General features: G+C 37.9%; 10 protein-coding genes and 2 pseudogenes across 12 annotated transcripts; 8 read left to right on the top strand and 4 right to left on the bottom strand.

Annotated features, from left to right (window-relative positions):
- Positions 1-7,769: 7,769 nt before the first annotated feature.
- LOC148696052 (uncharacterized) lies at positions 7,770-10,565 on the bottom strand. The gene is made up of 3 exons (XM_088697659.1): positions 8,864-10,565; positions 8,605-8,808; positions 7,770-8,529 (listed from the first exon to the last, which is right to left on the bottom strand). Exons 1-3 carry the CDS (start codon positions 9,107-9,109, stop codon positions 7,888-7,890), a joined length of 1,092 nt encoding a protein of 363 aa, XP_088553785.1. The 5' UTR covers positions 9,110-10,565; the 3' UTR covers positions 7,770-7,887.
- A 2,348-nt stretch (positions 10,566-12,913) lies between these two features.
- Positions 12,914-14,816, bottom strand: LOC137735547 (nascent polypeptide-associated complex subunit alpha-like protein 2). The gene is made up of 4 exons (XM_088697103.1): positions 14,290-14,816; positions 14,096-14,204; positions 13,527-13,645; positions 12,914-13,435 (listed from the first exon to the last, which is right to left on the bottom strand). The coding sequence occupies exons 1-4, from the start codon at positions 14,377-14,379 to the stop codon at positions 13,085-13,087; spliced, it is 669 nt and encodes a 222-aa protein (XP_088553229.1). The 5' UTR covers positions 14,380-14,816; the 3' UTR covers positions 12,914-13,084.
- Positions 14,817-14,965: 149 nt separating this feature from the next.
- On the bottom strand, positions 14,966-16,564 carry LOC137734628 (nascent polypeptide-associated complex subunit alpha-like protein 2). Its single transcript, XM_068473876.2, has 4 exons — positions 16,399-16,564; positions 16,167-16,284; positions 15,621-15,739; positions 14,966-15,525 (listed from the first exon to the last, which is right to left on the bottom strand). The coding sequence occupies exons 1-4, from the start codon at positions 16,480-16,482 to the stop codon at positions 15,178-15,180; spliced, it is 669 nt and encodes a 222-aa protein (XP_068329977.2). The 5' UTR covers positions 16,483-16,564; the 3' UTR covers positions 14,966-15,177.
- A 9,907-nt stretch (positions 16,565-26,471) lies between these two features.
- On the top strand, positions 26,472-30,430 carry LOC137735649 (caffeic acid 3-O-methyltransferase-like; annotated as a pseudogene). The gene is made up of 4 exons (XR_015964517.1): positions 26,472-27,138; positions 29,470-29,768; positions 29,928-30,003; positions 30,128-30,430. The product of XR_015964517.1 is annotated as a caffeic acid 3-O-methyltransferase-like (transcript).
- Positions 30,431-36,089: 5,659 nt separating this feature from the next.
- LOC137733845 (caffeic acid 3-O-methyltransferase-like) lies at positions 36,090-39,347 on the top strand. The gene is made up of 4 exons (XM_068473038.2): positions 36,090-36,589; positions 38,132-38,442; positions 38,601-38,665; positions 38,790-39,347. The coding sequence occupies exons 1-4, from the start codon at positions 36,171-36,173 to the stop codon at positions 39,090-39,092; spliced, it is 1,098 nt and encodes a 365-aa protein (XP_068329139.1). The 5' UTR covers positions 36,090-36,170; the 3' UTR covers positions 39,093-39,347.
- Positions 39,348-39,801: 454 nt separating this feature from the next.
- Positions 39,802-41,152, bottom strand: LOC137735488 (RPM1 interacting protein 13). Its single transcript, XM_068474919.2, has 3 exons — positions 40,749-41,152; positions 40,258-40,344; positions 39,802-40,146 (listed from the first exon to the last, which is right to left on the bottom strand). Exons 1-3 carry the CDS (start codon positions 41,067-41,069, stop codon positions 40,012-40,014), a joined length of 543 nt encoding a protein of 180 aa, XP_068331020.1. The 5' UTR covers positions 41,070-41,152; the 3' UTR covers positions 39,802-40,011.
- Positions 41,153-50,049: 8,897 nt separating this feature from the next.
- On the top strand, positions 50,050-55,325 carry LOC137733844 (caffeic acid 3-O-methyltransferase). The gene is made up of 4 exons (XM_068473037.2): positions 50,050-50,538; positions 53,802-54,112; positions 54,277-54,341; positions 54,465-55,325. The coding sequence occupies exons 1-4, from the start codon at positions 50,114-50,116 to the stop codon at positions 54,765-54,767; spliced, it is 1,104 nt and encodes a 367-aa protein (XP_068329138.2). The 5' UTR covers positions 50,050-50,113; the 3' UTR covers positions 54,768-55,325.
- Positions 55,326-61,908: 6,583 nt separating this feature from the next.
- Positions 61,909-68,179, top strand: LOC137735112 (caffeic acid 3-O-methyltransferase-like). Of its 2 annotated transcripts, XM_088697102.1 has the most exons (5): positions 61,909-62,382; positions 64,094-64,403; positions 65,619-65,683; positions 65,806-65,909; positions 67,984-68,179. In XM_088697102.1, the coding sequence occupies exons 2-5, from the start codon at positions 64,322-64,324 to the stop codon at positions 68,177-68,179; spliced, it is 447 nt and encodes a 148-aa protein (XP_088553228.1). In that variant the 5' UTR covers positions 61,909-62,382; positions 64,094-64,321. The 2 variants fall into 2 exon arrangements, with proteins under 2 accessions (XP_088553228.1, XP_088553227.1); XM_088697101.1 differs by lacking the exons at positions 65,619-65,683; positions 65,806-65,909; positions 67,984-68,179 and having other exon boundaries at positions 64,094-64,326.
- A 4,885-nt stretch (positions 68,180-73,064) lies between these two features.
- On the top strand, positions 73,065-74,067 carry LOC137734581 (protein SEEDLING LETHAL 1, chloroplastic-like; annotated as a pseudogene).
- A 3,339-nt stretch (positions 74,068-77,406) lies between these two features.
- On the top strand, positions 77,407-79,223 carry LOC148696051 (uncharacterized). Its single transcript, XM_088698010.1, has 2 exons — positions 77,407-78,475; positions 78,787-79,223. The coding sequence occupies exons 1-2, from the start codon at positions 77,467-77,469 to the stop codon at positions 78,822-78,824; spliced, it is 1,047 nt and encodes a 348-aa protein (XP_088554136.1). The 5' UTR covers positions 77,407-77,466; the 3' UTR covers positions 78,825-79,223.
- Positions 79,224-94,888: 15,665 nt separating this feature from the next.
- LOC137734580 (protein FAR1-RELATED SEQUENCE 5-like) lies at positions 94,889-95,443 on the top strand. The gene has a single exon (XM_068473816.2). The coding sequence runs from the start codon at positions 94,889-94,891 to the stop codon at positions 95,441-95,443; it is 555 nt and encodes a 184-aa protein (XP_068329917.2).
- A 2,892-nt stretch (positions 95,444-98,335) lies between these two features.
- On the top strand, positions 98,336-103,308 carry LOC137735546 (caffeic acid 3-O-methyltransferase-like). Its single transcript, XM_068474972.2, has 5 exons — positions 98,336-98,819; positions 100,536-100,846; positions 102,062-102,126; positions 102,243-102,562; positions 102,715-103,308. Exons 1-4 carry the CDS (start codon positions 98,401-98,403, stop codon positions 102,549-102,551), a joined length of 1,104 nt encoding a protein of 367 aa, XP_068331073.2. The 5' UTR covers positions 98,336-98,400; the 3' UTR covers positions 102,552-102,562; positions 102,715-103,308.
- Positions 103,309-113,612: the final 10,304 nt, after the last annotated feature.

Below are 113,612 nucleotides of genomic sequence, written 5' to 3'. Positions count from 1 at the left end.
AAGTAGCAGCCTTGTCTTCAGGCTGTAGAACCCAGAGACCGAGAGTGTTCCTTCCTCGGTCGCAATCGCAAGTTAAAGAAGTCAGCAACGCGCTCAAAGCTACATCAACAGATTTTACTCCTCGGCCAGGCTCGGCCGACGAGTTGGCACGCCCCGCATTCGACCGAAGGACGTAGTTAGCTTATTAATTACTCGGCCTGCGCGCCACGTAGGTTTTGTAATTTTTAGGATCAACATTTTGGCACGCCCGGTGGGACCATTGTGCTAAACCTTCGGAGTTCATGACCATTGAGACACGGTCTACGAAGCAGAAAACAACCATGGGAAAGTCAACAACTGACTTGCCAGTGCAAGGCCTTGGGCAGGATTTGCATTCTACAAAAAATCCGATCATAATTGCGCCGCCCGAGGCCACTAGTATAACACGCCGGGAGAGTGAAGTCTGTCTCGGCGGACAACCTTACAACCCCACAATCCCGAATCAAACAGCTGGAATGTTCATGGAAGGGATTGTAGAAGATTGTGATGACGATGGTGGAGAAGGTTCCGATCCACCAACTAGGACATTCCTTCGGAGACGACTGGATGAACAATATCGTCAGGTCGAGCAGTCGATTGGTCAGAAGATGAATGATTTGCTAGACGCAATACGTAGTAATAGCGATACACAGACCAGAATGCTTGAACTACTAGTCAGTAAAGCTTTCGAAGATGGCCAGGTCGGCCAACCGCGGCAGCTCCCGACGAATGTGCCCATACCAGCCGAGAGAGGGTCCGCTCGGCCACAACCAGTCCCCTTAGAAAGAAGAGGACCAGGGAATAGAGCCGAGGGACCAAGCCAGGGAGAAGAAGTCGCCTCCATAAACGTGACCGAAGTCCAGAGAATGATTGATTCGGCCCTAAAAAAAGGGCCGAAGTTTCCAAAATTCATTCACCCGTACCCGGCTTATGTGGAAAGGTTTGAATACCCACGAGGATTTAAGATCCCCGATTTCAGCCTCTTCGCCGGGGAATCATCATTATCCTCACTAGAACATGTGGCTCGGTTCACAGCGCAGTGTGGGGACGTCAATAGTGATTTTTACAAACTACGACTGTTTAACTTTTCACTGACAGGCTCAGCTTTCGCCTGGTACATTAATCTTCCACCCAACTTCGTGCAGAGTTGGGAAGAGTTGGTCGAAAAGTTCCATGAACAATTTTATCGGCCAGGGATGGAGATGTCCGTATCCTCCTTGGCCAGGATGGCTCAAGCATCTGATGAATCTCCAATGGAATACCTAACAAGGTTTAAATCGGCCAGGAATTAGTGCCGAGTGCCACTCCCCGAAGTCGAATTCGTCAGGATCGCCCTCAACGGATTAGACGTGGAATACAAAAAGAAGTTTCTGGGGGCAAATATTCGAGATATGTACGAACTTGCTCAACACGTCGAACAATATGAGTATCTGCTCCGAGAAGAGAAGATATCAAAGTCACCATCCCGGGGGACGTTGTATAAGAACCCCACGGTGAGCTATGCATCGGCCGAAAGTGAAGACCCTCAGTACGCTAGCGTGGATGCAGCCGAGATAATAATAGACAAACCCTATGTTTGCAAGGCTTTGGCACAAGTAAATACCAAAGACGCCAAAACACGTTTGACCGCCGAGGAAACGGCTAAGTCATCAAAAGTATACACTTTTGATATCACCAAAGCTGACGCAATTTTCGATCAATTATTGGCAGCAAAAATCATCAAGCTTCGGCCGGGGCATACTATCCCTAAGGCCGATGAATTAAAAGGAAAGATATACTGCAAATATCATAATTCTAATAAGCATGCAACCAATAATTGTGTTGTGTTCCGGGACACAATTCAAAGCTGGATTGAAAAAGGAAAGTTGAAATTTCCGGAAAAGATGGCGGTCGACGTTAATCCTTTCCCTTCAACAACGATTGGTATGGTGGATGCTCACCTTCCCAAAAACAAAGGGAAGGCCGAATATGTCCCGGTGCAGCATATCCGTCGACCAAATGGTCAAACAAGACTAAAGCTTGATATCTTTTCAAATGCACCACCAACGGAACAATCGGCGCAACCCGCCGATGAGCCGATGACAAGGTCAAAATCCGACGGAACTTGTGGATCGAAGGTGTTATGTGACCATTGTAAAACACCAGTGGAGCCTGGAAGGAAGATATCTTCAACACCACCTGCGGCCCCTACAACATCGTCGACAGGGTTAAGTCCACGGCATCAAGTGTTTGATCGACTCGGCCCACAAGTACGGCCGAAAGACCAGACCTCGGTCAGGCGGCATCTGGATTTCGACGCACCTTTCTACAATGAGGATTATTACTCGCGCAATGCTAATAGTTCGGCCTCACCGGCCAATCGCAAAACTTTCAAACCACCAAGGACATCGGATCAACGCTGGTACAGTTACAATTCTCCGACTGGTTTGTATACGGCACTGTCCAAATCCCAAAAACGTCGTCGTCAACGGATAGATAGCATGGCTCGGCGACGAGGAGCGCAGGCCAGCCCGGCCAATCAATGGCAACCAAAACAGGCCGTGGAAGATAGTAGCGAACGACCAACCCCGACTATCATGACCGAGTTAGCCGAAGGGAAGAAAGTAGCGGAGGCTGATTTCGAAACCACCATTGAGGAGGCTGAGAAACGTATTAAGATCCTTCTCCGGCCTGGGGAAACGAGAGCTCGTCTAGAATACTTTACAAAAGAGGCCGAAAGGAAACTTTCTCCGTTACCACCGCGCGAGCCGCTTATCAAAATACGGCGCAACTTACACCCTGTTCCTCGGTGCATCCATGGAATACATGCGAGAATTTCATAAGAAGTACTCCGCAAATGACTTGTACGGACTCCCTAAGGCATGTCAGGAAGCCCTCGACTTGGCGCTAACTTGCCCTGATGCCGAGCAAATTATCCAGAAAACTTCTGATCCAGCCATTAAAGCTAGGTTTCAACATATCCGGGAGGCTCGGGTCCTTGGTTTTGAGGTCGATCCTTATACAGATATCGACGCCGCCGAATTACCCTTTTCGCTCGAAGACCTTCAGCACTTACGATATCATTTCGAAGTCTTCTCGGCTGTATCGCTCTTCGGCCTCACGGCCGACGAGGAAAAACGGATAGCACGATTGGATACCTATTTAGACACAAGAAACGCCCGTATTGCATATGAAGAACGAGCCCGTGTAACAAAGGACCAACGAAAATCTTCGGCAGTACACATCGCCGAAGGAAATGGCTCACCCGCACTCGATTTGGTTCCCACGTCTCGGATACCGGCTTTTACCGAGGAACTCAAAAGTTTGATCGAAGATTTTCCGACGACTGCTACAGAGGATAGTTCTCCGGAAGACGACGACCATGACCCCATGGGCCCTTCGGTCCTCGAACATATGGAGATCAGTATGGTCCACGTCCTACCGGCTGAATTCCAACCGAGTACCCACCAGTCAAGTTTCTTGGACGGGGACGTAGTTGCCGAGGAAGCAACACAAGTAGACTTCGTCGCAAACGACGACGATAGAGAAAACCAGAGCGGGGACAACCTTAAAGCCGTTTTGGCCGAGCTATTTCCCCGCTCCCCCTCGGTTAATCTCCAACACCTGAAGCCGTTGTACGTCACGGCTCACATCGAAGGATTTCCCATTTCTAAAGTGTTTGTCGACTGTGGAGCCACAGTCAACATTATGCCGATATCCGTCATGAAGGCTTTACGTCGTTCTGATAATGAACTCATTCCATCAGGAATCACTATGAGCAGCTTTGTTGGTGACAAATCTCAGACCAAAGGGGTACTCCCGTTGGAAGTTAGCATTGCCGGCCGTCAACACATGACGGCATTCTTTATCATTGATTCCAAGACCGATTATAACGCATTACTTGGCCGCGACTGGATCCACCAAACCAGTTGCATTCCTTCCTCACTATACCAAGTCCTCATCTTTTGGGATGGCAAATCGGTCGTAGTCCACCCAGCCGATAACCAACCATTTGAAACCAACATGATTCAGGCTCGCTATTATGATGATCACGTCGGCTACATCACCCTCCAAGGCCTTAACGAGGATGGGCGGCCGACGAGAATTTCGGTACAAAAAGTGATTGAGGTCGGCGCCGAGACTGTCCAACAGGATTCGGCGAGACTTGGCTTGGCGAACTTGGTCATCAGTGCCGATGATTGAGCACACCACGCAAGAACGGCGTCAGGCCGCGGTTTCGTCTACAATGGAACGTCTGCTGGCCCATTGGTACGCCATTACCAAGCAACCACATTCTGGCATCAATTTGATCGAATTTTTGGCCGAAGCAGATAACGGCCCCGTTCTATCGTTCGATAAAGTTCAGGCTGCGCCGGCCGAACTCGAAGACCATCGACCTCAAGTCAAGGACCCGTTAGAGGAAGTTAACGTAGGCACGGCCGAGGATCCTCGAACATTATTTATTAGTGCGTTACTCCCACCGTCCATGAAGGTCGAACTCCGTAAGCTACTCCATGAGTTTAAAGATTGCTTTGCGTGGAGTTATCATGAAATGCCTGGCCTCGACCGAAACCTTGTAGAACATGAGCTACGCATCAAGGAGGGGTGTAAGCCTTTTCGACAACCTCCTCGCCGATTTTCAAACGAAGTACAACTCGGCATTAAGGAAGAATTAGTTCGGCTTCTGAAAGCCGGGTTTATTAGGACCGCTCGGTATGTCGAATGGTTGGCCAATATCGTCCCCGTTTTAAAGAAAAACGGTGCCCTTCGCATTTGCATCGATTTCCGTAATCTAAATCTGGCTACTCCCAAGGATGAATATACGATGCCGATTTCAGATTTATTAATTGATGCCGCAGCTAATCATGAACTGCTATCTTTTATGGACGGTCATGCGGGTTACAACCAGATTTTCATCGCCGAAGCTGACGTCCACAAGACGGCTTTCCGTTGCCCGGGGGCACTTGGTACTTACGAATGGGTAGTCATGCCTTTCGGCCTCAAGAATGCCGGCGCCACATACCAACGAGCCATGAATATGATCTTCCACGACTTAATCGGTACAATCGTCGAAGTTTATATCGATGATGTGGTCGTAAAATCCAAACGTCGTCAAACACACCTGGACGACCTAAGGCAAGCGTTCCTTCGCATGCGCAAAAACAACCTCAAGATGAACCCGGCCAAGTGTGCTTTCGGTGTTTCGGCCGGTAATTTCCTAGGATTTTTGGTACACCATCGTGGCATCGAGGTCGATGAAAATAAAGCCCGCGCCATCATCAGCGCCCCACCTCCGACGACAAAGAAACAGCTCCAGTCGTTACTCGGGCAGATAAATTTCCTCTGGCGTTTCATCGCCAATTCGGCCGGTAAAATGAAGGCATTCTCTACGCTCCTTAAACTGAAGGAGACCGACCGATTTGAATGGCGCGAAGAGCATCAAACTGCGTTTACGCAGATCAAGGTGGCCCTTTCCACTCCACCAGTGCTCGTTCCACCTTGTCGCAACAAACCCCTTAAGTTATACATTTCGGCAGCCGACGAATCCATTGGTTGCCTCCTCGCGCAAGATAATAATGTCGGGCGTGAACAAGCTATCTTTTACCTTAGCCGAAACCTGAATTCCCCAGAGATTAATTATGCACCTGTCGAAAAACTTTGCTTAGCGCTGTTTTTTGCCGCATCCAAACTTCGGCATTACATGCTCCCCACAGTTACGCAGGTCATCGCCCAAACCGACGTAATTCGATACATGCTGACTCGGCCTATGGTCAAAGGCCGAATCGGGAAATGGACACTCGCCTTATCCGAGTTCAGCCTTCAGTATGTACCACAAAAGGCCGTCAAGGGACAAGCCCTCGCCGACTTCCTGGCACAACACCCATCCCCTTATGGTTTTGAGGGGGGCGACGTCGACATCGGTTTCGTCACCACACGCGATAACCATTGGACTATGCATTTTGATGGTTCCAGTACTTCGACCTCGGCCGGGGTCGGTATCGCAATTCAGTCGCCAGACCACTGCCGATGGTATTTTTCTCTCAAGTTAGATTTCAGCTGCACCAATAATCAGGCCGAGTATGAAGCCCTCATTATCGGCCTCCATGTTTTACACGATCTGCGGGCCCCCCGCATTCTCGTCCTTGGTGATTCTGAACTTGTGATTAACCAGCTGAACGGCGTGTTTCGCTGCATGAGTTGTACTTTAGCTCCCTATCACATGGTCGCCACCTACCTGGCCGAGTCATTCGAACGAATCACATTTGAACACATTTCACGTATTCACAATACTGACGCCGACGAACTCGCCCAGATCGCCTCCGGAGCACAACTCATGGGGGGCAAGCTAGGTCGAATTGTGGGAATTGTGACCACGGGTCAACGATCGTACCCCGCCTTGATCAATCAACAAACTCTCCAACGCGCGCACGTAATACGTACAAGGGTAATGTCGCTCCCATCCCTACTAGAACGAGGAGATCCCATGGAAGTATGTGCCGTCGAAGTAGAACCAGATGATTGGAGAAAGACGATGTTACGGTACCTCGATAACCCCAATGGGAAACACGAACGAAGAACGAAGGTGCTCGCCACGAATTATGTGTCGTATCAAAATGAATTATATCGCAAGGGCGAGGATGGTTTACTACTTTTGTGCCTCGGCCCACACGAGGCTGCCCAAGCAATGGCCGAGGTACATGAAGGAATTTGCGGAGCACACCAATCTGGACGAAAGATGCGCTGGTTGCTCCGACGACACGGTTATTTTTGGCCCAATATATTAAAGGATTGCATCGAATATGCACGGAGATGCGTATCATGCCAAATTCATGGACCCGTGCAAAGAGCCCCGGCCGTATTGCTACACTCGGTTACTAAACCATGGCCGTTCAGGGGTTGGGCAATGGATGTAATTGGCAAAATCACGCCGTCATCAGGGGCAGCGAAGCACGCATGGATAATTGTAGCAACCGACTATTTCACTAAGTGGGTCGAGGCAAGGTCATACGCCGAATTAACTGCTAAAGAGGTATGCAACTTCGTAGAGGAGAATATTGTGACCAGATTCGGCGTGCCAGAAACAATCATAACTGATAATGGCACTATATTCACGGCCGATAGATTTAGGGAATACGCGGCAAGTTTGAATATCCGACTCGAGCAATCTACGCCGTACTACCCACAGGCAAACGGACAGGCCGAGGCAAGCAACAAAGTGTTGATCGGCATCCTTGAAAAAATGGTAAAAGAGAAACCTGGTTTGTGGCATTTAAAGTTATATGAAGCATTATGGGCATACCGAACTTCACCCCGGTCGGCCACTGGAACCACTCCTTATGCGTTAACTTATGGACACGATGCTATGTTACCGGTCGAGTTGAGTATAAGCTCGTTGCGAGTAATCGAGCAGAATGATTTGTGCAGTATTGAATACAGTCAAGCGATGCGACAAGAGTTGGAAGACTTAGAAGAAAGTCGAATCGACGCAGGTAACTTGTTGATTGCGCAAAAGAAAATTGCCGAACGAGCATATAACCAGCGTGTAAGACAAAAAACGTTCGGCGAAGGAGAATTGGTTTGGCAAACTGTGTTGCCTATTGGAATCAAAGACCCCAGGTTTGGTAAGTGGTCGCCAAATTGGGAAGGGCCATTCATCGTTCACAAAGTCCTCGGCAAGGGGGCATATCATTTACGAGATCGGACGGGTTCAGTTCACAAATTGCCGATTAATGGAAAGTTTTTAAAGAAGTACTACCCAATTACATGGGAAATGCAAGAGTAAGACCATTATACTGACAGCAAAACGACCATTGTATTGATGGCAAAATAACCATTGTATTGATAACAAAAAGAATCATTACAAGAGAACAAATACAATGATTTAAACTCCTAGGGGGTCGAGGGGAGGAAAGTCTCAAGGGCAGCTTTCAGCTCCAGCCACTTCGCCTCGCTCAAAATTATCTCAGCCTGCCGCGTCTTCTTGTTGCACTGCAGTTGCTGGATACGCCGTGCGCCGGCAGCGAAGGCCGTCAGCCGAGCCTTGTTAGCCTCAAAATCCTTCTCAAGCTCGGAAGCAGCAGCCGACCTTTGGCGTCGAAGGTCAGAAATCTGACGCTGGAGGTCAGAGATCTGGCGATCAAACTCGGTCAGCTTTGCTTTCTTTGCCTTGAAAGCCTCCATCTCTACTTGGCCAGCCTCATGCGCGACCTTGGCCACCTTCAAATCGTCCTCGGCCTGTAGGGCACGCTCGAAGATAAGAAAGTGTTGCCGAGTCCGCTCCAGGAGGTCGGTTAGGAAAGAGATGCCCTCCGGGCTCAGGTGACCACCACTGGCGAGGTCATTAAGACATTCTCCAACAGAGTCAAGGCCCTTGCACCGGAGAGCTTGGGAGGCAGTCAGAGACAAGACTTCGTGCAGCTTCACGAAGACTTCGGCGGGCGTGGCTCCCGCCGATTCGGCCGGAGCTGCAGAGGAGCCGGCCTCACCGGTCGTGCTCTGAAGAAGAGCGTCAAGCTCCACTTCCCACGACGGCTGCACATAAAAAGAGAACTTAGTGAAGGAAAGAAAAACGTGATATAATGCATAAAAAAGGGAAGTGTTTTAGACCTGCCGAGAAGAGACTTCGGCCATGCCCTCTGGGTCATTGCTCGAACCCAGGGAACTTAATGGCCGAGCCCAGTGCCTTAGACCGCTACGCAATTCACGCGGCCGGTGGAGGTCATCTACATTTGATGGCCACGATGGCGGCCAAGAAATGTAAACAACGCCCCTCGGCGCATAAAATTGCCGGTGAAATGAATGTTCGGGCACCTGACATTTAATAGTTTAAAAAAAAAAAAAAAAAAAAAAAAAAAGCAAGACTTACAAAGGCCGAAGAGACTTCCTGCGGAGGAATGGAAGGGTCTTCGTCCTGCGGGTGGATCGGCGTTTCAGCCGTGGCCTCAGGATCGGCAACAGGTCTCTTGCCACGATCCGCCGCAGTAGGACGTGGTCGAGCGGTCGCCTCGACGACCGAAGGAGGATGGACGGGAAGAGAGTTGACTGGTCGACGACGGCGTTCCAACGGAACTTCATCACTCTCGCTCTCGACATCCTGAACAAAAGAGATCATTTAGCATTACGACCGGAAACCTAACCAACCAAGAGTAGGAGCAGAATTATACCTCCAAAACGACCGTTGGAGTCGAGGGAGCTTCGGCAGGCGCAGCCGACTTCCCCGTTTCAGGCGCCACGACCGGCTCCGAAGCTGCAGCGGGTGCAACGATTGGATCGGTTGGGGCAGCCGGCACAGAAGGAGAGCCGGCGGGAGTAGGCGTCCCAGTAGTGTCACTGGGGACGACATGAATTTCCCGGTCGCCCTTCTTCGCAAATTTCTTGACGCGTTTAGAAGGGCGATGGGCCTCCTCCGCCGGCTCGGCCTCTCGGTGGGGGCGTTTGGAAGGGACCGTCCGCTCGGTGACAAGGGTCCTCTTCTTGGGCACAAGCTTCTTTGCCCTTGCCACCGCGGCGACCACCTCGACCGTTTTCGACCCGCGACCCCCTGAAATAGCAAAGTAATTAGTAACAAGTACAAGTGAGTTTCTCTGTTTCTGGGGTAGCAAAGTAATTAGTCAACAATATACCTTGGACCGACTCCTTAGTTTGAGTCGAGGGCGCTGGTCTGGGCCGGTCACCAAACACTTTGCTCACCACGTCTTCGGCCGAGGCACCGAAGAAGTCGCCAGTGTACTCGTCCCACCAGTCCCCAAATGTGTCGGTGCCCAAGGATTCCGGAACGGTTGGCCGAAGACGGAACTTCTTGCACCGATCCTGAAACTCTTGCTCCATCGACCGGCACTCCCTCTCGGAAGAACCAGAAAGACGTCCCCAGCTCAGGAGGGAACGAGAGACGATCAGGGGTACGGGGCAACCTTGGAGGTAGCCAAGCTGTCGGGCGACAAAGTGAGGCTGGTAGACCTCCCAACCGGCTCGGCGGGCATCGCAACCAAGGGGAAGGTCGCGAGCCAGTACGATTGACCCCCAGGACTGACGAAGGCCTGCGTCCTCGGCCGCGGCCCAAGTTGCCGTCGGGAGCCCGATTGAAGCAGGATACTCCTGGCGCCGGCACACCAGGAACTCGTCGTCCGAAAGGACGTCAAGGCCGAAAAAGTGCTTGAGGACCTCGTCAGCCCGGTGAGGAGGAGCCGGTCGAGAGGCAAGTTGGGGGCCGAGGGCGGCCGAGCGCTGAAAGGCGGGGACCTCAGGCCGAAGGGTGGAGAAATAGACCTGCAGCCAGAGTTGGAAAACCCAGAGGGGCCCATTCTGGTGCGGGTCAATCTTGTTGATGGTCGTCTCGGCCAAGCAACGAAAGAGGTTGGCAAGAATAGCCGAGCTGAGCGCCAGAGAATGACCACTAGCCAGGGCCTGGGCCACCGGCATATTCTCGACCAAGCACTTGTTCGACTTGGTACAACAAATAAATTTGTTGTACCAATAGAAAAGGAAGGCTTCGTGTTCTCCCTTCTTGAGACTCTCCTCGCCTCGGCCGGCAAAGTGGAGAATCAGAGTGTTGTAGTTGAAGAAGTTCTTATGAAGCTTCTGAACTTCTTCTCTGGAAGGCTCTCGATCTCCTCGGCTGAGCGTTTCGACGGCCCGCTCGTCGAAAAGTGCCTTCAGGTCAAGAAGGGAGGGACATCCAGAAAGAGCAGCGTCAATTGGGAGGCCGGATGGTGGAGTCCCAAGAATAGCCGAGATGTCGAGGATAGCAGGGCCGAGGGGTCCGAATGGAAGGACCATGGTGTTGGTGGCCGAGCACCATAGAGTCAAGGCCGCCATAAGCAGCTCCTTATCCATGGTAATCTCCATGGTCGATAACAGGATGGCATCATAGATGCCGAGGGCTTTCCATTCCTCACCGAAGGTTGATCTCATTCGATCCACCCAGGCAGCCCAGGCTGTAGTGGTCGAGGGCCAAGCTCCTTGAGGCCGAGCCAAGCACCATTTGGACCAGTCGAACCCCTGGAGCAGGGGTGTTAGGCATTGCTCTTTGAGAAGATTGGTGATACACGACGGCACTGCATCCCTGAAGAGGGGGCCCAGAATCTGATGAGAGGTAGCCATGTCATTCTCAAAGCGTAGTGTTTTGATCGCATTCCGATCAATGAAATCTTTGCATTTGTTGATCTCGTCAGAGAGCTTCGAGATAAAGGAGGCCATTTGGAAAGGTGATAGGAGATAGTTTGGAAAACTGGTGAAGAAATCGCAGAAGGAAGAACGGGAAGGGTTTTGGCTTGAACAGGTCTGAGAGAATTAGGATTTTGGAGTTTCTGAAAGCGTAAGATGCGAATGGTGGAAAAGTGGGTATTTATAGGCTTTTCAGAATGAATATCAAACGTCTGAAATTCAGAAGGCGCTGGAATTAAAAAAGCACTGGTTTAATTTTGGGGGAAACTTAACCCGGAAAGATTCCAATCATTTCGGATATGTTGGGAACCTGCGAAGAAGGGATCGAGGAGTCGAAAATCCAGGACGCACGATCGCGTGCGGCGCCAGTTTCAAAGCATTAATGAGGATAAGACGTTCCAGTTAGGGCACGGTTTCGAGGCTCACGATTGAAAGTTTTAAGAGCAGCGGAGAATCGACACGTGGCCACGCGTTGGGGGCAACGAGGAAAGTGCAATCATGTCTCATAAATGCGCAGGAATAACGGTCATTAAGGAAGTAAAATCCAAAAAGCAATAAACGTTTTCGCTTCTTCAAGGTCGAGGCCCGACCAAGAGTTAACGGTCGGCGACCTCAGAAGCGAGGGGGCAATGTTTGGGCCTAAAATATTATTGCTGGGCCGAGCAGCAGGATGCGCTCGGCCCAAGGTGATGACAAATAATATGGGCCGAATAATAAGGCCCGGGCCAGCTGGCAGGGTCAGCCAAATCTTAAAAAGTCCAGATAAATAGAAAGGTCGAGGAAGTCCTGGTACAACTAGGATTCTCGACCAGCAAGGAATGAAGTCCCGAAAAGAAGGAAAATTCAGAATCCCAGTGGGAGTAGGTTTGTTCGAGGAAGAGGCGAAGTGGGACAAGGACTCCCAATCCAAATCGGAGTCGGATTCAAGGAATGGGGCACTATAAATACAAGAAATCATGCAAACGGAAAAGGACCTTCAACTCAGCATACAATTGCCCTGCGCAAAACCTCTCAATCACCTTGAGATTTTTCCTTTTCTTTTTCCTGCCGACACACCTTCAGTTTGGATAAACAACACTGTGGAAGCAACCGGCGAGCACCTTCAGTTTGGATAAACAGCACTGCTGCCGCAGGATCAGCCGACCAAGAAGCATCTTCAGTTTGGATAAACAGCACTGCGTCGAGGCCGACCGATTATCTATCCAAGTCTCGGTCGAGGAAGGTTTTCGAACCTTTGTTGGCAGAGGTCACCTTACTAAGCTTTCTCGGCATAGTTAGGTGTTACGAATTACATTGCTCGGCGTACTGGTTGCCGAGTGGTTTTATGATTGGATACTCACAGGTGAGTTTCAGGGTTCGGCATTCCGACGGCCGAACTACGTTTACCATCAAGACATATATCACGTTCGAGTACCTGTGCCCATACACCTTGGTCTCGATTCGACGTGCTTATACTCTCACGAATATAATCACAGTGACCGAATCGGGCTCGGACGATTTGTGAACTCCGCAGAAGTAGCAGCCTTGTCTTCAAGCTGTAGAACCCAGAGACCGAGAGTGTTCCTTCCTCGGTCGCAATCGCAAGTTAAAGAAGTCAGCAACGCGCTCAAAGCTACATCAACAGATTTTACTCCTCGGCCAGGCTCGGCCGACGAGTTGGCACGCCCCGCATTCGACCGAAGGACGTAGTTAGCTTATTAATTACTCGGCCTGCGCGCCACGTAGGTTTTGTAATTTTTAGGATCAACAGAAGTACATCAGCAAACCAGAAGACCTCACTACCAATGTTTTGAGTCCAGAAAAAGAAAAGAAATGCACAATACATCCACACATAGACCCGCGTCCGATTGGATGACAATTGCGAACGAACGACATTGATTCAAAAAAACTCATCATCAACTGACAATGAGCGCGAGGAAAACAATTAAGTGGTGAGTTCCATGATAGCGCTGACAATGTCCCCGCTGTGTGTCTTGAGAGCCTTGACGGCCTTGCTCCTTGACACCCCAGCTTGTGTCATGACCAAATCAATGTCCTTAGGTTCCACCCCGGTTTCATCAACCTCTTCCTCTTCTTCATCTGCCTGAGGTCCAGCAGCTGCTCCAGAAATCGCTGGTTTCCCCATCACAGAACTCATGTCCGGCATCCTGAACTGCTGGGCAGCCTGCGTCTGCAGCTGAGAGCTCAAATCCTCGATCTTGGCCTCGCCAAATATGACATAGGTATCAGAGTTTGGGCTCTTGAAGGCATCGGGTTTCGATATGACAAATAGTATCTGAAATACATAAAAAAGAACAACCAATGAACATCGACCATCACATAACCATATCTCTGTTTTACGAACTGGAAACCAAACATCAACTTACGTTTTTGGTCTTCTTGATTGTCACCCTGCTAACACCAGTAACAGGCTTCATACCCAGCTTCAGCATTGCCTTCCGACTCTTCTTCTCGCTTCTACACTGTTTCGATGACTCATTTCCACCTGTTACATCGAATTAACATAACTCGAAGGACAACACAGGATATAATACATACTCATTGTGATTGAGCAGCAGAAGTACTGTGTAAATGAATGAAAAAGTTTGAATCTTTATAGTTTAGAACAAACAGAACCACGATTCGACTTTTGAGTTCCATCCAAAGCATTTCAAAATTATCATCAAATCAACCAAGCTACGTGATTTGCCCTCATTATTTCCATAAGGCAACCCTAGGCCAACAAGACTCCGCTTTGAAAAGAGGTTGAGCAACCTTTCCGCTGTGCCAACCGCTCTCATTATTTACATAGCTTATGCAAAAATCTAATATTTTCACCCTCTTTATGCTCCTACCAATCGAACATGCCTTTAAAACACGCGAAGACATTCATGACAAATCCAAAACTACAAGTTATCGAAAGGATAAGAACAACAACAAAAAAACATGAACAAACCTTTACCGCCGTCTTCCTTGTTGTCGTCGTCGTCATCCTCGTCATCCTCGTCGTCGTCATTGTCGTCGTCCTTGACGTCCTCGACCACGACTTCCTCTCCTTCCTTGTTCTGACAACATTCGCAGCACCGAATTAAATATATATATTTATGAGCCAAACAGAATGGATACTTTAAATAAAGGGAGGAGCTTTACCTGATTAGAGTTCTTGAGGAGCTGTTCGGCGGAGAGAACCTCTTCGGCGGCGGCGGCGGCCTCGGGCTGAACCAGTGGAGCTGGTGACATGTTTCGGGTTTGGTGGCGGAGATCGAGAAGCTATGAAGCTGATAAATATGAATACTGAAGAGTAGCAATTCGGCTACCACCACGCAGGCGCAGCGGTGTATAGAGACCGAGACGTGATGATTCGCGCGGGCAAAGGGTTTCGGTTTCGGAATGGCCCGCTAGTTTTTGGCGGCACCACCAAGCCCAATCATTAAAGCACTGGCGTTATTTTCTGGTAGGAAAACGATTTTCGCACATGCTTGGTTTTTTAACTCGGTTCTTTACTGCTTGTTTTTGTTTATTGATTCTTCTTTAATTTAATTTAATTGAAAGTCATATTGATTCTCCTTTGATTTAACTAAACCGAAGGTCATAAGCAAACAAAAGTGTACACACAGAGAATGCCAAAAAACACTTTCCTTTTGGTAAGAGTTCATCTTTGAAAGTCAAGCCTACGACTCCCCACTTACAGACTTACAGTTCAAGAAGATTATTATTAAACTGTAACACTAAATGACAACATAAACCACGCTAAGCGACAAATAGCCCTATAGACAGTATAATTTGGATCGACTAGTTATAAACTCGTTATCAAAGCTAAAACAGGTAGAGAAAAATATCATTAGTCCCCAAAATTTATAAACTCGTTGTCAAACCACTGCCAATGTTTTGAGTCCCCAAAAGAAAAAGAGAAGCATAATCCAGATCCACATAGACGGGCTTCCGATTGAGCTAAAAAAACTAATGACCGACACAACGGTGATTCAAATCACTCATTAAGGAAATAATGAGCTCGAGGAAAACTACGAATTTGGCCAGTTAAGTGGTGAGCTCCATGATAGCGCTGACAATGTCCCCGCTGTGAGTCTTGAGTGCCTTGACGGCCTTGCTCCTCGATACCCCAGCCTGTGTCATGACCAAATCAATGTCCCTAGGTTCCACCCCGGTTTCATCAACCTCTTCCTCTTCTTCGTCCTGAGCTCCAGCAGCTGCTGCCGAAATCTCTGGTTTCCCCATCACAGAACTCATGTCTGGCATCCTGAACTGCTGAGCAGCCTGTGTCTGCAGCTGAGAGCTCAAATCCTCGATCTTGGCCTCGCCAAATATGACATAGGTGTCAGAGTTCGGACTCTTGAACACATCAGGTTTCGAGATGAAAAATAGTATCTGAAACACCAAGAAATAGAAAACAAACAACGAAACGTCGAGCATTATAGAACCACGTCCCAATTGCACCAACTGGAAATCAAACATCAACTTACGTTTTTGGTCCTCTTGATGGTAACCCTACTAACGCCCGTTACAGGCTTCATACCAAGCTTCAACATTGCCTTTCGACTCTTCTTCTCACTTCTACTCTGCTTCGAAGCCTCACCTCCACCTGTTGATCATCATCTAATCAACGTCACTTAAAGGACAACGTAGACAATATATACTCTTTGTAATCCAACAAAACTACACTTTGGGTAAAAAAACAATCCAAAATTTAAAATCCAAATGGCCAACTACGAAACATTAGCACAAATGAACAAAAAAATTATGCATCTTTACATTCCTAACAAGGTTTCGGGTCGAAAACATCTCAAAACCTACATCAAAATCAGCCAACAAAACTTTTATGCTCTCATTAGTTCCATAGATTTTATTATAAAATCTGAAAATTGCACCCTCTCAATGCTCATAACAAAATCCAAAACTCCAAGCAATTGAGATCATTCAGGAAGCAGCACAGATACCAAATGAAGTGCAAAATCAAAATGACGAATATGCCCTAGAATCGAAAGGATAGGAAGGAAAGAAAAGGCAACCTTGACCGCCGTCTTCCTTATCATCGTCGTCCTCGTCATCGTCCTCATCGTCCTCGTCCTCGTCCTTGTCATTGTCGTCCTTCACGTCCTCAACCACCACTTCGTCTTCATCCTTGTTCTGCCAAGTGCCAATGATACCAGCCCAACATTCAAAATTTAGTGCACAAACAAAAATGGAAAATGAAAACAAATTATTTCATCCCCACAAAAAGGGAAAAGGGAGGGGCTTTACCGGATTAGAGCTCTTGAGGAGCTGCTCGACAGAGGTGACCTCGTCGGCGGCGCACTCCGGTTGAACCAGTGGAGCCGGTGACATCTTTTGGGTTCGTCGACGGAGCTCTGGAAACTTTCAAACGGATAAAGGGGAAGAGCAGCGTGTGTAGAAAGAGAGATGGAGACGGATGATGGATGATGATATATGATGTTTCGCGAGGGCAAGGGTTTCTTGTTATAATTGGGCCGCCAATTTTGGGCTTTTCATTTATTTTATTTGTAAGCCCAATCATTAAATCACATATTCTATGTGTCGTAATAGCAGAATTCACACTCGGGTGTAAGATATTTGGCATTGGCACACTAACATTGCTGACCGGCCTAAGTTACATGTTTATATGTTGCAATCATTTTCAGGTATAGATAATTCTAAAGACACTAGCCCATTGTGAGGCTTAGCATATTCTCTCACTCACTTAATGGCACGTTTACGAACCCGTAATCGGAATCATTTTACGGAATTGGATTCCGATTACGGCATACACCTTTGTTTACGTAATCTTGGGGAATCAAAAGACATGTGGGGTCCACACGCATTAAGGAATCCAATTCCTAATTTTGGAGGAATTGGACTCCCTACAAAAGGGTGGTATTTCAATTCCTTGTGACTTGAGGAATCCGGAATGGATTTTATTTATCAATTATGCCCTCGCTTGTTTCTAATTATCCTAACATTGCGCTTCATTTGGCACTCATTATGCCATCTTTTAATAAATAAATAAGACCTTTTTATATATATTTTTATATAGATGAATTTTATTATATAAATTTAATTCAATTAATTAGTATGAAAATAATTTATTTATGTAAGGGCAATTTAGTAATCAAGCTAGTTTTCATTCCGATTGAAGTGAATTAGTAAACAATTTATATGGATTCAACATCATTCATGTCATCTTTTAATAAATAAATAAAACCTATTTATATATTTTTATATAGATGAATTTTATTATATAAATTTAATTAAGAATTTAATTAAATTAATTGGTGTGAAGATAGTTTATTTATGTAAGGGCAATATAGTAATCAATCGAGTTTTCATTCCAATTGAAATGAATTAATAAACAACTTATATGGACTCAACATCATTCCTACTCCGATTCTAGACAGTTTTAGTAAACAACTTCAACAGGAATTGGATTCTGATTCCACCTCATTTCAATTCATCCTCAATCCAATTCCTCTCAATTTGATTACGGATTAGTAAACGCGCCCTTAGTGTAGATAATATCGTATGTTAAAGACATTAACTTATTACGCCAAATTTTGGTGACCAATTGACGAGACAACTTATTCTTTTTATAAAAGGCTTTTTAACCAAAATGATCCCTCAGATTGGCATAACTTCTTACTTTGGTCATAAGATTTAGAATCAAAAGAAATGGTCTCTAAAATTATTCATCGTCCATTATTTTGGTTCTTCTGTGAAGATCTTCGTTAAATTGAAAAAACCACAAGTGCAAGTGGTGAGATTGATTTGACAAAAATTCCCTCAATTTAACATAAATTTTTCATAAAATGACCATAATGATTTCCGGTATTTCTCATGCACCGTTATCCGCAATACGGCTAAACAACAGGAGCCTTGTTCATTTCTTCACCGCGGCTTGCTGCTTCACCAACATCCGTTTGCACATCCAGTCACCAATGTGCGCAGCGGCGTGGCAATGTGATAGCTTCCACAAGCCGCATGGAGCGGTAGAATCGCAAACATAGCAGTAGCACTACATACAATCAGTGAATTCACTTTTGAGATGCCAAGTTAAACAATATAAATGGGGAATCAGGGATGCATTCACAAGATGCAAATATTTGTGGTTGTAAAACTCTGTTACCAGCTCACAGTAGCTCTCATGGGGTGTCGTCTCGAAGGGAAATTTCAGGGAGAGGTGTCTTGAATGCGGATGGTCTCTGCAAGCAACCTGCACAGCATCAGTTCAAATGCACACATGCATCAGATATTCACCAAATTAGCTGATAAATTTACAAAAATTGGAATATGAACAGATAAGCAGAAAAGTTGGAAACTTTCTTATAAATTTTAAATCTTTTGAGGTCAAACACCAGAAGGTTCATAGGCAAAATGTCACAATGGGTTTACAATTTCTAATTCTTTTGTTCACCTGCATTTTCCCAGCAACCAAACACAACAACAAAGAAAGAAAATTGATTAAAAATTTCCTTTCTTTTGCAAAACCCTAGAAGGGTCATATGTAAGGTGGGGTTATGATTTCAAATTCAATTCTTCACCTGCATTTTCCCAGCAACCGAACAGAAGAAAGAAAATTAAAGTCACGGTTAGGCTCTCGACACAATCACCGCTTCGTTTAAAATGGAAAGGAGGACCGGCATCTATCGAACAGTAGCAGTTTCAATTCTGAATTATCAATGTCCAAACGTGGTCCAGACCAGAATTAAAAATTATTTGGGCTCACATTTGTGGTATGGATAATCCATACAATGGAATGACGTCATTTGCTTGCTATTAATCGGGCACGTACACGTCTCCGTGGACAAGGAAAAGAAAATTAGATCATGATTACAAATTGTATGATTGATTGATTGAACATCACTTGTTTAACACATATTTAAGTGTGTAAACGATAGGGATTAGTGAGTGGACTTGTTTGTTTATTGCATCATTACTTACGTATTCGGTGTAGCAGAAGTCGTGATTAAGAATCATATCGAATTATTTTGATATGAAATTTTATTCTTGATTATTTATGTGCGGCATACTTTGTTTCAACATGAGACTTACTTGTTTTTTTCGTTCTTTGCATGTAAGTAAACACAAACACAATACAATAAAAACCTCTTTAAAGTTATACAGTTTGAACCAAACCAGTTTTATAATTTTAGGGAGGTTATTACTTAATAGAGGGTGTACTTAAAAAAATTATTTATTGAATTATTTATCCTTGATTAATGTTTATTTCCTAAATAGGATTCTTTGAACGGCAAGTATTTTATTTTTTGTATATATTTGTAATCATTGACATTTATAAATATGTGGATGCGTGCTTCCTCAAGATGAAACAAACAAAAAATATAACTTGTTACAATATGGAGTTTATTCTATTACATACTTGAAATATTATTTATTAACTTTTTTATCCTTAATGAATGCCGCTAATCGGAGGTTCGAATCTTTCAGTTCAAGTACCTGACCCACGATCCTTTTATTATGTATTTCCTAAGTAGGATTTTTGGACCCCAATTATAAATTATTACAATATAGAGAACTGGTTATACATGGGAATTGAATTTTTTATGAATTTAAAGAGCTTATTCACCATTATAGAGTATTGCTTTCAAGCAAATTACTGTATATATCATGAAAGAGAACAATACTATAACCTTACATATCCATTATTCCCCATAAACCTGTTAAGGGTAGGGACATCTTTGTAATTTGCTTTGTTAGAAGTTTCGGCCATCAAATTACAAACGACAAAGGTGGATGAAGGATTCCAGAACCACTATATATATATATATATGTGTGTGTGTATATATGTATATATACATAGCTAATGGGGCAATGAATACTTTCAATTTGGCGTCACGGCTTCGAAAAAAATATTAGGATAAAATTGCCTCTTAACCAAAAAAATCCAAAAGTAGTACAATATAATATATCAAATAATGCATGGGCAATTTGGTAATTTGGTCATCATAAAATAAAATATAAATATAAATGGGAAGAGAGAAAAGAATAAAAAATGGAATGATGAGTGAAAGTTGATGGTGCCCGCGTGAAGGAGAAAGAAAAATATAATAAAAAATAAGAAAAATCATGAATGTTGGTGATAAATTAGTACAGTTTATTTTTTTATTTTTAATTTTTATTATAAATACGCTACAATAATGTGATTTAATCAGATGTTTAAGAAATATTATTTTCTCTATTTTTAAATACGTTCAGAACATCTTAAGAAACGTGTAATGCCGGTTATAAAAAATGTTTTTCCCAGGCGCTCTACACTAAGGGGGAGGGGGGTAGGCTTAGCTTCATAATGGTCTAGCAATAATGAGATTCAATCAGTTGTTTATTCAATATTATTTTCTCTATTCTTAATGTAAATTCTATAGAGACTGATTTTATTATGTGAATTCAGCTGCTTTAATTGGTTTATGAGGGGTTTCTTCTAGCATGATCTAAGATTATTCATTTACTTCAAATATTTGACTTACCTTTTGTCAATTTATGCATATAAATACATTTAAAACATGTAAGTCGCGCGTAGCATGCTGTAATTTAAAAAATGCCTTCTACACGCGTGTGAAGGCCCGCATGAAGGCTAGTCATATCTAAATGCAGCATACTTTAGTCAATTGTATTGTGGAAAGCGCAAACTAATCAATGAAAATCTAAATTGGTGAGCAAATATTTTAATTAAACATGTTGCACAAGTAATCTCTCTTAAATTTTAATACTTTTGCATGGTTGGTGAAGAAGTTTTGTTAATGGTTGGTGAAGAAGTTTTTTTAAAGAGGGGAGACCTTTGTACCTCTTTTGGTTCTAGAAAGATTACTTTTCTTCGGAAATGGATCCTTTTCGGATCGCTTCTGCTTAATCCACCAAGTTCGGGGATTTAGGCCATTGAAATTTGATCAAACAGCGAAAATTATTATAACTTTTAAAGTGGATCCCTGTTTGTCGCCGTTTGATCAAATTTCAATGGTCCGAATCGATTAGGAGGAAGGGATCCGGAGATGATCCTTTTCCCTTTTCTTCCAAACAAAACGAGAGCGGTCCAACTAAGAGGTGGAATTGCAATTTGTTTTCATCACCAAGAGCTGCATCTGATCTGTCGCCAATGTTCAAAATATTAGAAGAGATGTGACGGTGATTCCCTGTCGTTTGTCAAACTCTAGCCAATTAAATAATACCATTTATCGACTTACCTCATGGAGTTTGCGAGTCCGGATCCTCTTTGTGAGGATCCCGGGGATCTATGAATTGTGTCTATTCATCGTACATCGTGTGGTCAGAATCATTTTAAATATTTTTATTTAAAAATAAACATAAACAGTATTTGACAAAAATTGATTGCGCGATGTGCTGTAAACGGACACGATTTATGGATCCCCATGATCCTCACCAAAAGATTCGGAGAGAGTGATTAGTTTGAGCATATATCGACATTAATATAGTGATATTCGATGTCCAGAAATTATTAACCTTTTTTGTTTGGTCATTGAAATGATCAATTTCCATAGGATTATTTAGATTAATTTTGAAACTGATTCAAATCATTTATGTGTGTGAGACTCACAAAACAACAATGGCAATAAGAGCAAGTCCACTCTTCTCAATTGCTCAAGCAGTTGGGTGACTAAATCCCTCAAAACCCCCAAAATCCTTTCCACCCTACCCTAATGAGTCGAGCTACAATGGAAGGAAGTAAAACTCGACTGCTCAATCAAGGCAGGAATAGCCCAACTCAGCGCCTAAGTGGAACTGGCGTTAGCCATGTTTTATTATTATTATTTTTTTGTGCTAGGCGCATGTAGTTTAAGCGTGTGTGAGGCAAGTCAAGCGATCAAACTTGCAATTGGGGCCCGCATTACAAGCACACTCAACCCTTAGCAATTCATGTGTGTATTTGTTTTATAAAAACTTCGGGTTTCAAAGGCACTAAATTTGAAACTGCAGGTTCTGTGGAGCCAAAAATAATCACAAGGCGACACATGGATTTTTGGGTAAAAAGGACAAAATTACCCTCGGGGCACACCGGGACTCCTATGCTCTAGCAGTGGGCAATCATCCCTCAATCAAGTCAAAAGTGCCCAAAATAGGTAATAATTCAAAACCTATTTCATCCATCCTCATCAAATCCTCTCCACAAGGTAACTCCCAAATCATTCCTTTTTTATTATTTCTAATCAATTAGGAAATTATTTTATTAATTAGCTAATTAATTGATTTATTATTCAATTATTCCTAATTAGCTACAAATCATGAACCTTACCCAAGATACCAACCAAGTGGCCGGTCCTCCTCCTCCTAAAGGGGCCGGCCACACCCTTATAAATACTATCTCATTCTCTCCAAAACTCAATTCCAATTCTCTTGCTAAATTCTCTAAATTCTCCAAACATTTTCCCCTCAAAATTCTAACTTTGGTATCGGAGGTTCTTCGGCCAAAGCCTCCCCATTCATCGTGGGCGTGTGAGGCTCTTGGCCTTGACCTAGGGTGTTATTTGTTTTGTAAGTGCAGTTTTGTCCAATAACAAGGAGGAAGAAATTTGCATCAATAGGTTCAATTTGGTTTATGAACTTCTGGTTCATAAAAGGAGGTACCTATAAGAACACAGAATACAATATACAACTAAGTGTAGTGGATTTGGGTTGCTTTAGGAACTCAAGTGTGAGTGATTCGAGACTACGAAATCGAGTCAACGATTCAAAGAAAAGAAATAATTTATTGAATCGTTAATTGCCAAAAAGTGGGCTTCAGACCAATAGTTTTAGATTAATTGTCAGATTAATGGACTGCTGGTTGCTTTAATTAATTTAATAGATCGTAACCATTTAGGTTTGATTGTAGAAGAAAAATAATAATACCATTGGGGTTAATATTAGCGGGAATGCCAAAGAATAGCATTGGGTTTGAAAAATTATAACCCAATCTAGGTAGGCTAGGGTGCCGTGTACAGGGTAAGGCCCTAAAAAGGCTTAGTAGGCCATAAGTCGTAGGTTTGGGATAGGCCCAGCAGCTAGACTATTGGTTTTAAGCCACAAAAAGGCACGGGGAGTACAGGCCCAACACGGGGCTAGCCTGGGATAGGTGCGCGTGAAGCCCAGCCGCGGGTTGGCTTCAATTTAGGCTGTGTGCAGTGCAAAACCAGCAGCTCTAAGGCTGTTGGCAGGTTTGGGCCGAAGGTTAGCGTAGCCCAACAAGTATGCCTGGGGCACGGGGTGGACCTAGTAAACAATGAGTTGCTGCAAGTTTGGGCAAGGGACTAAAGACAAAGCCCAGCCACTCAAAAGTTGCTGGTTTGGGCAGGAGGGGTTGAAGGCCACGGTAACCTTTACCAGGGCGAGGCCTAGTGTCCGTGTAGGCACAGCAAAGCTCAAAGGGCTACTGCATAGTCCAGAAGTTGAAACGACGTCGTTCTAGGTGGCGTGCTCAACAAGGCTGGCTGCAAGCTAGAGTGGTGCTCTGGTGGCGCGGCGGCGAGCCACAACCTATGCCGCAATAATCCCAGTAATTTTTTTTAAAATTTGTTTTTTCAAATTCTAGGGTTAAAAACCCTAATTGCTTCTAAATTAATTTCGATGTTTTGACTTACAAATTCCACATAGCATAATTGCGTATTCCATGAACAAGTATGTGTGTGTGTGTGTGTATGTGTATTGACAAAATATATGAACACATATGCAATATATATAATTGAAAGGAAAATATAAAGATAGGGTGTTCATACATCATGGGGAATGTTTTCATGCTTCACGGTCGTTTCAAATATCTTAATTTATTTTAAAGGAACCTGATTGGCAGAAAACAACTGAGCCTTTGAATTTGTAGAATATCCTTCTCTAAAAGCCGGAATTGCATCTCCAATGCATTGTATCACGTACAACAAAGAAAAATTAAATTGAATCAATATCATGTAGATCAATTCAATAAAATAATAAAGTAATCGTAAAAAGAATGATTAAAACGTAATACTCCAATGATTGAAGAACAAGCTCTCTGTAGCGTAGCGTCAAGAGTGTGCTGATAACATGCTGTAGGCATAATTTACTGAAATGTTATATGGAGGCTAGAAAGAGAGAGTGTGGCATAGAAAGAGAAAAGAGAGATGTGTAATTGTGAGGTGTGTTCTATTCCACCCCATTGTGCCTTTATTTATAGTAGTAGGGAAGGTAAATTCCTTACCTCAATAGGATTACAACTCTAATAGGATAATATCTAACCGTAAAGAATATTTCAAAATACCCCTAGATACACTAGGATTTACACAATCACATTCATAATCAAATAAGACTACAATAATTATCACATATTTTTTTTCTTTTTGGTTTCCTATTTGTAAATTGCCTAGAGAACCGATCCCCTTCATGGATTAGTCAGGATAACACAAATGACGGCAATGTCATCATCTATGAGCTTGACGAAAATATGATGCTTGATCAAGAATACTGTAAGGATTTATATGGAATGTGTTTATTATCACGTGACGTTTCATTTTTATTATATAATGTTAGTGTAAATTATTTTGGACATTTTATTACATTATTGAATTGAAGCAGCACAATAACGATAAATTCATTCCATACAAATTGCTCTGTTATAGTTTGTCCAATGATGTTCCAGCCTTTCTGTTTCATTTCACAATTGCTTAGATTAAGTAACTTGTTTTGCCGGATCAACTAGGGAGAAAAACTTTGGACTTAAAAACTTTTCAAACACCATAACATATAATAAATAAATAACAACGACCTTATTGTAAACTATGCTCTATCACCAGCTACAAGGACTTCAAAAAGGAGCAATTCACTATTTTTTTTCCAGTTCTCCCAACTCCAACTCCAAGAGAACAATATATCAGTAGACATACTGGTGTGAAATGCGTTCGCATTAATTTAAACCATCGAGTATAGCATTGTATTGAAGAAAACTACAATTTTGGATAGGAAAGTTTTGGATTTGTAAGGGGCCTGCAAGCCAACAAGACTTCCCGCTTTGCGTTGATAAACGTTTATCGTACGCATTATTATTCTTACGTTGTAAAGAGGTTGTTTTCACGACTCGAACCCATGACTTTCTGGTTACAAAGGATCAACATTTCTATTGCGCCCTGACTCGCCTCCAAAGTTTGGATATGTAAATTATCATTAAGTTTGTTCATATATTTTTCAAAAAAAAATCTAAGAGGGAAAAATATTAAACACAATACCTTAAGGGAATTTTTATTATCACTCCAAAAATCTCATTCTACACTTTTACGTATATTTTTCTTTTTAATTTTAGAAAATTTGGAGTGCTAAATGAGATTTTTGGAGTGCTAAATGAGATTTTTGGAGTGCTAATAATAAATTTTTACCTTAAATATAAGTATAAATACTCTTAAGGATCCTTAAAAGGAAATAAAACAAAACAAAACCAGATAAAGAGTACAGTATAAAGTTAGACTTAAAAGGTAAGATCTGTGGGAGGCATGTGGGGTCCTGCATGGTCGTCGACAACTTGGTACCACATGAAGGGCATGTTTACCAAAGGGGAATAGGATGGTGGGAACCAGAATTGCATATCCCCAATCATTCCAGCGGTTACCAAACCATTAGGAATTAAAATAATTGTGGGATGAGCATAAAATCAGGAATTGAACTCCTAAAATGTCGGAGTCCAATTCTTAAGTGGGATGAGGTATTTGAATTCCTAGAAATGGTGTCCATCAGGAATCCAAATTTTATAAAGGTAATACCCTTAAACTCCAAAGATGAGAACGGTGCCAGTGTTTGCAGCCATTACAATTGTGATAGCTGGCCATAGGTGCTATCTTCAAGCCCTTGCTTGACAAGGCTCACATTCCCGATGAAGACCAAAGAAAAGGAAAGATGGTGGTCTCGCGATCAGGGGTGGGTCGGCAGCAGATAAAGATGGAGATAAGAGAGAGATGCCTGGGGAATTTTAGAAAGAGGTGGGTCAGCTGAGAAAGATGAGGAAGATAGAGGAACAGAGAGAGATGTGCCTGGGAAATTTAGACATGGATGGCTCAGCACGGCAGTAGAGAGGACAGGGAGTGATATTTTTTTTCTTGGAGTTTATTTTATGTTGGTAACTGGTAAGGACCAATGAAAGAAGAAAAGTTACTAGAAAATGAAAAAATAGTTATTCTCTCTACTGAAAAATGAAAGAATATTAGTTTTACTAAAAATAATTAGATATAAAATAAATTAATTACAATAGAGTTATTTTAGTAATCACATTAATTTTTATTTCGATTCATGTGAATTGGTAAACAATTTATATATATCAATATCATTCATACTCCGATTCCAGTCAATTTTAGTAAACGTCTTTAACATGAATTTGATTATGATTTCACCTCATTCCAATTCCTCCTCAATCCATTTCCTTCTCAATTCAATTCATCTCAATTTAATTACTGATTAGTAAACGAGGCAAGGTGGTGGGTGTCTGGGTGAGTAAACAAATCCCTACATATTGCCAGTTAGCACACCTATCTCTTCTACCCTCATTCCTCCTCTTCCTCTCCTTCTCTCCTCCTCTCTCCTCTCTCTCCACCAACACCAAATCCAAAAAATGGGTTCGACCGGAGAGACTCAGATGACTCCAACCCAAGTCTCCGACGAAGAAATAAACCTCTTTGCCATGCAGCTAGCCAACACCCCCTTTCTCCTCATGGTGCTCAAGGTAGCCTTCGAGCTCGACCTCCTCGAGATCATGGCGAAAGTCGAGCCTCGCACATTCATTTCTCCGGCGGACTTAGCTTCATAGTTGCCGACCAAGACCCCTAACACCCCTGTCATGCTGGACTGCATGCTGCGCCTCCTGGTCAACTACTCCATCCTCACTTACTCCCTCCGCACGCTTCCCGACAACAATGTCGAGCGGCTGTACGGCCTCGGCCCCGTCTGCAAGTTCTTGACAAAGAACGAGGGTGGTGTTTCCATTGCTCCTTTATGCCTCATGAGTCAGGACAAGGTCCTTATGGAGAGCTGGTAATTACCACTCTTCTTCTTAATTTATCAAGAAAACTAAGGAAAATGACTTGAAAACTTTGAGTTTTAATGATAAGGACAAAATAAATGGTAAAGTGAATAGTAACAGAATTGACTTTCTAGTGTAAAAATGTTGGTTTTTCGTTAAAATGAATAGTACCGGGAGTTTTTCATTAAAGTTCCTACTTTATCATCCCAATTTGATCCTAAACCAACATTAATAATGGGTTTTAAACAGGTTCATCATAATAAAATCATAAAAATGTTACTAAATGTGAGTGGGGCCTTGAATATGTGACTGTTATCTATATTTTTAGGGGGTTATTAAGTAGACTAATTTGTTAAATTAAATTTGCAAATTAAATTATGTGCTATCAATAACAAATAACGTTAATTAACATTTAAGTAATAATCCAATCATCACAATTATGTCATTTAATTTACAACATTTAGTTTGAAAATTTAGTCTCCCTAGCATTACCCTTATTAGTAGAGCAGAGTAATGTTATGGAGACTATCTATTTAATACATATTTTATAAGAGAAATGCTAAGAGGACTCTCTAAAAGTGACACTTTCCATAAACTCTTTGCCACTTTACGGTTTAACGTTAATTTTTTTATCAGCATTATAAAAATTTTGCCAAAAACATGAGGTGTCAGAGAGTCCATTGAGAGTTGCCTTAACATTTCTCATTTTATAAACTATATAATGTATTTATTGATATTTTGATTAACATGTTTTTTTTTATTGGTGACACATCAAATCAGTTACAAATTTTGTCTAAAAAGTTAATCTACCCAACATTATCCTTTGTACTAAGAGATATGATACAAAGATTCTATCAAAATGAGACTTTCTATAAACTCTCTATCACCTCAATTTCCGTTCATTTTTCGTAGCAATATTATAAAATTTATGCTCAAAACATAAGTTGTCAGGGAGTCCGTGGAGAGTCTGCTTAACATTTCTTTTTGGGAAATGCTAAGGAGATTCTTCATAGACTCTCCGTCTCTCATATTTTTGGCACATTTTTTATACCAATATATAAAATATTGTGTCAAAAAATAATATGATGAAGAGTCCGTAAGAAATTCCACTGTAAAAGAGTCTACTTAACCTTTCTCTTTATCTATCTTTACTATTTTCTCCTTTGTTCATGTTACTTTTGCCCGATTTGGTCGTTGGGGACAGACATGACTGGAAATTGATCATTCTTGTACAGTTTTAGGAATTTTGTAAAGGAACATATGTTTAATTTAAACAAGTTAGAAAAAAAAAATGTAGGATAATCTAATTAAATCTTAACATTTTTCCTTTGTATGACTCCATTGTTTAACACTTTAATTATTCTATTCTTCCATAAAGCTCGAATGTGAGTTAGGTTAATTTGCTTAGAGGTGATTTAAATCCCCTCCTCCATCATTTTCATAAGAACGTCGGAATAAAACTGTATACTCGAACATAAGAGGATAGTGCCTTGCTAAATAGCGTAATCCACATCAATACAAGAATTATGTCAACAATTCCTTATTATTTGATGCTTGTGAGTTATGCGGGCGTTGAAACACGTGGTAGGTGGTTTGGCCTATGTCACATCCCGGTCTGCCCCCACCACATCCCAGGCTCGATTCCACCATAGCACGATATTGTCCGCTTTGGGTTCTGACCACACTCTCACGGTTTTGTTTCTAGGAACTCACATGAGAACTTCCCAGTGGATCACCCATCCTGGGATTGCTTTCACGCGAACTCACTTAACTTCGGAGTTCCTACGAAACCCGAAGCTCCCAAAAGGCCTCGTGCTAGGTAGAGATGAGAATATACATATAAGGCTTACAAGATCCATCCCCCTTGGGGCCCCGACGTCCTCGTAGGCACATTTCCGGCCACGGATTGGCTCTGATACCAAATTGTCACATCCCGGCTCAGACCCCCATCACATCCCGGGCTTGACTCCACCATAGCACGATATTGTCCGCTTTGGGCCCCAACCACACCCTCATGGTTTTGTTTCTAGGAACTCACACGAGAACTTCCCAGTGGGTCACCCATCCTGGGATTGCCCTCGCGCGAGCTCGCTTAACTTCGGAGTTCCTATGGAACTCGAAGCCAGTGAGTTCCCAAAAGACCTCATGCTAGGTATAGATGAGAATATACATATAAAACTTACAGGATTTACTCCCCTAGACGATGTGGGATGTTACAGCCTAGATCACATATGAGCCATGCCTATGTGACTGATCAAACAACGTGTTGTTTCGTTATTTTACACATACTATATGCTTTTGGTTGTGAGAGTGACATGTATGCTTGTTTTGGGTTTGTGCAGGTACCGCTTGAAAGATGCAGTTCTTGGAGGAATTCCATTCAACAAGGCCTATGGAACGACTGCTTTTGAGTACCAAGGCACTGACCCTAGATTCAACAAGGTCTTCAACAGGGGAATGTTTGACCACTCTACCATTACCATGAAAAAACTTCTAGAGACCTACAAGGGCTTTGAGGGCCTCATATCTGTCGTAGATGTTGGCGGTGCCACTGGCGCTATTGTTAACATGATCGTTTCTAAGTACCCCTCGATTAAGGTATCAATTTCGACTTGCCTCATGTAATAGAAGATGCTCCCCAATTTCTTGATATGTTCTTCATTTTGATAATGCTTGTAGTTCAATTACTTAAAAGCATTTACCTTTACCTCAATCTTTCTCAAGTTCGATTTCTCCTCCTCTAATATTGCTTATGTTTGTACTACTTATCATTTTTGCTAATGAATATGAGATTATGGACGTTGGATGTAGGTGTGGAGCATGTTGGAGGAGACATGTTTGCAAGTGTTCCAAAGGGAGATGCAATTTTCATGAAGGTTAGTTATTATTTATCAAAAAGAGAGTGGATGACTATTTTGTAGTGCTAATATCAATTTCTTGTAAGAGCTTAGTTGCATAATAATTTGGAACTACTCACAAATCATGTATGCAATCTTACAGTCGATATGTCACGACTGGAGTGACGATCATTGCTTGAAATTTTTGAAGAACTGTTATACCGTGCTCCCTGACAATGGGAAGGTGATTCTTGCTGAATGCATTCTTCCAGTAGCTACAGACAGCAGCCTTGCCACCAAGGGAGTTGTCAATCTCGGCGTGATCATGTTAGCTTACAACCCTGGAGGAAAAGAGCGGACGGAGAAGGAGTTTGAGGCCTTGGCTAAGGGATCTGGATTCAAAGGCTTCCGCATCATCTGCCCCGCTTTCAACACCTATGTCATTGAGTTTCTTAAGAGGATTTGAGTATAACTTTGGCAGTGGTATACATGCTGCCGTCTGCATTCATATTGCTTTTATTTTGATATGGTGGTCGCGCATTTTTCACCATAACTAGGTTTATAACAAACAAAAAAAATGTAATAAAAAAGTGATTTTATGTTCGTTGTATGTTATAAATTTGGATTCATAGGCTTGCAATGGGGTGTAAAACATGAAAAAAACCTGGTGTACTGCGGATAGATCATGTGTCTGTGCTGCCATAAAGAAAAAATAAAGACCTATCCACTATGAGAGTTTTTTGTGGGCATATCAGAGCATCGTTTTGTGGGTAAATAAATGAAACTACTATGAGTCTCGCTCTAACAGTATTGTCTGGGAGAATAAATGTTGCACGTTACTCAAATAGTTTAATTTAAAACCCCTTGATGCAATCTCCACCGTTCATGTCAAGACAACAAATATATCTTATAGTAGTGATGATAACGTATTTAGTGGGACATTCAACATCTATCTATTATATATATATATATATATATATGTATATCTTATAGTAGTGATGATAATGTATTTAGTGGAACATTCAACATCTATCTATTATATATATATATATATATATATATATATCTTATAGTAGTGATGATAATGTATTCAGTGGAACATTCAACATCTATCTATTATATATATATATATAGCGAATAGGGCAATGAATACTGCAGATTTGGTGTTATGGCTTCGACAAAAATATTAGGACAAAATTGGCTCTCAACCAAAAAAATCCAAAAGCTGCCTAATATAATATATCAAATAATGCATGGGTAATTTGGTAATTTGAACATCATAAAATATAATATAAATATGAATGGGAAGAGAGAAAAGAATAAAAAAATGGAAGGACGAGTGAAAGTTGACATTGCTTGTCACATCCCGGCCCGGGCGGGACCACTTCCCGGGCCCGCTCCACCACCGTAGCACGATATTGTCCGCTTTGGGCTTACCATTCCCTCACGGTTTTGTTTTTGGGAACTCACGAGCAACTTCCCAGTGGGTCACCCATCATGGGATTGCTCTAGCCTCCTTCTCGCTTAACTTCGGAGTTCCTACGGAACCCGAAGCCAGTGAGCTCCCAAAAGGCCTCGTGCTAGGTAAGGATTGGAATATACATTTAAGGATCACTCCCCTGGGCGATGTGGGATGTCACAATCCACCCCCCTTAGGGGCCCGACGTCCTCGTCGGCACATTTCCGGCCAGGGATTGGCTCTGATACCAATTGTCACATCCCGGCCCGGGCGGGACCACTTCCCGGGCCCGCTCCACCACCGTAGCATGATATTGTCCGCTTTGGGCTTACCATTCCCTCACGGTTTTGTTTTTGGGAACTCACGAGCAACTTCCCAGTGGGTCACCCATCATGGGATTGCTCTAGCCCCCTTCTCGCTTAACTTCGGAGTTCCTACGAAACCCGAAGCCAGTGAGCTCCCAAAAGGCCTCGTGCTAGGTAAGGATTGGAATATACATTTAAGGATCACTCCCCTGGGCGATGTGGGATGTCACATTGCTCAAGAGGAAAGAAATATATAATAAAAAATAAGGAAAATCATAAATGTTGTGTTCAAAACATCTTAAGAGGCACGTAGCACTGGTGGTAAATTAGTACAGTTTTTATTTATTTTTTATTTTTTTTAAATAGGCTAGCAATAATGTGATTCAATCAAATTTTATGAAATATTTTTTTTTCTATTTTTAAATACGTTCAAAACATTTTAAGAGACGTGTAATGCTGATTATAAAAAAGGTCATTCCCACACGGATAATAATGTGATTAAATTAGTTATCAAATGATTGTTTTTTTTTCTTCTCTTTTTTAACAAACAATATTATCTATACTAAAGGGAAGTGGAGTGGGTTTAGCCTCATAATGAGCTAGCAATAATATGATTCAATCAATTGTTTATTAACATTAACTTAGTTGTCAAATGAATGTTTTTTATTTTTTTAACAAATGATATTATCTACATTAAGGGGGAGGAGGTGTGCTTAGCTTTACAATAGGTTAGCAATAGTGTGATTCAATCAGTTGTTTATTAAATATTATTTTCTCTATTCTTAATGTAAATTCTATAGAGACCGATTCTATTATGTGGATTCAACTGCTTTAATTGGTTTATGAGGGGTTTCTTCTAGCGTGATGTAAGACTATTCATTTACTTTAAATATTTGACTTTCCTTTTGTCAATTTACGCATATAAATACATTTAAAACATGTAAGTCGTGCGTAGCTCGCCGTGATTCAAAAAAATATCTTCTGTACGCGCTTTACACTAAGCGGGAGGGGGTGAGCTTAGCCTCACAATGGTCTAACAATAATGTGATTCAATCGGTTGTTCATTCAATATTATTTTCTCTATTCTTAATGTAAATTCTATATAGACTAATTTTATTATGTGAATTCAGTTGCTTTAATTGGTTTATGAGGGGTTTCTTCTAGCATGATCTAATATTATTCGTTTACTTCAAATATTTGACTTTCCTTTTGTCAATTTACGCATATAAATACATTTAAAACATGTCAGTCGCGCGTACCATACCGTGATTCAAAGAATGCCTTTAGCACGCGCGTGAGTGTGTGCATGAAGGCTAGTCATATGTTAGTACATCCTACGTTAGTCAATTGAACTGTGGAAAGCGAAAACTAATCAATGAAAATCTAAATTGGTGAACAAATATTTTAATTAAACACATTGCACAACTTATCTCTCTTAAATTTTTAATACTTTTGCATGGTTGGTGAAGAAGTTTTTTTAATGAGGGGAGACTTTGTACCTCTTTTGGTTGTGGAAAGATTACTTTTCTTCAGAAATGGATCATTTTCGGATCGCTTCCATCTATTCCATCTATTCCATTAACCTGGGGTTTCAAGCTATTGAAATTTGATCCAACGGCTAAAGTTATTATAACTTTTAAAGTAGACTCTTGTTTGTAGCAGTGGCGGATCCAGAATTTTAGCATCGGCTAATGTTTACTTGAATGAGATTGGGACCCACTTAATTTACTCTCTCCTTTTTATTGAAATCTCTAAAAAAATTTTTACTTCGGAATTGATTAAAAACCCATCATGTGGAGTCTAAGGGATGTCCAATCACAATGAGAAGAGCAGTCGGCAGTGCTTTTAAAACTTTTTTTTATTGGCTTGGCTCAAAACGGTGTGTTTGGCCACGTCTATTGCGCCCTGACTCGCCCTCAAAGTTTGGATATGTAAATTATCATTAAGTTTGTTCATATATTTTTCAAAAACAAAACTAAGAGGGAAAAATATTAAACACAATACCTTAAGAGAATTTTATTAGCACTCCAAAAATCTCATTTTACACTCCTCTTAAGTGTATTTTTCTTTTTAATTATAGAAAAATATTATAACAATTTTTTTATCTTAAATATAAGTATAAATACTCTTAAGAATCGCTAAAAGGAAATAAAACAATACAAAACCAGATAAAGAGCACATTATAAAGCTAGACTTAAAAGGTAAGACCTGTGGAAGGCATGTGGGGTCCTGCATGGTGGTCGACAACTTGGGAAGAGGATCCTCTCCTGAGCTCAGGATGGGGATCCTCCTGACCAGCCCATCTGGGCCGTTCAAATTTAATCCAACGGTTGCAATATTATAATTTTTAGAGGGCCCCCTGTTTGGAACCGTTGGATTAAATTTGAACGGTCCAGATGGGCTGGTTAGGAGGATCCCTATCATGAGCTCAGGAGATGATCCTCTTCCGGGATAACTTGGTACCACATCAAGGGCATGTTTACCAAAGGGCAATAGGATGGTGGGAACCGGAATTGCACATCCCTAACCATTCTAGCGGTTACCAAACCATCAGGAATTAAAATAATTGTGGGACCCGCATAAAATCAGGAATTCAACTCTTGAAATGGCCGGAGTCTAATTATTGAGTGGGAGAAGGCATTTGAATTCCTGGAAATGGTGTCCATTAGGAATCCAAATTTTATACCGGTAATACCCTCAAACTCCAAAGATGAGAATGGTATCAGTGTTTGTAGCCGTTGCGATTGTGATAGCTGGCCATAGTTAGGGGTGGAATTTTTTTGCCAAATTACCATACCAACCGAATTACCAACCGTACCATACCAAAGTTGTGCCAAAAAAATTGTACCATTGGTAATGGTACGGTATTTGTACCGTACCATACATTTTTGGTACGGTAATGGTACTCAAAACCATTACCAGTGGTATACCATATTGTACGACGACTATTAATATTATATTATTTATTTAATCATTTACATATAATTAGGTATTATTATCATTATATATGCACTTTATATTTTTTTCCTAGTCATTTATCCAATCATCTCACCCTCTAACATCTACTTCCCCAATAAAAAAACATAAGTCTTCTTGCGCTGCGACTCTTCATCTTTTCACTCATCTAGCCACTAACTTCATCTCTGTTGCTTCAGTTCCTATGACTCTCTCTCTCTCTTCGGAGTCCATCTCATCTTTTCCTTCATCAAATTGGGATGTCTTTCTCCCTAACTTCGTCTATCAAGTTAATTTTTGTACAATTTTAAAGAATGTAGAGATGAAATTTAGGAATCTTTGTACTATTTTTTTAGGGATATTGGGTTCTTTCAACAATTTTTCCATCTATTTACTTCTTGTTTCTTAAATGAATCTCTATAAAATTCTCATAATTAAATAAAAAAGTTTTAGAAACCCAAAGGGAGTGGCCAAAACAAGTTTGGGCCTTGAATTGGGTTGGAAAAAAAAAATCAAATTTTGGCCTAAAACAAAGTGGTAATTACCATATCATGCCAACCGAACTATTTGGCATGCCGAAATTCGGTATACTGAAAGTTTGACACGGTAATGATAATAGATTTTGTCATACCAAAAGTTTGGTATGATAATTGGTACATGGGTTTTGGTACGGTAATCGTACTAATACCACCCCTAGCCATAGGTGCTGCCTTCAAGCCCTTGCTTGATAAGGCTTACGTTCCCAACGAAGACCAAAGAAAAGGAAAGATGGTGGTCTCGTGATTAGGGGTGGGTTGGTAGCATATAAAGATGGGGACGAGAGAGAGATGCCCAGGGAATTTTAGAAAGGGGTGGGTCAACAGAGAAAGATGACATAGATAGGGGAAGAGAGAGAGATGTGCCTGAGAAATTTAGAAATGGATGGGTCAGCACGGCAACAGAGAGATGGGGGAGAGAGAGGACATGGAGTGATATATTTTTTTTTCTTGGAGTTTATTTCATGTTGGTATCTGGTAAGGACCAATGAAAGAATAAAAGTTACTAGAAAATAAAAAAAAATAGTTATTCTCTCTACTGCAAAATGAAAGAATATTAGTTTACTAAAAATAATTAGATATAAAATAAATTAATTACAATAGGGGTATTTTAGTAATCATATTAATTTTTATTTCGATTTATGTGAATTAGTAAACAATTTATATATATCAATATCATTTATACTCCGATTCCAGCCAATTTTAGTAAATGTCTTTAACATGAATTTGATTCTGATTTCACCTCATTCTAATTCTTTCTCAATCTAGTTCCTCTTAATTTGATTACAAATTAGTAAATGAGGCAAGAAGGTGGGTGAGTAAACAAATCCCTATATATTGCCAGTTAGCACACCCGTCTCTTCTACCCTCATTCCTCCTCCTCTCCTCTCCTCTCCTCGTTCTCTCTCTCTCTCTCTCTCTCTCTCTCTCTACAAACACCAAATCCTAAAAATGGGTTCGACCGGAAAGACTCAGATGACTCCAACCCAAGTCTCCGAGCAAGAAACAAACCTCTTCGCCATGCAGCTAGCCAACGCCCCCGTTCTCCCCATGGTGCTTAAGACAGCCCTCGAGCTCGACCTCCTCGAGATCATGGCGAAAGCCGGGCCTGGCGCTTTCGTTTCTCCGGCAGACTTAGCTTCGCAGCTGCCGACCAAGAACCCTGACGCCCCCGTCATGCTGGACCGCATGCTGCGCCTCCTGGCCAGCTACTCCGTCCTCACTTACTCCCTCCGCACGCTACCCGACGGCAATGTCGAGCGGCTGTACGGCCTCAGCCCCGTATGCAAGCTCTTGACAAAGAACGGGGATGGTGTTTCCTTTGCTCCTCTCTGCGTCATGAGTCAGGACAGGGTCTTTATGGAGAGCTGGTAATTACCACTCTTCTTCTTAATTTATCATCATAATTTGATCTTAAACAAACATTAATAATGGGTTTTAAACAGGTTCATCAGATCAAAATCATAAAAATGTTACTAACTGTGAGTTGGGCCTTGAGTATGTGATTGTTATCTATATTTTTAGGGGGTTATTAAGTAGACTAATTTGTTAAACTAAATTTGCAAATTAAATTATGTGCTATTAATAACAAATAACGTTAATCAACATTTAAGTAATAATCCAATCATCACAACTATATCATTTAATTTACAACATTTAGTTTAAAAATTTAGTCTCTCTAGCATTACCCTTATTAGTAGAGTAGAGTAATGTTATGGAGACTATCTATTTAATACATATTTTATAAGAGAAATGCTAAGAGGACTCTCTCAAAGTGACATTTTCCATAGACTCTCTGCCACTTTACAGTTTAACGTTAATTTTCTTATCAGCATTATAAAACATTTTGCCAAAAACATGAGGTGTCAGAGAGTCCATTGAGAGTTGCCTTAACATTTCTCATTTTATAAACTATATAATGTGTTTATTGATATTTTGATTAACATATTTATTTTTATTGGTGACACATCAAATCAGTTACAAATTTTGTCTAAAAAGTTAATCTACCCAACAATATCCTTTGTACTAAGAGATATGATACGGAGATTCTACCAAAATGATACTTTCTATAAACTCTCTACCACCTCAATTTCCATTCATTTTTCGTATCAATATTATAAAATTTATGCTAAATACATAAGTTGTTAGAGAGTCTGTGGAGAGTCTGCTTAACATTTCTTTTTGAGAAATGCTAAGGAGACTTTTCATAGACTCTCCGTCTCTCATATTTTTAGCACATTTTTATACTAATATTATAAAATATTGTGTCAAAAAATAATATGACAAAAAGTCCGTAAGAAATTCTACTGTGAAAGAGTCTACTTAACCTTTCTCTTTATCATTCTCTACTATTTTCTTCTTTGTTCATGTTACTTTTGCCCGATTTGGTCGTTGGAGACAGACAAGACTGGAAATTCATCATTCTTGTACAGTTTTAGGAATTTTGTAAAGGAACATATGTTTAATATAAACAAGTTAGATAAAAATGTAGGATAATCCATTTACATCTCAACATTTTTCCTTTGTATGACTCCATTGTTTAACACTTTAATTACTCTATTCTTCCATAAAGCTCGAATGTGAGTTGGGTTAATTTGCTAGAGGTGATTTAATCCCCTCCTCCATCATTTTCATAAGAACGTCGGAATAAAACTGTATACTCGAACATAAGAGGATACTGCCTTGCTAAATAGCGTAATCCACATCAATACAGGAATTATGTCAACAATTCCTTATTATTTGATGCTTGCGAGTTATGCGGGCATTGAAACACGTGGTAGGTGGCTTGGCCTAGGTCACATATGAGCCATGCCCATATGACTGATCAAACGACGTGTTGTTTCGTTATTTTACACGTACTATATGCTGTTGGTTGTGAGAGTGACATGTATGCTTGTTTTGGGTTTGTGCAGGTACCACTTGAAAGATGCAGTTCTTGAAGGAGGAATTCCATTCAACAAGGCCTTTGGAATGACTGCTTTTGAGTACCCTGGCACTGACCCTAGATTCAACAAGGTCTTCAACAGGGGAATGGCTGTCCAATCTACCATTATCATGGAAAAACTTCTAGAGACCTACAAGGGCTTTGAGGGCCTCACATCTGTCGTAGATGTTGGCGGTGGCACTGGCGCTGCTGTTAACATGATCGTTTCTAAGTACCCCTCGATTAAGGGTATCAACTTCGACTTGCCTCATGTCATAGACGATGCTCCCCAATTTCTTGGTATGTTCTTCATTTCTGATAATGCTTGTAGTTCATTTACTTAAAAGCATTTACCTCGACCTTTCTCAAGTTCGATTTCTCCTCCTCTAATATTGCTTATGTTTGTACTATTTATCATTTTTGCTAATGAATATGAGATCTATGGATGTTGGATGTAGGTGTGGAGCATGTTGGAGGAGACATGTTTGCAAGTGTTCCAAAGGGAGATGCAATTTTCATGAAGGTTAGTTATTATTTATCAGAAAGAGAGTCGATGACTATTTTGTAGTGGTAATATCAATTTCTTATAAGAGCTTAGTTGCATAATAATTTGGAACTACTCACAAATCATGTATGCAATCTTACAGTCGATATGTCACGACTGGAGTGACGATCACTGCTTGAAAATTTTGAAGAACTGTTATACCGCGCTCCCTGACAATGGGAAGGTGATTCTTGCTGAGGGCATTCTTCCAGTAGCTCCAGACAGCAGCCTTGCCACCAAGGTAGTTGTCAATCTCGACGTGATCATGTTGGGTTACAACCCCGGAGGAAAAGAGCGGACGGAGAAGGAGTTTGAGGCCTTGGCTAAGAGATCTGGATTCAAAGGCTTCCGCGTCATCTGCTCCGCTTTCCACATCTATGCCATTGAGTTTCTTAAGAAGATTTGAGTATAACTTTGGCAGTGGTATGCTGCCGTCTGCCTTCATATTGCTTTTATTTTGATATGGTGGTCGCATATTTTTCACCATAACTAGGTTTATATGTTACCAAAAAAAAAAAAAAAAAAAAAGTAATAAGAAAGAAAAAATAAAGAACTATCCTCTGTGAGAGTTTTTTTTTTTTTTTTTGTGGGCGTATCAGAGCATCGTCTTGTGGGCAGATGAATGAAGCTACTGTGAGCCTCGCTCTAACAGTATTGGTAATTGCTTGACGCTAAACATTACTTAAAGCTTGCACCAACCAATAATTTTGATTTTACAATTACACGTGCAAATTGACAATTTGAGATTCTCTCTATGCAATGTTTTTTTCTTTGTGAAAGAACTTGCGTTTTGAGAAAATCTCAGTCACAATCAATATTATTTAACTTTGATCTCATTTATGGGAATGGTTGATATTCATCAAAGAATCACTATTTTTTACGGTTTCAATTTTAAGATATAATATTGATTGAACTTATCACTATGATTGATTGTTTTAGGGTGTCTTTCAACCATTGGATAGAATTTGAGTTTGTATACACAATTTGATACTTATAACCAAAAATCAACGCTCTAGTGCAATTTTTTCCCTAAGTACTTAACTCTCTCAATAGATAGAATTAAAGTTAATTAATAGAATTGATCACGAGTGAGATTTCTTCACAACAATCACGAATTGAACTAATCAAATTTGATTCCATTTCTACCAACATCGTAAGTTCATTTGTAACTACATCTCTTCGAGTCAGAACAAAAGCCATTTCAAGTACCCTCCCTATGAACAATATTACATGAACTTGCCGCCTACTAGTAAAACAACAGTTCACTTTTCTGGTATTTTTCATACACCGTTATCCGCAATACGGCTAAACAACAGGAGCTTTGTTCATTTCTTCATCGCGGCTTGCTGCTTCATCAACATCCTTTTGCACTCCCAGTCACCAATGTGCGCAGCAGCATGGCAATGTGACAGTTTCCACAACCCGCATGGAGCGGCAGAATCGCAAACATAGCAGTAGCACTACATACAATCAGTGAATTCACTTTTGAGATGCCAAGTTAAACAATATAGATAGGGAATCGGGGATACATTCACAAGATGCAAATATTTGAAGTTGTAAAACTCTGTTACCAGCTCACAGTAGCTCTCATGGGGTGTCGTCTCGAAAGGAAATTTCAGGCAGAGGTGTCTTGAATGTGGATAGTCTCTACAAGCAACCTACACAGCATCAATTCAAATCCACACGAGGCATCAGACATTCACCAAATTAGCTCATAAATTTACAAAAATTGGAATAAGAACAGACAAGCAGAAAAGTTGGAAGCTTTATTATAAATTTTAAGTCTTTTGAGGTCAAACACCAGAAGGTTCATAGGCAAAATGTCACAATGGGGTTACAATTTCTAATTCATTTGTTCACCTGCATTTTCCTAGCAACCAAACACGACAAAGAAAGAAAATTGATTAAAAATTTCCCTTCTTTTGCAAAACCCTAGAAGGGTCATATGTAAAATGGGGTTATGATTTCAAATTCAATTCTTCACCTGCATTTTCCCAGCAACCAAACAGAAGAAAGAAAATTAACACAAAAAATCAAAAGGGTCAACGGTAAAAATCAAAACCTGTCCTTTCTCAGCAACAACAGCGATATCGGGAGAACCGCCACCACCACCATTATCCGACACGGACAACTTGGAAAACTGCACCGGCTCAAAGGGGTCGAAATCCAAGATGAAGCAGTCCTCGACGTCCTCAAAATGTTTGACATCGACCTTGTTTTTGACACAGACAATGTGCTTGATCGGACTCCCGTCCTCGTCCTCCGCGGAAGAAGACGACGGAGCTTTCTGGGGAGTTTTCTCGGCTGTCACCCCCTTCTTCTCGCGCGACGGCGTCGTCGACGACAGATTAATCGCTTTGACATCGATTCCGATTTCGCTCATTTTCTCTCACCCAGGATTTTGAATTTTTTGAATCTCTTTTCGTCTGGTGATTCAGATAAACAATCACTTTTAGGCTCTCGACACAATCACCACTTCGTTTAAAATGGAAAGGAGGACCGGCATCCATGGAACAGTGGCAGTGTCGTATTAGATTTCAGACTACAACTTGGGCTGGCCCAAAATTGTGAATTATCAATGTCCAAACGTGGTCCAGACCAAAATTAAAAATTATTTGGGCCTGACATCTGTGGTATGGATAATCCATACAATCGAGACCTCATTTGCTTGCTATTAATTGGGCATGCACACATCTCCTTGGAATGGAAAAGAAAACTAGATCATGATTACAAATTGTATGATTGAAAACCATCTGTTCAACACATGTTTAAGTGCGTACAAGATAGGGATTAGTGAATGGATTTTGTTTGTTTATTTCGTCATTACTTACGTATTTGGAGTAGTAGAAGTTGTGATTGAAAATCATACCTGATTGTTCTGGTATGAAATTTTATTTCAGATTCTTTATGTGCGACATACCTTGTTTCAACATGAGATCTACTTGTTTTTTTTTTCCATTCTTTGTGTGTAAGTAAACACAATACAATAAAACCTCTTTAAAGTTATACAGTTTGAACCAAACCAGTTTTATAATTTTAGGGAGGTTATTACTAAATAGAGGGTGTACTTAAAAACATTATTTATTGAATTATTTATCCTTGATGAATGTTTCTATCCTAAATAGGATTCTTTGAAAGGCAAGTATTTTATTTTTTGCATATTTTTGTGATTATTGACAGTTATAACTATGTAGATGCGTACTTCCTCAAGATGAAACAAAAAAAATTATAACTTGTTACAATGTGGAGTTTATTCCATTACATACCTGAAATATTATTTATCCTTAATGAATGCCGTTATTCGGAGGTTCGAATCGTTCAGTTCAAGAACATACCTGAACCACGATCCCATTATTATGTATTTCCTAAATAGGATTTGTTGGGCCCCAATTATTTTATATTTTTGCATATTTTTGTATTCATTGACAATTATTTATAATTATGTGGAGACGTCTTTCCTTAAGATGGGATAAAAAAAGATTATAACTTATTACAATATAAAGAACTGGTCATAAATGAGACATGAATTTTTTATGACTTTAAAAGAGATTATTCACCATTATAGAGTATTGCTTTCAAAAAAAATTACTGTATATATCACGAAAGAGAACGATACTATGACCTTACATATCCAGTCCCCATAAACCTATTAAGGGTATGGACATCTTTGTATTTTGCTTTGTTAGAAGCTTTGGCCACCAAATTACAAACGATAATGGTGGATGAAGGATTCCAGCACATGGTATTGTCTGGGAGAATAAACGTTGCAAGTTACTCCAATAGTTAAATTTAAAACCCTTTGACGCGATCTCCACTGCAATCTCCACTGTTCACTTCACGAGAACAAATTTATCTTATTGTTGTGATAATAATGTATTTAGTGGAATATTCAACATCATATCTTAATAGATCCTACTTTATTCAATTGGACTGTGGAAAGCGCAAACTAATCAATGAAAAGTTAAATTGGTGAACAAATATTTTAATTAAACACGTTGCACAACTAGACTCTCTTAAATTTTTAATCCTTTTACATGGTTGGTGAAGAAGCTTTGTTAAAGAGGGGAGACCTTTGGAATTCTATTGGTTCTCAATTTTCTAGAACCTATCTCTGGAAATATTACTTTTCTTCCAGACAAAAAGAGAAGGGTCCAACTAAGAGGTGGAATTGCAATTTGTTTTGGTCACCAAGAGCTGCATCCAAATTCCGATCCGTCATCAACATGCTCAAAATATTAGGTGAGATGTGACGGTGACGTTTGTCAAACCTTAGCCTATTAAATAACACCATTTATCGACTTACCTAATGGACTTTGTATCAATGATTAGTTTGAGCAGATATTGAAATTAATATAGTATACTCGATATCCAGAAATTATTAACCTATTAACCTTTTCTGTTTTTATCATTGAAATGTGATCAATTTCCATAGATTATTTAGATTAATTTTGAAACTGATTGTAATCATTTGTGTGTGTGAGACTTACAAAACAAGAATGGCAATAAGAGCAAGTCCACTCTTCTCAATTGCTCAAGCAGTTGGGTGACTAAATCCCTCAAAACCCCCAAAATCCTTTCCACCCCAGGCCAATGAATCGAGCTACAGTGGAAGGAAGCAGAGCCAAATTGCTCAATCGGCCAGGAATAGCCCAACTCAATGCCTAAGACCATCTCCAATGGTGACTTAAAACCTAAAAATATTTAGCCCAGAAAATTTAGGTTTTAGCCCAGAAACAGTTTTTCTACTCCAACCATTATGGCCTAAAATTTTAACCCCAGATTATCAAAGAATGAATTAAGGCTATTTTTTTTTAAAATTAACTTTAAAAAAAAAAAAATTATGTAGACTATCTTAAATTAATTTTATGAACATTTTAACCTAAAAATATTTAAATTCTGATAAATTTTGAAAAATCACTAAATCAATACATGAAAATCATGATAAACCACATAAACTTAAAAAAAATAATTTGAACCTAGACCGTTGGATTAACCAACGGCCCATTTAAATGGAGCCGTTGGATGAAGAAAAGTAGTCGTTGGGCTATAGTGAAACTGGCAGCAGATGGGACAGCCCACGTGGGTGGGCTTCAGCTGCATTGTTCATCCCTGTTTGGCAGATTGGGTTTTGGGGTTTTGGGGTGTGGGTCCCACTTCAATTTGTGGGCTAAATTTGTGACTGGTATTTGGGTTCATTTTAAGTTTTAGGTTTTAGGTTTGGTTTAGGTTTTGGGTTGGAGTGGATTTTTGGGGGGAAAAAAAGGGAAAATTTAGGTTATAAGCCACCATTGGAGATGGTCTAAGTGGAGCTGGCCTTAGCAATGTTTTTTTTTTTTTTTTTTTTTTTTTTTTTTTTTTTTTTTGGTCAGGCGCATGTAGTTCATGCGTGAGGCAAGTCAACTGACCAAACTTGCAGCGTTAGGGCCCGCAGTGTGACATCCCACATCGCCCTGGGGAGTGATCCTTAAATCTATATTCCCATCCCTACCTAGCACGAGGCCTTTTGGGAGCTCACTGGCTTCGGGTTCCGTAGGAACTCCGAAGTTAAGCGAGAAGAAGGCTAGAGCAATCCCATGATGGGTGACCCACTGGGAAGTTACTCGTGAGTTCCCAAAAACAAAACCGTGAGGGCGTGGTCGGAGCCCAAAGCGGACAATATCGTGCTACGGTGGTGGAGCGGGCCCGGGAAGTGATCCGCCCCGGGCCGGGATGTGACAAATTGGTATCAGAGCCTAACCGTGGCTGCGTGTGTGCCGACGAGGACGTCGGGCCCCTAAGGGGGGTGGATTGTGACATCCCACATCGCCCTGGGGAGTGATCCTTAAATGTATATTCCCATCCCTACCTAGCACGAGGCCTTTTGGGAGCTCACTGGCTTCGGGTTCCGTAGGAACTCCGAAGTTAAGCGAGAAGAAGGCTAGAGCAATCCCATGATAGGTGACCCACTGGGAAGTTGCTCGTGAGTTCCCAAAAACAAAACCGTGAGGGCGTGGTCGGAGCCCAAAGCGGACAATATCGTGCTACGGTGGTGGAGCAGGCCCGGGAAGTGATCCGCCCCGGGCGGGGATGTGACACGCAATGCATGCACACTCAACCCTCAGCAGTTCAATTTACACAAAGTTTCTATCCTACGGTCTAGTTTTTCAGGAAAAAAAAATAAAAGCAAAATCTAAAGAAAACACTTATTAATTTCGGCCCACACGGCATAATATGGGTTGTTTTGCAATCCAACGGTTCATATTAATTAGGCAACAAATAAATATTAAAAATTATAAAAAATAGAAATTACAGGATCATGACACGTGGCGCTACGAGATTCGTTAAAAATCTAATCGAAATATTTCCAAAATTTTTTTAATTTCGAATAATCACACATAGCGTGACATGATTTGTTACAAATCTTATTCGAAACTAAACAAACTTATCTTTTTACTAATTTTTTTTTTAAACTAATTTTTTAATGTCAACCGCCTAGGCAATTTATTTTACGAAATAAAAAACCACTCGGGTAATTACTATTCACTTAGACAATAATTACCTTTGCCAAATTACCTAGACAATTATTGCATTCGTGGAGTGAAACTGCTCTAATCAACTCACCCACACAATTTATGTGTGCAAATGATGGTACATGCACTCTTCTAGAATATTGTCCCAATGAAGCAAGAGAACCAAACCATTTCAGCTTAAGTGGAGTCGAAGAAATCGAACAATACCTTAATTATTATAGAGAAGGCACAATTGTTGTCTAAGGTAATTAAGGTCATCTCCAACCGAGGGCTGGTTAGAGGGCTAGTTTTAGCTTTCTGGCCCTCTAAGATATTAATATTTTAATGAACAGTACATGCTCATATTTACCTTTGTCTTCAATCGAGGGCCAAAGGACCATAGGGCCAAACATAATTTATTATTTAAAAACTACAACTTAAATTTAAAAACGACAAATTAAATTTAAAAACTACAAATTAAATTTAAAACTACAAATTAAATCTAAAAACAACATCAACTTAAATTTAAAAACTACAACAACTTAAATTTAATATCCATAATCAATATCATCTTCATCATCCACCATTGTAGGAGTATAGTTAGAGGTAAAGAACTGTCGCTGAGTCATAATTTCTTTTTCTTTTTTCCTATCAAAATAGGCCTTACTCATTGCAGTGTAATTCGAAGTGTTCCTTTCCATATTCTTATCATCCATCTTTTCTTGTATTTGTTTGGCTCGTTCTTCATGCCTACACTTCCTTTCTTCTGCCTCAAGGGCATTTTGCTCTGCCATTAATCGCAATGAGGCCACCGCTTCATGTTGAGAGGCGTAATCATCATTTGCCTTACCATTTTCCTTTAACCTTCGCGCCTTGTTTCGTCCCATAGCCCTAAGTATGAAACCTTCACCCGAAGACGGATTTTCTACCCTTATTTGTTGAATGGTAAGAGATCCATCTTCATCCATATCTGCAGCTAAGGATGCAGTTCCGAACACCGGCGTAGGAGCTCTATGTTGAGGTGGATCTTCAAATAACACCTATCCTTTACAAATTTCCCAACAACTGTGAAACTGAAAGGGTTTCGAGCTGCTCTCCATATACAATTCCTCCACTTGGCGTACCTAAAAATATAACTACAAAAATTAAAGGAAATTAATTTATGAAATTAAATGTATATAATTAAATATTTAAAATAAATTGTGAAAACACTTACTTCGATGTAGTAATTAGCATCACTTTCATGTCTACTTGCGACTGCCAACAATGCTTGATGCCATTTGTTCAAGCTTAGCTGAAGATGTTTCTTCCATCTTGAAAAACAAATCTCGTGGTTTCAGATATTCAGTGGAGTGGTGCCTTCATAGAACTCTAAGTTTTTTTTGGATACACGAGTCCAAACACCGTCATTTGTTTGACAATTTCCATGCACACTATCTTCGGACACCCATCGATAAGCCTTGCAAGGAGCGTCATCTTCTTTTCGACTCCAAGCCCTACCTTTCATTGTAGACGAGGCCATTTGAAAATTATTGAAAAAATTGAAGGTTAAATTTTTGAAAGAGGAAAGAAAATGAGAATTGAAATGGTGTAGGAATGGTGAAAATTTTGTGAGGAATAGTGAATGAATGGTTTAGGTATTTATAGGAAAAAAAAAAAGAATTTTTAAGAATTAAAAAAAAAAAAAAAATTGGCCCAAAAAATAAAATAAAATAAAATAAAATTTGAATCCAATGGTAACTGGCGTCAGCTAGCCATTGGATTCAAATTTTTCTTTAAGCAATCCTGTCGGATATAACCGATAGGAATATATTTATATTAAATATACTCTTGTCGGTTATATCCAACATGATTGCTCTGATTTTCTGGCCAGCCTAGGCTGGTTGGCTAGCTGCATGCAGCTAGCCCTTTGGCCTTTTCAGATTCCATGGGGCCCACAAGCTATTTGGCCTAGCCCTCGGTTAGAGACGGTTTTCGATCTATTTTCGGCCCTCTGGACCCTTCAGTTAAAGATGGCCTAACATCACCATACTTATGATGCTTGATATATGGAACGTTTTTATCATCACGTGACGTTTCATTTCTATTATGTAATGTTAGTGTAAATTATTTTAGGTATTTTATTACATTATTGAACTGAAGCAACATAATAACAATAAATTCATTCCATGCAAATTGCTCTTTTATGGTTGGTTTTTTAGCCAAAATGGTACCTAAGATTTGCATAACACATCACTTTGGTCCTTGAGATTGAAAATCAATAGAAATGGTCCTTGAGATTGTCCACCATCCATTATTTTGGTCATTCTGTTAAAAACTTCGTTAAGTATCCCTGGACGAAAGTTTGGGCAATTTTCAAAGCTTTGTAACTCAATTGTTCTTAACCAAATTTGACCCATAATATATCAAAATGAAGATAGGAAAGTGTAGAACAAGATTATACCTACTTGAAAGCCCAATGGTTGCCGGATATAGCGTGAAAGGTGACTGGTCCGCCGGAAAACTGGAAAACTAGCTGGAAACAGGGTAAATTTTAAACGTTCACAACTTCTTCAATACTCAACGAAATCGAGTGATTCAAAAATGAAAATCATACTTCTCGATGAGATGAAGAGAATGGTACTTTTTTTTGACAGCTAAATCACCATGGTTTGGCTGAAAAATGGCTTGAAATTGGCTGTCTTGGTCTTGAGTTAGCCACTTTCGAGCCATTTTCCAGCCAAACCACGGCGAATTATCTGTCGAAAAAGGTACAATTCTCTTCATCTTGTTAAGAAGTATGATTTTCGTATTTGAATCACTCGATTTAGTTGAGTATTGAAGAAGTTATGAATGTTTAAAGTTTACCCAGTTTCCGGCGAGTTTTCCAATTTTTCAGCGGACCAGTCACCTTTCAGGCTGTTTTTCGGCCATCTCCTGCAACCATTGGGCTTCAAAATAGGTATAATCTTGTTCAACACTTTCTTATTTTCATACGAAGCTTTGAAAATTGCCTAAACTTCCAGTCAAGAGTTCTCAGACACTTAACAGAATTTTTAATGGTGGACAATCTTAGGGACCATTTTTATTGATTTTTAATCTCAGGGACCAAAGTGATGTATTATGCAAATCTCAAATACCATTTTGGCTAAAAAACCTTTATAGTTTGTCCAATGCTATTCAAGCCTCTTTGTTTCATTTCACAATTCTTGGATTAAGTAACTTGTTTTGCCAGATCAACTAGGGAGAAAAACTTTGGACTTAAAAACTTTTCAAACACCATAACATATAATAAATAAATAACAACGACCTTATTGTAAACTATGCTCTATCACCAGCTACAAGGACTTCAAAAAGGAGCAATTCACTTCTTCTTTTTTCCAGTTCTCCCAACTCCAACTCCAAGAGAACAATATATCAGTACATGTACTGGTGTAAAATGCGTTCGTGTTAATTTAAACCATCGAGTATAACATTGTATTGAAGAAAACTACACTTTTTGATAGGAAAGTTTTGGATTTGTAAGGGGCCCGCAACCCAACAAGACTTTCCGTTTTGCGGTGATAAACGTTTATCGTACGCACTATTATTCTTACTTTGTAAAGATGCTATTTCCACGACTCGAATCTATGATTTTCCGGTTACAACGGACCATCATTACTATTGCGCCCTGACTTGCCCTCAAAGTTTGGATATGTAAATTATCATTAAGTTTGTTCATATAAATTTCAAAAAAAAAACTAAGTGGGAAAAATGTTAAACACAATACCTTAAGGGACTTTTTATTAGCACTTCAAAAATCTCATTCTACACTCCTCATAAGTATATTTTTCTTTTTAATTATACAAAGTTTAGAGTACCAAATGAGATTTTTGAAGTGCTAATAACAATTTTCTACCTTAAATATAAGAATAAATACTCTTAGACTATCTCCAACCCTTGGGCTAATTAAAACATAAAATTTTTAGTCCATAAAATTTAGGTTTTAGCCCAAAAACAGTTTTTCTACTCCAACCCTTCTGGCCTAATTTTTTTAGCCTAAGATTATTAAAGAATAAATTTAGGCTAATTTAAAAAATAAAAAAATTATGTACACTATGATAATTTAATTTTATAAACATTTTTACCTAAAAATATTTAAATTCCGATAAATATTGAAAAATCACTAAATTTGGATGAATTTTGAGTTAAGTAATTTTTTTAAATTATTTTAGTCGTTGGATTTAAATTTGGGTCATTAGATATTTTTTTTACCGTTAAATTTGATTATATTCAATCTCAGCCGTTGAATTCAATAAATCCTAGAAGACATGCCCATGTGGGTGGGGTCCCGTTGGTGGTGCCCACACCATTTTCTGGGCTAAATCCTAGGGCAAATTTGACTTTTAGCTTTTAGCCCACACATTTAGCATGTGTTAGGTTGGGTTTTGGGGGGAGGGGGAAGTAATACCTAAAAAATAGCATTTAACCCAGAGTTGAGTTTGGTTTTAAGGATCCCTAAAAAGAAATAAAACAAAACAAAACCAGATAAAGAGTACAGTATAAAGCTAGACCTAGTACTGTTTGGTACTGATGTGCTTTTATAAAAAGTGGGTATAAAAAAAATTTGAGCTGAAAAAGATGTTTGGTAAACACTTAAAACAGCTTATTTTCACATTTTAGGTGAAAAAAGGTTGAAAACGTAAAACAGTAAAAATAAGCTTATTCTCATAGTACAACAGAAATAGGTTTTTTTTCTTCAAAATACAACAATGCCAAACCAACCCTTAAAGGGTAAGATCTGTGGGAGGCATGTGGGGTCCCGCATGGTGGTCGACACCTTGGTATTACATCAAAGGTGGTGGGTGAGCAAACAAATCCCTATATATTGCCAGTTAGCAAACCCATATCTTCTACCCTCATTTCTCCTTCTCCTCCTCTCTCTCTCTTTCTCTCTCCCCTCCAACACCAAATCCAAAAAATGGGTTCGACCGTAGAGACTCAGATGACTCCAACCCAAGTCTCCAACGAAGACGAAGAAGCAAACCTCTTCGCCATGCAGCTAGCCAGCGCCTCTGTTCTCCCCATGGTGCTCAATGCAGCCCTTGAGCTCGACCTCCTCGAGATCATGGCGAGAGCAGGGCCTGGCGCTTTCGTTTCTCCGGCGGACTTAGCTTCGCAGCTGCCGACCAAGAACCCTGACGCCACCGTCATGCTGGACCGCATGCTGCGCCTCCTGGCCAGCTACTCCATCCTCACTTGCTCCCTCCGCACGCTTCGCGACGGCAATGTCGAGCGGCTGTACGGCCTCGGCCCCGTCTGCAAGTTCTTGATAAAGAACGAGGATGGTGTTTCCATTGCTCCTCTCTGCCTCATGAATCAGGACAAGGTCCTTATGGAGAGCTGGTAATTACCATTCTTCTTAATTTATCATCTTAATTTGATCGTAAACAAACATTAATAATGGGTTTTAAATAGGTGGATCTGAATAAAATTATAAAAATGTTACTAACTGTGAGTCGGGGCCTTGAGTAGGTGATTGTTATCTATATTTTTAGGGGGTTATTAAGGAGACTAATTTGTTAAATTAAATTATATTATCAATAACAAATAACGGTAATCAACATTTACGTAATAATTCAATCATGACAACTATATTATTTAATTTACAACATTTAGTTTAAAATTTAATATTCTTAGCATTATCCTTATTAGTAGAGTAGAGTAATGTTATAGATACTATATATTTAATACATATTTTATCAGAGAAATGTTAAGATGACTCTTTAAAAGTGACAATTTCCATGTACTTTCTATCACTTTACTGTTTAACGTTAATTTTTTTGTCAGCATTATAAAAATATTTTGTAAAAAGCATAATGTGGCAGAGAGTCCAATGAAAGTGGTCTTAACATTTCTCATTTTACAAACTATATAATGTGTTTATTGATATTTTGATTAACATGTTTATTTTTATTGATGACACATCAAATCAATTACAAATTTTGTCTAAAAGGTTTATCTACCCAATATCATCCTTTCTACTAAAAGATAAGACACATAGATTCTATCAAAATGAGATTTTTTTATAAACTCTCGATCATCTCAATTTCTATTCATTTTTTGTACCAATATTATAAATTTTATGCCAAAAACTTAAGTTGTCAAAGTCTATGGAGAATCTGCTTAATGTTTCTCTTTGGAAAACGCTAAAGTGACTCTTCATAGATTTTTTGTCATCTCATATTTTTTTTGACATAATTTTTTATATTAATATTATAAAATATTATGTCAAAAAATAATATGACAAATATTCCGTAAGTAATTCCACGGTTAAAACAGTCTACTTAACCTTTCTCTTTCTCTTTCTCTTTCTCTACTATTTTCTTTTTTGTTCGTATTACTTTTGCCCGATTTGCAGAGATTTTTCAATGTGATGGGTATATGAGATGGTACAACATGTATCATTATACAAATAATGGAATATGTGTGTTAAAAAAGTTAATAACCTAAAAAATAAAATTTTTTACCACTTACATAAAAATACGTGGTGTACCATCTATATTCCGTCACAATTAAAAGTTTCTCCCTAATTTGGTCGTTGGGGACGAGAGATTTTTCTGTATAATCGGCACACGAGGTGATATATCATGTGTCATTATACAAATAATATAATATATATGTTAAAAAGTTAATAACTTAAAAAATAAAAATTTTCATCACTTACATAAAAACACGTGATGTATCGCTTGTGTTCTTGTTACAATAAAAAATTTGTCCTTGGGACAAACAAGACTGGAAATTGATCGTTCTTGTCACAGTTTTCGAAAGATTCTTCTATGTAGCCGCTTAATTTGACTTGCTGTTGCTCATTATTTTATTATTAATTTAAGTTTTGAAATTTATATTTATTTTTTAGACAAGATTTAAAAATTTAAATTCTTCTAATAAAATGGTGAGTATTAGACCTGGTTTGGTACTGAGGTGATTCTGAAAAAAGCTGCTATCAAAAAAAGCTGGGAGCTGTTTTTGTGTTTGGTAAACACTCAGCTTCAGCTTTTTTTCACAGTTTTGGATGAAAAAAAGCCAAAAATAAGAAGCTGCAAAACCTAGCTTTGAAAAACCGATTTTTTTTCACATCTGTTTTACATAAAAGTTTACCAAACACTCTAATACTGTTTTTTTTTCTTTCAAAAGCACTTTTACAAAAAAGTTTACCAAACACTCTGCTGCTTTATTTCACAGCTGCTTATTCTCACAGCACAACAGAAGCAGCTTTTTTTCAAAGCACAGCAATACCAAACCAGCCCTTATTATCGATGGTATTCAACCTTAACATTTTAGAATATTAATTGGTCCAATCTTAATGAAAGGCAGAAGACTCGAGAGGACGATGCCAAACTTGTTGACTTGTATAGAGTGAATGGGGTATAAAACGGACGACATTTTTTTCTTTCTTTCTTTGATCTTCAGGTAAGATTAATAAATGGACGACATATGCGTCGTACTCGACTAAGATACGAACAACGGTTTGATGATGACTCCTTGTTTTAGGATTGCCACTTACCAAATTAGAAGTGGCAACGTTTCATTGTCAAACGTTTCTTTTTTGTTAATCTTTGAGGCGTTTGATAATAAAGTCTCGTTTTTCAATTTTGGTGATTAAATATTTATTTATTTTAAAATTTTAATTAAACTTTTTTTTTACAATTTTTTTTTTTTTTTTGGTCGAAATTTTTTTTACAAGTTTATCAGAAGTACGTTTGATTACCTATAATATAGGTATATTTGCTTTTATGGTACATTTAGATTTTTAGTACATTTTGTTCCTTAGTATATTTAGAATCTAAACATAAAAAATCGGTATGTTTATTTTCAAAATGTATTATAAGTTTTAAATATATTATTTTATAACTTACTAAAATTTTAACAAATTAATGAAGTTTTTTTTTCTAAAATTATTAGTGACTTTTTTTTTAAATAGAAGAAGAGGCTAATTAAATATAATAACAAAAATAAAAGGTTTCTCTTTTTTTAGTGACATTGAAAAATTAGTTAAATTAATAATTCTAATAAAGCCATGAATTTAAAATTCGTAAATTGTAGGAATTTAGTTGCTAGATAGTTTAAGTAGATATATATTAAAAAAATTTAAAAAATGCCTGGTTGGCAATTGACCAAAACATCTTAATCGAATTTTGTAAAGGAACATATGTTTAATTTAAACAAGCTAGGAAAAAAATGTAGGATATTCTAATTACATCTTAACATTTTTCCTTTGTATGACTCCATTGTCTAACACTTTAATTATTCTATTCTTTTATAAAGCTCGAATGTGAGTTAGGTCAATTTGCTAGAGGTGATTTAAATCCCCTCCTCCATCATTTTCATAAGAACGTCAGAATAAAACTGTATAATCGAATATAAGAGGATACTGCTTTGCAAAATAACGTAATCCACATCAATACAATAATTATGTCAACAATTCCTTGTTATTTGATGCTTGTGAGTTATGCGGGCATTGAAACACGTGGTAGGTGGCTTGGCCTAGGTCACATATGAGCCATACCCATATGACTGATCAAACGACGTGTTGTTTCGTTATTTTACACATACTATATGCTTTTGGTTGTGAGAGTGACATGTATGCTTGTTTTGGGTTTGTGCAGGTACCACTTGAAAGATGCTGTTCTTGAAGGAGGAATTCCATTCAACAAGGCCTATGGAATGACTGCTTTTGAGTACCATGGCACTGACCCTAGATTCAACAAGGTCTTCAACGCAGGAATGGCTGCCCACTCTACCATTACCATGAAAAAACTTCTAGAGACCTACAAGGGCTTTCAGGGCCTCACATCCGTAGTAGATGTTGGTGGTGGCACTGGCGCTGTTATTAACATGATCGTTTCTAAGTACCCCTCGATTAAGGGTATTAACTTCGATCTGCCTCATGTCATAGAAGATGCTCCCCAATATCCTGGTATATTTTCATTTTTGATAATGCTTGTAGTTCAATTACTTAAAAAGCATTCACCTTTACCTCGATCTTTCTCAAGTTCGATTTCTCTTCCTCTAATATTGCTTATGTTTGTACTATTTATCATTTTCCCTAATGAATATTAGATCTATGGATGTTGGATGTAGGTGTGGAGCATGTTGGAGGAGACATGTTTGTAAGTGTTCCAAAGGGAGATGCAATTTTCATGAAGGTTAGTTATTATTTATCAAAAAGAGAGTTGAAGACTATTTTGTAGTGCTAATATCAATTTCTTATAAGAGCTTAGTTGCATAATAATTTGGAACTATCTCAAATCATGTATGCAATCTTACAGTTTATATGTCACGACTGGAGTGACGATCATTGCTTGAAATTTTTGAAGAACTGTTATACCGCGCTCCCTGACAATGGGAAGGTGATTCTTGCTGAGTGCATTCTTCCAGTAGCTCCAGCCAGTAGCCTTGCCACCAAGGGTGTTGTCCATATCGACGTGATCATGTTAGCTCACAACCCCGGAGGAAAAGAGCGGACGGAGAAGGAGTTTGAGGCCTTGGCTAAGGCATCTGGATTCAAGGGTTTCCACGTCATCTGCTCCGCTTTCAACACCTATGTCATTGAGTTTCTTAAGAAGATTTGAGTATAACTTTGGCAGTGGTATGCTGCCGTCTGCATTCATATTGCTTTTATTTTGATATGGTGGTCGCATATTTTTCACCATAACTAGGTTTATATGTTAGGAAAAAAAAAATGGTAATAAGAAAGTGATTTTATGTTCGTTGTATGTTATAAATTTGGATTCATACGCTTGCAATGGCGTGTAAAACATGAAAAAACACGGTGTACGACGGATAGAGCATGTGTCTGTGCTGCCATAAAGAAAAAATAAAGACCTATCCTCTGTGAGAGTTTTTTGTGGGCGTATCAGAGCATCGTCTTATGGGCAGATGAATGAAGCTACTGTAAGCCTTGCTCTAACAGTGTTGGTAACGGCTTGACGCTAAATCCCATTACTTAGAGCATGCACCAACCAATAATTTTGATTTTACAATTATATGTACAAATTGACAATTTGAGATTCTCTCTATGCACAATGTTTTTTCTTTGTGAAAGAACTTGCGTTTTGAGAAAATCTCAGTGACAATCAATATTATTTAACTTTGATCTCATTTATGGGAATGGTTTATATTCATGTAAATAATCACTTTTTTTTTACGGTTTCAATTTTAAGGTATAATATGATCATTATTATGTGGATTTGCTTAAAGAATCGACTCGATGACAAAATCTCATTTCTTCAATTTTCTTTACCTTTGATTGAACTTATCACTATGGTTGATTGTTTTAGGGTGTCTATCAACCATTGGATAGAATTCGAGTTTGTATACACAATTTGATACTTATAACTTAAAATCAACGCTCTAGTGCAATTTTTTACCTAAGTAATCAACTCTCAACGGATAGATTTAAAGTTAATAAATAAAATTGATTGCGAGTGAGATTTCTTCAAAACATTCCACCTTTAAAGAAGAATAGATGTCGTACATGGAATTTTTTACCTCATGTTTTAACGTTAATTTTCGTGCCAATATTATAAAATATTATGTAATAAACATGAGGTTGCAGATCGAGAGTCTATGGAGAGTCCTACTTTTGAGAGAGTCTCCTTAGCATATCTCTTACAATAATTAAGGATGATTTCGAACCTGACACGCATATAGATAAAAATCTAACTCTATTCACTAAGATATTCACATGCTTGTGCACCTACTTAATACTTCATGGAGTTTATATTTCAATTTTCAACAAACTGGTTGTTTCATACTGTTTTGAGTAATTAATTTGAGCAAACATTAATAGATAGTAATATTCGATGTCTAGTAATGTTCAACACTTTTGTTTGGATCATTGAAATGTGAGTTTTCATAGAATTACCTAATTTGGTGTGGCTAGGATTAATTTTGAAACTGATTCTCTGTCATCTCATGTTTTTTGCACAACATTTTATAATGTTGACATGAAATTTGACATTAAACTATAAGTTAACAAAAAATTTCACTTTTAAAAGAGTCTTCTTAACATTTCTCAAACGGCAATAATCAACTCACCTACACAACTTGTATGTGAGAATGATGGTCCAAGCACTCTTCTAGAATATTGTCCCAATTAAGTATGAGAACCAAACTTGTTCGGTTTAAAAGTGGAGTCGAAGAAATCAATACAGTACCTGAATTATTATGGAGAAGGGATCTTGTCTAAGGTCTAAGTTACGCCACCACATTTATATAAATTAGGTTAACTTTCGGATATGGACAGGTTCCGCTCACCAATTGATTTGATCTTTCAGGGAATCTTAGGTGAAAAAATGCACACCTGCCCCTTATTAAATAGTCACATCATTTTTTTATGCATGAGAAATTTTATTTGAAGCTTATATAATTTTTTTCGGCACAGAACATACTTTTTAGATCTGTATTATTTTTAATTAAATTATTAATATCTTTTTAAATCGTAATTTACTATCTAAACTACTCTCATAAATTTAATTCAACATGTAAGTTTATCTTTACAATCATTATTTTTTACATTAGAAAATACCTGGATCAGTTTGGTGAAGATCCATGTTAATTAAATCCATTAATCTAATTAAACATAGCTGCCATGAGACTACGAGAGTCAAACCAAATTAGCCAAACCCTAGCTAGTTTTATAAATGCATGCATATTTTGTCGGTCGACTTGTAGTACTGGGAATAACAGCTAGCAAGTCATGCACGGAAGTTAGAAATTGAGAAATGTTCTTTTTCAGAATATATAAATAAATTGGTAATAAGATTGCATCATTAATTATCAACACTCAACAGTACGCAAACAAAATGGAACGAAGTGCAATAATTATTATGCTCTCACATGTTTACAGCTACACAACAAGACTAGCTACTAATTAGGTATGGGTAACATCTGACCATGTAATTAAAGAAAAAAACTTTCATTACTTAATTAAAAGGGATAACTAAAAGTGAAATAGCTGGTAGCCAAAAATTTAGAAAAAGCTATGTACGCGTGGATTTGCTAGGTTGACGTAGTAAATGGTTGGACCGATACGCTTGATCCCCTTGAGCCGAAGAGTTGGATAACCCCTTTTTGTCTGAGAAACACTACTCATACAATAAGTTGGGTTTTGATATCATATATAAGAGGTAGCAGTACTAGTGAAAACCTGTGCCATCTCTCTTCCCTCCTCCTCTTCTTCTGTCTTGCCGTTGATCTTGATCAGCCGCTGTTTGTTGTTTTGGCAACAGTAGTAGCAGAAGTACAAGTAGGTTTCATGGAGGTGACAAGTAATGTTGGAGATGATGACGATGGTGGTAGGGTTGGTGGATGGTGGTGGTGGTAGTATGATGATGACAATGATAAAAGTTGGACGATCCAAAACTTCAAAATTACCGTTTATCCGTAAAAAAAAGCTTATTTTTCTATATGAGAGCGTCTTATGATTTTTTTTCCACGATAGAACATAAGAGCAATATTACATAATGATTAGGGTTTGATTATTGAGAATGAGTTTATTGATAATTTTTTTATTATTAATTTTATTTTATCCTTGATGGTAATTATGCAATATGATAATAAAGATATTTTAAGTTTAAAGTTAAGCTGAGTATAGAGAAGTTATACGAGTTCATACTAAATTTTCCTTCATAGATCTATTAGCCAGGATGACACATACCATGACAATGACATCATCTCAATTAGTATATGCTATCTACCTTATTAAGCTTCACGAAAATATATGGTTCTTTATATACTATCTACCTTTTTGAGCTTTACGAAAATATATGATGCTTGATAAGAACTTATATAAACGTATTTATCATGACATTTTATTTTTGTTATACAATGTTATGTGTAAAATTTTTAAGATGTTTTACATTATTGAATTGAAATATCACAATAACGATAAACGCGTTCTACGCAAATTACTCTTTTATAAATATCAGGTGTATTTGTCCAATGCCATTTCAGCCTCTTTGTTTCATTTCACAATTGCTTGAATTACTTAACTGGTTTTGCCGGATCAATAACTATGGACAAAAAGTTTGAACTTAAATCTTTTCAAACACCAGAAATTAAGAGAAATAAATAAAGAAGGAACACCTTATTGTAAATTATGCTCTATCACCAGCTACAAGGACTTCAGAGGAGCAATTCACTATTTTTTCCCAATTCTCCCTTGTCATGTTGGATTGAAGGGTTTTACTTCTTCTTGTATTTCTTCGTACTTTACTAGGTAATCCTTATGCTCGAAGTGATGTATACAGATCCAACCTACCACTCCAAATCCAATCGAACAATATATCATAGTCGAACTTATAACCCATTGAGTATGACATGTATTGAAGAACGAGGTGTTGGTTGATCTTCTTCCTGAACTTGTAAAGAGCTATCAATTTTTTATTGACGATTACTTCCTTAAACTTTTAGAATTGGCCAATTTACCCCTAAGTTATAACCTTAGCCGTAAACTTTTAGAATTGGACAATTTACCCCCTAAGTTTTAACTTTAGCCGATTACCCTCTGAACTTTTATAATTAAAAATTTTCCCCTAAATTTTAAAATTCAAACAAAAAGTGTGCGGAGTGAACTAGCGGAAGAGAAGAAGAAGAAAAAATCAATTATGTTGTCTACATTAGGGATAAAAATATCTTTTTGCAATTATAAAATTAAAGTTCAGAGGAAAAATTGGTCAATTATAAAAGTTTAGGGGGAGTAATTGGCTAATTTTAGTTTATAAAGAAATTGACAGCTTCATACAAATTCGAAAGAAAAATCAACAAATAACTCTCGAAGCAAAACTGCACTTTTTGATAAGAAAGTTTGGATTTGTAAGTAATCATTAAATTTGTTCATATTTCTTTAAAAAATTAGTCTAAAAAATTAAGAGTAATACTAGATAGACTAAATGATGTGTTACTAATAAAAAATAAACACGTTAAGGGTAATGGTAGGGAAACTAAATTTGTAGACAAAATTTTGTAAACTAAATTACTCAAGCGTTGGTAAATGTGCTCATTCGTAATGGTGATACATCATTTAGTTTGTAAATTTTCTTTACAAATTTAGTCTCCCTAACATTACCCACACGTTAATTAACACTTAAATGATAATTCAATCATTAACTTCTATGTCATTTAATTTACCAAATTTAATTTGAATATTTAGTCTCCCTAACATTACCCAAAAATTAATTTACCTAGCATTATCCTTTACTAACATGGCTTTTTTTGTTCACATTACTTTTGGCCAATTTGGTCGTTCGGGACGGACATGATTGGAAATTGATCATTCTTGTCCGAGTTTTAGAGTTCTGAATGATTCTTTGGTGAAGCTGTTTAATTTGAGTGGATGTGTTTATGTTTAAATTTTGAGATTTATATTTATAATTAAACAGATTTAGAAATTTAATGGTAATAAAGTGCTGAATATTATCGTCATTTTAAGGTGATTGAGCTAAAATACTTTGCAGTATGATTAGTTCAGTTTTAACGGAAGGCAGAAGACTCGAGAGGACGATGCCTAACTTTTTGACTATTTTGGGATATAAACAGTCGACATATATTTCTTTCTTTGATCTTCAGGTAGGATAATAAATAGACGACATATGCGTCGTACTCGAACAAGATACGTAACAATGGATTGGTGATGACTGTTCACCTATTTTAGGATTGCTACATAACCAAAATGAGTGGAAAGCTGGGACCACTTCACCAACCACACCAGTGTTTCACTATGAAAAAGTTTCTTTCTTATAATATTTTTCGAATGTTCTAAAAATTCTCATTGCCCCATATGCCGCTTGATGTTAAGCAATTAATCTCAAAGAGTTTAAAAATTAAGAAATTGCATTTAGACCTGTCAATGCGCTCGTCTAGCCCACCCAGACGCTTGCCTGACTAGCGTTTAACGCTTTTTAGAACTTTAACTCTATGTTTTAACTATTCTATTCTTACATAATTTAACTTGTTTTGCCGGATCAACTAAGAGAAATCTTTTCAAACACCATCTAAATAATGAATAAATAAACAATAACAAGGACTCCATCACCTGCTACAAGGGCACCATTACATAATTCGTTGTCATGTTGTATTCGGCAGAGAGACTTTTCTTAGTTCGTTCGCCATTGGTTTGAAAGGTTGACATTTTGTTGTATTCCTTCTTACTTTAATAGGTAATGCAAGTGGTGACGTACACAGAGAACAATATATTAGTCGAACCATGTGAAATGCGTTTGTGTTAATTTAAACCATGGAGTATAACCTTGTATTGAAGAAAAACTGCACTTTTTTTATAAGAAATTTTGGATTTGTAAATTATCAATAAATTTGTTTATATTTCTTTTTAAAAACGATATTACGAGGGATAAAATCACACATTTCTCTTATTAATGAATGCTAAAAGAACTCTGAGCACTAAGACTCTTGTGAACTTGTTGACCCTAAAAATTACAAAGCCTATGTGGCGCGCAGGCCGAGTAACTAATGAGCCAACTACGTCATTCGATTGATATGGGGCATGCCAACTCGTTGGCCGAGCCTGGCCGAGGAGTACGATTTGTTGATGTTGTGTTGAACGCGTTGCTGACTTCTTGATCTTGCAATTGCGGCTGAGGAAGGAACAAGTCTCGGTCTTTGGATTCTCGAGTCTGAAGACAAAGCTGCTAGTTCTTTGAAGTTCACGAACCGTCGGCGTCGGATTCGGTCACAGTGATTATATTTATAAGAGTATAAGCACGTCGAATCGACACCAGGCTATATGGACACAAGTACTCAAAGGAGATATATGTATTGATGGTAAATGTGGTTCGGCCGTTAGAATGCTGAACTCTAAAACTCATTTGTAAGTATCCAATCATAAAATCACTCGGCGTTCAATGCGCCGAATGTCGTAACTTGTAACACCTTACTTCGCCAAGAAGGCTAATAAGATGACCTCTGCCAATAAGGATTCGGAAACCCTTCTCGATTGAGACTTGGATAGATAACTAGTCGGCCTCGACGCAGTGCTGTTTATCCAAACTGAAGATGCTCCTCGGTCGGCTGATTCTACGGCAACAATGTTGTTTATCCAAATTGAAGATGTTTGCCGGTTGCCTTCACAGTGCTATTTATCCAAACTGAAGATGTGTCGGCGGAAAAAGAAAATAAAAAAAATCTTAAGATGTTTGACTGGTTTACGCAGGGTAATTGTGTGTTGAATTAGAGAGGCTTGAATGATGCACTCTGCTCTCTATTTATAGCAACAAGTCCTCCTTAAGATCCAGTTGAAACCATATTCGGATTAGGACTTCTTATTCTGTTCCAACTTTATCTCGACCAATCCTACTCCTATTAGGACTTTGAACTCACCCCCTTTTTGAGGCCGTATTCATTGCCGGCCGAGAATCCATATTGCACTAGGCCCCCTTATCGTATTGGGATTTCTTCGACCCATCCGCTCATCCAAACTACTTTTTCTGACAATAGAACTCGACCACCTTTACTGAACGGCCCAAGATCATCAAGCAGCCCATAGTATATTTGGAAAAGCTTTGGACCGAACATAGACCTACACTCGGCCCAATAATATTATTTTGGGCCCAAACAGAACTCTCGACAATTTAAAATCAATTTTCGTAACAACATTACAAAACATTGATACCACCTCAATGGTGGTAGGTGAGCAAACAAATCCCTATATATTGCCGGTTAGTACACCCATTATTACACCCATCTATTCCACTCTCAGTCCTCCTCTCTCTCTCTCTCTCTCTCCCCCCACCAACACCAAATCCAACAAATGCGTTCGACCAGAGAGACTCAGATGACTCCAACCCAAGTCTCCGACGAAGAAACCAACCTCGATGCCATGCAGCTAGCCTCCGCCTCCGTTCCCCCCATGGTGCTCAAGGCAGCCCTCGAGCTCGACCTCCTCGAGATCATGGCGAAAGCCGGGCCTGGCGCTTTCGTTTCTCCGGAGGACTTAGCTTCGCAGCTGCCGACCAGGAACCCTGACGCCCCCGTCATTCTGGACCGCAAGCTGCGCCTCCTGGCCAGCTACTCCATCCTCACTTACTCCCTCCGCACGCTACCCGATGGCAAAGTAGAGCGGCTGTACGGCCTCGGCCCCGTCTGCAAGTTATTGACAAAGAACGAAGATGGTTTGTCCATTGCTCCTCACTTACTCCTGACTCAGGACAAGGTCCTTGTTGAGAGCTGGTAATTACCATTATTCTTCTTAGTTTATCATCTTAATTTGATCGTTAACAAACATTAATTAATGGGTTTTAAATAGGTTGATTAGAATAAAATCATAAAAATGTTACTAACTGCGAGTTGTGGCTTGAATATGTGATTGTTTTCTATTTTTCCTATTGTGTTCTTCTTTGTTCATATTACTTTTGGCCGATTTAGTGGTTGGGGACGGATCGACATGATTGGAAATTTATCACACCACAGTGTTTCAATTTCAAACCTTTCTTTCTTATTAATCTTTTTCCTTTGTAGAACTCTACGTTTTAATTATTTTATTTTTCCATAGGTGCGGTAGATTAAGTTAAATAATTTCTGTTACAAGGAAATAAAATACTAATTGATAAAACAAAAATAAAATAAAATAAAAAAGATTTCACGTCATGTTGAATCCTCTCCATTTGCAAAACCTAGTCTCTAAACAAAGCAAATCCAATTACATAAAACATAATAACTTTTCACAACCAATTTCCTCTAATCTTTTATCAATAATATTCAAATTGAGATTGGATGGTTTCGAAAATTGGGATCCTCTTCTTATTGAACGTATAAACCCCTTTTTATATGAAAATTTTCGATGATAGTGAAAATTTTGAAATAGTTCCATCTCCCTTTTTTATACGTTAAAAGAAAAAAAAACAAAAAACTCAGGAGGAGAGAAGGGAGTAAACGATCAAGAGAGAGAGATGGACAGACGAAGGCTGTGGAGGAGAGAAAGGGTAGGGGAAGAAGATGAAAGGTTTAACATAATTTTTTATTTATTTAATCACTTTGCAGAATTATTGTGTTTCAGTGCAAAGATTATTTAAGTTGATAGTTTAATCTATCATAAGATTAATATGAGAGCTCATATACAAAAAGACCTCACAAATCCTCAAAATGAAGACCTTAGGAAAACAGCTATGTATATGTCACACTCACAGCCATAATTGCTCTGCTAAGGTCCTCATTTTGAGGACATGTGAGGTTCTTTTTAATATGAGACATCAGATTAATCTAACAGTACATTAAGCTATCAACTTAAATATTCTATCACAGTGAAACAAAATCCTAACTGATCAAACAAAAAAAAAAAAAAAAAAAAAAAAGAGGATAGAAGAAGGTTTCATGTCATGTCGAATCTCTTCCATCTAGAAAATCTAATCTTCTCATCAAATATCTAAAAGTTAATCCAGTTGTATAAACCCTAATGATTGTTCACATCAATTCAATTCTATCTTTTATCAATAATATCCAAACTCAGTTAGTTACAAAACCTCAAAATTGGGTTTCCCTTCTTCTTGAACGTGTGAACCCTATTTTTACATTTTCCGAAGGTGGTGAAAATTTTGAAACAGGTCATTCTCCCTTTTTTCATATGTGAAAAGCAAAAAAAATAAAACTCATGAGGAGAGAAGGGGAGTGAACGATCGGGAGAGAGATGGAGAAATGAAGGGGATGTGGGGGAGAGAGAAATTGGAAAAGAAGACGGAAGGTTTCACGCGAGAAATTTTTTTAATTTAATCAGTTTGCAAAATTATTTTGTTTCGGTGTAATAGGAATTATTAAGTTGATAGCTTAACCTACCCATAAGATTAATTTGAAAGTTTATATGAAAACAAAACCGCACAGGTCCTCAAAATAAGGACCTTAAGAGAGCAGTATCCATGATGGGTATGCTTGTTTTGGGCTTGTGCAGGTACCACTTTAAAGATGATGTTCTTGAAGGAGGAATTGCATTCAACAAGGCCTATGGAATGACTACTTTTGAGTACCATGGCACTGACCCTAGATTCAACAAGGTTTTTAACAGGGCAATGGCTGACCACTCTAGCATTGCCATGAAGAAACTTCTTAAGACCTACTTGGTTTTGAGGGCCTCACATCCGTCGTTGATGTTGGTGATGGCATCGGTAGTGTTATTCACATGATTGTCTCTAAGTACCCCTCAATTAAGGACATTAACTTTGACTTGCCTCATGTCATCAAAGATGCTCCCCAATATCCTGGTATGTTCTTCGTTTCTGATAATGTTTGTTGTTAGTTACTGTTTGGGCCTGAATAACAACTTGAGCTGAGATGAGTTGACCCAATGATCATGGTTCTCAGCCTAGTCAAATCTTTCAAGTTAGTGGGATTTTAGGCCACGAGTAGGATTAGTTTGACCGAGTCCTCATGGAGGTAGGACTATGAAAAGTTTAAGTATAGGGGTGACTTGGTCGAGTCTTGCACAAACTGAAATTACAAAGATCAGTATAAACTATGGATAAATATGAACTATTCCAAGGATTCGAATGCCTACGCGACCATATAAACATGAATGAATCTCACCATGGGACTAGGTTTAGAGTTCTGATGAGAGTGTGAGAGGCCGAGATTAAATAGAGACGAACTTTTGGCTAAGAAGGCATAAAGGGAATATTCAAGCAAATATTAAGCAAACATAATCCCATTAGGACTCTGCCTCGGCATACTTGTTTATCATGAAAGCTTTGCGTATAAATAGAAGAGGCTCTTCAACATTGAAAGCTCATTCAACTGAACAAACAGCGTAAACGCTTTACACGAAAAACCTTGCTCTACGCGAAACCCTTCTCACACCACTGAGAAGAACACTAACTGTCCTAACCCAGTGGAGCAGTGGAACCAAACAATTTAGGAGCACTTTCAGTTTGGATAAGTGAACAACATTGTTGTTCGTTGGTATTCAAGTCTTGGCGGGTGAAGAGTTTGCAATTCTTTCACCTAAATAGGTCATCTCAATAGCTCAGTAAAATGAGGTGTTACCTAATTACCATTTATTCAGCACAGTGAAAGTCGAACCAGTTATTGAACCTCGCAGTGATCTAGTAAATTTGTCTTCAGGTTCTAGAACCCAAGGTCGAGATGTGTTCCTTCCTCTGCCCAAATCGTTCAGGTGTAGAACTTAGCAGTGCATTCCCCACTACCACCACATCAATTATACTTGCCTGACCAAGTTCGGTTGTGAATTGGCACACCCACATTCGTTATTCTTAAGTTAGCTCATAATCATTTGGCATGCGCACCAAGTAGACATTGTAATTTCTAGTGTCAACAGTTACTTAAAAGCATTCACCTTTACACTCGATCTCTCTGAAGTATGATTTCTCTTCCTCTAATATTTGCTTATATAAAAACAAATCATGGTTGTACTATTTATCATTTTCCCTAATGAATATGAGGTCTATGAATGTTGGATATAGGTGTGGAGCATGTTGGAGGAGACATGTTTGTAAGTGTTCCAAAGGGAGATGCAATTGTCATGAAAGTGAGTTATTATTTATCCAAAAGAGAGTCAATGACTATTTTGTAGTGCTAATATCAATTTTTTAAGCTTAGTTGCTTAATATTATTTGGAACGAATATCATATTGTGCATGCAATCTTATAGCATATATGTCACGATTGGAGTGACGAGCATTGCTTGAAACTTTTGAAGAACTGCTACGCTGCGCTCCCTGACAATGGGAAGGTGATTCTTGTTGAGATCATTATTCCGGCATCTCGAAAGAGCAGCCTTGCCACCAAGTTAGCTAACCATATCGACGTGATCATGTTAGCTAACAACCCCGGCAGAAAAGAGAGGACGGAGGATGAGTTTGAGACTTTGAGGCCTTGGCTAAGGGATCTGGATTCCAAGGCTTCCGCGTCATGTGCTCCGCTTTCCACAGCAATGTCAATGAATTTCTTAAGAAGAATTTGAAATAACCTTGGCTATGGTATGCTGCCATATGCATCCATATTGCTTTGGTTTTTGATATAGTGATCGCATGCGGATTTTTCACCATAAGTAGACTTCATGTATTCCACAAAAAGTAGTAAGAAAGTGTAGTAAGAAAAGGATTTTATGTTGCTTATATGTCATAAATTTGGATTCATACTTATGCAATGAGGTCTAACACCACAAAAATCTGGTGTACTACGGGCAGATCAAGTGTTTGTGCTGCCACAAGCACAAAATCAGGACCTCATGTATTTTCTTGACACTCAAACTTACCTGTCAACAGAATTCGGCACAACCGCTCATGCACAAGAACACTTCTAAAACAGAGAAAATTGGAAAGAAAGGAATCATAAAATGACATTTATATTATTTTTATGACATACCTGTACAATTATTATTCAAAATGTTCATTCAAACTAGTATTATGATCAACAAAGTAAATCAACCAAATTACAGAAGCATTCATACCGCCATGAGGAGCCCTAATCAGATAGGCAATAAATAAATAAAGTAAATAGTTATACGCACAAAATTGACCCCATTGTTATAGATTCTCTTACACATGCATGTTCCACGCACACTTGTAGAGTCCACTCCTATTTTAAAGTGCAACAACACTCAGCAATGTGATTAGTTTTGTGCGTATAAATAACGTTATTTAATAAACAAACACACACACACACATATATATTTGATGAGGCTGGGGCTGCTGCTGGAACTTGAAAAGGTCTTTCTCCAAGTCCCGAGTCCAAACAATGGTCTTTCTCCAAGTCCCGAGTCCAAAACTTTTTATAATACTCAGCATAAGTGTAGCCCCTATATATGGCTGCAGATCCATTCCTTAGAGAGCTTTTGCTGGGCTTATTAGAGCATCGTCTTGTGGGCAGAGGAATAAAGTTACTGAGAGCCTTGCTTTCTCAGTATTGGTAACGGCTCGATGCCACACACTCTTGTAAATACCATTACATAGGGCCTACACCAACCAATAATTTTCATTTCACAATTACATGCACAAATTAACAATTTGAGGTTCTGTTTATACACAACTTTTGATTTCACAATGATTACATAGAATTCGAGTTTGAATACACAATCTAATACTTATAACCTAAAATCAAAGATCTAACGTGCAATTTTTTACCTAAGTAATCAACTCTCTCAACATATAGGATTAAAATTAATAAAATTGATGGCCAGTGAGATTTCTTCAAAACATTCCACCTTATAAAAAAAAACAGACGGCATACATAGAATTCTTTTGTATTATACGAGGTCTATGGATGTTTGATATAGGTGTGGATCATGTTGGAGGAGACATGTTTGTAAGTGTTCCAAAGGGAGATGCAATTTTCATGAAGGTGAGTTATTATTTGTCAAAAAGAGAGTCAATGACTATTTTGTAGCAATATCAGATTCTTATTGAAGAAAGTTGAGGTTCTACCATAAAATCAATTGGTAATATAGGGAGTAGCCCGACCTCTTATAAGCCTGTGTAAAGTCTCTCCTCCCATCAATGTGATACTTCTTCTTAACACTGCTCCTCACGTGTGGACAACCTGCTCTGATACCATTAAGAAAGTTGAGGTTCCACCATAATAATATAGGGAGTAACCCAACCTCTTATAAGTCGGTGTAAGGCCTCTCCTCCCATCAATGTGGAACTCATTCTCAACACCTGTAAGAGCTTAGTTTCTTAATATATTTGAAACTAATATCAAATTGCGTATGCAATCTCACAAGTGGATATGTCACGAATGGAGTGACGAGCATTATTTGAAATTTTGAAGAACTGCTATACCGCGCTCCCCGACAATGGGAAGGTGATTCTTCCTGAATGTGCATTCGTCCAGTAGCTCCGGACAGCAGCCTTGCCATCAAGGTAGTTGTCCATATCGACGTGATCATGTTAGCTCACAACCCCGGCGGAAAAGAGAGGACGGGGGAGTTTGAGGCCTTGGCTAAGGAGTCTGGATACCAAGGCTTCCGCGTCATCCGCTCCGCTTTCAACACCTATTTCGTTGAGTTTCTTAAGAAGAATTGAGTATAACTTTGCCAGTGGTATGCTGCCATCTGCATCCATATTGTTTGGTTTCTGATATGGTGATCGCATCTGGATTTTTCACCGTAAGTAGATTTTCGTATGTTACCAAAAAATAGTAATAATAAAGTGGTTTTATGTTGCTTGTATGTCATAAATTTGGATTCATACCCATCCAATGGGGTCTAAAACATGAGAAAATCTGGTGTACGACAGACTGATCATGTGTAAGTGCTCCAACGAACCCAAAATCAGGACCTTATGTATTTCTTATCACCCAAGCTTACCTGTCAATAGAGTTTGACATACGATCGCTCATACACAAGCTCTCCTAAAACAGAAAAATTGGCAAAAAAGGAATAATATAATGACATTCATATTATTTTCATGACGTTACTGTGAAATTATTATTCGTGATATTCTGGCAAAAAAGGAATAATATAATGACATTCATATTATTTTCATGACGTTACTGTGAAATTATTATTCGTGATATTCATTCAAACTGGTCCTATGATCAAGATATTAAATAAACCAAATTACAGAAGCCTTCCTACCTGCCACAAGGAGTCATAATCAGATAGGCAATAAATAAATAACAAGTACTGGTATCTGGAAGCACATAATTGGCCGAATTGTTAAAGATTATCTAAAACATGCATGATCCAGGTACAATTGTAGAGTCCTCCTCAATTTTATGGTAAGTCAGTACGTTTACTTTTGTGCGTCTAAATAATATTATTGAATAAATAAACCTATAAATATATGTATGTATGTATGTATGTATGTGTGTGTGTGTGAGATGAGGTTAGTGCTGCTGCTGGGTCTTGAAATATTATTAAAATTATTTTTAATAAGGTGGGGTGTAGGTGTAGCCTCAATATATTGCTACATATCCTTTCTCTGTAAGAGTTTTTGCTGGGCTTATCAGAGCATTGTCTTCAGGGCAGAAGAATGAAGCTACTTAAAGCCTTGCTCTATCAATATGGGTAACGGCTCGATGCCACACACTTTGTAAATCCCATGCATCAACCAATAACTTTGAATTTACTGTTAGACTGTAAGCACAACGTTTTTTTCTTTTTGAAAGAACTTATGTTTTGAAAAAATCTCACTCACTCACGGTCAATTTAATTTACATTTTGATCTCATTTATGGAAATGGTGGATATTCATATAAAGAACCAACTTTTACGGTTTCAATTTTAGGGTATAACTAGAAAGTTTGCCCGCGCGTTGCTGCGGGAGTGTCAAATATATTTCAAGTATTGTATATAAATGTTACATAAGGGAACAAATATGTTGCAAGAATTGTGTGTAGAATTTATAAAACATGTACTTGGTATTTGCATAAAATATATAGTTGTTACTTGTTCAAATTATAACAGCTTGTACAAACATGAGTTTGAAATTCACCTGCCTTAACTTCTCCACACTTTACACACAGAGACCCTTATCTTTTTTGGTGGTTTAAAAGCTTGCAAATCACAGGAGGTTGTCCATTATGTTACAAAGATGCAGAACGAAAATATATATTTTATCAATTTTCAAGAGCATAAATGGACATATTAAATTGTATGTAAAGAATGTAAAGCAAAATATCAAATAGCAAAAGAAATCTCAACATAACTCTACCACAACAATAAGAAATCTCAAATAGAAAAAATCTACCAACTACCATATGGATGATTTTTAAAATGAATAAAAGACTACCATATTATGGAGAGCTTATACCTTTCACTTGTTTACTGTTCTTATGAGTTGCAAAACACAACCAACAAAAGAAAATCAAACAAACATCAAAAGAAAGGTCATGCCTGATAAGAAGGTTTCATTTATAATTATTTCTATTTCTACATAAATACTAATAAATTAAGCCCCCAATGACCTACATAAACATTTGCAGGGCCTTTTTTTCCATCGATGGAAATGACTGAAACAGATTCGACCCATGTCTTAATGACATCAATTATGTGTTGAACCACCTAAATCAACTCAAATCACTGAAGAAAGGTAGTCATTAGCGTTCAAACAAGTGAAGCAAAAAAGAAAAGGTAGGACATATGAACATTGTGATTTTGTACCATCACCTGGACAATCTTGCCAACATAAGGGCAGATGACATAAATGAATGAACTCAATTCCAACACGCTAAACGTTTAAGGTATATACATCATGAAAGTCTTATGAATAACCAAATTATCTGAAGTTCAAGATATTGGATTAGCTACATACAGATTTGGAGACAAAAGCAACAAATCCAGGCGTGTATAGCTTGCAGTGAATAATGTTATCAATTGTTCCAGCAGTGTCACCAATCTTAAAAGCTCCAGCTTGAATTCCTCCAACAGTAGCTGGGCCAATGACAACCTGCCAAAGATATGATAATTAAAGTTAGCATCGCCATTTCCTTTTCCTGGGTTAGTGAAATTAAGATGACTTTGCATCAATCATGTAACCTTGTTGTTTGCCCGTGCATATGCGATCAATTGCTTAGTGTCTGACTCAGGTACACCTTCAGCGATGATTGCCACAACTTTAATGGTTGGTTGCTTGAGAGCAGCCATGGAAGAAGCGACAACACTCCAGATATGTCAACATATATTCATCATTAGGTACAACCATATAAGTTTCGCACTCCAAAACACTACTCATAGAATAATCACTGACCTTTTGTATGAACCAAAGTTGATTAAGACATCATCAGTAGGATGTGTGACGCATGATGCTTCAATGCTGCAACAGTTATTAACCCAAAGGTCAGACAATCTCGAAACAACAGATCAAAAATGGTAATCTGACTAATAACACGATTTGAATATATTGGATATGGAAAATTAAGATTAACCAAGCATACATGCATATACATAACTATACAAAAGATGGCTTGTAGCCACGAAAGACAAAATCTAGGAAGAGGATGAGAGAATGGCGACTTACTTTGAGTGCACTGGTATGGTGATTTCCTCTTGATCGAAAAATAGCTTCTGAAATCCCTCAGAACCAGGGTTAGTGATTCCAGCCTCTCCCTCCCTATTACAAACCTCAGTTATTACATTTCCATCTTTTTCAAAAAAGAAAAACTATAAGTAAGATCAAGTTCGAAGTCAAAATTAGGAAATGATACACATCGCAAAGGAAGTCAAAATCGAGTTAGAAGCACCTGATATATCTTTCCAGTGGTAATGTTGTTATCCCTAGTAAGAGTCACATCTAGGAAGCGTTCATAATTGCCCAGGTCCAAATCAACCTACAATTACAATTAAAGTTTAAACAAACTCAGCAACATAAAGTTTAAAGATAAGACTAATACTCAACATGATACCAAGATAGAATCCAAAAATAAATTAAAGATATGATTAAAATTATTTGTTCTAATCGGACATATTTCCTAGTTTTCTTATCCAATTATACAATTGCAGTTCCTAAAACAAAAAATAATCAAAAAATAATTTGCAAAAAGAAAATTAGAAAATTCGAACTTGATAACAGTCTACCTTAAGAAACACCATGACCGAGTAACAACAACAACAACATTGAGACATAATTTGGTGAATATTTATGGCGGACAAATTTAACAAGTACTGTTAACAAAGCTTCAACCATTACAACAGAGATCAAATCAATATATACCTGCATATCCTAAGTCTGAATTGTACCCTCGTGCCCTGCAATGTCTTGGTAAGTGACTCCTGCTTAAATTCCAAACAAAACAAAATCTGTAATTTCAGTTTCCAACACACTTAACTTTTACAACACACAAAAAAATCAAAACTCTCATCATTAGAAAACCAAAAGGAAAACTTGAAATTATATACCTGAAGCACAAATGGTTTGCAAACGCATATACAAAATTTCCAAAAAACAAAGACAAATGTTTCCTGAAATGAAAAGAAAAGCAAATCATAGAGCCAGACCAAGAATCCGAACACAGAAATAAAACCCCCAAAGTTATGAAAACAAAATTTAAATGCAAAGACACATCAGCAAACGGAAGACCACCCCAAAATAATTTAAATTTTGTTCGATAAAAAGCCCAAAGGAAAAAGTAGATTTTATATACACACCTTGAACACAAGGGGCTTGCAAAGTTGCACATGAAAACCCCAAAGTTGGGACATGAGCGTTTCCTGGAACCCAAAAAAAACACATATCAAACCCCCAAAATGAAATGAAAAAAAAAAAAAAAACAAAAAAAAAAGAAAATTTAAAGACAAAATCCATCTGCAAATTGAAAACCACCGAAAAAAAAAATTAAATCAGATACCTTGGAAAAAGCGCAAAACAAACTGGAACAACACTGGCGTGGAAGAGAAAAAAAGCTAGGTTCAAAAATAAGCAGAAGGTGAGAATGGAGAGTAGGGGTGGACACTTGAACCCGAAAACCGAATTTGTTTTGATTGTATGGTGTTAACTAAGGAAAACAACGACAACCAAAAACTTTTAGGGTAAAGTTAAAAAAACTACCTCAACTATTGGTCTCACGACACTTTCATATCTCATCTTTTTAAATGACAATGTCATACCTCATCTTACGAATTTGTGCCAATGTCATACCTCCGTTAGTTTTTCTGTTAATTTCTCAGTTAAATGCTGATGTGGCTAGAGACGGGATCCACTCACTAATCCAACTAGATTAAAAAATAATTAAATATTAAAAAATTAAAAATAAAATTATTTTTTTTATATTTTAAATTGTGTTATCCACCTTACACTCTCTCTCGCCTTTCTCTATTCTTTGCATCCCCAAAATCCCAATGCCTAGAAACCCTTCCCACCCATCCCCCCTAACCTTCCTTTACCACCCTCTCTCTCTCTCATCTCTGTCTCATCTCTCTCTCTCTCTCGCCTATCTTTTCTCTCTCTGTAGGTAACCCTTCCCTACCTCCATCGCCGACACCAAACAGCCCATTTTCTCCACTCCCAATCCCATTCCCAAACTCCAATCCCTATCTTCCTTTCACCATGACTCTTCCCACTGCTTTCCGCCACCAAAGAAAACCCCCCACTTCCCAATCCTCTCCACCGCCAAAACCACTGTCTCCCTCAAACTCCCACCAACCACCGACACCCCCACTTCGACTTCCAAGAAAAAGTCCTCTACCTCGATTCCATTGGCCTCGACTTCTCCCTAATTAACCACCACCCTCCCATCATTTCCTTCCCTCTCTCCCACATCAAACCCATCGTCCACTTCCTCCTTACCTCCATCGACTTCACCTCCCCAGAATTCCGCCGCCTGATCGGCATGTGCCTCGAAATCCTCTCCTCCCGCATTGTCGAAATCGTCCCACTCCTTGTTTTCCTCCTCCGCGAAGCCCACGTCAATGACTCCGATCTCTGCCTCGTCATCAATCGTCGCCCCAGACTCCTCGCCTACAACATCAAAACTTGCCTTCGCCCTACCCTCTACTTCTTACAGAGCATCAACATTTCCCAAGTTAACAAACACACCTCCCCTCATCTCCTGCAGCATGGAAGACAAGCTCTTGCCCCGGATCGACTACCTAGAAAAAATCGGCTTCTCCTACCGCAACGCGATGTCAATGTTCTGGCGGTTCCCGCAACTGTTTTGCTACAAAAAAAAAGGGAAGAAATGGAGGTTTGATGGGATTTTGGGTTTTGATATTTGTAATGGGATTCTGGGTTTTGAGATTTTGGGGATGCAGGTTGCCCAAAGAAAGAGAGAAGAGAGAGAGATGAGAGAGGGTGGTGGAGGAAGGTTGGGGGAGACGGGTGGGAAGGGTTTATGGACTTTGGAATTTTGAGGATGCAGAGAAGAGAGAGAGGCGAGAGAGAAAGGAGAGAGGTGAATCCCACAATTTAATATAAAAATATATTTTTTAATTTTAATTTTTAATTTTTAATTATTTTTTAATCCAGTTGGATTAGTGAGTGGGCCCCGCCTCTAGCCACATCAGAACTTAACAGAGAAATTAACAGAAAAACTGACGGAGGTATGACATTGGCACAAATTTGTAAGATGAGGTATGACATTGTCATTTTAAAAAGATGAGGTATGAAAGTGTCGTGAGATCAATAGTTGAGGTAGTTTTTTTGTACTTTACCCTTTTTAACATGGCATAATTCGGTTTTCTTTGAAACAATTTCTAAAAACGGGATATGTTTGATAGTACACGGGTTAGTAGTTTGTTGATTAAGTACGTAGCAGTTGAGCAAGCATCAAACCAGAATTTATTAGGCATAGACGACTGAGAAAGCATAACAACTGTCGTTTCAACAATGTGTTGGCGTTTGTGTTCAGCCAAACCATTTTGTTCAGGGTGTTTAGGGCACGAAAATCGTTGTGAAATACCATGAGCTGCAAGAAAATGTTGGAAAGCATGACTTTTATATTCTCCACCTTCATCACATTGAAGTGTTTTAATTGTGCAATTAAGCATGTTTTCAACTTTTGCTTTAAACTGTACAAATATTTGAAAAACTTCAGATTTGTGTTTCATGGGAAAAATCCAGGAATATCGCAAAAAGTCATCCATAAACAACAAATAATAATGAAAACCTTCATTATAATTAATTGGAGAACACCACACATCATAGTGCAAAAGTTTCAAAGGAAATTGAGACATGGAATCGGACATAGTGAAAGGTAGTTTAATACTTTTACCTAGAGGACAAGACTCGCAGAAACTTACATCAGAGGTACCATGAACAAGTACCAATTTATTGGAAACTAAATTTTTTTTATTATGGGTTTAGCAGGGTGGCCAAGACAAGCATGCCACTTTTGAACCGAGACTCTAACTCCCACAAATGCAGAAACAGAATGCTTGAGTTGTCCACTGCCACTTGGAAATAGGTACAACCTATTCTCACATCTCCCTCGGAAAAACGTCTTCTGTGTCTTGAGGTCCTTAACAAGAAAAAATTGTGGAAAAATGATTAAGTAGCAATCATTGTAATTGGTAAACCTATGGGCAAATATAAAATTTGTGGATGCAGACGGGCAATCAAGTATATCACGTAAAGCAAAGGAGCAAGTATTAGTTTTAAGTTGATTAGAGCCATAATGTGAAATAGAGATACCAGAATTATTACTTACACCTCCCACACCATCATTACCAGTGTACTCCTTAGGGTTGGCCAAATTTTGAATGTTCGGAGTTATGTGTGCATTGGCACTTGTGTCCAGGAGCCAAGAACCATTTTGCTACTTGTTGAGGGTAGTGGGAAATGAAGTTATCATGGAGATGCGCCTGGCCGAAATTCTTCATTCAAATACAGTATTCATACACTGGTAGCAGTCAATAGCAGGATGACCTGGTTTGCCACAAAATTAACAAACAATTCTATCACCACAAGAAGCCAACCTTTCGGCATTACCTGGGTTGTTCTGTTGATTGTTGTTATTGCGATGGTTGTAACCTCTTTGAGCCACGCCACGCTGTGAAGGATTGCCTCACCCTTCACCATGAGAACGACCACCACCACACCCTCTGGAAGCTACAAAAGCATTGACAGTAGTTCCTTCCCCCACAGGAACATTTTGAGCATTTATTCTTCTTTCTGTAGTCAGCATGAATGATTCAAGAGTTAGATATGTGATAGGAGTATCACGAGTTTGTGCAGCGCTCACTGTCATCTCGAACGCTGGTCCAAGATTATTCAACACAATCTGAAAAGTTCTTCATCACTCACAGGTTGCCCAGCAAGAGCAAGGTTGTCAGCTATCACATTCATGCGATCCAGGTAATCCGCCACAGATAAATCACCCTTTTTGGTTTGCAGCAACTCATTTCTCAAGAACAAAATTCGATTTTGGGAGGTGGATGCATACCTTTGCTCAAGAGCTTCCCATGTAGCTCGTCCAGATCGTTTGCTTGCCACCACAGACAAAACAGACACAGTCAAAGATATATTAATCCAGCTGAGGATCATTTGATCCTGTTGAACCCATGTTGAGTACGCAAGATTCACATTGGTGGAGCCAACAACATGTTTTGGGGGACACAGCAGTGTGCCATCGACATAACCCATAAGATCCTTACTTTTCAGAATAGGAAGCATTTCAGCCAACCACAATGGATAGTTGGTTCTATCGAGTTTAATGTTCATGACAGTGGAGAATGGCTAGAATATGTCGTTTTGGGGGTTGGGGTTAACAAAGGGGACATTATTTTCTACCATAGAAGTGTTGATGGAAAAGATGACAGGCAATGATCTTGTTGTTAGACAAAAAAAAGCTCTAGAAACCATGTAAAAACTTAAGAACTCAGGTTTTTCAAGATGATTGCATACCCATTTAACTATATGATGCTTGTATTTATACTTGCTTCATGATTGCATCAAAGGGTTTGAAAACCTTATTTACAAGGAGATTCGAAATTCAAATAATACAAATCAGAAAAGTAACAGTTTACACATATTTGAAAATTACATCCTATAAACAAGGAAGCCTAATCAGATAGAACTCCAAATAGAACTAAACTCCTTAAAGCACGGTGAGTGAAACTGCATTTTGACTTCGTCTAACACGCCCATCCCTAATGGAAAGAGAGAAGCAAACAGAAAGAAAAAGCCAAGAAGAGGTTGGAAATGGAACAATAGAAAAGCAGAAATGGGTATGGGAAACGGAACAAAAAGCAAGGTAGGTATAAAATGAAAAGCAAACCTGACGATGACCAACACATGGTAAGAGAGGCCCTGGTTCCCCCAACTTTTCGAGAGATTTTTTCAGTGTGACCGTCACACGAGGTGGTACACCACGTGTCCTTATAGAAATGGTGGGTTATGTGCTTTAAAAGGTTAATAACTTAAAAATTTTGTCTTCCCACCAAATACACATGGGTTTGAAAAATTAAGAAGGTATAAATTTTTATTGTTTGTTGTGCCACAAACCACGTGGCCCAGTTTTAATTGTTGACTTGTATTAGGATTCCTATAATTGTGGGATTCCTACTGCAATTGGTTTCCTAGTTTAGGATGTAATTATTCTTTCCCTTATTCTTTCCCATATCTGTATAGGGTTGTATATATACCTTGTTTTGATATGAAATAAAATAATTCATTGAAAAGCATTCTTTCTTCTTGGCACCAGAGCTGGGTTAGAAAAACACTGAACCCTAATTTTTTTTTTTCTGCCGTGTACCTGATCCATTGCAGCGAGCAACCTTAGGATTGTTGCTGCCCGTGCCCTGACCGATTGCAGCGAGCACCAGATAGGGTGTTGCTGCCCTGTTGATTTGTCCAACATGTTCTAGGTCTCATCACCGTTGCTGTTTTTTTCTTCTCTGCCTAGTTTGTGTCAGTCAACACCGAAGCAACAGAGAGATGGCTAAAGAAAAAGGGGCTGGTTCACAGATTGTTTCAGCGGCTGCTCCAATTATGGTGCAGTCAGAGAATTCAAGCTTTAATATTGGTATGGTTTTGGATGAAAAGAACTATGATTTATGGGCTCCTCTCATTCAAATTCATATTGCTGGAAGGAAGAAGATGGGATATCTTCGTGGGTCTATCAAGGCACCTAGCGAAGACGATCCTAAATATGATGATTGGTTTTCTGAAGATCAAAAACTTAAGAGTTGGCTTTTGTCTTCAATGAAGCCCAAGATTATGAAACGGTACATTCGGTTGTCTACATCGAAGGAGATTTGGGACTCCTTGAAGGCAACCTACTTTGATGAGAATGACGAGGCTAGAATTTATTCGTTGAATCAGAAGGCATCCCGTCTGCGTCAGAATGGCCGACCCTTAGCTACCTATTTTGGGGAGCTCACTGAGATCTTCCAAGAATTGGATCACTTTAATAAAGTATCCATGGAGTGTGAGAATGACATCAAAGTGTTTCAGAAATCCACTGAGAGACAACGAGTCTATGTGTTTCTTGGTGGTCTCGATGATGGGTTTGATCAGGTGCGTGGAGAAGTGCTGCGGAAGGATCCCCCACTTGGCCTGCAGGCTTCTTATGCCTATGTTCGTCGAGAAGCCGATCGAAAGGAAGCAATGAAGACAGAGGTTGACAAGGGGGAGTCTGCTGCCATGGCAGCAAGGGCCCGTGGATCATCTAGTGGGTCAAACCGAGAAGGGGTACAACACCGGCCTGGATCAACTCGGCCGAGCCAGACAAGCCGGGATCGTCCACAAGGTAAGTGCCCACACTGTGGCCTGACGGGACACTCCAAGAGTCGTTGTTTTGAGCTGATTGGATATCCCGAGAATTGGGATAAGACTCGTGATCCTCGGTGCAACAAATCTCGAGCCTCCATTGCTGAAACCAAAAATGATTCGGATCAGATAGCGGACAAGGCATCTGCCATGATAGCTGCGGCAGGAAGTGATGGTAAGGCACTTAGTACTTCTACTTCTGTTATGAATAATACATGGATAATTGATTCCAGAGCTACTGAACATATGACTTGTGATTCTAGACAGGTTCCATCACTAAAAACATCCACACAAACCGAGGTCAATGTTGCTAATGGTAATGCCGTCCCTGTTATTGGGGAAGGCGCTGTTTCCCTTTCCGATACCATGAAACTTGACACTGTTCTTGTGGTTCCCTCTCTAAATTATAATTTGTTGTCCGTTGCTCAAATAACCCTTGCCTTACATTGTTTGGTTATTTTTTGGCCCTATTTTTGTGTTTTAAAGGACATCCGGACGCGGAAGACGATTGGTTATGGTATTAGAAGAGGGAAACTTTATTACTTGGAGTTGATCACCAGTAGTTTTAGCTTGCTGACTCAAGCTCTCTTCGTCGATGATTCTCAAGGGATTACTAATAAAGTGTCAGACATCTGGATGTGGCACCGGCGCCTTGGGCATGCTTCCTTTGGTTATCTGCATAAGTTATTTCCTAGTTTGTTTGTCAAGAATGATGTTTCTCAGTTTAAGTGTGATGTTTGTGAAATGGCTAAGAGCCATCGAACCTCTTTTCCTCCCAGTTTAAATAAAAGTACCGTTCCTTTTATGATTGTGCATTCTGATGTATGGGGACCGTCAAAAGTAGCCACTCTTGGTGGTGCTCATTGGTTTGTTACTTTTATTGATGATTGTACCCGCATGACTTGGGTTATTTTGTTAAAGTCAAAGAGTGAAGTTAGTTCGGCCTTCTAACGGTTTCATAAAATGATTGCTGTACAATACAACAGGAATATCCAGGTTCTTTGCAGTGACAATGGGGGAGAATATGTTAATATGGAACTTCGTTCATTCTTAGAGTCATCAGACCACGTGTCCGTATACTCCTCAATAGAATGGGGTTGCAGAAAGGAAAAATCGACACTTGTTGGAAATGGTTCGTGCTTCCCTACTTGCGGCACATCTGCCGCTCAATTATTGGGGAGAGGCACTTACGTTTGCAACTTATCTTATTAATCGTCTTCCATCTCGGATTCTCAACTTCCATACGCCATTTCAGGCTCTCACATCTCAGACTAGCAGCCCCCCGACTCCCAATCTTCCTCCATGGGTCATCGGATGTGTTGCGTTTGTTCACCTCCATCCACCTCAACGGAAGACTAAACTTGAACCTAGAGCTCTTCGTTGTGTTTTTTTGGGGTATGCTACAACCCAGAAAGGGTATCGTTGTTATCATCCTTCAAGTAAAAAGATGTTTATTACTCAGGATGTGAGTTTTCACGAGAATGACATGTTCTTTGGTTCCTCCTCGTCCTCACTTCAGGGGGAGTACCACAATGATGAAGTTTTGACTCACGATAATAGGGACGTGCTGAGCTTGGAGTACACGGCTTCTGGAAGAGGGCAACAGCCCACGGCACCTGGGGAAGGGCAGCAGCCCGTGCCCGTGACACTTGGAGAAGGGCAGCAGCCCGTGTTTTCTGGGTTTAGTCCTACCGAGCAGCCTACTAAGGAGCAGCCAACAAGTCAGGAAGAGGAGCAGCCCACGGGTCTCACGGGTATTGAGTTGGAAGATGAGATGCAGCCGCCCAATTGCAGTGAAACAGAGCAGCAATTACATCATGTGTCACGAGATACTACTTCTCATAACCAATCGTCTTTTACACCGGATGCACCTCCACTTCGTCGCCTTCCAGAGCGTATTAATAGAGGTATTCCCAAACCCACTTATGAGGCAGATCCTGAGTGTAAACACAAGTATTCCATGAGTGAGCCAAACTCTGATTCCAGAGTGAGATACCCATTAAACCATTATGTGTCTACCTGTCACCTGTCAGAATCAAATAAGTCATTTGTATATCAATTATCTACTGTATCTATTCCTAACAGTGTGCAGGAGGCGTTAGCAGATTCCCGCTGGAAAGATGCAATGAACGAGGAATTGAGATCGTTGAAGAAGAATGCTACCTGGGAAATAACTGACTTGCCAGCTGGAAAGAAAACAGTGGGATGCAAATGGGTTTATACAGTAAAATATAAAGCCGACGGAACGGTAGATTGCTTTAAAGCAAGATTGGTGGCAAAGGGGTATACACAGAAATATGGCATTGATTACACTGATACGTTCGCACCAGTGGCAAAGATCAATACAATTCGTGTTCTACTGTCCTTAGCAGCAAATCTGGATTGGCCTTTACAACAGTTCGACATAAAAAATGCTTTCCTCCATGGAGATCTGACTGAGGAGATTTACATGGACCTTCCACCAGGGTGCAGTGATTCGGACAGACAGAAACAAAAGGTATGTAGGCTCAAGAAATCACTGTATGGATTAAAGCAGTCTCCTAGAGCCTGGTTTAGTAGATTTACCAAGTCCATGAGGGCATTTGGGTATATACAGAGTAATTGGGATCACACGTTGTTTCTGAAACACCAGAACGGAAAGGTTACGGCTCTAATCGTGTATGTGGATGATATGGTGGTTACTGGTGATGATCCTGTTGAGCAAGCAGCCTTGAAAAGTTATTTGTCCACAGAATTTGAAATGAAAGATCTTGGTCCTTTGAAATATTTTCTTGGGATTGAAGTATCAAGATGCAAGTCCGGGATATTTCTATCACAAAGGAAGTATGTTCTTGACCTGTTGGAAGAAACCGGTATAACAGCATGTAAGCCGGTGTCTACTCCGTTGGCCGAAGGAATGAAGTTGGGTATAGATCAGAACCAAGTACCGGTTGATAAAGGGAGGTATCAAAGGTTAGTAGGAAGATTAATGTACTTGGCTCACACTAGGCCCGATCTTGCTCATGCCTTAAGTGTGATTAGTCAATATATGCACAATCCAGGAGAACAACATATGAGTGCAGTTATGAGAATATTGAGTTACTTAAAGGGAAGCCCTGGTAAAGGAATTTTATTTCGGAAAAATGAGCATTTCAAAATTGAGTGCTATACGGATGCTGATTGGGCAGGATCGACGGATGATAGACGCTCGACATCTGGGTATTTCACCTTTGTTGGGGGAAATCTAGTAACGTGGAGAAGCAAGAAGCAGAATGTCGTATCAAGGTCAAGTGTAGAAGCCGAATTTAGAGGCATGGCACTCGATATTTGTGAACTCTTGTGGCTTAAGTTTCTGTTGCAAGATGTGGGTGTCAAACAAGGTCTGCCTATGAAGTTATTCTGTGACAATAAAGCTGCACAGGATATTGCTCATAATCCTGTGCAACATGATCGGACCAAGCATGTAGAGGTTGATCGGTTCTTTATTAAAGAGAAGCTAGATAATAAAGTAATTGAGGTTCCTCCCATAGGAACGGACGACCAAGTAGCAGATATTCTCACGAAGGCGGTTTCTAGTAACAAGTTCTCCAGATTTCTAGACAAGTTGGGCATGTGCAACATCTATGGACCAACTTGAGGGGGAGTGTTGACTTGTATTAAGATTCCTATAATTGTGGGATTCCTACTGCAATTGGTTTCCTAGTTTAGGATGTAATTATTCTTTCCCTTATTCTTTCCCAAATCTGTATAGGGTTGTATATATACCTTGTTTTGATATGAAATAAAATAATTCATTGAAAAGCATTCTTTCTTCTTTAATCACATTTTTTTGTCTGCCCACTAACTAAACATGAGTTTAAAGAATTAAGAGAAGACTAAAAAAAACGACTCCACAGATGGAGGAACGGGTGAATGGAAAGGGTAGGTTCAGGATTTTACGATACAAAAAAGACAAAATGTATTGGCTGAAGACTAACTTGAAGGGCATTTTGGCCCGTACACTACCCTAGAACAGTGCCACCCGAGTTTGGGTGGAGGAACGGGTGAATGGAAAGGGCACATTCGGGATTTTACTATACAAAAAAGACAAAAAGTAATGGCTGAAGACTAACTTGAGGGGCATTTTGGTCCGCACACTGCCCTAGAACATTGCCACCTGAGTTTGGGTTTTAGTATATATATAAATATGCTATCTACCTTATTGAGCTTGACGAAAATATATGGTTCTTTATATACTATCCACCTTTTTGAGCTTTACGAAAATATATGATGCTTGATAAGAACTTACATAAACGTATTTATCATGACATTTTATTTTTGTTATATAATGTTATGTGTAAAAATTTTTGCATTATTGAATTGAAATATCACAATAACAATAAACACGTTCTATGCAATTACTCTTTTATAAATATCACGTGTATTTGTCCAATGCCATTCCAGCCTCTTTGTTTCATTTCACAATTGCTTGAATTACATACCTTGTTTTGCCGGATCAATAACTATGGACAAAAAGTTTGAACTTAAATCTTTTCAAACACCAGAAATTAAGAGAAATAAATAAAGAAGGAAGACCTTGTTGTAAATTATGCTCTATCACCAGCTACAAGGACTTCAGAGGAGCAATTCACTGTTTTTTTGCCAATTCTCCCTTGTCATGTTGGATTGAAGAGTTTTACTTCTTCTTGTATTTCTTCTTACTTTACTACGCTCGAAGTGATGTATACAGATCCAACCTACCATTCCAAATCCAACCGAACAATATATCATAGTCGAATAATGTGAAATGCTTTCGCGTTACTTGTAACCCATTGACTATGGAAGAAAGAGGTGTTGGTTGATCTTCTTCCTGAACTTGTAAAGAGCTGTCAAATTTTTATTGCCTATTACTTCCTTAAACTTTTAGAATTGGCCAATTTACCTCCTAAGTTTTAACTTTAGCTAATTACCCCCTGAACTTTTATAATTGAAAATTTTTCCCTAAATTTTAAAATTCAAACAAAAAGTGTGCGGAGTGAACTAGCAGAAGAGAAGAAGAAGAAGAAAAAGACAATTATGTTGTCTACATTAGGGATAAAAATATCTTTTTGCAATTATAAAATTAAAGCTCAAAGGAAAAATTGGTCAATTATAAAAGTTTAGGGGGAGTACTTGGCTAAATTTAGTTTATAAAGAAATTGCCAGCTCCATACAAATTCGAAAGAAAAATCAACAAACATCTCTCGAAGCAAAACTGCACTTTTTGATAAGAAAGTTAGGAATTGTAAGTTATCATTAAATTTGTTCATATTTCTTTAAAAAATTAGTCTAAAAATTAAGAGTAATACTAGATAGACTAAATTTGTAAACTAAATGAGATGTTACTAATAAAAAATAAACATGTTAAGGGTAATGCTAGGGAGATTAAATTTATAGACAAAATTTTGTAAACTAAATTACTCAAGCGTTGGTAAAATGTGCTCATTCCTATTGGTGATACATCATTTAGTTTGTAAATTTTATTTACAAATTTAGTCTCTCTAGCATTACCCGCATGTTAATTAACACTTAAATGATAATCCAATCATCAACTTCTATGTCATTTAATTTACCAAATTTAATTTGAATATTTAGTCTCCCTAGCATTACCCAAAAATTAATTTACCTATCATTATCCTTTACTAACATGGTCTTTTTTGTTCACATTACTTTTGGCCAATTTGGTTGTTGGGGACGGACATGATTGGAAATTGATCATTCTTGTCCAAGTTTTAGAGTTCTAAATGATTCTTTGGTGAAGCTGTTTAATTTGAGTGGGTGTGTTTATGTTTAAATTTTGAGATTTATATTTATAATTAAACAGATTTAGAAATTTAATGGTAATAAAGTGGTGAATGTTATTGTCATTTTAAGGTGATTGAGCTAAAAAGCAGTATGATTAGTTCAGTTTTAACGGAAGGCAGAAGACTCGAGAGGACGATGCCCAACTTTTTGACTATTTAGAGTGATTGGGATATAAACAGTCGACATATATTTCTTTCTTTGATCTTCAGGTAGGATTGCCACATAACCAAAAGGAGTGGAAAGCTGGTCCCACTTCACCAACCACACCAGTGTTTCACTGTGAAAAAGTTTCTTTCTTATAATATTTTTTGAATGTTCTAAAAATTCTTATTACCTTAGATGCAACTTGGTGCTAAGCGGTTAGTCATTATCTTCAATTAATCTCAAACAGTTTGAAAATTAAGAAATTGCATTTAGACTTGTCAATGCGTTCGCCTGACTAACGTTTAACGCTTTTTAGAACTTTAACTCTATGTTTTAACTATTCTATTCTTCCATAAGGCGCTAATGTGAGTTGGGTAAATTTGCTAGAGGCAAAATTTAAATCCCTTCCTCCATCATTTTCATAAAAACGCCGGAAATGAAATTGTAGTGTAAGAGAGGAAACTACATTGCTAAATGACATAATCCACATTAATAAAATAATTATATTAACAAGCCCATAGCATTTGGAAAGGGATCATCTACGGATCCCTTCCTCTTAATTCATCAAATCAGGGAATTCGTATCGTTGAAAATTAATCAAATGGCTACAAATAATGGCCCACTTTAAAAGTTATAATAACTTCAACCGCTGGATCAATTTTCAACGGTACAAATTCCTTAATTTAGTAGATTAGAAGAAAGGGATCCGGAGAATATCCATTTCCATAGCATTTGATGCTTGTGAGTTAAGCGGGTCACATATGAGCAATGACCATATGACTGTTCAAAGGACGTGTCGTTCATCATTTTACACACACTCCGGATCCCTTTCCATAGCATTTGATGCTTGTGAGTTAAGCGGGTCACATATGAGCAAATGACCATATGACTGTTCAAAGGACGTGTCGTTCATCATTTTACACATAGTGTATGCTTTGGTTGTGAGACTGACATGTATGCTTGTTTTGGGTTTGTGCATGTAGCACTCGAAAGATGCAGTTCTTGAAGGAGGAATTCCATTCAACAAGGCCTATGGAATGACTGCTTACGAGCAGGGTGTTGAAGGGGAGCAAAATGTGCAGTCATTGTCATTTATTTATTACATGTTATGGTGTTTGAAAAGTTTTTAAGTCCGAAGTTTTTCTCCCTAGTTGATCCGGCAAAACAAGTTACTTAATCTAAGCAATTGTGAAATGAAACAAAGAGGCTGGAAGGGCATTGGACAAACTATAAAAGAGCAATTTGCATGGAACGAATTTATCTTTATTGTGTTCAGTTCAATAATGTAATAAAATGTTTAAAATAATTTACACTAACATTATATAATAAAAATGAAACGTCACGTGATGATAAACACATTCCATGTAAATCCTTACAGTATTCTTGATCAAGCATCATGTTTTTGTCACGCTCAAAAGATAATATACTAAATTGAGATGATGTCATTGCCATCGTTTGTGTTATCCTGACTAATCCATGAAATTGAAAGGGATCGGTTCTCTTGGCAATTTACAAATAGGAAACAAAAAAGAAAAAAATATGTGATAATTGTTGTAGTCTTATTAGATTATGAATGTGATTATATAAATCCTAATGTATCTAGGGGTATCTTGAAATTATGGATGGCAACGGTTTGGTTTGGGGACGGAAATACTATATTCATCCCCATAACCATGAAAATTAATCATACCCATAACCACAAAATAACCATCGGGGATTATCCACAACCATATCGACCGGGTAACGGATTTTCAATCGGTTATCGGTTATATCCATCTTCGTCAAAATATATATATATATATATATATTCATCCAATTGACGCACTATAAATTTTAGTAGATACTAATTTTGCCATTAAATAGCCACATCCAATTACAAAAAACATAACAATATATATTTGAAGTTGTTCATGATAAGCCAATATGATAAATTGGTCCAATAAAAAAGAAAAAGAGGACAAAAACAAATATGAAGGGAAGATAAAACATGTAAACTAAATACATGACAACAAACAAGAAGACAATTATTGATTTAATTTTGCATAATTCTATGGGCTCATAACATATGTAATAAACTGAAAAACTGACGCTAATTGATAATTTGCATGAATCAAATAACATGAAAAAGAATGAAAGATTACCTATTGAGCTTACAACATGGACCAATTTCTTGATAGTGAGACTCTTGAAGAGAGATGAATCTGATAAATTGGAACATTTGATAATTGATATACAAAATGATTCAATGAATTAATTTGGTTGAGTATAACAATAAGAGTATTGAATTGATGAGGTTGTTGGTATGCCCCATGTATGATGTTTGGTGCATAATAAAGATAGTATAGGGTTTAATGCATGCATAATGAATTAGTACTATAGGGATAGGAATAATTGAACATGTTGTGGGCATGATTCCAAGACTTCAAAAGGCATAATTGAATAAAATATAATATATATATATATATAAAATATTCGGATCGGATTCGGGTACGGATATGGATTGGGTACTCTTATAACCATATCCAAAACCATAACCGAATAAAGTTAACGGTTTTTCCCCATATCCAAACCATACCCATTTGCATATCCAAATCCAATCCTGGGCAATTATCCACAGTTAACGGGTTTAACGGTTAGAATTGTCATCCTTACTTGAAATATTCTCTAGGGTTAGATATTATCCTATTAGAGTTGTAATCCTATTGGGGGAATTTACCTTCCCTACTACTATAAATAAAGGCACAGTGGGGTGGAATAGAACACACCTCACAATTACATATCTCTCTCTTTTCTTTCTATGCACCACTCTCTCTTTCTAGCCTCCATATAACTTTTCAATAAATTATACCTACAACATGTTATCAACACACTCTTGACGCTGTGCTACAGAGAGTTTGTTCTTCAATCATGAGAGTATTACGTTTTAATCATTTTTTTTATGATTACTTTATTATTTTATTGAATTGATCTACATGCTATTGATTTAATTTAATTTTTCTTTGTTGTACATGATATAACGCATTGGAGATGCAATTCTGGCTTTTAGAAAAGGATATTCTAGAAATTCAAAAGCTCAGTTGTTTTTTGCCAATCAGGTTCCTTTAAAATAAATTAAGATATTTGAAACGACCGTGAAGCATCAAAACATTCCTCATGATGTATGAACACCCTATATTTATATTTTCCTTTCAATTATATATATTGCATATGTGTACATATATTTTGTCAAGACACACACACACACACACACACACACACACACACACATACACACACACACATACTTGTTCATGCAATACACTATTATGCTATGTGGAATTTGTGAGTCAAAGCATCGAAATTAATTTAGAAGCAATTAGGGTTTTTAACCTTAGAATTTGAAAAAACAAATTTAAAAAATACTGGGATATTTGCGGCATAGGTCGAGGCTCGCCGCCGTGCCGCCTGAGCACCACTGCTGGCTTGCAGCTAGTCGTGTTGAGCACGCCACCAGAAACGACGTCGTTTCGACGTCTGGACTATGTAGCAACCTTTTGGGCTTTGTTGCGCCTACACGGACACCAGGCCTCAGCCTGGTAAGGGTTACCGTCGGCCTGCATTCCCTTCTGCCCAAACCAGCAACTTTTGAGTTGATGGGCTTTGTCCCTAGTCCTTGGCCCAAACCTGCAGCAAGCCCGTTGTTTGATGGGTCCAACCCGTGCCCCAGGCATGCTTGTTGGGCTACGTTAACCCTCGGCCTAAACCTGCCAACAGCCTTAGAGTTGTTGGGATTGCATTGCACACGGCCCAAATTGAAGCCAGCCCATGGTTGGGCTTCACGCGCACCTATCCTAGGTTAGCCTTGTGTTGGGCATGTACTCCCCATGCCTTTTTGTGGCTTAAAACCAATAGTCTAGCTGTTGGGCCTATCCTAGACCTACGACTTGTAGCCTGTAGCCATGATTGGGCTGTTTTACAGCCAACATGTGGCCTACTAAGCCTTTTTAGGGCCTTGCCCTGTACACGGCACCCTAGCCCACCGAGATTGGGCTATAATTTTTCGAACCCAATGTTATTCTTTGGCATTCCCGCTAATATTAACCTGAATGTTATTATTATTTTTCTTCTACGATTAAACCTAAATGGTTACAATCTACTGAACTAATTAAAGTGACTAGCAATCCATTAATCTGACAATTAATCCAAAATTATTGGCCTGAAGCCCACTTTTTGGCAATTAACAATTTAATAAATTATTTCTTTTCTTTGAACCGTTGACTCCATTTCGTAGTCTCGAAGCATTCACACTTGAGTTCTTGAAGCAACCCAAATCCACTACACTTAGTTGTATATTGTATTCTGTGTTCTTACAGGTACCTCCTTTTATGAACTAGAAGTTCATAAACCAAATTGAACATGTGGATGCAAATTGCTTCATCCTTGTTCTTGGACAAAACTGCACTACAAAACAAATAACACCTTAGGTCAAGGCTAAGAGCCTCACGCGCCCACGATGAATTTGGGGGAGGGGGGCTTTGGCCGAAGAACCTCCAATGCCAAAGTTGGAATTTTGAGGGAAAAGTGTTTGGAGAATTTAGAGAATTTAGCAAGAAAATTGGAATTGAGTTTTGGAGAGAATGAGGTAGTATTTATAGGGGTGTGGCCGGCCACTTTAGGAGGAGAAGGACTGACCACTTGGTTGATATTTTGGGTGAGGTTCATGATTTGTAGCTAATTAGGAATAATTGAATGATAAATCAATTAATTAGCTAATTAATAGAATAATTTCCTAATTGATTAGCTAATTAATATAATAAAAGAGGAATGATTTGTGAGTTACCTTGTGGAGAGGATTTGATGAGGATGGATGAAATAGGTTTTGAATTATTACTTATTTTTGGCACTTTTGACTTGATTGAGGGATGACCCACTGCTTGCGTGTAGGAGTCTCGGAGTGTCCTGAGGGTAATTTTGTCCTTTTTACCCAAAAATCCACTGTGATTATTTTTGGCTCCACAAAACCTGTAGTTTCAAATTTAGTGCCTTTGAAACTCGAAGTTTTCATAAAACAAATACACACATGAATTGCTGAGGGTTGAGTGTGCTTACAGTGCGAGCCCCAGCATTACAGGTTTGGTCGCTTGACTCACCTCACACGTGTGTAAACTACATGCGCCTGACACAAACAAAAAAAAAATAATAATAATAAAACATGGCTAATGCCAGTTCCACTTAGGCGCTGAGTTGGGCTATTCCTGCCCAATTAAGTAGTCGGGTTCTGCTTCCTTCCACTGTAGCTTGACTCATTGGGGTGGGGTGGAAAGGATTTTGGGGGTTTTGAGGGGTTTAGTCACCCAACTGCTTGAGCAATTGAGAAGAGTGGACTTGCTCTTATTGCCATTGTTGTTTTGTGAGTTTCACACACATAAACGATTTGAATTAGTTTCAAAATTAATCTAAATTATCCTATGGAAATTGATCATTTCAATGACCAAATATAAAAGGTTAATAATGTCTGGACATCGAATAATACTATATTAATGTCAATATCTGCTCAAACCAATCATTCTCTCCGAATCTTTTGGTGAGGATCATGGGGATTCGTAAATCGTGTCTATTTATAACACATCGTGCGGTCAATTTTTGTGAAGTACTGTTTATGTTTATTTTTAAATAAATATTTAAAATGATTTCTGACCGCACGATGTACGATGAATGGACACAATTCACAGATCCCCGGGATCCTCACAAAGAGGATCCGACAAGGATCCAGACTCGCAAACTCCATGAGGTATGTCGATAAATGGTATTATTTAATTGGCTAGGGTTTGACAAACGACAGGGAATCACCGTGACATCTCTTCTAATATTTTGAACATGTTGACAACATATCAGATGCAGCTCTTGGTGACAAAAACAAATTGCAATTCCACCTCTTAGTTGGACCGCTATCTTTTTGTTTGGAAGAAAAGGGAAAGGGTTCCTCTCCAGATCCCTTCCTCTTAATCCACTAAGTCCAGGGATTCCGACCATTGAAATTTGATCCAACGGCTACAAACAGGATCCACTTTAAAAGTTATAATAACTTTAGCCGTTGGATCAAATTTCAATGGCTTGAATCCCTGAACTTGGTGGATTGAAAGGATCCATTTCTGAAGAAAAGTAATCTTTCTAGAACCAAAAGAGGTACAAAGGTCTCCCCTCTTTAAAAAAACTTTTTCACCAACCATTAACAAAACTTCTTCACCAACCATGCAAAAGTATTAAAAATTTAAGAGAGATTAGTTGTGCAACGTGTTTAATTAAAATATTTGCTCATCAATTTAGATTTTCATTGATTAGTTTGCGCTTTCCACAATACAGTTGACTAAAGTTGGATGTATTAAGATATGACTAGCCTTCATGCAGGCCCTTACGTGCGTGCAGAAGTCATTTGTTGAATCATGGCATGCTACGCGTGACTTACACGTTTTAAATGTATTTATATGCGTAAATTGACAAAAGGAAAGTCAAATATTTGAAGTAAATGAATAATCTTATATCATGCTAGAAGAAACCCTTCATAAACCAATTAAAACAGCTGAATTCACATAATAAAATCGGTCTCTATAGAATTTACACTAAGAATAGAGAAAATAATATTGAATGAACAATTGATTGAATTACATTATTAATGGACCACTGTGAGGCTAAGCCCACCCCTCCCCCTTAGTGTAGAGCGCGTGCAGAAAACCTTTTTTTGAATCACGGCGTGCTACACACGACTTCCATATTTTAAATGTATTTATATGCATAAATTGACAAAAAGAAAGTCAAATATTTGAAGTAAATGAAAATCTTACATCACGCTAGAAGAAACCCCTCATAAACCAATTAAAGCAGCTGAATCCACATAATAAAATCGGTCTCTATAGAATTTACATTAAGAGTAGAGAAAATAATATTTAATAAACAACTGATTGAATCACACTATTGCTAGCCCATTGTGAGGCTAAGCATACCACCTCCCCCTTAGTGTAAATAATATCGTTTGTTATAAAAATAAAAAATAAAAATCATTTGACAACTAATTTAATGTTAATAAACAGCTAATTGAATCACACTATTGCTAGCCCATTCTGGGGCTAAGCCCATTCCCCTCCCCTTTAGTATAGATAATATCGTTTGTTAAAAAAGAAAAAAAAAATCATTTGACAACTAATTTAATCACATTATTATCTGCGTGGGAAAGACATTTTTTATAACCGGCATTACATGCCTCTTAAGATGTTGTGAATGAATTTAAAAATAGAGAAAATAATATTTCATGAACATCTGATTGAATCACATTATTGCTAGCCTATTTAAAAATAAATAAATAAAACTGTACTAATTTATCACTGGCACTACGCGCCTCTTAAGATATTTTGAACACAACATTCATGATTTTTCTTAATTTTTATTATATTTTTCTTTCCCCTTCACGTAAGCACTATCAACTTTAACTCATCCTTCCATTTTTTATTCTTTTATCTCTTCCTAGTTATATTTTTATTTTATTTTATGATGACCAAATTACTCATGCATTATTTGATATATTATATTGGGCTGCTTTTGGATTTTTTTGGTTGAGAGCTAATATTTTTGTTGAAGCCGTGACACCAAATCGACAGTATTCATTGCCCTATTCGCTTTATATATAGGGGTATGCTATCCACACACCCCTTTTTACTTCTCACACACCCTTTGTTAATTTCTATCCGTTGATCTTCTTTAAATCATCTGATCCGATGACCGAAAATTAAAAAGGTGTGTGAGAAGTAAAAAGAGATGTGTGAATATCATATCCCTATATATAATATATACATATATATATATATGTATATATATAATAGACAGATGTTGAATGTTCCACTAAATACATTGTTATCACTAATACAATATATTATATTTGTTCTCTTGACATGAACGGTGGAGATTATTTATATATTTATATAATAGATAGATGTTGAATGTTCCACTAAATACATTATTATCACTACTATAATATATATTTGTTCTCTTGACATGAACGGTGGAGTTGCATCAAAGGGTTTTAAATTTAACTATTTGAGTTACGTGCAACATTTATTCTCCCAGACAATGCAAAGTGCTGGAATCCTTCATCCACCACCATTGTTTGTAATTTGGTGACCGAAGCTTCTAACAAAGCAAAATACAAAGATGTCCATACCCTTAACAGGTTTATGGGGTATAGATATGTAAGGTTAAAGTATCGTTCTCTTTCATGATATATACAGTAATTTTTTTGAAAGCAATAATCTATAATGGTGAATTATCCTTTTAAAGTCATAAAAAATTCATATTCTATGTATAACGAGTTCTCTATATTGTATTAAGTTATAATTTTTCTTGGTCCCATCTTAAGGAAAGACGTCTCCATATAGTTATAAATAATTGTCAATGAATACAAAAATATGCAAAAATATAAAATAATTGGGGCCCAAAAAATTTTATTTAGGAAATACATAATAAAAGGATCGTGGGTCAGGTATGTTCTGAAACTGAAAGATTCGAACCTCCGTATAGCGGCATTTATTAAGGATAAATAAGTTAATAAATAATATTTCAGGTATGTAATGGAGTAAACTCCATATTGTAACAAGTTATAATTTTTGTTTGTCTCATCTTGAGGAATCATGCATTCACATAGTTATAATTGTTGATGATTACAAAAATATACAAAAAATAAAGGGTAAATATCAGTTTAATACCCTCAAATTTCGTGGTTTTTAACATTTAGTACATGATGTTTTTTTCTTCCCATAGTCATACCTAAAGTGTTAATTTTGGGACAGTTTCATACATACTTTAATTTGGTTGTTAAGTCTCTGGTTAACTGATGACGTGGCGCCTATGTGGACAATGATTAAGCGCTACGTGTCATTAAGAGTCTACATGGAAATTAAAATCATTTAATTAAATATTAAAAACTAAAAAAATAAAATCATTTATTATTTTTTTTTTGCATGGGGGACCCACCCTTATATCCCTAACCTTTTTCGCGTCTTCCCCCAACCCAGATCCACCCAACCCAGATTCCACCCTCCGGCCCTCTCTCTCATCCCCATCCCCCGCCTCACCTGCTCCCTCGCAAAACCTGTTCGAGCGAAACTTCAGTGAACTTGAACCCCGACCTTCTACCAGTACCTCGAGAACCTGCGGGTCGGATCAAGCGCGCAGCCCCCTCGTCTTCCCCGAAATCGGAGTCCGACGAGCCGATCCGGACCCCGCTACTCGCCGCCAAGCTCGGTACATGATTATGCTGGCGATCATGTTGCTTAACGGCGGAGTATTCGTGGCCATCGTTTTGGGGCTGGCGATTGGTTACTTGGCGTTTCGGAGTGGGGACGATGACGTGGCGGGTGTGGTGGTAGAGACTGATAATCCGTGTGCGTGCGCTTAGAAATTTTTTGGGTGGATTTAGATATTTTTTAGATACGATTCGAAAGGGTGCAACTTGCGTTTGCCAATTTGATGTGTGTCTCTATCGACATGTAATTGTATGATCTTGTATTATTGTGGTTGTTTGTAATTTATGCGTTGCTTTGTATTTAATGGTAAATCTGCAGATCTGCTTTCATTTTGTTCATCTTTTTCTTTTCAAATTTGAATTTTCCGATCTGCTGTGCTGATGATGATGGTGGCGACACCGTCGTTCGCCGGGGCTGTGGTTTTGGCCAGTTTTTCCGGGTTTTGCGAGGGAGCAAGTGAGGCGGGGGAGTGTGCGGAAGGGGATGAGAGAGAGGGCCGGAGGGTGGAACCTAGGTTGGATGGATCTGGGTTGGGGGAAGACGGGATCAGGGAAGAAAAAAGGTGAGGGATATAAAGGTGGGTCCCCCATGCAAAAAAAAAAATTTAAATAATTTTATTTTTAAGAAAACTAATGAAAATGATTTAAAAACTTTGAGATTTAATGATAAGTATAAAATAAAGGGTAAAGTAAATAGTAATATGATTGATTTTTTAGTGTAAAATGTGGTTTTGCGTTAAAGTGAATAGTACCGTGAGCTTTTCGTTAAAACTCTCTTTATTTTTTTAGTTTTTAATATTTAATTAAATGATTTTAATTTCCACGTGGACCCTTAATGACACGTGATGTCCAGTCATTGTTCACATAGGCGCCACATCATGAGTTAACTGGAGACTTAACAGTCAAACTAATGGATGTATGAGACTGTCCCAAAATTAACACTTTAGGTATGACTCTGAGACGAAAAAAACTTCATGCATTAAATGTTAAAAACCACAAAACTTGATGGTAGTAAGCTGATATTTACCCAAAAATAAAATACTTGCCGTTCAAAGAATCCTGTATAGGAAATAAACATTCATCAAGATAAATAATTCTACAAATAATTTTTTTTAAGTACACCCTCTATTAAGTAATAACCTCTCTAAAATTATAAAACTAGTTTGGTTCAAACTGTATAACTTTAAAAAGGTTTTATTGTATTGTGTTTGTGTTTACTTACATGCAAAGAATGGAAAAAACAAGTGGGTCTCATGTTGAAACAAGGTATGTCACATATAAATAATCACGAATAAAATTCCATACCAAAACAATCAGATATGAGTCTCAATCACGACTTCTACTATTCTAATACGTAAGTAATGATGCAATATGGATCAAGATTATCTAGCCTCCCACTTACCACAGGTGATGCCTGATACATATCATAGGCTTTGCTTGTGGCATATGAAGCAAAATGCACTACGGAATGTTAATTGTGTATTCAAGGGTAACAGTAGGGCTAGAGAAGTCCTAAAAAAGTTCATTGATGAATACGAGGATGACGATGAGTTTTTAGTGGCTTGGGATGAAATGCTTGTGAAACATAATGTGCAGGGCAAAGCATTAGAGTGGTTGAAAGAAATAAAGAAGTTGAGAAAAAAATGGGCTAAGGCATATGTAAAGATGGCATGGTCTGTAGGAATGACAACTACGGGAATTAGTGAGATCTTCGATGCTAGGTTAAAAGAGTATTTACAGTCTGACCATAATGTGGTACAATTTTTCATGCATTTTGAGAGAGTACTTGATGATAAGAGGTATAAGGAGTACCAAGCTGAATATAACTTGTGTTATAAGAATGCACAAGTGAAAGTTCCAGCTATGATTGTTAAACAAGCAGGTGATACTTACACGAAAGCAATATTGGGAAATCTCTTGATTTAAGAATAAAAAGTACCGTTAATGATGGTGAAGATGTTGTGTACACAGTTTTTCCACCTTACGGTGCTTTTATGGAACGACATGTGAGGAGGGAGAGAGATTCAAACATAATCTGTTGCAGTTGCAGATTGTTTGAGATAAAAGGTATTTTGTGTGGTCATGCCATAAAAATCCTTAGAGAGGTAATGGACACCTTTGAGATTCCTAGTCAATATATTTTGAAAAGGTGGACTAAAAGCTAGGGCTGAGAGCATACAAGACATGCATGGGAAGGAAATCCAAATTGATCCTAGATTGCAACAGGGCTCTCGATTTAGGTCCTTGTGCCACGCATTTACTCAGATCTCATCCAGGTCTTCAGAAAGTGATGAAACATATGAAATAGCTCTTAGCTATGCACATAAGTTGGGTAAATTGACTGAAGACAAGCTCAGTTTACAAATTAATGGTAAAAACAGAAGATAAGGTTAAGGATTCTGCCGCCATTATGGCTCTAAACCATTCTAACGATGTTCCCAACTTGAATAATGCCACTGTTGTCCAAGCAAAAGGATTAAAGAAGAGAAAGACTTGTCGGGGAAGAAGACGACTTAAGAGTTGTTTGGAAAAAGCTATAGCCAAAAGGAAGCGTTCATCTAACTCCCATTTATCAAAGGTAAAGTTCTAATTTTCTAAAAAATTATAATAGCAGTAAACTAAGTCATATGGTTTACTTATCTACATTGTGACATCTTAAAGGAAACTTGTGTTCCAAAGGAGACCGTTGCAGCGGGATATTATATTGCTTCTCCTCCACCTTTTTTTCGTGCTCCCGTGGTGGCTGAACCAAGGGGACCTTTTCCAGTGGTGCATACTTTGAATTCGGTGAATGGTAATTAACCTCCTTATATTTTTTTTATATTACGTTTATTAGTTATTTATGCAAATTTCATAGTCACAGGGACATGACATGCTTAATTCCATGCCATGGATGACATATGAAGAACCTCAGTATAGTACATTTCAAGAGCTACTCCAAACAAATCCCACTGGTTATTCCTTTGCACACCAAGATTTTCAAGCATCTAATACCACGTGTAGTCAAGTAAAGCTTTCAGATATATTTCATATATTTTTATTGCAATTGTTATGTTCTTGGTATAATTTTCTTTGTATCCTTAAAAGACTATTGTAGACCTTGAATTTGAATGTAAGTGGTGACCATTGGAGATGAAGAGAGGAAGCCAACTCATTGTTTTTTGCAGAGGCAGCTATGCCATACATAGAGATTGCAGAAAGCCAACTTATAGTTATTTTGGACATTCTTGAGTCTACATTACCAGAGGCTTAATTGAAAATTTTTCTTCTATTGTAAAGTACAAGAGGTTGTAGGCAAAGTTATTGAGTTAGACAGTTTTGGATCATGTTGGTGGTTGCAAAACAAATTTTTTATGTGTAATTTTGAATCTACAGATCCTGTGCTTATTAATATTGAATATGCAAAAAAGTTCTGCTTGTAATGGAAACGTATATTGGCATGAAATCTCATTTTCCAATCAAGGCACTCTTACTTTTGTCTTAGCATCAAACCATGATATAAAACAAAGCAATGTAAAATGCTTATAAAAAACAAAGTGATCTTAAGTGGAAGAGGAGGGAGAAAAGGGACTTTAGAGGCGGGAAAGGCAGCAAAAAGAAGTCATGAAATGGATAGAAGGGGGCGGGAAAGGCAATAGAAAAAGTATGTAAATTGGGCTTTAAAGATGTTTGGAGTTGTTGGTGAGGTGGTAAAATCTGAGCATTAAATTAAATAAACATGAAATCAATGGCTAGAAAAGTAGGAGCGATGGAAGGGAATGCTAAGTGGGAGAGCATACAATCCATGTCCCAATATATAATACCACTTGTGCAGCTACTTAATACTTAATGGAGTTTGCATAGGAAAATGCCAAGATAATTCCAATAAATTGTTAATAGATAATTATCACGATAAAAAATGACAATATTATCTGTCAACAATAATTTGAAGTTATCTTAACAGGTTCTCCATCTAACAACTTAGAATGCATAAGATAATGGTGTTTACATGCGAGTAATGCTTTGAAGTTATTTTAACAGGTTCTCCATCCAACAACTTAGAATGCATATATAAGACAATGGTGTTTACATACGAGTAATGCTATACTTATCATCTATTTGTACCATCATTTGTACCATCTTTCTAATAGAGATAAAACCCGTCAACGCATGTGGGTCCCATCTCTATTAGAAAAATGATACAAATAATGATATAACTAGATAATAAGAATACCATTTTTATTACATAATTTAACTTGTTTTGCCGGATCAACTAAGAGAAATCTTTTCAAACACCATCTAAATAATGAATAAATAAGCAAATAACAAGGACTCCATCACCTGCTACAGGGGCTCCATTACATAACTTCTTGGCATGTTGTATTCGGCGGAGAGACTTTTCTTAGTTCGTTCGCCATTGGTTTGAAGGGTTTACATTTTGTGGTATGCCTTCTTACTTTAATAGGTGATGCAAGTAGTGATGTACACAGAGAACAATATATTAGTCGAATCATGCGAAATCCGTTTGTGTTAATTTAAACCGTCGAGTATAACCTTGTATTGAAGAAAAACTGCACTTTTTTTTATAAGAAAGTTTGAATTTGTAACTTATCATTCAATTTGTTTATATTTTTTTTATTAAAAACGATATTACGAGAGACAAATTTACACATTTCCCGTACCCATGACTGCTAAAGGAACTCTAAACAGTAAGGTTCTTGTGAACTCTCGACAATTTAAAATTAATTTTCGTGATAATATTACAAAACATTGGTACCCACCACCATTAAGCAAACAAATCCCTATATATTGCCAGTTAGTACACCCATTTGTACATCCATCTCTTCCACTCTCAGTCCTCCCTCTCTCTCTCTCTCTCTCTCCACCAACACCAAATCCAACAAATGGGTTCGACCGTAGAGACTCAGATGACTCCAACCCAAGTCTCCGACGAAGAAACCAACCTCTTCGCCATGCAGCTAGCCAGCGCCTCCGTTCCACCCATGGTGCTCAAGGCAGCCCTCGAGCTCGACCTTCTCGAGATCATGGCGAAAGCCGGGCCTGACGCCTTCGTTTCTCCGGCGGACTTAGCTTCGCAGCTGCCGACCAAGAACCCAGACGCCCCCGTCATCCTGGACCGCATGCTGCGCCTCCTGGCCAGCTACTCCATCCTCACTTACTCCCTCCGCACGCTTCCCGATGGCAAAGTAGAGCGGCTGTACGGCCTCGGCCCCGTCTGCATGTTATTGACAAAGAACGAGGATGGTGTGTCCATTGCTCCTTTCTTACTCCTGACTCAAGACAAGGTCCTTGTTGAGAGCTGGTAATTACTATTATTCTTCTTAGTTTATCATCTTAATTTGATCGTTAACAAACATTAATTAATGGTTTTTAAATAGGTTGATTAGAATAAAATCATAAAAATATTACTAAATGCGAGTTGTGGTTTGAATATGTGATTGTTTTCTATTTTTCCTATTGTGTTCTTCTTTTGTTCATATTACTTTTGGTCGATTTAGTGGTTGGGGATGGACATGATTGGAAATTTATCACACCACAGTGTTTCAATTTCAAACCTTTCTTTCTTATTAATCTTTTTCCTTTGTATAACTCTACATTTTAATTATTTTATTTTTCCATAGGCACGGTAGATTAAGTTAAATAATTCATGTTACATGAAAATAAAATACTAATTGATAAAACAAAAATAAAATAAAATAAAATAAATTCCACGTCATGTTGAATCCTCTCCATCTGCAAAATCTAGTCTCTAAACGAAGCAAATCCAATTACATAAAACATAATAATTTTTCACATCCAATTTCCTCTAATCTTTTCTCAATAATATTCAAATTGAGATTGGGTGGTTTCGAAAATTGGGATCATCTTCTTATTGAATGTATAAACCCCTTTTTCTATGAAAATTTTCGACGATAGTGAAAATTTTGAAATAGCTCCATCTCTATTTTTTATACGGTAAAAGAAAAAAAACAAAAAACTCAGGAGGAGAGAAGGGAGTGAACGATCAAGAGAGAGAGATGGAGAGACAAAGGCGATGTGGAGGAGAGAAAGGGTAGGGGAAGAAGATGAAAGGTTTAATGTAATTTTTTATTTATTTAATCACTTTGCAAAATTATTGTGTTTCAGTGCAGAGATTATTTAAGTTGATAGTTTAATCTATCATAAGATTAATATGAGAGCTCATCTATAAAAAGACCTCACAGATCCTCAAAATGAAGACCTTAGGAAAGTAGCTATGTATATGTCACACTCACAGCCATAACTGCTCTGCTAAGGTCCTCATTTTGAGGACATGTGAGGTTCTTTTTAATATGAGCCATCATATTAATCTAACAGTACATTAAGCTATCATCTTAAATAATCTCTGTCACAGAGAAACAAAATCCTAACTGATAAAAAAAAAAAAAAAAAAAAAGAGGATAGAAGAAGGTTTAGAAGAAGGTTTCACATCATGTCGAATCTCTTCCATCTATAAAATCTAATCTCCTCATCAAATATTTAAATGTCAATCCAATTGTATAAACCCTAATGATTGTTCACATCAATTCAATTCTATCTTTTATCAATAATATCCAAACTCAGTTAGTTACAAAACCTCAAAATTGGGTTCCCTTCTTCTTGAACGTGTGAACCTTTTTTTTACATTTTCCGATGGTGGTGAAGATTTTGAAACAGGTCATTCTCCCCTTTTCATATGTGAAAAGAAAAAGAAAAAAAAACTCATGAGGAGAGAAGGGGAGTGAATGATTGTGAGAGAGATGGAGAAATGGAGGGGATGTGGGGAAGAGAGACGATTGGAAAAGAAGACGGAAGGTTTCACGCGAGAAATTTTTTTAATTTAATCAGTTTGCAGAATTATTTTGTTTCGGTGTAATAGGAATTATTTAAGTTGATAGCTTAACCTACCCATAAGATTATATTGAAAGTTTATATTAAAACAAAACCGCATAGGTCCTCAAAATAAGGACCTTAAGAGAGCAGTATTCGTGACATGTATGCTTGTTTTGGGCTTGTGCAGGTACCACTTGAAAGATGCTGTTCTTGAAGGAGGAATTGCATTCAACAAGGCCTATGGAATGACTACTTTTGAGTACCATGGCATTGACCCTAGATTCAACAAGGTTTTTAACAAGGGAATGGCTGACCAGTCTAGCATTACCATGAAGAAACTTCTTGAGACCTACAAGGGCTTTGAGGGCCTCACATCCGTCGTTGATGTTGGTGGTGGCATCGGCAGTGTTATTCACATGATTGTCTCTAAGTACCCCTCAATTAAGGGCATTAACTTCGACTTGCCTCATGTCATCAAAGATGCTCCCCAATATCCTGGTATCTTCTTCGTTTCTGATAATGTTTGTTGTTAGTTACTGTTTAGGCCTGAACAACAACTTGAGCTGAGATAAGTTGACCCAAGGACCATGCATGGTTCTCAACCTAGTAAAGTCTTTCAAGTTAGTGGGATTTTAGGCCACCAGTAAAATCAGTTCGACCAAGTCCTCATGGAGGTAGGACTATGAAAAGTTTAAGTATAGGGGTGACTTGGTTGAGTCCTGCACAAACTGAAATTGCAAGGATTAGTATAAACTATGGATAAATATGAATTATTCCAAGGATCCGAATGCCTACACGACCATATAAAGATGAATGAATCTCACCATGGAACTAGGTTTAGAGTTATGATGAGAGTCAGAGAGGCCGAGACTAAATAGAGACAAACTTTTGGCTAAGAAGGCGTAAAGGGAATATTCAAGCAAATATTGAACAAACACAATCCCATTAGGACTCTGCCTCGGCATACTTGTTTATCATGAAAGCTTCTCTTATAAATAGAAGAGGCTCTTCGACATTGAAAGCCCCTTCAACTCAACAAACAACGCAAACGCTTTACATGAAAACCCTCCCTCTTCGCAAAACCTTTCTCACACCCCTGAGAAGAACACTAACTGTCCTAACCCAGTGGAGTAGTAGAACCAGATGCCAGTGGAGCAAATGAACCAGACAATTTAGGAGCACCTTCAGTTTGGATAAGTGATCAACATTGTTGTTCGTTGGTAGGTTATTTATTCAAGTAATGCCGGGTGAAGAGTTTGCAATTCTTTCGCCTAAATAGGTCATCTCAATAGCTCCTCAGTGAAAGTCGAACCAGTTATTAAACCTCGCAGTGATCTAGTAAACTTGTCTTCAGGTTCTAGAACCTAAGGCCGAGATGTGTTCCTTACTCTGCCTAAATCGTTCAAGTGTAGAAGTTAGCAGTGCATTCCCCAGTACCACCACATCGATTATACTTACTTGACCAAGTTCGGTTGTGAATTGGTACACCCACATTCATTATTCTTAAGTTGGCTCATAATCATTTAGCATGTGCACCAAGTAGACATTGTAATTTCTAGTGTCAACAGTTACTTAAAAGCATTCACCTTTACACTAGATCTCTCTCAAGTACGATTTCTCTTCCTCTAATATTTGCTTATATAAAAACAAATCATGGTTGTACTATTTATCATTTTTCCTAATGAATATGAGGTCTATGAATGTTGGATATAGGTGTGGAGCATGTTGGAGGAGACATGTTTGTAAGTGTTCCAAAGGGAGATGCAATTGTCATGAAAGTGAGTTATTATTTATCCAAAAGAGAGTCAATGATTGTTGTGCTAATATCAAATTTTTAAGCTTAGTTGCTTAATATATTTGGAACTAATATCATATCGTGTAAGCAATCTTACAGCATATATGTCACGATTGGAGTGACGAGCACTGCTTGAAACTTTTGAAGAATTGCTATGCTGCGCTCCCCGACAATGGGAAGGTGATTCTTGTTGAGTTCATTATTCCGGTATCTCCAAACAGCAGCCTTGCCACCAAGTTAGCTAACCATATCGACCTGCTCATGTTAGCTAACAACCCCGGCGGAAAAGAGAGGATGGAGGATGAGTTTGAGGCCTTGGCTAAGGGATCTGGATTCCAAGGCTTCCGCGTCATTTGCTCCGCTTTCCACAGCAATGTCATTGAATTTCTTAAGAAGAATTTGATATAACCTTGGCTATGGTATGCTGCCATATGCATCCATATTTCTTTGGTTTTTGATATAGTGATCGTGATAAGTCGATATTATACTATATATTTTACCCTATTCTTAGTATTAATTTAGTGATTATTTTGGCGAGATTTTGATACTTTGAATTATAATTCCAATGTAGGATATTCGACTTCCTCTGGAGCAAAAAGTAGTCATACGGATAAATTTTGGAGTGATTCTAATTGGAGGATGTTCATGTGTCTTTCAAATTGTCCGTGTCAAAGTTTCATAATTTTCTACCTGGCAGTTTATTTATGGTGATGAAATAAAGGAGCAGCGCACAATGCTGTCAAACTGACGTTTTGGGCTTATTTTGGAGCCCTGAAGATCCAAAATCGTGGGATTCTCTGTGGCTGGACAGGTTTCCCTAAGTTAGAATAGGAATGTATTTCCTAGTTATCTTATTCTATTGTGTTTCCTAATGTATAGAAGACCTTTTAGGGTTTTATTTTCTAGTACTATAAATAAGGCTTTTAGCCATTAGGGTGGAGGGGAAGAGAATGAGAGGAGAAAATGCACAAACACTTTAGAGAGCTTTTGGATTCAAGTTTTTTTTTTTCAAGGTGTTTTCTATCTTTGTTTTTAATAATATTTCGTTGTATGATTGCTAGTAACTAAATTCCGTTTGCTGGGACGAAGACTTGAGTCTTAGCATGAATATGTAATTTTTATTTAATTGCTTATGATTGAATGCGTGCATACTTTGAATTATTAATCACCGTTTTAAACTGTCTAATTGTCTTAATGCTTAGCTACCATTAGGATGTTTAGATAAGTAATTTGATGCAATTTTGGTTGGAAGGTTCCCTAAAATTGACGCTGACTTCTTGTGACTAATAATTGTAATTTCACTTAAAATGAACATCACGTCTTAAGGGTTGCATGATTTTTCAAAGGGTTTTCATAAAGCATAATGAGTCTCTCATGTTCGGATTTGATCTAAACGTTACGTTCTATATTAGAGGCTCCAAGTAGAATATAAATTAGGAAAACTTAATTGTCAAAGTTGCATGTGTAATTCATAAGTAATTGGTAAAACTATATAGGATTGTTAAGGGGATAACGGAACCCTAGACTTTTAACTTTATTTTCAAAACTATTTTCTTTAGTTTTTATTTGTCAATGTATTTAGTTGTTTTTATTAAATTCGTTTTTATTATTTAAAATTCCAAAATCAACATTTTTCAAAACCTTGTTTAAAATCGTTAATTAAGAGTTGATTTTAAACACAAATTATTCATTCAATTCCTTGTTCTCTTGCAAGTATTTTTAAGTGTTTTAATCCCTACTTTTGTAGGTGGTAAAAATATCTATCAGATCGCATGTTGATTTTTCACCATAAGTAGACTTTCATGTATTCCACAAAAAGTAGTAAGAAAGGGATTTTAGGTTGCTTATATGTTATAAATTTGGATTCATACTTATGCAACGAGGTCTAACACAACAAAAATCTGGTGTACAACGGGCAGATCAAGTGATTGTGCTGCCACAAGCACAAAATCAGGACCTCATGTATTTTCTTGACACTCAAACTTACCTGTCAACAGAATTCGACACAACCGCTCATACACAAGAACACTTCTAAAACAGAGAAAATTGGAAAGAAAGGAATTATAGAATGACATTTATATTATTTTTATGACATACCTATAAAATTATTATTCAGAATGTTCATTCAAACTAGTATTATGATCAAGAAAGTAAATCAACCAAATGACAGAAGCATTCATACCGCCATGAGGAGCCATAATCAGATAGGCAATAAATAAATAAAGCAAATAGTTATACGCACAAAATTGACCCCATTGTTATAGATTCTCTTACACATGCATGTTCCACGTACAATTGTAGAGTCCACTCCTATTTTAAAGTGCATCAGCAATCAGCAATGTGATTAGTTTTGTGCATATAAATAATGTTATTGAATAAACAAACGCATATATACATTTGATGAGGGTAGGGCTACTGCTGGATCTTGAAAAGGTCCAAACAATGGTCTTTCTCCAAGTCCGGAGTCCAAAACTTTTTATAATACTCAGTATAAGTGTAGCCCCTATATATGGCTGCAGATCCTTTCCTCAGAGAGCTTTTGCCGGGCTTATTAGAGCATCGTTTTGCGGGCAGAGAAATGAAGCTACTGAGAGTCTTGCTCTCTCTGTATTGGTAACGGCTCCATGCCACACACTCTTGTAAATACCATTACATAGGGCCTGCACCAACCAATAATTTTCATTTCTCAATTACATGCACAAATTAATAATTTGAGGTTCTGTTTATACACAACTTTTGATTTCACAATGATTGCGTAGAATTCGAGTTTGAATGCACAATCTAATACTTATAACCTAAACCAATGATCTAACGCGCAATTTTTTACCTAAGTAATCAACTCTCTCAACAGATAGGATTAAAGTTAATAAAATTGATGGCCAATGAGATTTCTTCAAAACATACCACCTTATGAAAAAACCAAACGGCATAAATAGAATTCTTTTGTATTATATGAGGTCTATGGATGTTTGATATAGGTGTGGATCATGTTGGAGGAGACATGTTTGTAAGTGTTCCAAGGGGAGATGCAATTTTCACGAAGGTGAGTTATTATTTATCAAAAAGAGAGTCAATGACAATTTTGTAGTAATATCAGTTTATTATTGAAGAAAGTTGAGGTTCCATCATAAAATCAATTGGTAATATAGGTAGTAGCCCAACCTCTTATAAGCCCGTGTGAAGTCCCTCCTCCCATCAATGTGAGACTCATTCTCAACACTCCCCCTCATGTGTGGAACTTATTCTCAACACGCCCCCTTAAGTGTGGACAACTTGCTATGATACCATTAAGAAAGTTAAGGTTCCACCATAAAACCAATTGGCAATATAGGGAGTAACGCAACCTCTTATAAGCATGTGTAAGGTATCTCCTCCCATCAATGTGGAACTCATTCTCAACATTTGTAAGAGCTTAGTTTCTTAATATATTTGAAACTAATATCAAATTGCGTATGCAATCTCACAGTGGATATGTCACGAACGGAGTGACGAGCATTGTTTGAAATTTTGAAGAACTGTTGTACCGCGCTCCCCGACAATAGGAAGGTGATTCTTGCTGAATGTGATTCTTCCAGTAGCTCCGGACATCAGCCTTGCCAGCAAGGTAGTTGTCCATATCGACCTGATCATGTTAGCTCACAACCCCGGCGGAAAAGAGAGGACGTAGTGTAAGGGGGACTAATTCAACATGGTTCTAGGATCATAATTTAACATGCATCATGATAACGACAAGAAGAAGATGAATGACACTAACCTGCACCGATTGGAGACATGGTGGCTTGAGTTCACAGGTTGTCTTCTACTTCCAGTACTTCAATAATATCTCTCTGCTATATGAATAGGGTTCAGCGTATCTGAGAGATTAAGCGTATGGAAACAGGGACTTAACCATAGTATTTATATCATTAGGGTCTAATCACAGCCGGCCTATTATTGGTTGTGAAAATCAAACCTTATCACTTAAGTGTTTAAGTCCCACCATGATACTATATCTTTGTAGCGAAATCCATCAAATTTCTTTAGGTCAATTGCGAAGGATAAGACTCCATAATCCTTATTTCATTAGGACTATCAGATTACTTAAGTTGTTAACAACTTGATAAACATGTGGCCTACAACATAAGTAATCCAATACATCATTCATTGTCATTCACAACCTTACATTCTCCCACTTGAATGTCAATGATTTATCCTAACAAATAAGAACTCATGGTGATCACTAAGTCTTCATAAGTATGCAATAACCTTTCCTAGCAACTTGTCACTTTGAATCGAATGTAGAACCAAAGAAAAACAAAGAACAACTTGGTCTGTTCCTTGCACTCCAAGATCACATACACATTCAACTTAAAGCACTTTGTTGCTAACAAAGTCATGGTGTCAAGAACTAATAGTCAAAATATTAGCTCACAATAGTCGAAAAGTAGATCACAAAAGAACTCAACAACGTTGGTAACGAAATCCAACTTTTTCTGTCAATTTAGAATATAATAAGAGAACAAGTAAAATACGACATACTATTTACAAAATCAGGACCTCTTATTAAAACTCATGAACAAAACTTAAACAAAATTTACTCTTAAAAATATCAGCCACTAACACTTCAAGTTTTCAACACAAAAGGTAATCTCTTATTCCCATTGATTAGCAGAGATGAACAAATTATTACTCCCACTGATTAAGAGAGTAAAAGAAAACTTTATAAATGCCTACAAAATGAAATAGATGCCTTTCAAGTACTCCCACTAGCAAAACATTAATCATGGAATATAGAACATAAAATTTGTGAGCTCAATATCTTTATTCTAGATATTTGTAGGGAAGTGGTTCTCGTGACTGAAAAACTATACAAAATTTTTTGGTCAGTTTTGTTCATCTAACAATTGACAGAAATAGAAAACTTTAACTGAATGTTTTCTTATTGCATCAAAAGCATATAATTCTAGAATCATCTTTGGACAGAAACTAATTATATTAGGTTTGTATAGATAAAACATAAAATACAAGGGCAAACGTATATAGCTTCAACACTTTTGAGCAAATGAAGTATATGCAATCTTGTCAATTTCATGTTTCACTATACATTGATTTATATTTGTACTGAATAAGAAAACACTTTTGAGCTGATTAATTATCTATCAATAACATATAAATCACAAGTCCAATTTCTTGAACAACAAACAAGAATTAATAAGCAAAACACTTTTGAGCAGAATATACTCATTAACCCTTCTTGAATTTCCTGCAAGATTGGTTGCATATATAAAATATAAACAAGTATGATAATGTGCGTTTTATCTACCAAAACTATGACCATTAAAAACATGCAAAATTGATGAGTGTGAAGCCCATAATACATTATTTCTCCCACTTGGGCAAACACTCAAAATTGCAAGATTAAACACTAGAGAAAGTGGTTTTCATATAACAAAATACAGCCTAGTTGAATCAATAAAGATCAAATACATAATTTTTTTTTTAGTAGGTTAGAATTAAAAAGTTCCATAAATAAAAAAACTTATGCAATGAATACAAATTTTATTTTATTTTAATGTATGAGAGAAGACTCACATATTTGTTAAAGATTAGGTCATAAATTAAAATGAAACCTAATAAGAAAATCCAAACTAAAAATTTATGTTTTAATTCTAAAACAAAGTCAATTAAAATAAACACTTAGATATCTCAATCACATCAATTTCAATCCAATTTAGAACTCAGAGAAAATTAAGGCAAAAGGTTGGCAAATTTACCTACTCATTCTCGATTCTACAAGATTTATCATGGAAGTAGTCGAGTTGTGGAGGATCGAACCAACTCCAAATTGTATAATTGTTACACCTTTGGGCAAAAACTAATCATGCAAAGAAAATATATGCATAGCTAGCCAAAACATAAAATACACAAAATACATATAGTTTCAACAGTTTTGGCCAGATGAACATATGTTAAAAGTATTTTATGATTAGCTATAATACTAATTTATAATTGGTGAGTGATTTCCTAAAACTCCCATTGGGACAAAAGTATTCACCTTATAAATTAGAATTCTAATTTTTCAAAATAATCTTTTTGAACAGTATTAAATAACCGTTTTGTTGGATATTCAATGATTCTCAAAAGATTAAATTAGACACAAGAGTATGTCACTATTAACATTGAACAATAAAGTTCTCGAAAGAGGAAGCATGATTATTCAATTATTCGATAGAGACCAAAATGATCAATTAGTAAACTGATATCACTCTCCAATTTTTGTCTCAAAAGACAATGATCATCATCATCATAATTGATGACCAAACAAAATATTGGTTTGAGCAAAATAAACCAATACATTCTTTTCAACCAAATTTAATCAGTGTTGCTTAATAAAAGTCATTAGTATTGAGAATTTGCACAAGATAAGAAAAAATAGGAGCAATTAAACATGTCAAATAGTTGATACCATTAGATGTGCGCAAATCACTGAAAACAATATTCAGAACTTTCGAAATTCAAAAAACTCAGCAATACTACTTTAGTTTGCAAATTCACTCAAAATCAATTCTCGTTAGATTGCCATGAAAATTTTCAAGTGTGAATTAGACACATATAGATACTATTTCACAAAATTTCATGATTTTTAAATTTTTCCAAGTGACCCAAAAAGTGAATTCGAAAAGTGATGTGCTGCAGAAACTACATAAAATCTGCAGTACATACCTAAGATTAAATTCACTTAAAAACTAATTTTCATCCAATGTATATGAAAATTTTCAGAAACAAAGTAAACATATTGATCTGACATATTCCAAAATTTCATAATTTTTGAGGTTTAATCAGCTGTACTAAAAGCAAATTTGAAATAGGATGTGCTGCAGAAACGGAAAACATTCTGCAGTACATACACGTGAATAAATAATTCACCAAAAATTCAATCTTTCTCCAATGTGCATGAAAATTTCCAGAAATGAAGTAGACATATGAATTTACTGTCACCCAAAATTCCATAATTTGTTCGATTCTACAAGTGGGCTAAAAATTAAATCAAAATGGAATGTGCTTCAGAAACCGCATAAATTCTGCAATACATTCCTGATATTAAAACTTCACCAATAATTTATTTTCAGACCATTGCTTGTGAAAATTTCCAGATTTAAAACAAACATCTCAATGTATATCATAATAAAATTTCATGAATTTAGGAGTTGCATAAGTATATCAAAATAATATCACAAATAGACTTTGCTGCTGAAGTCTGCAAAATTCCAGCAGCGTGGTATCACTTTTAACATTTTACTATAAATTTATTTGATGTCCCAAAAACGTGAAAATTGCAGTATATACAATCTATTCTGAACTACAAGAAAACAATTACATAAGGTTTGGAGTTACGAAAGTCTCTATAAAAATAGGATGTTTATCAGGCCCAGGTTAGTGACATAAATGGTTTTCCTTTTCATGTGAGTTTCTTGTCTTTCAACATATCCTATTTCTGACTTATAACTACTTTTATTGACTTCTCACTCAAAATATAGCAAAACACATTAAACTTAAGTTGAATCCACTAAACCACAAGCAAGACGTTATACGATAATCAACTTAGTATTAGTGTCACAGTTGACATGAATCATAATATGTCATAAGTATTCATAATTTGTCATAGGTAATCAGTCATACCAAACATGTACTTATAGAGAACAAGAGAATGCAAAAGACTGACTTGCAAACAACGTCGTTGAAGAAATTCTTCAAAATCTCAATTGTGTGTATTTGAGAAATTTCTCAAAAAACAGAGTCTCAGCTAACTCAATTTTATGTTTGAAAATGAAGGTCACAAAGGACAAACTTCGAAAATATGAACTGAAATCAAACAAATTCTGATTTCTGAAGAGGGGTGTTTCCAGGCATAACGATAGAGGGAAGCGTAAGGTTACATCAACTTAATTAACATGTATGAGAAAGTTTGTTTGCAAAACCAATGTGAAAAACGTAACAAGCATTTATATTCCAATTAGTTCAACCAATCAACAAATACCCCAAAGTGGTCATACTATTATTCTTGTAATCCATTACTAAAAAATTATGCAGCGAACTGGAATAAACGAAATTAAATGTAATTGGAGAAAATCCTCAAAAGCTCATTTTAGGCATTAGGAATTGAAGGCCCAGAAAACTTACTTGTGAACAGGATATATATATATATATATATATATATATATATAGCTCAAGCCCCACCCAAATTATATGGTATTAGTTGAAATTAAAATACAAAAGGCCCATTGTAAAAGGTTCGTTCAACCAAATTTATTCAATCATGCAGTCTTAAGCCAACATAAACAGTCAAAATGCAATAAGCTTTAAGTAATGCGGCAATCCTTGTTTGCAACATAAAGTTAATGTATTTATGGAAAATGAGCAGAAGCAAGAAGACAAACCCCAATTTATCTCCTAGCAGGGAGTAATTCTCAACTGGGTTTTGATGATGTGCGGGGAAGCAAAACCCGATTAACGGCACTAGATGGTGGCTCACTTAGAAATTTGAAATTAGCTATCACAGTCGAGCTCGCGGAAGAGAAGACAGTCAAGAAAACATGTCAGGGAGAAAATTCTTTATGCCTTCTCCAGATACGAATTGTTATAGATTATCTAAAACACACATGATCCAGGTACAGTTGTAGAGTCTTAATCTATAATTTTATTAATCTATAATAAAAAATAAAATATATATCTATATCATAATCTATATCATTTTTATAACTTATAAATCTTATAAATAAACCTCCTCTATTTTAAAGTACGTCAGTACGTTTACTTTTTTGGCTCTAAATAATATTATTGAATAAATAAACCTACAAATATATATGTATGTATGTATGTATGATGAGGCTAGTGCTGCTGCTGGGTCTTGAAATGTCCAAACCATGTCCTTTCTTGAAGTCCCGAGTCCAAAACTTCTTATAATACTCAGTGTAGGTGTCCGGGAGAGTTTTTGCTGGGCTTATCAGAGCATCGTCTTCAGGACAGAAGAATGAAGCTATTGAAAGCCTTACTCTATCAATATGGGTAACGGCTCGATGCCACACACTTTGTAAATCCCATTACTTAGGGCCTGCATCAACCAATAATTTTGAATTTACAGTTACATTGTAAGCACAACGTTTTTTCTTTTTGAAAGAACTTATGTTTTGAGAAAATCCCACTCGCTCACGGTCAATTTAATTTACATTTTGATCTCATTTATGGAAATGGTTGATATTCATGTAAAGAATTAGCTTTTACGGTTTCAATTTTAGGGTATAATACGATAATTATTATGTGAATATGCTTAAAGAATCGATGAAAAAAACCTCATTCCTTCAATTTCTTTAGCTTTGTTTGAATTTCTCACTATAGATGATTGTTTTAGTGTGTAACTTCACAATTGGATAGTGTTCGAGTTTGAATTCACAATCTGATACTAATAACCTAAAGTCAAAGATCAAAAATGCTATTTTTTTTCCTTAAGTAATCAACTCTCAACAAATAAGATTATAGTTAATAAAATTGATGGCGTGTGTATGGTTTTTCAAAACATTCCACTTTAAAAAACAGAAGTAATACATAATAATATTTTTGTATTATATGCTCTGTGTCTGTGGAAAAGGTAACTTTCTTCTTTTTAATATGAGCCATCAGATTAATCTGATAGTACATTAAGCTATCAACTTAAATAATCTCTGTCACAGAGAAACAAAATCCTAACTGATCAAAAAAAAAAAAAAAAAAAAAGAGGATAGAAGACGATTTCATGTCATGTCGAATCTCTTCCATCTAGAAAATCTAATCTCCTCATCAAATTTCCAAAAGTCAATCCAATTGTACAAACCCTAATGATTGTTCACATCAATTCAATTCCATTTTTTATCAATAATATCGAAACTCAGTTAGTTACAAAACCTCAAAATTGGGTTCCCCTGCTTCTTAAACGTGTGAACCCTTTTTTTACATTAAATTTTCTGTCAATGGTGAAAATTTTGAAACAGGTCATTCTCCCTTTTTCATATGTGAAAAGAAAAAAAAAATAAAAAACTCATGAGGAGAGAAGGGGAGTGAACGATCTAGAGAAAGATGGAGAAATGAAGGGGATGTGGGGGAGATAGACGGTTGGAAAAGACGAATGAAGGTTTCACGCGAATTTTTTTTTTTAATTTAATCAGTTTGCAAAATTATTTTGTTTCAGTGTAATAGGAATTATTTAAGTTGCTAGCTTAACCTACTCATAAGATTAATCTAAAAGTTTATATGAGAACAAAACCGCACATGTCCTCAAAATAAGGACCTTAAGAGAGCAGTATTCGTGGCATGTATGCTTGTTTTGGGCTTGTGCAGGTACCACTTGAAATATGTTGTTCTTGAAGGAGGAATTGCATTCAACAAGGCCTATGGAATGACTACTTTTGAGTACCAAGGCACTGACCCTAGATTCAACAAGGTTTTTAACAGGGCAATGGCTGACCACTCTAGCATTGCCATGAAGAAAATTCTTGAGATCTACAAGGGCTTGGAGGGCCTCACATCCGTCATTGATGTTGGTGGTGGCATCGACAGTGTTATTCACATGATTGTCTCTAAGTACCCCTTAATTAAGGGCCTTAACTTCGACTTGCCTTATGTCATCAAGGATGCTCCTCAATATCCATGTATGTTCTTCGTTTCTGATAATGTTTGTTGTTAGTTACTGTTTGGGCCTGAATAACAACTTGAGCTAAGATAAGTTGACCCGACCATGGTTCTCAGCCTAGTAAAATCTTTGAAGTTATTAGGATTTTAGGCCACGAGTAGGATCAGTTCGACCGAGTCCTCTTGGAGGTAGGACTATGAAAAGTTTAAGTATAGGGGTGACTTGGTCGAGTCCTGCACAAACTGGAATTGCAAAGATCATTATAAACTATGGATAAATATGAATTATTCTAAGGATCCGAATGCCTACGCGACCATATAAAGATGAATGAATCTCACCATGGGACTAGGTTTAGAGCTCTGATGAGAGTTAGAGAAGCCAAGACTAAATAGAGATGAACTTTTGGCTAAGAAGGCATAAAGGGAATATTCAAGCAAATATTGAGCAAACACAATCCCATTAGCACTCTGCCTTGGCATACTTGTTTATCATGAAAGCTTCGCGTATAAATAGAGGAGGCTCTTCAACATTGAAAGCCCCTTCAACTCAACAAACAACTCAAACGCTCTACATGAAAACCCTCGCTCTACGCAAAACCCTTCTCACACTCCTACGAAGAACACTAACTGTCCTAACCCAATGGAGGAGTAGAACTAGACAAATTAGGAGCACCTTCAGTTCGGATAAGTGAACAACATTGTTGTTCATTAGTAGGTTATTTATTCAAGTCTTGGCGGGTGAAGAGTTTGCAGTTCTTTCGCCTAAATAAGTCATCTCAATAGCTCCTTAGCAAAATGAGGTGTTACCTAATTACCATTTGTTCGGCA

The sequence above is a fragment of the Pyrus communis genome, chromosome 7 (genome assembly GCF_041283825.1).
Source record: "Pyrus communis isolate YQ-2024b chromosome 7, ASM4128382v1, whole genome shotgun sequence".
In the NCBI taxonomy this organism is placed as follows: Eukaryota; Viridiplantae; Streptophyta; class Magnoliopsida; order Rosales; family Rosaceae; genus Pyrus; species Pyrus communis.
Note: the sequence above shows the minus strand (reverse complement) of the source record. Positions and strands in the feature narration are given on the sequence as shown.

Bases quoted from the DNA above. Each gene is read 5' to 3' on its own strand.
- LOC148696052 (XM_088697659.1), bottom strand. From the start codon at position 9,109: ATGATCTCTTTTGTTCAGGATGTCGAGAGCGAGAGTGATGAAGTTCCG. The intron at 8,809-8,863 runs GTAAGTCTTGCT...ATTAAATGTCAG, and splicing joins AGGAAGTCTCTTCGGCCTTT to GTGCCCGAACATTCATTTCA. The intron at 8,530-8,604 runs GTCTAAAACACT...TTTTATGTGCAG, and splicing joins CCGAAGTCTCTTCTCGGCAG to CCGTCGTGGGAAGTGGAGCT.
- LOC137735547 (XM_088697103.1), bottom strand. From the start codon at position 14,379: ATGTCACCAGCTCCACTGGTTCAGCCCGAGGCCGCCGCCGCCGCCGAA. The intron at 13,646-14,095 runs GTTTGTTCATGT...TCGATGTAACAG, and splicing joins CAAGGAAGACGGCGGTAAAG to GTGGAAATGAGTCATCGAAA. The intron at 13,436-13,526 runs GTAAGTTGATGT...TATGTATTTCAG, and splicing joins CAATCAAGAAGACCAAAAAC to ATACTATTTGTCATATCGAA.
- LOC137734628 (XM_068473876.2), bottom strand. From the start codon at position 16,482: ATGTCACCGGCTCCACTGGTTCAACCGGAGTGCGCCGCCGACGAGGTC. The intron at 16,285-16,398 runs GTAAAGCCCCTC...GGCACTTGGCAG, and splicing joins TCCTCAAGAGCTCTAATCCG to AACAAGGATGAAGACGAAGT. The intron at 15,526-15,620 runs GTAAGTTGATGT...TTGGTGTTTCAG, and splicing joins CCATCAAGAGGACCAAAAAC to ATACTATTTTTCATCTCGAA.
- LOC137733845 (XM_068473038.2), top strand. From the start codon at position 36,171: ATGGGTTCGACCGGAAAGACTCAGATGACTCCAACCCAAGTCTCCGAG. The intron at 36,590-38,131 runs GTAATTACCACT...GGGTTTGTGCAG, and splicing joins AGGGTCTTTATGGAGAGCTG to GTACCACTTGAAAGATGCAG. The intron at 38,443-38,600 runs GTATGTTCTTCA...TGTTGGATGTAG, and splicing joins CGATGCTCCCCAATTTCTTG to GTGTGGAGCATGTTGGAGGA.
- LOC137735488 (XM_068474919.2), bottom strand. From the start codon at position 41,069: ATGAGCGAAATCGGAATCGATGTCAAAGCGATTAATCTGTCGTCGACG. The intron at 40,345-40,748 runs GTTTTGATTTTT...GATGCTGTGTAG, and splicing joins TTGTTGCTGAGAAAGGACAG to GTTGCTTGTAGAGACTATCC. The intron at 40,147-40,257 runs GTAACAGAGTTT...GATTGTATGTAG, and splicing joins ATGAGAGCTACTGTGAGCTG to TGCTACTGCTATGTTTGCGA.
- LOC137733844 (XM_068473037.2), top strand. From the start codon at position 50,114: ATGGGTTCGACCGTAGAGACTCAGATGACTCCAACCCAAGTCTCCAAC. The intron at 54,113-54,276 runs GTATATTTTCAT...TGTTGGATGTAG, and splicing joins AGATGCTCCCCAATATCCTG to GTGTGGAGCATGTTGGAGGA. The intron at 54,342-54,464 runs GTTAGTTATTAT...GCAATCTTACAG, and splicing joins GAGATGCAATTTTCATGAAG to TTTATATGTCACGACTGGAG.
- LOC137735112 (XM_088697101.1), top strand. From the start codon at position 61,964: ATGCGTTCGACCAGAGAGACTCAGATGACTCCAACCCAAGTCTCCGAC. The intron at 62,383-64,093 runs GTAATTACCATT...GGGCTTGTGCAG, and splicing joins AAGGTCCTTGTTGAGAGCTG to GTACCACTTTAAAGATGATG.
- LOC148696051 (XM_088698010.1), top strand. From the start codon at position 77,467: ATGGCTAAAGAAAAAGGGGCTGGTTCACAGATTGTTTCAGCGGCTGCT. The intron at 78,476-78,786 runs GTAAGGCACTTA...TGTGTTTTAAAG, and splicing joins AGCTGCGGCAGGAAGTGATG to GACATCCGGACGCGGAAGAC.
- LOC137734580 (XM_068473816.2), top strand. From the start codon at position 94,889: ATGGATCAAGATTATCTAGCCTCCCACTTACCACAGGTGATGCCTGAT.
- LOC137735546 (XM_068474972.2), top strand. From the start codon at position 98,401: ATGGGTTCGACCGTAGAGACTCAGATGACTCCAACCCAAGTCTCCGAC. The intron at 100,847-102,061 runs GTATCTTCTTCG...TGTTGGATATAG, and splicing joins AGATGCTCCCCAATATCCTG to GTGTGGAGCATGTTGGAGGA. The intron at 102,127-102,242 runs GTGAGTTATTAT...GCAATCTTACAG, and splicing joins GAGATGCAATTGTCATGAAA to CATATATGTCACGATTGGAG.